The sequence below is a fragment of the Orbicella franksi genome, chromosome 5 (genome assembly GCF_964199315.1).
Source record: "Orbicella franksi chromosome 5, jaOrbFran1.1, whole genome shotgun sequence".
NCBI lineage: Eukaryota > Metazoa > Cnidaria > Anthozoa > Scleractinia > Merulinidae > Orbicella > Orbicella franksi.
In genome coordinates, this window is record NC_138149.1 from 23,699,735 (window position 1) to 23,843,913 (window position 144,179).

A 144,179-nucleotide genomic window follows, 5' to 3' on the forward strand; every position below is an offset into this window, starting at 1 on the left:
AGAAGTAGGTTTTGACGTAAGTTATTTACTTGAACGTTTTAAATCCTGAATTTCTGTTTATGCCACGTGCTAAGAAAAAAAAAAAATGAGGAAACCAGTCTTTTTATTTCTTTTAAGTTCAGATTAAGTTATTTGGCCAATGAGTGAAAATCGGCCCGTTTTGTTGCAATTTGAAAATAAAACGTTACTGTCTGGAAACTCAATATGGCGGCCTTTTGAAGTGAAATAATTCTTTCATGTTTTCGTAGCTAAACCGAAAGAGGTCACAAACATCTAACGCCAAACCCCTAGCCTGAAACTGCCGTTTACGGTTTGCCGTCAACGAGAAAATGCTGGTGCTAAATGTCTCTATTGTTTCCAACAAACCGCAGAAAGCTATCTGATATCACTTAGGTAAAAACAAGAAAAACATAATGGTACACTTTTAATTTTAGTAGTTTTAAATGCACCCCTTAAGAAATTTCGGTAAATTCGATAACTGCTCTGACGTTTAAGAACGTGTCCTTGTAAGAAACAACCACTCAAATTTTTGTGGAAAAACGATTGCCTTCATTTTTCTGCACAAGTCAAGCAACATATTCAATGAACGAAAATGGCCTTTGTTTTTGCAGAAACGCTTTCTTTATTTTTTGAGGTTATTTTTGTAGACACCTCGAAAACCACAGAAAAACGGAAATTGAAACTTCAAATGTTGGTGGTAACGTTATGCTTGCTTAAAATTCGCACATTTAATGAAACAACCTAATTCTTTCAGAGTTACTGCATAATTCTTACTCTTTAAACTCAGTTAGAAACTGTTTGCTTGTTTTAAACACAAGCAAAGTTATAATCTTTTTTCCTTATCCTGTAAAAAAACGTCTTTGCTGATATATCCTCCATACAAACAGATTTTTTTTTTCAAAATTGGGACCTCTACATGAATGATGACTATTATCAGCGTACTAGGCCTAAGCTACAAATATCTGTATTAAGAGTTGTGGCCACTCACAATTTTGAAGCGCAAAAAAAAAATTCGAGAAAAAGTAGCTGAAAATTCAACATTTTGCGTAAAAAAGGAAGAATCTCGTCGTTTAACTGAAATGCGGTTTTAATTTTCTCAGCGATTTTTTTTTTAATTTAACTGATTAGATTCATTGAGTTTTAACATGTGGATATCTCCTCCACTCTTATAATACATCTGGTTCTCCAAGTGACCATGTTTAGTTTGACGAAGGAAAAGAGAAAAAAAGGAAAACCACATCTGAGAAAGTATCGGAAGTATTTACACACTTTGAAAGCGAGAGATCTAACAGATAAGGAGATTGCATGCTGTATTGTAATGTTCGGCTGCACAGAAAAGATGATGATGATGTTAAAATCGCAAAATCGTACCTAAATTTACATGGAACTGCTCCATAACCGCACGATTGCAATCAAATTTAATTGACTTTTAAAATAGTCTTTCGTGATTAACTTTTCCTAACGCGAGTACTAAATTGAAGAATCCCTGCGACTTACAGACTCTGACTCAGGGGCCATAGTTTGAAGAAACCGGGAGGCTGGATTAATATTAGCTGATTATTGCCTGGAGTCTTTTTAGCAACAGCTGAAAGACTGCGCAAATAGCAATGCGTGTTGCCTGCACGGAAAAGATGATGATCACATGGATGAGCTGGCTCCAAGAGCCCTTTGATTTTGTAATTTAAACTTAGCTTTTTTTATATTTTCATTACGACGCCGAAAGGTCTGGCAATTTAAGTCTTCTTTATATAGTCCGATCGGTTAGGTCGAAAATCGTGACAAATCGCGTAAAAGCACCAAATTAGGCACAGATGTTCTTTTTGACATAAAAAACGAATTCAGAACGGGTGCCACGTGATTTGGCTTTCCGGGGGGGGGGGGGGGCATAAGTCCCATAGAGATTACGTAATACTCAAACGCTTGCATGAAAGCGAGGCTGTAGCATTTAATGTGTTTATTACGTACCAGTTTTGACGAATGCCGTAGTAAAATGACTAAACTACATTACTCAGACTCAGTTTTGTGTGTGTCCAAAAAAAGTCATTTGCCTTGATCACGTGACATTTCCATAATGCTTTGAGCACGCTTACATCAATGAGTTTTTTTGTTGAGTTTTACACATTTAATTTTTAAGAGCCACTGCCCACAAATATGGACCAAACAACGGCACAAGTCGAAAAATCGATTTTGCTCATTTTTTGCCCAAAGATTGGCCCTAGCTAGAGAACAAACGGACCATAGTTAGTTTCTGCTAATGCAGCTTTTTTTGGAAGAAATTTGCGAAAAACGATTTCGCCCCGATTGAGCTCAAAATCTACTTCCAGTTATGCTGAATTTTCTGGAAATTTGATTGCCTCGCACGTCGCACAGCAGCTACTTGAGAATCTTTCAATGGTTTTTAGATTCAGCTCAGGTCTTCATGGTATGACTGAGTGAAAAATAAAATAAATCGAGGTTTCGTTTGAGCCCGAAACGAGATCGAATAGAAACGCAAAATATTGCAATGTGTTGCAAACGACTTATAGCACGAAAATATCACCATATTTTTCTATGGGCTATAACTTTAAATGCCATTAAAACACTTTCTACGGGCTAACTTTACACCCACCTGTTTGAAAATCAAAAAACATCTCTGGGCAAATGGTTTTAAGTCGCCCGCCTTGGCCTGTGTTTTTCATAAATTTTCTCCTGAACCGCCGTGGGAATGTAAACAATTGCGTGACGCGTACGGTCACCCTGAATATATAATTCGTTTCCAACAAACTGAAGATGGCTATCTTAGAACATTTGGGTGAAAAAAGAAAAACATAATGGACCACTTTTAACTTTAATAATTTGGAAGGCATTGTTTTAGAAATTTCGTTAATTAAAAACGCTAATTAAAAGCAATTCACTTGGAGTTCGGGTGTTACCGCTCTGTCGTTTTAAGCTGTCGTTCTTTCTTTGATCATTTTAATTACAAGAACGAGTTCTAGAAAGAAAATCGTTCTAAGTTCATTTGTTAAGCGTGATAAAAAGTTGATATTGTTCGTTTGTAGTCTTACGTGATCTGAAGGAACGCTACAGTGATTAAATTTGTATTTGTTGATTTCGACGGATCGATTTCCGGTTAAGATGATTTCCGCAGAACATTCGAGCAATAATAGCAAAAATTAAGTTACCAAAAAACCGCGTAGCATGGTTATATTTTGAACACAGTAAAGAAGAACTTATCGAGACTAAAGCTCTCAAGCTGACCCCGCGAGAGAAAATTGAACTTCAATGGCTCGATAGAAAACCAAGTTTGATCGAATGTCAGATAACGATCTGCACGTGAAGTTGAACTAGCGATGAAAAGATTATAGCCTCCGGTAACAGTATTTTTAATTAATTAATTAAGTATTAACTTATACCGTACAAAGAATTTTCCAGGAAATGCATTTGAACACTTGTAACAAATATTTCTTGAGACAATAAAGCTTTGACCAGCGACCCTGTAAGACAGCGCGCACGTGGCCAAGTGTTTTTAAACTTTTTCTGTATTTGTTTACATTGTATTCAGAGCTCGAGAAGTCCGAACTAGTTTAGACAAGAAACTCAATGCTGAAGAGTTCTACTTCTGTCTCATGGAGAAACTATTTCTTCATGAGAAATCGTGTATACGCATTTCTTTGTATTGACGTAATGAATTGAATAAAGAAATCACACTCGTGTATCCATATTTTTAGGTCTGATTAAGGAGTTCGAACGCTACCACCTTGGTTTTCTGTGAAGAACGAAATCTGGGAATAAGAGACAGTCACGTGATTAAACTGACTGCGAACGACTGGAAGGAATAGATTACTCTTCTTAGTTGCTAGCCTTCACTCATTGCATTCACTTTCATTTTAATTTTCTTTCTTTTCATTCTTTTTTTTTTTTTGTTACGTTTTTTATTTGTTTTTATTTTCCGAGCTGATACCAGTTTATTTTTTGTTTGATTTAATGTTTGAAAATTTAATTTTACATATTTTCCGCAAAATTATTATAATTATTCGACGTTCCGGAATGTTCCATGTTCCTGGTTTTATCGACGCCCGCTATTTTGGCTAATCGCTTAATCAAATTATATATATTTGATTGAAATTCGCTCTTCCGTGAGCGACTTCCGCGAACAAAACAAGATGGACGTTTGCCGTTCATAGATCGACCACTGTAATGTTTATTTGTCTACCAGTGTTATGATCTGCAAATTTCAGACAGGTAGCGAATAGCGTTAATACTGTCACTTAATTTATCAAACAACCAAAGTAGAAGAGATGGATTTTTTTCCCACTATGACTGAAACGCAAACGCAATTTTTTCCTCGGCTAATTCAATTCCAAAAATTCTGGGTTTCTAGCTGAGTTTGAGAATGGCCGTTTTCACACTAGAGACGGATAACCCGTCCATTACGGATTATTCGTCTAAGTGTGAAAACGGAACGGTGCTCATTTTAGACGAATAATCCGTCTATTTTTATCCGTCCGATTATCCGTCCATTTAGACGGATAATCCGTCTAGACGGATTATCCATCTCTAGTGTGAAAACGGCCAATATTGTGTAAGAACAAATTTTGTACACAGCTAGAAGAGTTGAGATGCCGTCACGCAATTAGTAGTTTATAGAATTTATGGTATTTCCACTTGACTTTATTTGTCATGATTCAATAGGCATAAACTATAGAGGATTGGTTAAGTGTATCTCTAAAACTGTCACTGTATTGTAACTTATCAGTGAAATTAATAACTGAGCCATCTTGTGGAAATAAACAAGCGAGTTAAAAATTATTCACCTGAATCATTTCCTGGAGCACTGTAGTCACCTTCTTTATTAGGGATGTCGTGGGTGTTGCAATGCAAACGAAAAATATACATATATTTATACTAACTTAAACAAAAAAAAACCTTTTCCATTATTTTATCCAGACATTGTTTCAAAAATTGCTTTCATCGGATTGTTGGAGACGAGTATTTACTCGGGAGTGACTATCCGCGTCACGCAATTGTTTACATTCTAACGGCGGATTTTGGGCAAAATCTATGAGAAACACAGGCCAAGGCGGGCGACTTAAAACCATTTGCCCAGAGATATTTTTTGATATCCTAATAGCTGGGTGTATGTTTAACCCGTAGAAAGTGTTTTTATTGTATTTAAAGTTATAGCTCATAGAAAAATATGGCGATGTTTTAATGCAATAATTCGGTTGCAACACATTGTAAAATTTTGCGTGTCTGTTTGATCTCGTTTCGGGCTCAAAACTAGCTTCGATTTATTTTATTTTTCGCTCAGTCATACCACGAAGACCTGAACTAAATATAAAATCCATTGAAAGATTCTCAAGTAGCTGTTCTGCGAAGCACGAAGAAATCAAATATTCGGAAAATTCAGCAAAACCGAAAGTAGATTTTGAGCCCAATCGGGGCGAAATGGTTTTTGGCATATTTATACCAAAGAAAGCTGTATTAGCAGAAACTAACTATGGTCCGTTTCTTTTCTTACTAGGACCTATCTATGGGCAAAATACAAGCGAAATCAATTTTTCGACTTGTGCCATTGATAGGCGATTTAGGTCGATTTTTATAGGCATTCACTCTTAACATCTTCCGCTAGATATTTGTATTTGTATTCGTTATTTGTTGCTCCATTTCTAAGTATTTCTGTTCTGGCAGCCTCCAGAGCAACTACAGAGCTCAGTGCATGGTAGGTTAGCCTTGACACATTTGCAATGACCACTTTTCGACCTTTCTTGCATCCACACTTCAGCATTTCACTACACGCTTTAGAGACTTCTGGAGGTACAGTCCAGCGGGGTCTCAATCTATCGTTCTCCATTTTCCATCCAAAATCAGACGGGGATGGGTTGCTCATCAAGGGACGTCCAGATGCGTGCTTGGTAAAGAGCTCCGTTAGAATGATTCAACAGGGCATCCTAACAACGGGAATTGTATATAAATGGACTTAACATAAGTATACCTTTAAACAAACACCCACCGCTTATTTCCATGTGCTATATAAATTAAGCTCTCTAATAGCCCAATTAGAATAATTAGAGGCTCAAGTCCAGCACAGCTTTATGGTAGGCTTTGGTTAGCTAAAAGAAACTGATAAGTGGATTCAATACCAGAAAAGGTTGGGTTACTTGAAATGTTTCTCGTCTTTTCGCTAAACTGGTTAATTCTTTTCGCGTTGTCCTAACAGATGTTAACCTATCATATACAAATTTAGCAAAAACAAAAACCAACTAAAATTTGTGTATGATAGGTTCCTACCTCTGTTGGGGGACTGTTTTCTAGCGCCCGATTTTTTTTTCTGAAGAGTTCTCGTCGAGCAGTGTTCACATCAGTAGCAAGGTTGGTCCTGTCATAAAGGATCACCACAAAACGCTGCAGGACATCAAACACAGGAGTGTTGATCTCAAGTGGAAGAAAGAGGCTATCATTCACGAAAAGGAAAGCCTCTGTGGCTTCAGGGTACGCTTTCTAGGCCTACCACGCAGATTTCTTTCCTTCTCCAGGAATGCTGACGTAATGTCACAACCAGTAAGCGCGTGCAAAAATGGAAGCGCACGGCATTTCTGCTCGCCCAAATACTCACAAATGGTGTTAACGGAAAGCGGCTGGAAATTCTTTCCCATCCCAAAAGCGACCCAAAAGCTCAACCCAGGCCAAGTTGAAGACAACGTGTGGAACTGCGAAATTAGAATAACAATAACATCTGTGTCAACTGTGCGAACTAAGATACTTCTTTTCCACCCCCCCCCCCCCCTCCCTTATCCAAAGCATCTTTAAGGTGTACGGGAACCCGCATGTCTGCTTCTTCATGGTTGCAGCTACACATTTGGTTCCTAGGGCAACTTGAGATGACGTTTTCACCTAAAATTAAAGATCATACAGTCAGTATTACCGTTCTTCAAGACTTGATGGACATAAAAGGTTTGAACGGTGTCTATATAAAAGACCTACTCAAAAATTGGTAAGCATCTTACCCGAAGTTATGTAGACAACTTTGTCGGCTGGAAAGGAAGCTGTTTAAATTTGCTTGGTTAACAAGTCGAACAGTTCCTTCTTGTTATAGGAATCTTGGAGAAACGCCTGCCAGTTCTGAGGTAACTTGACCTGCGCAGCCACCTTTGGTCTCACGCCTTTCCCTCTCTTCTCACGGGGAGCCTCTTTCACACTCTCCACTCGGTATTCATCCCAAACAATGTGGATTCGTTTGGTACTCTTCAAGTGGTTTTCCAGGAAAGGTAAGAACTTTGAATCTGCATATTCAGAAAACGTTGCGACGGATGAAACTGGAAGCGCATGCGCAATAGCTGCTCCATCAAAAACTTTGACGTCGTAAGATGCTGGTGGTGGAGGTGGTGGTTTTTCTTTCTTGACGCATGATCTCAAATCAGACTTTTTCCCAAATCGGAGATTGCCAAACTCTGACAAAGAAGGTGGATACGGCTGATTTTCATGCTTGAAGAACTCTTCAAGATCTCCGTCGCGGTGTTGGCTGGCAATACATAAACGACTGAAGAGGTAACGGTCACTTGTTACCGCTGTCAACTTTAAGGACGCTTTGGAGATTTGCTTCGGCTGCTGGCGCTTGAAAAATGGCAAGGTATTCTTTGAAATCGTATCGTGAATCGACGCAGTCCTTTCATCAATGACGTCTTTTACGAATTTCTTGTACTGGCGTAATCTAATTTCCTGGACTTTATGCACAGTATCCACGACAGAAGCATCTGCGCAATTGTGCGTGTCAAGGCCAAGTAATTCAGGGCAGTCATACTTAAAAGGGTTTCCCATTTCTGAAATTGTACTTACAAGATTCTTGACAAGACTTTGAAAGGTTTTCTGTGTAGAAAGTCCTTGTCCGTGGTGTTTGTTCTTTTCATCAACATTTGTTTCACCTTTTAACTGACTTTCGAACTCTTGCAACACTCGAGCGGTTTCTGGTCCGGCCACCATCCATCTCCTAAATGATATTTTGCTATTCCATAACTTTTCGTTTAAATCAAATCATAAATCTACTTAAGGTGATTCCTCACATTTGCATTGCGCATCCTTACTGGGCATAATCTATGGCGTCACAAACGCGCGCTCGTGCACGCGCACATTGAAAACATGGCGGATTTGCCTTGATATTGAGTTCTGTCAGTATAAAAATGGCTATAGCTCACTAACGAGCACGGGCACCCCAATTTTTTTTCCAGTCGTTTTAATCAACTAATCATGAGCTTTGCGTGAGAACAGACTGATCTGATTTCTATTGCTGAAAATTGAAGAAATAAGGAAAATAGCAGCTGCACTGTAGTCTTTTCTATTTGCAGTTTGATAGCCGTAGCGAGCAATTTGGTTCCAATATTTTAACAAGGATTCAGCTGTCTGTCAAAATCAAACTTAAAAAGTTTATTTGAGTCCGACACAAGTATTGACTGTAGTTTGAGGCGTGTTTTCATGAGTCTGGGCTCTCAAAGATTTTACAATAACTTGGAATGCGTTCTTGTAATAAGCATTGAATAATGCTAAAATGGAACATTTTCAATGCCTCACTGCTCCTTAACGAGCGTGGGCATCTCCCCCCCCCCCCCTTTTATTTTATAATTAAAGTTCTCATATGATAAATATTCAGTAGACAAAGTTTGGACAAAAATCTGTCGACAGTTTTATTTCGGGGGAATTACCTTAAAAAATTTCCTTCTTGAACCATTTTTTATAACACCTAGTGATTTCTCACAGTTTTTCATTTATCCCAAGTTATAACGCTTATTCAGAGTAACGTTTATTGAACACCGGCTCACATATACGGATAAAAATAAAAATTGTCGAACTCTACAAATTGACCTTGTTTCACATCATAGCGAAATGAATTTTACCTCATTGAAGGATGAAGTATACAATATGAGGTGATACTTACAGTTTACATATAGTGAAATTCTGCGTAAAACAAGGAGAAACTTCACTCTCAACCACTCCGCTGTCAACCCGGTCACCGGGAGGTAAAGCGGATGTTGTATGGAAACACCGCTGGCTTTTTATTATCATTTATTGTTTAAAGAAGAGCCGTACATATTTTTCATTAAGCTACAAATAATTTAAATAAAAGGAATTTAGTGAATGTCTTCTCGCTAAAACATTAATGTCACCAATGAGGTGAAATTCATATCGGATTAAGCTTTATAATGACTACGCATATATGTCGTCTTTTTTTGCCTCTTTTACTACAAAAAGGCATCAAATTTTTACATTTGAGCACAGCTTTATTGAATTTTCACTTTTTGTCTTTATTTTACCTATACCAACACTTCAACCACACTGTAGTCAACAAAATGAATTCTTTCATAGCTAATAACGGCACGTGGCTTTTGACACACCACAACTGAGACTCATTCACTAAACAATCCCCTCCCCACCTCCCCTGGGTTATTTTTTTTTTGTGGCACCCCTTCTAAAATGATTAGTTATACCCTGAACTACATTTGTGCCAAATTTGATGCTTTTACGCGTCTTGTCACGATTTTCGTAATTTTCCGACCTAACAGACCGGACTAATAAGCAAATCGTCATGACGCCCTCATGTAACTAGGGAACCCTCATACATCATCTTTGCATGCAGCGTCGCATCTATATTATCTAAGAATTCACCAGCTAGATTTTCTGAGAACTGACGTGATGCTTCTGCCTTGCCGAACTGAATTGCAATAAGTTTGATTGTAGTACGGTAGAACACGACACCAATTCAAAAGTTGTGCCTAAGTCGTATTAAATTCATGATTTGCGAATCCTCGTGGCAATTGGCCTCGTAACTCCCCGCAAGAATATTAATTATATATAAATATATTTTATGAGCTTTGGTATGGCGCTGCAGAAGCACGGCGTTTAAATCGTCACCGACGGTGCTAGAGTCATGTACCACCTTAGAGCTTTTGGAACTTAATTGCTTTGCCTTTAACGTACTTTTTTCAACTTTAATTCCTTAATTTAATTCGGCAGGGCAGAATCACGAAGTCTGAACTTGGTTTTATTATTAGAGACTAAAGCCGCTATGTAATGACCTTGTACAGTGTAAGATCGTAAGTCCGTGAGATTCGGCTAGTTTCGTAGATTATCGTCCAATGTAGGTAGTTTTCTCCAAAATTACGGCAATTTTAGTAGTTTTCTTGAGATTCTGGTCTTGGCAGGGAGGTTGAAAGACTCCTGATTATTTTCTCTCCATTCTTTTCAGACTTCGGTCTTGTGAGTGCTGCTCATTATAATACATGTATCACACGGCACGCAACTGGCTTATCACTGTGTGATGTTTGCAGGCTGCAGACCTAGAGTTTCCTTGCTATTTGTTCTAATCTCGTTTCCTAGCGGCTATTTCCGCTATGATTTACCTTTTATTCTTTAACAAAGCAAGCAAGCAAGCAAGCAATCATCAATCAATCAATCAGTCAATCAATCAATCAATACTTTATTTATACACGTTGCGCCTAAGAGATTAGTAAGATCGATCAAAATTCGAACGTGTTTCCATTAGCTTTCCTCGAACATGTCTTGTAGCATGTACATTACTGAGAATTCTGCAGTATATCTGAGAAACTTAACCTGGACTTTGTGGTTCTGCTCACATCCACCTGCTTCAGTTAATGTAGATCTGCCCTTTGAAACACAAGAGCAGATAGACTTCTTCTCAGTTGGCCTTCTGTGAAGGAAAAAACAGCTAAAACCGCACCTAAAAGTTAACTTAATGACTCTGGACGCATGTACGCCTTTAGGTCCCTACCCTTTTCATGGGTCCAATTTTCTCTTGGTCAAACTTAGTCGGGAGTCCCGTGGTACACCATTTTCTAATATGGAACTTGTTGTTACATCAGCTGAATGAAATGATGTGATTAGGAATGACTGAAAATGTTTTTTTGTTTTGTTTTGCTTTGTTTTTCCTTTTTTTTACAGCTGAGCTCCTCGAGACACGAAACGAACAATTTTCGCAATACCACCTCCTCGAAATAAAGGACGACGTAGGAAACTGCTGGGAAGATCTTGGACAAATGCTTAGAATTAACCAAGCAAAACTTAACAACATGAGAAGTGAAATCAAAACCAACAGAGACAGGGCTAATCAGCTCTTACTAGAATGGATGGAGGAGAATGGGACAGGCGCTACGGTGGGAAGTCTTGCCTGCACCCTTATACAAATTAAACGTATGAAGACTGCAAATAAACTGCTTGGTACGTAAACGGTTTATTTCGAGCAAAATGAGAGAGGTGATTTCTCTGTGTAGTCCGTAGTTTTGTCACTGCTTGACCTGTTAATGTACTAGTCAAGTGATAGTCAAATGTGGCTCATAAGTAAATTACACGGGGAATACATTAACCTTGGAACGATCACTCGCAAATGACACGGATAGAAGGTAAAACGAAAAAAAACAAACAAACAAACAAACAAAAAAAACAACTGAAATGCGTATTAAGTATTGGCGGACCGTGGGTCCACTTACTTCTCACGCCAAATGCTAAGGTCTGCTTGATTGATCGCGCCATTGAAATTAGCGGTATTTTGGGGGAGCAAAAGGAAGGCAGCAATATTATTTTTAGATGACTCACTAATTTAGGGACGGACCATTAGAAAAATGGGGGGAGGGGTTGGGACTTTTTTAGCTTGCAGGAATTTTTTTTTCACGTCCACTGCCTCTGCAGGATATTTTTCGGGGGCACGCCCCCTGCAAGATTTTTTTAGGGAGGAGGGGGGGGGCGGGGTAGGGGGGCGGTAGTATTTCACTGGCGCGATCTTAATCTTTTTTTATTTTATTTTTTTGTAAAGATGAAATGTTTTAATACATTAACTGTGATTCACTAATTGTGATTCACACTACTTACAACACTGGTATGTCTACTTACACAATTTATGACAGTAATACAATCACAAGTAATACAAGTCTCTTACTTTACTAACAAAACTTGTTATACAATTCAATTACTTGAGCACTTCTTACACTATCACAGTACGATGCAATTACAGATGCTACTTACAATACTACAATTTGCATAACTTAGCTCACAAAACAATACGATTACTTATTTAACTTTCCATTCTAACACTTACACTACTTACAATATAATACGATTACTGATGCTACTTGGATTCATATTACAAAAATGAGCAACGAAATACAGGATACATTCATATTAAAATAAAAATCAATAAAATAAGTTGGGCATAAGTAATAGTACTGGAGTGAGTATTTCAAAGAAGTCTGCCTTGTTGAAATTTTTTTCCGTTTCACATTTAATCTTAAGTTTCGATTGCAGTCCTTGAATTTTAGGAGTGTTTCGCTTCTTCTGCAGTCCCACAATTTTTTTTTTTCAATTATTGTGAAAAAGTTTAATAAATTTGTTAAAGGACATTGTTTTGATACAACTCCAAATATAACGTTTTATACAGAAAGATGGATTGGCTGATTCGATAGATGGTACCAATACGATTCGAAATCAGTCCAGAACTTTTTGGAGTGGGGACATTCATAGAAAATGTGATGTACATTCTCAAGTTTACCATTACTAAAAGTACACGCATCATTAATTCTAAATCCAATTTTGGATAATTTGCTCTTAGTATAAAGAATAGAATTAATTACTTTGTATTGGAAGGCTTTCACATATGACTCAAGTGCAACCAAAGGCGGTAACGAGAAGACTTCTCTAAATTGTTGGGTTGTGAAATTAAACTCACTCTTCAATTTGTGGATAAAATTAGGAGGTTGAGCTTTTTTTGAACCAGCAACGAATAATAATCTTTTGATTTTTTGTCTTTAATATCGACGATTTTCTTTCCAATTATAAGTGATGGAGATATGGTTGATGTATCTAGGCTGCTTGCTTTTAAATGCGTAGGCATAGAATGAAGGAGACCCGCCCGTTGAAGAAAATTGCTTTTGTCAATTTTGATCGAAAATAGCTGTAGGAGTCTATTGTATTGAAGCTAAATAGAAGATCATGTATGTAAATGATTCACGACTTAAAGTAGTTTTTATGTTACACCGACTTATTGCCGTCTATTCGAATCTCTTTATCATTCCAAACAAGATGTTTCCAATCACTTTCTTAACCGAAAGTTTCGCGGAACTCCAACCACTATGACAAAAGTTCGTGGTAAAATCGAGAAGATATCGTGTAATTAGAAACTTCATAATCATAATTTAGAAAGAACAGGCCTCCTACGGGCTTTGAATGGCAGCGAGGCTGCAGGTGACCTTGTTTTGATACAGACCTCACTGCTTTTGTTGTGTAAATCAAGTTTTTCTTATGCTAAGTAGTTTGCATTTAAATGAGAAAAGCAGTGATGTCTGTATCAAAGCAAGGTCACCTCCAGCCTCGCTTACATTAATAGGCCAGGTAACTAAGCACACAACTGTAAAATGGCCTATTATGTACACTTTTTCAATCGGCAAATTCGCTACCCGGTAGAACACCAAAACACCTCAAATTTTAGCATTTCGAAAGAAGAAATGTCAGTGTAAAACCTGGTATAAAAATCATTTTCGGGCTTTCCATCAGCTCTGAGTACTGACGATCTCAAAATCACGATAATCACGACACCAACCTGCCAGAAACGAAAACAATCAGCAAGTGCTTGTGACCAGATTATCAAAGCAACGTAAAAAATGTCTTCTTGCATTTGATTTCCTCGGTGTTTGGACTTGAACTATGGCAGAGTCATGTTTAGCTCACTTTCTGTAAGATATTACATTCAAATGTTAGTTCTGGTGTATTCAGAATCCTACATGACAACCATTACGACGCGTGGAGTTCGGCAAAGTACATCATCTTCTTATCGACATTCAATCAATGATTCCGAGATAATCCACCATATTCCTATATACAGCAGTCCATAAAAGTAAGGAAGCCTTCCAGCGTCAGTCCCTTGCCTGCAAAGCGAATGTTCTGCTCTCCTTGCTCATGCTGCATGCTGAAATGTAAATATGGCGTCCGATGTCGACTCAATTTGTCTGTCTCGCAATGGTCACTTGATAGGATTTTGAATTTGTCACGCGTTGCCAAAAACAGAATCGAAAGATTTAATTAGACGTTCAAAGCAAACAATTTTAAGCTATAATTTTTAGCTTAAAGCTATGGGAACATACTTCTGCGACCCTTCACGCGGAAAGCGATCAGGAAAATTTTAAAAGAATCCAAACGTGATCCCTAAAATATCGCAGCGCCAGAAATCGCACGAAAACTGGACAGATTGTCGTCTAACGAAAAGATATTGTACAGTTTAATCATAGGCGATGCAAATAAACGATTCTTTTTTTGGACTAGCGCCTATACAGCCGCAGTAGGGTTTAATTTTATCCTGTTTGCAACACCATGTGCACGGAAATTTCCCATTCAATGATTTTAACAAGGGAAACAATCACAAGTTTTTCAATGCACACTTTTTGCCACAAATTGTTTCATTACATTTCGAGTAATTAATTTTACGTTATTTTGTGGTCTTATGTTTCAGCGCCGGAGTTCTGTAAAAAAACCTTTCATTCAATGATTTCAAACAGAAAAAAAAGACTGATGTGATATAATCTATATGCGACGACTACTCACCATGCACACATTTCTTTCAGTACATAACCTCAATTACGTGCTTTGTGCCACGCGCCACCCGAGAAGTGATAAATCTGATAAAATTGTCACGTATTGAGTGCAAAAAGAACCAAAAAAATATTTCCCTTTTTACGTTGTTTCATTTAGCGGTGCCCCCCCCCCCCCTCCCCCTCCGTTATATGGGGTTAAAAAAAGAAGAAACCACAGAGGAAGAGAGGCCGGCAGAGCAAGCGGAACAACACCCACCTATCCCCTTTTCTTAGCTCAAGTTCTGGATCCGCCGCTGTCATTGTTAAAAAAATATCCACAAGACGGAAACATTTCATGGCGTGAATTTAGTCTTCAGCTTTTGGAGAATATATTTTTTCTCTGTAACGAAATGAATCCCTCTGGCATGGTTTGTTTTCTTATGGTACTTATGTAGCGCATAACGTTTTGCAGCATTTTTCAGGATGTCTCCTTTGATGGATCAAGATTAGTTTTTAGTTGTGAAGTAAAATTAAATTTGACTACGAACTTAATGGCGCATCAGGCTGGAACATGTCCCGGTTTCTGTAGCATGAAGCGAATGGGGGTATTTCTACTCCCCTCTGGATGGGTTGCCAGTCCATTGCAGAATTACCCCCAGCATTACGTTTGCCGCTACCCATTTAAACACCTGGGTGGAGAGAGGCACTATGAAATCAAAGTGTCATATCCAAGAATACAACAGAATGTCCCTGTCAGGGCTCAAACCGGGACCGCTCGATCCAGTATGTGGCCACCCGCCTCCCATCAACACTACAATGATTGTATCAAACAAATGCCCAAACATTGGTGAGCAATTGGTACTTAATTTTCATGACGCAAATAATTACTATTGCAAAAGAATAAACTATTTGAAACACCCTTAATTTTAGATTTGTGGGTTTGCGAACTCAAGAACAACTACCTTAACGTTTTTATAATCGATTTCTAATCAGCATGTCAAGTTTTAAGTTTTTGGTAAGTGTAAATAAAATGATGGAAGCAGATTCAGGTCCACCTCAATTTTTTGGAGAATTTAAGGGTTGGTCCGCTCTGTTAATCTCTATCCATTCTGGCAGTGAGATCAGTTCCATCATGAAACTTTTTAATTTTTTTTTTTTCTCAAGTATTGGTCAAACGGGGTCGTTAGTACACGTAAGGAATTGCATTCACTTTGGTCGAGATCAATATTTACAGGCAAGTCAGCGGAAGTTTTTCTCCCTTTGCCCGCCCATCGGCAGCAAACACAAATTGATCGCACGCAGGAGCCCATCACCTGTCGCGCGTCATTCGTTACAGGACTGCAGCTAACTTGGTTGTAAACGTGAAGTCCGTTTACCCTTTCAACGCATGTCTGTATGCAAGTTCAACTTTCCATTACTTCGGACAACTTTCGTCCAAAATTTCCGAGGCGTTGCGCTTCTGTAGCTCGATACTATTTTCTGACAGTAGTAAACATATAGGGAATTTCATTGATAGTTAGAAATATTGTGATTATATAACAAAATAGGTACAAATCATGACAGTATACGATACATCATTCGGCATTGATCTCTCACTTGAAATAGCTAGATACAAGACGTCGCACAACTCCAAAACCCCCTCCCGAGGGGGAAAAAATCGATACCCAAATTTTCAGATCTATAAAATTAGGAAACGGCTCTAAATATGACCGCCGCAAACCAGAAAAAGGCCTCATCTGCGTAAACATTTGAGAAGGGCAACAAATTTGCCAATGTTTATGCGGAAATAGTCGGTGCGTTGTAAACAAAATATTCAATGTCAAGCCAGAGTGTAAAACACACCCTGTTTAAGACCAAAGTGGTCAAAATCTATGCCTTTTTGAGACATGAAGAGCTCAAAAACCATACCCTTCGGGGCCGCACATATTTCTGATAGCCTATATAGGGGAGTAATCTCCATCCCTCCCCATCCCTTCCGAGCCCAAAACACATAAAAACACAGTTTCTCTGCCAGGGAGATTTCCGTGCGATAATTTACGGATCAAGTTTGGATCCTTTAAGCTTTAAAATAAAACTTGTTTGCTTTGAACTTCTTATTAAATCTTTCTACTCATTATTCTTTTGTCCATTTTTTAACAACGCTTGACAAAATCCTATCAAGTGACCATTGCGTGACAGACAATTTAAGTCGACATCAGACGCCATATTTACATTTCAGCATGCAGCATGAGCAAGGAGAGAAGAATATTCGCTTTAGCAAACAAGGGACTGACGTTGGAGGGCTTCCCTACTTTTATGGATTTCTGTTTAAGAACAAGGGATAGGAATGTGGTGGATTATCTCGGAGTCATTGATTGAATGTCAATCAGAAGATGATCCGAACTCCACGCGTCGCAATGGTTATCCTGTAGGATTCTGAAGACACGTACCAGCACTTAACAATTGAATGTAATATCTTACAGAAAGTGAGTTAAACATGACTCTGCCATAATTCAAGTCCAAACACCGAGGAAATCAAATGCAAGAAACATTTTCGCGTTGCTTTTGATAATCTGGTTACAAGCACTTGCTGATTGTTTTCGTTTCTGGCAAGTTGGTGTTGTGATTATCGTGATTTTGAGATCGTCAGTACTCAGAGCTGATGGAAAGCCGGAAAATAATTTTTATATCAGGTTTTACACTGACATTTCTTCTTTCGAACTGTCAGAATTTGAGGTGTTTTGGTGTTTTACCGGGTAGCGAATTTGCCGATTGGAAAAGTGTGCATAATTAAGAATTTTGAGGAATCGAATTTTAGTGGTTTTAAGCGGCTCGTCGTGACCTTGAAAATTGACTCACAGAAGTATAATTGGCCTCGAAAGACTTGTAAGCCACTCAAAAATACATTTCCAGGCTCAAATTGGAGTGTTATTGTGATGCGGATTGAACAGAGCGAAGTTTATAATAAGAGATGAGTCACTAAACTTTGCGTGTTTTTGACCAGACTTGGGACCGTAACGAATTTGTGATTTTTTTGGCGGGTTTAAAAAACGTTTCAAGAAAAAAAATCCCACCACGTTTCCATGCTTACTATAGGCTATCTCTGAGAGTTTCATCAAGCGCCAAGACTGGCGCTAAGTTAGTGGACATTCCCTGTTAATACCAAAATGTTCTTCTTTAAATTCTTGTAATGATCCGATCCACATACCCTCGGTTTTTGAGCAACTGATCAATTAAGACCGGGAATATTTCGAAACAGGTCTAGTAGCTCAAATAATACTTTGGCTGAGTTGATATCTGCTAATATCGCCGTGGTGTGGTCAGCATACTGTAAAAGTTTCTTTTCTTGATCTTTTCCGATATAAATTATTTTAATGCCTGAATTCTGTCTAATGCATGGTGATAGCCAGTGTTTTTACAGCTATTACGAACAGATAGGGACACAGCGGGTCTCCCTGCCGAACTCCCTGTTCCAGTGCAAAGAGATTTGAAGTCATGCCGTTGCTCAAGATACAGCTTTGTATATTTTTATAGAATCCTTTAAGCCAGTGAAGGAAATACGGACCAAAATTGAATGCTTCAGGGCATTTAAAAAGAAATTTCCACTTTTGGAAATCAACGAGTAACATCAAACTGGGAATGTTTTCTGTCACAGTAAGTCGATAACATCGTAAATAGATCGTCCTGTTTTGCCTACAAAACGATCTCTTACATATCCTGTCTGATTAGGATAAATAGTATCAGGCAAGACATTTTTTACGTCGATGCAGTTGCTTTGGTCATTATTTTTGTATTTACATTAACGAGGGAGATAGGACGCCAATTTTCTAAAAGTAAACGATCTTTCCCTTTCTTTCCAGTTAGTGTGATGATTGCTTGTTTTTGAGAACTAGACATCTCACCTTTTTCGAAACATTCATTATTGCAGTTCATAAAGCTTTCGCTAAGTACTGAAAAAATGTCTTATAGAATTCAGTAGGAATGCCGTCATTACCAGAGGGTTTTACTATTGTCAAGGTCATCAAGGAGGCGAAGACATTTTTCTGCTGAAATTCTGCCTTCACAAAAGTTTTTCTGGTCTTCAGAGAGTGTGGGTATATTTTAATCGTTTGGGAAAGAAAAAATTTTCAGTGCAACATCTGGATCAATAGTATTGCTTTTGTACAGGTTTTTGTAGAACCGTTCTTGCTTCTTTGATATACAAAATGGATCCGTTTTAATTAATCCACTGAAATGAAGTTTTCGTATATGTTTCTTTATATGATTTCTTTTCTCGAGGTTTTAAAATATTTTGTTCTCTTTTCCCCATGCTCATGCCAACGAACACGTACACGTATAATTATTCTTTTAGTTTTTTCTTCATAAAAGGTTTCTAACTTTTCCTGAGCCGCATTAAAGCGAATTGCGTTGGAGTCACTGGGTGTAGTTTCGTATTCTTGGTTTGCCTTTCTAAGCTCATCTAGGAGATTTGATTCTGTTGCATTTCTTTCCTTGGCTTTTTTCTTTGCTTAGTTAATAGCGTGCGCCCTTATCTTATATTTGATCCAATCCAAAACGTTAAGACTATCCGAAAGTACTTTGCGTCCCTCTGTCGTCCACACCGTGAGCATCTCAGTGACATTATTTACATATTCTTTATCCTTCAACATGGAACAGCTCATTTTCCAATACCCGGGACCTTTATGCTCATTTGCTAGCTTTCCAATCTCTATCGAAATTGCATCATGGTCTGTTCTAATGGCTGGAATTATGTCATTTGATTTCACTAACTCATTCAAATTATTAGAAATCAACCAATAATCAAGACGACAAAAGATTCTTGGAGATTTTTGACACCAGTTAAAACTCCTTGTGTCTGGGTTTTTGATTCTCGAAATATCGACCAGACCGAGTTAATTTTGTGAACAATCAATGCAGTCAGTAACTGATATTCTTTGAGTAAGTATACCTCCTTTTTTATCAATCTCTAGATTAATGGGTGATTGAAATCGCCTCCTATACTGACGTTATCTTCCGAATCTAAGTTTTCTCTTTGTAGCGTTGTAAGTAAATTATTGAAAAACGATATGAGATCTTTGTCCTTGTTTGGTGCATACCCGTTTATTAAAACATATGTTTTGTCTTTGATATCAGCTTTAAAAACAATGAAGCGTCCCAAAGGGTCCAGGATCTTTCGATGGATGACTCCTCCACGTGCGCTGGAGCTGCCATGATATGCTATAATCTCTGCACCTCATTCATTCAATACGCAAAATGTTTATGTCATTGATTTATTTAAACAATTCAACTTTTCTCTGTCTCAAAATGATTGTTGACACAGTTTGATTCCAGGAATTAAACATCAAAACATCATCAGTTTAAACAAACACATAAGCTTAAGTTTAACCTTGTTTTCCAACGCTAATGTTCCAGTCCGTTTCAGGGCACAGTAGCGAGAAAAGTAGAGCTCACTACAGCTCACGACCAACTGTATCCCAGCTGAAAGGTGTCTCCGACACTAATTTATTGTCATGCTTTTTGGTATATCTGAAAACTAGTTTAGTTTTCTTCCATAAAAAGACCATTTGCCATTTGCTTCTCGCTCTAATTTCATTTTCAAAGTCAGTTAAAGTTTCTTTTATATTTTGGCTGAAGATGTACTACTTTGCAAAGCAATTAAGAGTTTTTTGATTTATGATTTTTTTCCTTTGTATGCTTTTTTTCATTTTTCTTTTTACTCTTGGAGCAGTGAACTGGAGGTTTACATTTGGTTGATTCCAGATGGTGTTGCTGTTCATATTTCTGGAATCAGGGAGGATAGTTTTGAACGATAGAATTAAATTTGAACTTTGTTAGTAGGGATATTTTCCATCATAATGTGTGCCATGTCAAATGAGAAATCAAGAGCCCATGCAGTTCCCCAAGCAAGGCTGTCACAAGGGACAACCTCAGCCTGGAAATTGTCAGAAGGCAAGCATTTAAATCTTGCCTTGACAAATCAATGGCTTCGGCTGGATTTCAACTTCTTAACCTTTAACACATTAGAATCCAGAGCACAGGCAAATGTGCATTTTCATAACATGCCCACCCTGAATAATGAAAAAAAAAAAAAAAAACGCTGTATAGTTTCCGCTTCTTTGTGTCTACTAAACAGTCTTCCAAGCACATTCAGCAGTATTTTCTCGTTAAAGATTCTAGATGAACAGATGTTTTTGAATGAAACAATAATGTATCAGCTTCTCTATAGGCTCAGATGTTCATGGAGGTTAACATTGACAACAAAGCAGCATGGCAAGAAATGACTAGTTGTAGTTTTTCGTTACTGCCAATAGCTGTTGATCATTAACACTGTCAAATACAAACGAAATTGGATTTGAAGTCAACACATGTATCTTAATAGCACAACATAACCCTACATTTATAAGTCATAAAATTATACTGTCTGTAAATGTGTCACCTTACCTGTGTAAGCAAAATGGGGTCAAAAATAAACAAACTGTATATTAAATCATAGATTAACGATATATATTTAGAATGGCTACCTCTAAAACGGAAAATGAGAATCGGAGAACAGGAAACGGGGAATCTTTAAAAAGGGGAATCTCTAAAAGAGGGAATCTCTAAAAGAGGGAATCTCTAAAAGAGGGTATCTCTGAAAGAGGGAATCTCTAAAAGGGGGAATCTCTAAAACGGGGAATCTCTAAAAGGGGGAATCTCTAAACAGGGGAATCTCTAAAACGGGGAATATCAGGTATACCAAGGTATACCACGAGAAAGCGTTGCATAACTATTTTACACCATGCCATGGAGAATACAGTGGCCAACACAGTCACATAGCACAGCGCATGATAGGAACGTTGGATGTAATACCGTCGAATATACATGGCATGGTATAAAAACTCTGCTCAAAATAAAACATGAAAAATTCGCCATACTGGTTTTATTTATCTCCAGTAAAATAAGATATAATTTCACCTTTGTCAGTTCTTGTTGCTTTCTTTTCTTAGGCTTACGCCAATCTACGCAGCCAAGTGAACGAAAAGGTGAACAGTCTAAGCAGCCGAGTAAACGAGAAGGTGAACAGTCTAAGCAACCGAGTGAGCGAGAAGGTGAACACTCTAAGCAGCCGAGTGAAGGGGAAGGAGAGCAGTCTAAGCAGCCGAGTGAAGGGGAAGGAGAGCAGTCTAAGCAGCCGAGTGAAGGGGAAGGAGAGCAGTCTAAGCAGCCGAGTAAACGAGCTGGAGAACAGTCTAAGCAGCCGAGTGAACCGGAAATACTACACGCTATTTTTGCTTTGCAAGCAGAAGTCCAAGAATTGAGAAACGTTGTCACTGAATTAGCGAGAAAACCAACGGAGCATGAAGGTGAGCAGGCGAATCAACCGACTAGACGGGAAGGTGAACAGTCTAAGCAACCGAGTGAGCACAAAACAGCGGATGACATGTTTAGCTTGCGTGCGGAGATCAAGGAATTGAGAAAAATCGCCATTGAACGTAAGAGACAAGAGACGGAGAATCAAACGTTGAAAGAGATGCTAGAAGATGTCAAGCAAATGAATATACAGATCCAGCACTTAATACATAAAAAAAATCTGGAACGCAAGTAAAAAATTGTAGCTATATAAGTTACATTATTAGTCCAATGTACATTTGCTTTTAAAAGTGTTCTGACTTTTGTAAAGTTTAAACCGTAAATGTTTACGAAAAGTTAACTCAATCAGTCGGATGGTTGAATGAATTTAAAATGAACCTTTGTTTAAGAAAACTATTTTTTAGTTTAAACTTGGTACTACGCACTGTCAGGAATGAAAATTTCAATAAGAAATAGCATACATTTTCCGCTTTTATCGAGTCATCGAAACCCCAGTAAAAGTCTGTGAGATGGAAAAATTCTGTGAGAACACAAACCTCTAGGTTAGTGTTTACGCAGCTTTTTTGAGTTCTCCCAAAGTCTCTCGCTAGTCCATCGCAGGTTTACTCCCAGCATTAAATTCGCCAGTGCTGATTTATACACATGAGTGGAGAATGTTCCCTTCGCAATGTGAGAGTAAAATGTCTTGGCCAAGAACACAGTGCGATGCCCTCGGCCAGGGCTTAAACCCGGGGCCCAGCCCATAGGCCTCCTCGCCCCCACATAGGTTTATTGAGATACTGAGAAAATGTTTTCTATTTCTTTTGCAAGATATTGCGTGATCAAGGGAGGAAATTTACTCGTCTATTTCGATTTTCAAAATGTAAATTGTTTATGTTCTCACCCTAATTACGTCAACGCCTCGGGCTTGTTCTGCGAGCTACATGTATTATATTATATCGAATTGATACGCAGCGTGTTCTATTGGAATCTGCATTTGAGTTCCTTCCGCTCTGTCTCTTTTTGGCCCAAAGCTGATCACGTGGTACGCTTTCGGGTACTATCAGGCGATAGAGCTCAACGTGCTCCTATTTATACCTAACCGTACCTTTGATACGCTTAGTACCATATCAGGCATGTTTGGTCGAGCCATGGTTCACAATTTGGCGAGAAGTAGTCGAGCCAAATACCCAGGATGTATGAGCCTTGGAACGTCGTTCTTGGGCTAATATTTGTTCTTTAGCGCGTAAAATTTCCAAGGGCAGCTATAAATCAGGCCATAGCTATAGGCGCTAGACCGAAAACTCTATATATTGTATGTATGGTATCCTATGGGCATACTATTAGACCACAAAGCCCGTTCAGTGAAGTAGCACGAATACAATATTTTAGATAACAATAAAATAGTTCACCCTCCCATTTGAATTTCTGTAAGAAGATAGCACGAAGAAATAGTTTTTAAGCTTAAATTTGCGTCAAATTACAGTGTGGTAAATTTTAATAGCCTTTTTGCCTCATGTTTGTCCCTTTTAATTCGACACAGACTCAACTGCAATATTTGGTTCAGAAAGATTACAAACAAAGTAGCTGTGACTGCACAAGGCGATGCCGAGTGGATCAACAGACTACTTAATTAACAATGTTATGACAGACGCATGAAACCTGACGTAAAACTTAGTTACATAGACTAATGGAAGAAAGCCAAAAAAATTAAGGTTACCCTTCACAAGGAAAAGAAACAAAATTAAAAGTTAAATAAATAAATAAATAAATAATTTCGTATATTTAAAAATAAGTAGTATAGGGGGAGTCAAACAAATACCGTTTCGCAGAGGGAGCTTTATTTCACCTTATCGCAGCCCCTACCGTCAAGTCCGGCCCTCACATGCTCGGGCCGGTTGAACTTGGGGGCTGCGAAACGGTGAAATTCAGCTCCCTCTTTGAAACAGTATTTGTTTGACTCCCCCTATACTACTTACAACAAAGGAGTGACACCAATTGGAAACAAGCGAGCCCGCTGTTATACCGCCCGAGCCGCGATGACTCGAGCGCCAAACAAGTGCGGGTGGCTGATGCGGGGCCGGAAAGAAAGCTGCGGAAAGCGTTGTTACGGGGCGTATTGCGGGCAGCACAACTACCAGCTGAAAAAAAGGAATGAAAATGCCAGAGCCTTGCAGAGTTTGCGGAGTCGGTCTTCTGTGTGACTACCGTCTCTGCAAGCCCTGCGGCGGTAACGCGCTAAAACAACGTCTTATCCGCAAGCATGAAAAAAGCAAAAAAAATTTTCGAACTTGTTTTACTCGAGCGGAAAGAAAGAAACACATCATTTAGAGAAATGTATCTTAGGTAATAACGTAAGGCACTATGGCTTACAACAATCAAGAAAGACTGGAAGAAGAACTCGCAAAAATAGATCCAGCGACATTGCAGTATTTGGATCAACTTCTTGCAGAAAACGCGCCAGCGGTAAGAAAGGTTGTCCAGAACGTGCTGGAAGAACCAATTTCTCAGGAAACGCAGGCGTGTCTGCAAAAGCCACTACTTCCGAAGCCTTACCAGCCAAGAGCCCCTCCACGCCAAAGAAAGTCAAGAAAAACACAGGAGCTTCTGAGGGAGTACGACCCCTTCCCTGCGCGGAAAACCAGAATAGTGACAGATTACCAGAAGGAGATTCTGGATCTGTTCGACGATGCAGAGAGCGAAGGGGAAGAGAGTACAGGCCGGCGTTACATTCGATGGCGCTTCATCAGAGGTCTGGGGAGAAACCTAACACGAGACTTTATGGTGAAGATACGCGAAAGAGTAAGCACGTCGTTCTATCTGTGGCACGTTTTCGCGTACCAGTTGCGCAACATTGAGGATGGAACGATAATTGTTTTCTACTCGAATCCCAAGGGCTCACAGTGGTTTAACAAACTGGAAGATGCGGAAAAATGGCTCAGCCGCCAGGAAGAACTGCGTCTTGACCTTGAAAGAGTTGAAAGGCCCAACACAAAGTGGGTGTTTGAAAACTTTTTCAACGTTGACCTGAAGGTTGTGCTTGACAGGCAGCCTTTGGTGGGAACAGGGCCTTTGCCTGACTGGCTATGCAACTTTGCCCATAGCCGGTCGATGGTATCTTTGGACGTGTATAACGACAACCTGTGCCTATGGCGGTGCCTCGCTGTGCACCGAGGGGCGCGTACAGATCGTCGCACAAAAGTAGCCCAAAGACTGGCCCAGAGTTTCTACAAGCTCGAGGCTATTCCACCAAACTTCAGAAAAACGTCTCTAGATGAGTTAGACAAGGTGGAAGCCCATCTGAACGAGGGCTCACCCGTCTCATCTTGGCTCGGAATACGTGTCTACGAGTCTGAGCGGTTGGTAGGAGGTGAAGTGGTATGGCATCTCAAAATAAACCCTAGCCCCAAAATCAAAAACATTTTGACGATAGGTGTCTACGAAGGCCACGTTTTCTTGATAAAAGACATCACAAAGCTGGCGAAAACCTATGCATACATCCATTGCGGCCAGAGATTCACAAAAACCTGCAATCTGCAACGCCACCATCAAACCTGCAGCGCAGGAAAAACGGTAATCGTTTGCCCAGAGACAAAAGTGGAAGCGCCACTGACGGCCTTCGAGAAAGTGATGTACCCCCCTAAGGGCTCAGCATCCGTTCAAGCGGTGTTGTGGCTGGAGCGAGAAGCGAAGCGCCGGGAAATCCACATCCACCACGCAATGTGCGGGCACGGGGGTGAGAGATGGCTAAAGCGGGGAAATGGAAAAATGAAGGCCTCTCCTGTTGACGGATACAACCAGGAAACGAAGACAGTGTTCCAATACCACGGCTGCCCCTTCCACGGATGCCCAAAATATTACCCGCGCTATCGAGAACAAATGATTCTGAATGGCGGTAAAACACCCGAACAATTGTACCAAGCCACCATGAACCGTACCGCATTTCTGCGGAAGAAGGGCTATGAAGTAATCGAAGCCTGGGCTTGCGAAGTTGGGATTCTGAACGGGGAACTCCCGAAGAAGGAAACGAAAACGTACCCGCACGCGATAATTTATGATTTCGAGTCGTATAGAGACAAAAATTACCGAAAAGAGCCGACAGGAGCGTTGACGATCGAAAACCCACATCTGTGAAAGAGACTCCGCGGAGTTGGTCCGAAAGTTCATGAAAGAGCTGGAGAGACGCGGGAAAAACATCCAGGACCAGGTGCGCGCGGAGTTCGTTCCAGAAGACGTGCACCTGCTACCAAAAGAGTAGTGGGGAAAAATTCGCGAATGGTGCGACCAGGTACCAATGTTGGGGTTCAACTCAGGCACCTATGACCTCAATCTGATCAAAAACAACTTTACCAGCGTTCTTGCCGAGGAAGAAAAGAAGATCAGGGTCGCGAAAAAGGGGAACAAAGTCATGTTCTTGCTCACCAGGGTGGCCCGTTTCCTCGACATCATCAACTATCTCGGTCCGGGGACGAGCTATGACAAATAGGTGAAAGCTTACGGATGCAAGACAGTCAAAACGTGGTTCCCCTACGAATGGTTCGACACCTACGCAAAGCTGGATTACCCCGGGCTCCCAGAATACGAGGCCTGGTATTCGAAGTTGAAGGGCGGCTACGTTCTCACGCGGGAAGAGTGGGAGGGGTGCCAGCGGCTGTTCAAAGAAAAGGGCATGCGCACCTTCAAAGACCGGCTGTGTTACTACAACAATCTTGATGTGGAGCCCGGCCTCGAGACGCTCGAAAAGATGAGAAACTTTTACACCGAAAAGGGAATCGACATTCTGAAAGAAGCGGTGGGCATGCCAGGAATCAGTTTTCACTATTTGCTCCGAGGGGCAATCGAGCGCGGCGCTGACCTTTACAGCCCAAGCAAAGAAGCTTATGAAATGCTCAAAGCGGCGGTTGTTGGCGGACCGAGCCTGGTTTTCACAAGACGGCACGAGGCCGGTGTGGCACGGATAAGGTCGCATCAGTTCGAAGAACCGCGTCTTTGCAAAAAGATTCTCGGTTTCGACGCCAGCACTCTCTATCTCTCGACCATGTTCAGAGAAATGCCTTGCGGGAAGGAGAAGGTCGTGCACTACGACGATGACCGCAGAGCGGAAGCGGCCGAAGTTGTGATTCGCCGGTTGAAAGCCGGGGAGTGGTTCGGCTTCGCCGAAGTTCGCATAGAGATCCCAGAGCGTTTGCGGCCAATGTTCGAGGAGATGTGCCCTTTCTTTTACAACAAAAGGATTCCTGCCGAAGCTGTGCCGAAACATATGGAAGACTACTTGGCAAGAACAGGCAGACAGCGTGGAGACGGGAGAAAGCTTGTGGGGGCGCTGTCCGGAGAACGGCTGCTGGTGTACGCCCCTCTGCTGTTGTGGTACGTGAACTACGGGGCGGTTGTCACGAAAGTTTCCAGAACAATCGACTACGAGCCGGGCAAGATCTTTACCTGGTTCGTGGAGCAGGTGACGGAGGTGCGCCGGACAGGAGACGCGGAACGCAGCAAAGCGCTGCTCGCCGATGTGTTCAAACTGCTGGGAACAGCGCGTACGGGAAGCTGATTGAAGCGCTGGAGCGGCAAACGAGCGTGATATACACGAACGACGAGAAGGTTGTCGACAGAGCGCTGCGGAGGGCGTATTTCGAAGACCTCGACGAGATCGGGGAGGCCTACGAGCTGCAAAGCCGCAAGCCTACGAGCTGCAAAGCCGCAAGCTCCGGATCACAATCAGACGGCCGTTCCAGATTGGAATCGCTGTTTATCAGCTGGCGAAGCTGCGGATGCTGGAATTCTACTACGACTTTCTCGACAACTACGTCGACAGAAGAGACTTCGAGCTCATCCAGATGGACACGGACAGCAACTACATGGCAATCTCGGGGGAGCGGCTCGAAGACATTGTCCGGCCAGAGTTGAAAGCCGAATTCGAGGCGGAAAAAAATCAGTGCCTGCCTTGGGACAAGTGGAGCGGCCGGACCCCAGGCCTCTTCAAACTTGAGTTCGAGGGCAGCCGGATGATCGCGCTCTGCTCGAAGTGCTATTTCGCCGACGAAGGAGAGGGGGGCGAAAAAAAGAAGTTCAGCACGAAGGGGATGTCGAAGAAGCAGAACGAGATCACGTGGCAGCGTTTTAAGGAAGCGTTGGAAGGCAGTAAGGATATGGCGACCAACAGAGGTTTCAGGATGCGGGACGGGCAGATGGTCACTTACGAGCAGCAGAAGCTGGGGCTTAGCGCTTATTACGACAAGCGGTGGGTGCTGCCCGACGGGATTCACACCGAACCGATCGAGTTTCACATTTAGTTCACGTCAGCCGGAGGAAGAGTAGTGTTTGGAGGAACAACAAGCAGCTCTTCACGCACGAAGCCGCGCTTTGGCCCGTCGCGCAGATAGTAGAGAACGGGTTGATCCGGTTTGATGAAAGACCTTTCAATGTTGTAAACTTTCAAAGACCAGATTGGGTCTGTGGCTCTTTTCACGCCCCCTTCAAGCTCGCCAGGCTGGTAGAGATAACGAACTTGGACAAGAGAGGGGAGTATTTTTTTCGTTTTTCCCAACAGGCCTCGAGTAAGGTGTCGACGGCCTTGCATAAACAGATTTTTCTTTGATGGCAACGGCGGGTTTCTTGCCGATAAGGCTTGTGACCTCGTTGTTCAAAGTCGAAACAACTTCTGGAAGTCTTTTCACCCAGGCGGTGGACCGCTGGCCCTCAGGGAGTCGCATTTCCACGGCGTACTGGTGTCCGAACAAGCGCTCAGCCAGAGTGCGGTTGAAACGTTCAACAATGGCCTGGTCGCGGTGAATGTCAACACACCCGCGCCGGATGAAGGTTTTGTGGTTGTCCATCTCTTTTGTGACAGCGCCCATGAATTCGCGCCCAGGATCAACCTGCAGCATTTCAGGCCATTTGAGAGGCGAGCGCTTGTAAATCTTTTGAAAAGCCTGGGCGACCTCATCAGAATTTTTCGAAGTCAGGGGTTCGGCCTCTTTGTAGCGGCTGGCCACGTCGACAACATTCAGCGCGTATTTGAAAACTTTGCGGCCGCGGGGTAGTTTGTCGTGCGGCAGAAAAAAGGTCCGCCTGATGGACCTTGTTGGGTGTGGGAACGTCGAATTTCGGTCGAGGAATTCGCTTCGGCGCGGGGAGGAATATCTGCCAGAGTGCTTGCCTGATCAGCCAATTTTTTTGCGGTTTCTTCAGGTACCTTGGCGGCCTCGGCTAATTTTTTTTATCGCGGCGATTCCTTTCCAATAAATCTTTGCGAGTTTGGCGTCCATATAAGTAAGGCGTAAAAACGTTTAAAGGAAAAGGAAAGCTGCGTAGCCCAGAGCGAGCGCCCCGGCGCCCACGAACACGAGTTCACCCTTTTTCTGCTGCTCGCTTGGCTGATAGAAATCTGAGAACTTGAGCTCCTTGGGGGGTACCATCTGTTCGTCAGGATGCGCCTGGTTGTAGAGTTTGAAGGCGTAGTCCGTGTTGGTGAAGTTCTGCTTGGCCTGCTCCTTTTCTTGGGCGTTAGTCGCGATCCAGTCGAGAAGTTGTGTTCGGTCTCGCGTGTATTTGGCGTAAGCCGCTTGATAATCTTCGAAAGCTTTGTCGTGACGCTTTTTTTCTTCAAGTGCAGCTTTGTCGCCCCCGCCAAGCGCCCTCGCCAGATAATTGCCTCCGATAAAAGCCGTGGCGTTCAACACAGCCCCGCCAATCATAATCGCGATGCTCGCCATGGTTATATATTATCGGAAGCTTTTTTCAAATCATAACTCTAAGTTATTCCTGTTTTCCTTGTATAGTACCAAGTTGTTCGCAATCCAGTCGAGAAGGCCTTCGGGTTCGATCTTGTATTTTTCTTTGGCGTTTTGATACGCCTCGGCGGCTCGCACTTGACAATCTTTCAAAAACTCCGCATCTTCTTTTTTATTCACGTTTGCCTCGATCCAGGCGTGGTTGAGAAGTGAATGCTCGAGAAGCTCAAGGAACTCCTTGAGTGCTTCATCGTAGCTCTTTTCATTTTCTCTCGCGGATCTCGAAACAGCCTCGTGAACGTCGACGCTTGCAATACTCGCCATGGCGCAATATAATAGACTTTTTCCTTTCTTCAAAACGAATTTCAAACGCTGGTGGGAAGGATTTTCTGGTCCTCGAGGTACTTTTTGAGCGCAATGCTGCACGCCATGACGGCGGTGAACTTCACGTAATTCATCGGGCTGCTTTTGGGATCAGAGGTGAAATCTTCTTTCACAACCTTTTTTGCGGCCCAGCCGATGCCCGCGGCTAATCCCGTGAGAGTTGCGGCCTCAATGACGGTCTTGACAAGCTTGTTGTCGGACATGATGCGTTTGATATAAGTTAAGAACAAAAGTTCAAAACAAAATTAATCTGTCTTCTCTTCTTCTTCTATCCTTTTCTTATCTCCAAGTCTTTTAATCTCTTCTTCTATCCTTGTCTTCTCTTCTTCTTCTCTTCTTCTTCTTCTTTCTTCTATTTCTTTTTTCCATCTTGTTTCCCTTTCTTCGGCCGTTTCACACCACATTATGTTGATAAGATGGGAGACTCTTTCACAAACCTTTTTGTTGAAGTCGTACCACAAAATCCCTATACCAAAAATTGCGGCTGAAGACAAGAGACTATTTGCAATGTGAAGTTTCGGCATCGTGATATACTTCTCACACAAAAGTTCAAATCATTTTTTAAAATCCTTTTCGCTGTGTCGCGCGAGCGGGTTCTGGCTCAACACGCGCGGGCTCAGGCGTGGGCACTGGCGTTTTTATTTTGTCAAATGCGGCATTAGCCATACCCTTGAGCTCTTCACGTTTGTAATAAATCCCGAGCAGTGAAACGCCTATGCCGCCAATAGCAATCCATTCGTTGGTGTTGAGGCCGCCGCTCTTTGGGCTTTCGCTCTTTGGGCTTTCACCTTCTGTAGTCGGGGCTGGCTCAGGGGCCGCTATGGCGGCTTTCGCTTTATTTTCCGCGTGATAAGCCTTGGCTGCTTTCTTCTGTTCTTCCCGGGCGAGCCGCGTTCTTTCGGCAACCATTTTTCCAGCAGCCACACGCTTTGGATTTTTTTACGCGCTGCGTGGTTGCAGTCGGAGTTGTCGCTTACTGTGTGATATCGGCGGCAGGTGCTGCCTGGGTCTCGACCTGAGGCGCCGTGACGGCAGGTGGACTTTGTCCAGGTGCGCTCTCGGATTGTTCGGTTGACATTCTGAAGCGAACCCTCAGCAGTTGTTAATGAATGGTGACCGGTTATTCTGCAGCTGCTGAGCCGGGTACTTCGTCAACGCCCTCAAGCGGATAGCCCTGTTCATTACGAGAAGGGTGGCTCTGCTCCGGCAACTGTTGACTGAAATCAACATGTGTAATGGTGATCAGCGTCGCGTTGGCCGCAGCAAGAAACCGGTCGCACTTCAAAGCAAGGTTGCCGGCCAGATTGGAGAGCTCTTTGTTCAAGATGTAGTCGTTTCTGAGTTCTTTTTGGTAAGCGTCGATGTCTTTGATTTTGACGGTCATTCCGACCACTTTGGTTGCAAGAAAAATGAAGCTGTCGATCAGGCTTTCCGTTGTCTTTGAGCCCACGTACGTCTCGTAGCGTTTGGTGAATTTGTCGACCTCTTTGCCGCTCAGGGCGCTTCACCTGCTCGTGGGTCAACTGCACTCCGATGGCCTCTTTGGCTTTGCCTGTGGACACCAGCACGGCCAGCTGCTCGCGAAGATCGCCGCAACGTTCTCCCGGAAGGAAGCTGTTATGCCGGTCAACTTCTGGGTCAGCACCCAAACGCTGATGCCCATATGTCGAGCAGAAAAGGCGAGATTCACCAGCTCGCCTGTGCGCCCTTTCACGTCCTTGGAGGCTGCGCAGTCGTCGAGGATTATGAGCGTGTTGGTGCCCTCGGAAAGCCATCTCAGCACGCTCCGCGCCTCGTCTGCCAGAGTCTTGCTGCGGATCATTTTGTACTCGAGCTGGATGTTTTTCAGCTTGTATTTCAGCTGGGTTGTGTCGGGGCCTTTGACCACGTGTATAGCTTCGGCAAGTTTTAGGTCGAACGTGAGGTCGTTGTAAAGGGCCTAAGGGTAGAAAACGCCGTGGTCGGTTAAGATCTGATGGTCCAGCCTAATCCGGTACTTTTTTCCGTAAACCTCGTTCAGCTTGTTTTCAGCGTCGACGCCCGAGGTTTTCTTGTCTCCCGTGTCTGAGCGGATCTTGCATAGATCCTCGCTCTGAATCCCTTCGAGAATCCTGATGTCTCGCTCTTCCTGCGAAAGAAAAAGGTCTTCGAAAGTTTTGTAGATGCCGTACCCAACCGTGTCTTGCAGGGTTGTTCCCGCAAACTTCACGACCAGCCTGTCAACGAGCGCCCGCGTGACCTTTTGGACAAGGAAGTTGTTGGCGTGCCCTCCAGAAAGGTCGATGTCAAAGACAAGCGCTAGCGAGTCCGGCACCAGAACCTCGTTCTCGTTCAGCTTGGGCACGTAAACGTACAGCGTATTGTCGCGGTTGGCCTCCGAGGGGTTAAAGGTGATCCGCTTGACCGCGCGCTCGGCCTTCATGGCGTGTACTGTCTTTTCGCTGTACGTTGGGCGAAGGTTCTCTGGAACAACTGACATTGTATAAATATCCCGGCGATTATTTCTAATTTGAAAAATAATAGGCTTGCAATATATCGCTATGTCGAAAGGCGGCGAATTTGGTTACGAAGACACGGGCCTTGACAACCGGATTGACCACGACGATGATGGTGATGAAGAACTAGAGGTTGACACAACCCATCCTTTTCAGCTAGGCGCGGCGTCCACTCCCTAGCAGCCTGGCGACCCCTACCACGGGGGCGAACAAACGGAAATGCGTACTACGGTTCATGAGCAGTCCGGCCTTCCTGACACTTCTTACCAGGAAGAAACCCCTTTGCTTGGAAGAACACGTTCAATCAGTGATCTTCAAAAAGAAAGTTATTTGCGGCAAAAACTCAAAAAAGCTGTAGATACGATAAAAGACAAATTCCCGAATACAAACTTTGAAAAAATCCCAATAAGAAGAGGCACTGGAAAAAATGAGGGAAAAATTGTTGCTATAGGGGGGGGGGGGGGTCAGAAAACCGATTGAGTACAAGATTCTAAAAGATGATGGGTCAGGCTTCATGAAAAGTTTTTTAGAAAACTTCAGCGATCAACTTGGACCGAGCCGTAAAGAAATTATAGATGAAGACAGAGATACAATCAGAGAACAGCGCCAAAGACTGATAGAAGCTGAAAAGCAACTACAACAGGCGGAAACACTCTCTTCGCAAAGAGAAGAAGAAAAAAAAGAAGCAGAAGCTCTGAGACGAAAAATCGAGCAAACCGACGCTCAGATTGAGGCCATTCAGGATGAACAAGGTTCGAATATTGAAAGTGAAGCAGAGCTGCGTAGGCTGAAACAACTGAAAAGGAACTATCAAACCGATCTTGAAAACAAGAAAAAAGCTTTGGACTCGCTTACAAAACAAGCAAAAAACAGAGAAAAAGAACAAGCCAAGGTTGACAGACTCAGGGCCAGCCTCGCAGCAAAAGAAAGTGAAACAAACGCCATGGAAGAAAGGCTCAACCAAACAAAACCGTTGGACGACCTGAAAGAGGAGGAAAGCGAGCTGCAACGCCAAAACGAGGAAGACCAGGCGATCATCCAAGATGAGAATGCCTCACCCTCTGAAAAAGAAGCCGCAGAAGGCAGAGTTGCAGAAAGAAACGAGGAGATCGCGCGTTTGCAAACTCAGATTGCAGAAAGGGAAAGGGGGCGGCCTCTTCTGGAAAGGGTCAAAGAGATCTTCAAAAAACATGTCGTGACATTGACCGTTATTCTTCTCGCCGCCGGGACCACAATCGGAGCCGTCATCGGGGCCCTCACCAGAGGTTTGAAAGCCACCGGCAAAGCTTTGGGAAATGGCCTCAAAGATATTGCCGCGAAACTTGGTTCTCTGCTGGCCAGGCTGATTGGCTCGATTGTGAGCTTCCTTTTCAAAGCCGCCGGCCAAGTCGTCGGGTTTCTGGCCGAGCACACCTGGCTGCTCATTCTTGCCGCGGTTGCCTTTTTGTTCGAACAATATTTTAAGAAGCAGCGTTAACTTACCTCCAAGCCATGAACAGCAACGCCGATAATCCAACTACACCGACAATGACAGCCATTTTGTTAATTTCGTGTTGCGGTGTTTTATCTGGAGCCGTGGGCTCTATTTTTTGCGCCGTCGGCTGTGCTTGTTCAGTTTCGGTCGAAGCTGGTTTCCTTGATTTGGCTGTTGCGGCTTTGTGTATCGCGTTGGACGGGTGGCTGTTGGGAGGGTTAATTTTTGATGGGCCGCCTGCCATGAGTTTGAGGGCAGATTTTTTTGTCTCCGGGTTTACCTCGTTGTTCACTCCCAGTTTCATCCCCGAGACCGCCTGTTTCAGCTTGTTGTTGTAGCCGACCGTGCTTGCGGTGTTTATTATCATTTGTGCGGGCATGAGCCAAGCCATGGGGGCTACAGCGAGATTGAGCCTGACCTTCGCTTGATCCACCGCGAGCTGGTACCTTTGCACGCTCTTGGCCAAGTCGGGCTGTCTGATCGCGTCTTCTACCAGCACCAGGAACTCGCTCTGGGCTTCTCTTGCTCGGCCACCAGAACCGAGAATGCTGCTGTGGACGTTGACTTGTGCGCCCAGAACGCAGTAAACGAAAGCCTCGATTGACTGGTTGATTCGTGCCAAGCCCGCCTGCGTCAAACCTGATGCTGTGTTTGGCGCGAACCAGTCCGATTGCGTATCAGAAGCGGCCCCCGGCTCGATGTAATAAATCAAGTCTCCTTGAATAGCTTTGCCACCTTCATCGCTGAATTTGTTCCATCCCGGATATATAGTCGGTTTTCGACGCGCCGGCGCCGGACACGTAAACATAAACGCTTCCCAGACCGTGGTTTTCCCCGTGCGTGTAGCGGAAATCGCTCGAGGGGTCTATACCGAACTCGTTGCATAGCCTTTTGTACGAAGCAACGTCATAATGATTATTGTATTGATTGAAAGGCGGGTCTCCAGGCAAAGCGCTCATGCTCTGAATACCTCCTAGCTGGAACAAAATGCGCCTGACCGTGAAATACACGTGGAAGACATAAAAAGCTCTTATCTGCGGTGGGAGATTCATTCCGCTGTCAAAGATTTCGCGAGAAACTCCACACCCCTGTGTCGCGCAGAAAACCGCGAAGTTGAGCTGTTGCGGCCAATATTTCATGTCGGGCCCTCCTAACCAGTGTTTTGATTCGGCTGCAGAAGTGTGCCTGAGTTTTGTTTTTTGAAATATTTCTCGGAATTTTGTCGTGAAATATTGGTCAGGCGTGACGTAGATTTGGATTGCGTCGTTGAATATTTTTTTCAAGCTTGGCGCTTTTCCGTCGAAAGGTACCGCAGGGATGGGCAAAGAAACTTTTGAATCGAGCGGCGCCATTTGATAAGGAAAACCTCCGCTGTCTCCCAAACCGAGCGCTTCTTTCATTTCGGCGCTCCAATATTTTCTGTCTGAGCCGAAGACGCTTTGAAAGGAGTCTTCGCTCTCTTTGAAAAACACCTCCGCGGTCACGTTATTTTTCTCGTCGATCATTGCTTGTGAAATGAACCTGCTTTTGTCCGCTTTTGGAAAGCGTTTTAAAAAGTTTGTCCTCGCCTTTTTCTTCGCAGCATCTTCTTTTCTCAAAAACTTGGGATCACCAAACCCGGGGTCTTGACCGATATCGTCCCACACATTCGGCATTGTATTTGAACACAATTTTATTTGTTGAATATAAAATGGTTGTTCTCACTATTGTCACGCAACAGAACGGAGGGACAATATCTTTTGAAAAACCGATACCGAAAGTGCATTTCATAAAACTCATATCTTGCAGTTTGTACAACAGCTGGGACACTTTGAAAAAAGAAGGTTCGGCCTCCTTGGGAGATAAAAACAAAGATAAAGCTTTGACAGTTAGTAAATTACCCCCAGGGCATTATAATTTAAAAAGAATATCAAAACAAATAGACGGTCTGTTCGACAAATATCTGTATAGACGTTGGAAACAGAAATAAACCAACCTCTTGGCCAGCTTGTAATCAAAAATTTTGGGGGAAAACCGATTGAACTTGATCGCGATTTAGCCGGTTTGCTTGGTATCGGGCGAAAGTTGGATCTTACAACATTCGTAAAACGGCTTACATATCCAACGACATATTTTATTCATTGTAATTTGATCGACACAGAACGGAATCTGTTCAATGGCAAAAGGTCAGATGTATTAGCCCTGTTTGATGTGAAAGGGGAGCCTTATGAAAAAGTAAGCTACCAGGCTTCTCCACAACAGGTTTTGCGAGACTGCTCTACAGACGAGTTTATAAATAGCATCACCATTAGCGTGAAAGATGAAAATGGCGAACTCTTCGATTTCAAGGGCTTCCCTCTTCTTTTTGAATTAGAGTTAACTTAAATCTCTATATATACGCAATGTCTTCGGTAAATCTGTTGCCACCAAGCGCGCCGCCTGCCGAGAATGAAAGAAGACTCTATCCAAGCCTTCCCGAAACGACAAATGCCGAGAATTTCCGGCTAACCGAGATAAGTAGAATTGAAAAAGAAATATCTGCTGAGGTCGAGCATTACAGGCTTGTGTTGAAAAAATATAAAAAAGCCCGGAAAGCGCTTCACTATTCCGTGGTTGGCCTTGGCGCTGTCACGGCAGCTCTGTCTTCTGGGGCTTTTGCAACATCACTCACTGGTGTTGGAATTATTGTCGGCGCGCCTGTTGCCGGGATAGCGGCTTTATCTGGCGCAGTTTCCACTGGCTTGTCCGTTGTCAACAAGAAGCTTGAACGCGAAGTTAATAAGCACTCGAGAATCCATTCTCTGGTTATCGGGAAACATGACTTGATTAACCTCGCCGTCTCACAGGCTCTTAATGATAATCGGGTTTCTGACACGGAGTTTCAACTGATCACACGTGAAATGCAGAAATATCGCCAGCTTAAAGAGACTTTAGGCTCGAACTTTGCGCGAATACAAACAAATCCAATCCAGCCAGATATTGAAAAAATAAGAAACCAGGTTCGGGAAGAATATAGAAAACAACTTGCGGATTAAACCGCAGATTTGAACTAAATTTTGAGTGAAAAAACACGAAACTATCTCTTAGTCTTATTAAAAACAGATGATTGTGTTACACCGCGTTACCTTTACGCGTGACGTTGCGTGACAGGTCACACAAAAGGGCAAAACCCTGTCGGGGGTGCTCGTTGGCTATTCTTTTGCCTAGCCCAGGCTGGAAGTTTCCCGCCGCTGACAAGGCGGCTGTCGCCCGTTTTACCTCTGGACGAGGTTTGAGGTCCCTAGGGACCTCTGAGCACCCCCAGTCTCCACTGGGCCGGGGCGGGTTCACACGGGGTTGTCACCGTGGACGGTCTCACCCTATACCCCGACAAGCGCCTGTACGTGCCGTATGAGGAATCAGAGGTGGCCACCCTCACGTCCAAAAGCACCATCATTTGCTCGCTGATAAATAGTATATTTACTCAAGCTATATACATTGATCCAGTCGCCTCTCCTATCACTTGTGGTGTTGCTTCTCTGTCCTTTCCCTAAATTCGCAGGTTTTCACAAATACGCATGCGCTTTTGGGTGGCGAGATGATGTCATGCTTGAGCTATATTTAGAGATTGTATGAATAAATTATATCCCAACAGCACTTCTGAAGGCCAAAATGATTGTGCTGTTCCACAGCTATTTGCTTTATTTTCACGGAACGTTCTACGCCCGTTTGGCAGAAAGAGGTCAGACAGATAACATATCAAGTCGTTGAAGCCATGCGAGAAGCAGAGGAAACCGATTGAGACCCTTGTTCAAGGAATATCACATGTTACGAGCGATCGAACACTGCGATCAAATCTTGCTATTTTCTCGTTTCTTCCTGCTCGCTTCACTTCGGCAGCTTCTGTGGTGAAAAAAATAACTTACAGCGCGTTGACTGGGCGTATTTTTTTTGTAAATTCTCTTCTGGTTCGTTGTTTTCGGCCAAAACAACAAAAAAAATCTTGAGTTGTCCTCCATGTTTTTCAGTACAGCTCGTCCAAGGGGCCTGGGGAATATTTGGTTCCAGTCTTCTGAGGAAAACGTCACGCAACTCACAGATTTCAAAACAAAACTTTTGCTTCGAACGAAAGTTAGTCGCCGCCTTTTCGCTAACGCTCCCGGCCAAAAAGGAACCACTCGTTCCAATCATAACCATCCCAGGAGCATACTTTTAAAAAATTCTTGTACTCAGGGGTGGCTTCTATGAAAGATATTAACTCGATCGGAGGGTTTAGAGTTGCTTTATGAAGAGTTCCACTTTCGTAACAGGGGAAACAACATCCCTCGAAACGGCAGTTCGCATATTCAAAGCAAATTACCATCGGTACAATCTGCTGCCTGTATTGGCAGAAAGGCAGTTTTGAAATATGCCCGTGAACCTTATCCCAACCCAGTTTTGAAATATGCTCGTGTACCTTATCCCAACCCATTTCCTTTTTTACCTTAATTTTTATCGCGATGTACTCCTTGAAGATCATCTCACGAAACTCTGGAGGGAGATTTTGGATGGCCTCGGAAAGTCCGCAGCTTTCTTTCCGGCCCCGCATCAGGCACCCGCACTAGTTTGGCGCTCGAGTCATCGCGGCTCGGGCGGTATAACAGCGGGCTCGCTTGTTTCCAATTGGTGTCACTCCTTTGTTGTAAGTAGTATAGGGGGAGTCAAACAAATACTGTTTCAAAGAGGGAGCTGAATTTCACCGTTTCGCAGCCCCCAAGTTCAACCGGCCCGAGCATGTGAGGGCCGGACTTGACGGTGGGGGCTGCGATAAGGTGAAATAAAGCTCCCTCTGCGAAACGGTATTTGTTTGACTCCCCCTATACTACTAAATACTACCGCTAGGTGAAAGCGCAAGTAAATCTGGATTTCTTGTAACCAAAACGATCTTGTCAAACTTCGTAAGAAGTTATAGAGTGGGGCTTCTATGCTAGGACGTATTGACACTCTGAGTAGTATCAACTAGTGTGATCAATTTCGGCTTCAGAACGCCTTGGGCCATACGGAATTGTGGATCGCGGTTTCGTCAGCCATTTAAGAGTCGCCCTCTGAAAAATTTCAACCATGGCCATTTGGACCACAAAAAATCAAATTCCTCAAAGTTTCTCAGATGAATGGTCTAGATAAGTGATTCACAAAAATGTAACTTTCAGTTCAATTTGATTCGTATTTTAGCGCTGGGGCCACCATCTTGGTTTTGCCCCTCTGAGAAGGCTTTCAGCGGCCATTTTAGGGCACATTTTTAACAATTTGCCATACAAAGAAAACGATATAAATCCGGGTAAAAACCCTGTATTCGAGACAAGCAAATGTTTCTTGTTACATTGACAGGCTGTTTTGGCAATTTGATCGTCGCCTGATTTTTTTTACAGAATTTTAACTTTCTTCCCTTTCGGACTACTCATGAAGCGCCATAAAAAAGGCGAAGTTTAAAGGAAAATATCGCCAAAAGTACATCACTTGAGATCCCAAAACTACCCTCCACTTAAAGAGCAATGTCTCACCTGTAAGAACATGCAATAAAATTTTGGGGCAGTTAAAGCTGTAAAATGTTAGAAGAAGAAGTTTAAGCTGTGCTTTTGTCAACAAAGACCGCCGTCCTAATTAGCATAATAACGTGAAAATAACGTTGCACAGAGAAAATAATGATATATTCCACTTACCTCGCGACATGTCGACAACTGGATGTTCCACGATGCCTCATGTTATATACCCAGTATGTTTCAGCTACATTTTCGGTGATTAGTGTACGAAATCACTCTCAGACATCGCCACGGTTAAGCAGATTTCAACTCTCCGAAGCCCGCTTCATAACATCTCTCAATATTATTTATCTTTCCTCTTATAAGCCGCCGTTTACAAGAGGTTTAACAATTCGCTGAGATTCTAACTGACCCAGAAGTCTGGTAGCAGCCTTTACAATCCTCCTCTTAATCGAGGATTCCCATCAAGAACTCGTCTAAGCTCAGTTCTGTTTTGATCTGTTGTGCACCCGCCATTATTCCACAGATTGCGTTACACTTGACAAATGCACATTCCAACGGGTAAGGGTAGGGTGGGTAGGAAGTGAAAATGCAACCGACGTTAAAGCCATTTTACGCATTTCTGTGGCTAAACTAGTAACTGGCTTTCCCAGACTGATTTGAACATGAGCTTGTGCTTGCAGGCATTTTCTAGGTTATTTTTGCAGAGTAGGTGGGGGCGGGGGGGGGGGGGTGGGTGGCGGTGTCGTGTATTAAAAATAATAATAATAATAATAATAATAAAAAGATAAAGAAAACGATAGACAGTATCAGGTCTAGGGATTATGATCTGTGTATCTTGATCAGTTTTATCAGTTCATCAGTGACGCCCTATTAGGGGTTTTCAGGATACTGGATATTTGGGTAAAAGATTAATAGGATGCAAGAAATTAAGGGAAATATTAATGGGCAGAAAATGTTTAGATCAGATAAAACAGGATATTAATTGAGCAGGAAATCGTTGAGCTGGATTTAACAGGATACAAGATATTTAGGACAAAAATTAATAGGATAAGGGATACACCGACCCCCCCCCCCCCCTCCTCCGTTCCTCCCACTATGGGGCCTCAACGATGGTCTGCTATTTAGGATAAAATAAAAGTAAGTCAACTGCTATAAGCATTTATTCTGGGATCTTAGTACTTATATCACGGTGAAATATGAAAGTTTTGTATCAGATTTTAGGGGTTTTGAGGTTAGGTAACGCAGCTCCTTGTTAGTGATTTCGAAGCCCACACTTGTTACACTGAATAGATAGATAAAGACTGGGCTGGAGAAATAAAAAAGAATCAAATGTGTCCCGAATTCTGTACCGTTTAACACGAATTTCTTACATGACAACCTTTGTGTCTGCAAAGAGATCGAGGCACAACATATCACACTATATTTGTAGACAACTATCCTAATCTCATTGACAGCCGTTAGTTTTTGATGAGAATTTGTATTTGTTACAAATAGAATACGGATAGAACTCCAATAAAAAGCCTCTTACTTGTTTTTTTTTGTTTGTTTGTTTGTTCAGCATTATACTTGTGTCTTTCGCTGCCGGAAATGCCATCAAATGCTGCGTAAGGCAACAGACTGGCAAGTAGTGCGCAAGAAGTAGTGATAGGCGGCGTTTTATTGAAACTCCTTTTTCTAAGCGGTTCCACTTTTGTCTCAGATAAGGAAATGCTTAGAAAAGTACTGAAGAACAATTTACAGTACGGTTCATATTGACTTGTTCCTGAAAGGGAAACCCTACTTGACAAGGCCAAAATATGATATAGCGACAATCGTGCATGGTGTTTACCCTGTCATAGCAAATTCTACTCTTCCAGTCCCTGCTGAAGAAATTAAACCTAAAGGCTGGGCCCTGAAAGTGACCAAAAAGGCCACTCGTTTCATTGAAAAACAAAAAAAAATTACCTTGAAGAAAGGTTTTTCTCGGGTCAGGAGACGGCCATAAAATTCGAAGCGATTACTGTAGCACAAAAGATGAGGCGACTTGTGTGCCTTAAACGCATCTATAATGTCTTTAAAAAGCTAAGCGTGAACATTAGTGCTTTGCTTGATAGATGCGGGTATTTTAAAGCGCCCTGCATAGGGTTGAAAACTAGTCTTGTGCAGACATGAAGCTGTGCTCCATCACAGAACTGAACGACATTAGCGGCTGTGGGGTGCCTTAGGCTAATAATGAATGGTGCCTACAAAATACAAACGTGTTCCCGCCAGATTAAGAAAACGTGGAAAAAGTAGATCTTAGCCAGGGTTATTACAATCCACATAGAAAACTTGGTGTAGTCATTAATTTTTCCGAGATAATTAGTTACTGCTGACGGTAGCATTTTTCTGAGAGAAAGGTAAAGATATTTCTTCACAGATTCTCCTAAGGTTCGCCTCTAAATGCAGAAAACTAAACATATTAAAAAACATCTTTAAACTAGCTACGTGGTTAGTGGTAATATAAAACCACTTTTGATATGTATTTAATAACAGAATCGTCGCCACAGAGCTTTGAGCCTCCCTGGACAGAACTCCTCTGGCTTAGCCAAAATACAGTCTACATAACTTTTCCTCACAGCCAAAAACTAATGCATTGTTCAATAGGCTTGCCACTTCCGATTCATACCATAAAATGTAGCTGTAATCACCCCTCTTTCAAAAGTTAAATGAGTTTTTTCATCCTTTCGAAAACTGTCGGTGTCCGTTACATTTTTTCCTGTTACTTCCCAAGTAAGTTAAACATTGACGTCTCTCGCAGTTGTGTTGCGCGCGCATTATGCCATCTACAGTTGAATTTCAGTATGATTTTTTCTACGGATACGATAAAAGCCTGGTCATTCTCGTCCCCAGAGCCCACGATCTTTCTGGCCCGCGGCAGGAATCGAGAGGTCTGGCCAGACCCGATTTTCTGAGCATACGTAGAGTATTCGTTTCGTATTCTCAGCCAATCAGATTTGTCAGATTAGACGGGAAGTCCGTGAATCGCTGACTTCCGGTGTTGCACCAGGCCAGAGCTCTCGATCCCTCCAGCAGGCCAGAAGGATCGTGGGCTCTGGGGACGATAATGCACACTTGGTAGGGTAGTTATTTACGTCACTAGTTCCAACCCAAGCGCGCGCCCGGCATTTAAACCATTCCTTACGTAATGCACAGACCGTGTGCCCACAAAAAAGAAGGCACCGTCCTTAACTGCCCTTCAGTAATTTTCTGAGCATTTTCTTTTCTGATGAAAAAGTGAAACGGCTAAGAAAATGTAAGGAGTTTCAATAAAACGTCGCTTACCATTACTTCCTGCGCACTATTCGTCAGTCTGTTGTCTTTTGCAAAATTTGATGGCACTTTCGGCAGCGAAAGACACAACTGTCCCGCTTTATCTGATCTAAACATGCTCTACCCCATTAATTTTCCCCTAAATTTCTTGCATCCTATTAATTTTGCCCAAATATCCAGTATCCTGAAAACCCCTAATAGGGCCTCACTGATGAACTGATAAAACCGATCAAGATACACAGATCATAATCTTTTGACCTGATACTGAATTAATACACGTCCCCCCCCCCCCCCGCCCCCACCTACCCTGCAAAAATAACCTAGAAAATGCCTGCAAGCACAAGCTCATGTTCAAATCATTCTGGGAAAGCCAGTTACTAGTTTAGTCACAGAAATGCGTAAAATGGCTTTAATGTAGATTACATTTTCACTTCCTACCCACCCTACCCCTACCCGTTGGAATGCGCATTTGTCAAATGTAACGCAATCTGTAGAATAATGGCGGGTGCACAACAGATCAAAACAGAACTGAGCTTAGACGAGTTCTTGATGAAAATCCTCGATTAAGAGGAGGATTGTAAAGGCTGCTACCAGACTCCTGGGTCAGTTAGGATCTCAGCAAATTGTTAAACTTTTTGTAAACGGCGGCTTATGAGACGAAAGACAAATAATATTGATAGATGTTATGAAGCGGGCTTCGGAGAGTTGAAATCTGCTTAACCGTGGCGATGTCTGAGAGTGATTTCGTACACTAATCACCGAAAATGTGGCTGATAAATACTGGAAATATAACATGAGGCATCGTGGAACATCCAGTTGTCGACATGTCGCGAGTTAAGTGGAATATATCATTATTGTCTCTGTGCATCGTTATTTTCTCGTTATTATGCTAATTAGGACGGCGGTCTTTGTTGACAAAAGCACAGCTTAAACTTCTTCTTCTAACATTTTACAGTTTTAACTTCCCCAAAATTTTATTGCATGGTTTTACAGGTGAGACATTGCTCTTTAAGTGGAGGGTAGTTTTGGGATCTCAAGTGATGTACTTTTGGCGATATTTTCCTTTAAACTTCGCCTTTTTTATGGCGCTTCATGAGTAGTCCGAAAGGGAAGAAATTTAAAATTCTGTAAAAAAATCAGGTGATGATGAAATTGCCAAAACAGCCTCTCAATGTGACAAGAAACATTTGCTTATCTCGAATAAAGGGTTTTTACCCGGATTTATATCGTTTTCTTTGTATGGCAAATTGTTAAAAATGTGCCCTAAAATGGCCGCAGAAAGCCCTCTCAGCGGGGCAAAACCAAGATGGTGGCCCCACGCGAAAATACGAATCGAATTGAACTGAAAGTTATATTTTTGTGAATTAATTATCTAGACCATTCATCTGAGGAAGTTTGAGGAATTTGATTTTTTCTGGTCCAGAGGGCGCCTCTTAATAGTTGTAAATACACTTTTGTAGAATGGCAAAATCTATGAGTCATTCTCATTTTATGCACTGCAGGACACCTAGGGCTATTCAGAACAGCCCTTTATCCATCAGGGTTTCTCGCAGACACTGTTGTTGCCCCCCATGACTGCCGTCCCATCTCCTTCCACTCTCTCTCAATACTCCTCCTCCAGGTCATTTGTGGCCTTCCCGGTCTTCTTTCGCCTTCTGGTGTGCAGGTCAGTTCAGTATTGGCAATGTTATTGCTGTCTCTCCACAGGACGTCTCCATCTCCATATCCTTATCTTCATAGACAGTGGCAGCATAGTGGTCTGCCTGTACAGTTTCTCATTTGAGATTTGGTTTGGCTAGAAAATTCTCTGTATCTTTCTCATGTATTTCCTGTGAAAAGGATCCAGTTTGTGCATGTCTGCAGCTGTGATTCTCCACATCTCTGCACCATACAGTAAGATGGCCACTACACTGGTGTTGAAAATGCACAGCTTATTGTTAGAGCTGTACTTTGATGATTTCCATAGGGGCTGTAGCGGGGCAAAAGCACTCCTTGCAAGGGCCAGTCTTTGTTTGATGTCTGCTTCTGTGCTGCCTTGCTTATCTAATGCTGCACTGAGGTGGGTGAATGCTTCAATGTCTTCTAGCTCATTGCCGCCAACAGTGATCAGGTCGTTCTTTCTGCAGTTCAGGCACACGGTCTTGGTTTTGCTGGGAATTGATGTTAAGACCCACTGCTTTACCTACGTCGTGAAGGTAGGATATCCTTTGTTGGATATCACTGTGTCTGCTTGCTAAGTGTGTGATATCATCTGCATAGTCCAGGTCTTCTAGGACAGTGGTGAGTTTTAATGCAGTCCTCTTCTTTTGTCAAGCGTTTTTCTCATGACTCAATCAATCACGATGATGAAGTTAAAACCAGACATAACACAACCCTGCGTAACACCGCTTCTTACCTCGAACCAGTTTGATGTTCTTCTGCCCTTGAGGATGCAGCTTAAGTTCTAATCGTACATGTTTCTGATTATGTTGATGTACATACTAGGGATGCTGTACTCTTGCACGATGACCCATAACTTCTCTCTGATGACACTATCAAATGCTTTCCTGAAGTCAACGAAGTTCACGCAGATGGGGGCCTGCCAATTCATACAATGCTCAAGGATGTTTCTGAGTGTGAATATCTGTTCCATATTTCCCCTTCCTTGTCTGAAGCCAGCCTGCTGCTGGCGCAGCCTCTGATCTACACCTTTCTTGATTCTGTCAATCAGAATTCTACATAGGATCTTCGATGGCACTGATAAGAGGGATATACCATGGTAGTTGTCACACATGGTCAGATTTTCCTTCTGAAGAATTTTCACAATGAGCAATCTTCTCCAGTCTGATGGAACTTTGTGCTCAGCCATAATCGTATTAAAAAGCACATGAAGCTTCTTGATTGCGGCATCTTGCGTACATTTGAGCATTTCTGCCCTGATGGAATCCATTCCTGGGCTTTTTCCATTCTTTAGTCTCAGTCACATCGGGCAGTTTTTTATCCAGTAATAGCAATTTCGTCATCACAAATATCCTCTCTTAGATAGGTTTTAGTTATGGCTAAAATGTCGAACTTTATTGAGAGTAGTAGTGCAATGGCACCTCTTATCTTGGTCTCTGAGATTTCTGATGTTGTTATCTCTGTTGGTAATTCATTCCCTGCAGAATCTACATTAAGCACTTCTTCAAAGTGCTCCTTCTATCTTTGGAGGATTTCCTCTTCATTCATTAGCAGCTTTCCACACTTGTCTCTGACAGCTGTCACTGTGTTTGTCTTTGCCTGAACTATCTGCTTCATCAATCGGGAGAGGTCACGGAAGTTATTGTTCCTTGCTGCGCTTTGTGCTTCTTCAATTCTGTCTATCATTCTTCACTTGTCAGTTCGTGCACTTGCTTTCACCCACTTGTCTTTTCTTTTGTACTTCTCTCTCCTCAGCTCTTTCAGTCGCTCAGATCTGACTCGTCCAAGCTGCTCTTTGATCTGCCTTCTCTCACCCATTCTGCTGTATGTTTGGACACTAATCCAGTTTGACTTGATCCTTCTCCTTTCTCCGAGAACAGCATCTGTACTCTCACAGTATGTATTCTTCAATCGTAGCCAATCTGTTTTGGATCTCAATATGGAACTATTCCTTAACTGTCTGATCTCTGAGCTTTGCTGTGTTGTACAGTTTCCTTCCTCCCCTTTTCTCCTTCTTAGCTCTTCACAATTTCAGCTTCACCCTTGCCAATAGAAGGTGATGGTCACTGTTGGCATATGCACCTCTCATCACTCTGATGTCGAGAGGAAACTTCTTGTATTTTCCACTGATTATGCTGTGGTCAATCTGGTTATAGTCGGGGCCATTAGGTGAGGTACATGTGAGCATGTGAATATCTCTATGAATATCAATGTTCCGCCAATAATAAGGTCATTCAGTGCTAAAAATTCGGCAAACCTCTCTACATTCTCATTCACCCTTCCTAGTCCTCGCCATCCCATCACCCTCTCCCAACCTAGGTTGTCTTGGCCAACGTTGGCATCCGCGTCCCCCATAATAATCATGCCTTGGTGATCTTTCCACTTCCTCTTTGCAGCTGTTCGTAAAATTCATCTTTGCCTCTCTTCTTCTTCATTGGTTGGTGCATGTTATCGCTGTTTCGCCATGGTATTAATCGAGTGAAAACCAAATTGGGTGTGAATTTCAAACATCTGATTAGTCTGGTTTCTACCCTCTGACCTGCCCGGCATGATTGAATTTGCCAAGGAGATTGAACTCCCCGCCGGTATAGCTCTTGGGATCGAGGGAACACACAAGCTCCCCTACCACTGCAAGGCGACAGTCCACGAGGGGCGAAAACAGCTCATAAATCATACCAATTGGCACAGCACATACACGTATGTATGTAGCTTGAGATGTAGGAGAGTCCCTACCCCCAGGGACGTTATCAATAAGCCTTACAGAAATTAAGTGTATGAATAACAGATCCTGATATAACGCTGTAGATTGATACTGCTTAGGCCTCCCACGCTGTCTGTATAGTTAAGTTCTAGGTTTTCATAGAATTGTAAACTTAAAGTAACTAGACGCTTTAGTGCGTGTATCCAGGCGGTCGTTATACTGAGAAGTACTAGCTATATTGCAGTTGAACTAAACGTTCTGCATTTGAAGTCGTACGAAACTCAATCGAATCGATGTGCTCAAGCTATTCTGCCTTTTATTGCATTTCTTGGAATCGATTGATAGCTTATTACTCGTCTGCAGGCCTTTAGGGCATGAATTGAGTCAAGGTCTATATCAGCCTATAAACGTTTCAATCTATTTTCCTTAGCCTTTGTCGTTGTTGTTGTTGTTGTTGTTATTTTTTGCGTTTCTCAAGCAAGCGAGACATTTTGAATTTCAGAGTTATGGCGGTGCGTGACATAGAGCTACGAACGCGTTTGTCGAAAAACATATACTTATTTCGTAATATTTAGCCCATTCAGAAGTTAAAGTATTAGGAAAAGTGCTAATGTGAATGCTTGTTTGTTCAGTACAGATAATCAACCGCCTAGATAGCCAAAGTAGTTCCAGATGTTTACACTATTTTCCGGCCGCAATGTTGGTGGCGGAGGTACACCAACATGGCGGCTCCATACTGGGCTCTGTAAATTTGTGCAAAATACTTCGACGAATATCTGGGTTTGGGAAAACACACAGACTTAAAAATTAGAGAAGTGTCATTTATTAATCTCCTATAACATTACAATTTCTTGACTTTATCCAGTAAATGGTTTTGGAGTGTTTCTATAACTCGATAGAAACACGGAGAACATGTTTACTATTTCTTTAGAAAACACTGCGACGAAAAAAAGGAAAACAACTTGTTAACTTTGATTATCAAAATGTAAATTCTCTTTGTACGCGCCATCATTATGTCAACAGCTCGTGCTAGTTCTGTGTTTCCATCGAGTTATAGAAATACGATTTTTAACCAATCAGCGCGCGTATTTTCTTAGGGCTGTTTTCTAAATTTATGTTACTGTTACTGTGAGTCGTAGCACCACGTTGTACTCAGTTTTGTTGGAATGTAGAAATGTAGCATTATATTAAGTTAGAAATTTGTTACATTTCACTCCAGAATGTGATAGACAATAATTTTATATTTAACCAATAGATCACAAGTTTTTATGGTTAATAGGCTGATAAACTACGCGGGATGTTGGAAGAACACGAGAAGAATTCGTAAATCACGAGCCACAGGCGAGTGATTTACGAATTCTTCGAGTGTTCTTCCAACATCCCAAGTGGTTTATCATGCCACTAAACCATAGAAACTTGTGGTCTATTGCTATTGCGAAATTTCCATGAGTTTACTGGCACAATAAATCATAGCTGATTGACCAATCAGGGCGCGCACTTTCATTTGATTATTATATAAAATTATATAGTGACTGGTCTTTTTCGTCTGGTTGTAGTCCCTGAAGAGATAATCCTTCGAGTTCGTTCAGCCCGTCAAGTGTATAATAAAGCGCTCCTAGAGGGGTCAAAGAAGCTAAAGAGGGTACCCATAATGATTGTTGGACGGGGCTGCTCAGGAAAGACTAGTCTTAAGAAATCTTTGAAGGGTGAGCCCTTTGACCCAGAGGAAAACAGTACTGTATTGATGGAGGTCGATCCTTCACATTGCAAAGTGACGACTGAAGTTTGGAAGGTAGTACGGCGAAATCAAGCTGCAGATTCCGGCAACAACTCTCTAACTGTACAAGATGTGTCAGATAAAGGACAATTGATTGAGATGTTACAACAAGTACTTGGCAAGGATGACGACCACCAGGAAACCTATGCAACCTTGTGGGATTTTGGCGGACAGTCAGTGTACTATGCCACCAACTCACTTTTTCTGACCAGGAATGCAATCTATTTTCTGGTCTATAATCTAAGCCGTAACCCAGATGACAAAGCTATCCCTTCTGTAAGACAAGGGCTGTTCAAGGTTGTCCAGGACACATTCAGTAACACAACCAATAAGCAATATCTTGACTTTTGGATGTCATCAATATCGTGTTTTGCTTCTCAAGATGAAGGTCCCCGAATGAGTGCAGCATCTCAGAAACTGCCACAGAAGTTGCCACCAGTCTTCTTTGTTTGTACTCATGCTGACAAGCCCTACAAGAGAGGCAGTCCTAGGGACCTAGCCCGTGAAATATATGGTAGTTTACGGGAGAAAACGTCTGGTTTGCATTTGCTTGAAGACTTCTTTGTGGTAGACAACACAAAGGCAGGAACTGCAGATGAGTGCCAAGAAGACATAAATCATTTGAAAACGGAATTACTTGCAGTGGTTAAAGAACTTCCACATCTGAATCAAAGTTGTCCAAAAAATGGTTCAAGTTCGAGGAGGCACTTGAGGTCATGCGTGAACGTGGCTGGAAGTGGATTCCCATTGGTGAAGCCAGGGAAGTTGCCCTCAAAGTATGCAACATTGTGAATGATGAAGAATTTGTTATACTAATGGCCATGTTGCATGACCAGAGAATTATACTTCACTTTATTGATACTCCTGAATTGCACGAGATGGTCATCATAAACTTGCAGTGGTTGATTGATGTTTTTAGGAAGGTGATAACCATTGTGCCCTATGAAAGCAGAGAGGGAAAATTTGAAGAACTGTGGCGTAAACTTGAAACAACAGGAATTCTCGAGGAAGACCTTTTAGAACATATGTGGAACCCCACGGAAAGGAAGGTCTCTGAAGGTCTTCTTGCACTTATGGAGAGGTTTAGTTTGTTGTGCCCTTGGCCTTCATCCGATGCTAGCAGATCATGTGAATACCTTGTGCCATCCATGCTGATGTCACCTCCACCAGATGATGTCATGCAGCTGATTGCATCTGTGAAAATTCCTTCACTTTTCCTTAAGTTTGAGTCTGGCCAAGTGCCCCCAAGCCTGTTCCCCCGGCTAGTGGTACAGTTCTTTCAGTGGCTCACTGAAAAATGGCCTGGCCAACAACAGCCTCAGTTGTTCCTCAACTTTGCCAAGTTTTACACCCATCCAGCAGATGAATATTCTGTCATCCTTCTCTGTCATACATCTTCTATTGAGGTTGCTGTTCACAGGGCTCAACTTTCTTCAGATTCCCACAATGAAGGGTTTGATGTGAAGATTACCCGTGATGTGTGTAAACGTCTTAGGTTAATGCTTCAGTTCATGGGTCAGGAGTTAATCTGGATGAAGAACATGCAATTTGAAATGAGTGTCCTCTGCCCAGTGTGTTGTCCAACAGCTGGTACTACTGAAGCTTGCAAATCTCACCAGACAAAAGGGTGTAGGGAAGAGAAGTGTTTGCACTTCTTGTCAGAGTCAGAGCTACACTCTCCAAAACCCGTCATCTGCACCCCAGCCTTCGGTCTCCCTACCAGGGTCCAAGTTTCGTTGTTTAATCATTGGTTCCAACTTCTGGATGAAGAGGTATGTGGATTTTCATTGCATTTTTTAGATGCAATCTTCTCAGTTCTCGTACTTGTAATTTTCTCCATATACACCCCATTACATACATAATTATAACAACTGTGATATATGCTGCTATTTTACATTTTATATGGATTTGATATCTTTTAAGTTTTTATATCATGCTGAGTTCACGTTTCATTTATTTATTTATTTATGTTTGTTTGTTTGTTTATATATATATATATATATATATATATATATATATATATATATTAACTAGAGGTTTTTTCGAATTATATTCTAAATAATATTAACTTTGTGTAGCAAGGTATATTTTAATGTGTAAATAGTGTCCCCAATTAGTTTTTTTCAAACTAAATACCATTGAATCTTAAATAAGGTCTTTCATTCTTTCATTCATTCATATATCGTAGCATCAGTGCCCACCCTACTGTGTGTTTGATGGGTTTACATTTTAACATGCTTCTTGAATTTAAGTGCAAGTAATACATTAACCGGTACGCATTTTGATTCCATTTTATGCTTAAAAACAGTAAGTTTACCTTGTTCAATAACATACATTAAGGGGTACCAAACTGGTAATAACTTTATTGATATTTTTTCAGGCATTATTTTTGCAACTACATGGCTTCCAGTGTTGCTTTCGTAACTGCGATGATCTTTCATGTTGCATATCATTCTCCCACAGTTCATATTTATGATATTAATTGTCATTTATTATATGGCTTTGGCTTGTGGTCGATATAACGCCCGCTCTGACTGGCTAAGAGTGAGATTCGAGCAGTCATTATGTTGCCGTAATGCCCATGGGCCGATTACGGATTATCAAATTAGAAAGAGCGGCTCTGAAAATTCACGCGCATTGAAACGATGAAAGCCGATTAAAACAGTAAGAGAAAGTAAATTTAATTCCGAGTAAGTAAAAGTTGATTTTTCCTTAATAAAGTTTATATAGAATTCGTTTTTGACTTACCAGACTTAAGTGTGAAAAACAATCAAAGTTTGCCGCGTCTTAAGTAAAGCTAAAATCGCCTAGTGAAAAAGAACATCGTCAGATCTGTCATGCATCCTGAGCAGAACACCACGAAGAAACTTATAAGTTATCATCTTAGTCACAACAATTTACCGAAATATTGAACTCCGTCAGAGTTCTCATCAAATAGATTCCCTCGCTTGAACACACGCAAGTGTAAATCAGCTTCCAGGATCATCAGTAAACAATCGGGTGGTTTCTGTCGGTAGCAGTGTTTCTGATAACTGCAGGAAGTTTTAGACGTTCACGAGGCTTGAAAAGTTCATCCATAAATCCCAGAATGAAGAAGGCGAAGATATGTTGTCGAAAGCGAATGCGAAGATCGAGTTATTCTGAGAAGTGCGTTCTGAAGCATTAGTATTTTCTTTCCCCGAAAGATCGCCACAAAAGTCAGCAAACTCCCCCATCAAGTTGTTGCACCACGATACTAAACTACCTTTTTGAGGCTGTGACAATCATTTTTGCCGTAAAGAAATGTGCGTTTTTAACGGAATACGTACTTATACAGTGGTGAAGTTCACTGACTGTGTAGTTTTGCCTTGGGTTTGAGACGATGAATGAATCGGTAAACGCGCGCATCGCCGGATGTAAATTGATGACTTCCGCTCGAGTAATTCTTTTTCTTTTCTTTAATTCATGAGCCATATAATAAAAAACTTAATAACCTCGACCGTTCGGTCGTTACGGGAAAATCTCAAACCTCGGCCTACCGTATTGACCTCGTTATCGCTCGGTCAATACGGCAAGGCCTCAGTTTGAGATTTTCCCGTAACGACCTCACTGTCGGTTATTAAGTAGTTAATATTCACTTGGTTGTCTTTACCATCGATTCACTGGTATATTACGAACTCAGCACAAATTGACCAGCTCCCAGTTGGCTTGGTAGCTCAGTTGGTTGAGTGCTGAGCCATCATCAAAGAGGATCGAATCCCGTCCAAACCTATTTTTTCTGGCTTCATTTTGGCAACTGCCTTAGTTTATTTGCTTCAGTAAGTAACTATGATAGAAACCATGAAGCTCTTTCTAAAAGGAGAACAGAAAATATTTGCATATTTTTACGATGTTTGTCTGTCAATATTAGAATGCCTCTGCAAATCTGGTTGGAAGACCTAGGACACCCGTGGAAGGTATGCCATTATTATTACAGTTGAGTACTATCTGTTCATTAAATGAGTGTTTACATGAACAAGCACTAGGATACTACTTGTAATATCAGAAGCTTATGATAATATATCAAGCACAAACACGTTACCTAAATGAGTTGCAATGTTTCATTTTTTCCGTTTCAAAACTAAATACATATATACATACACGCATGCATACATACATACACATCCGTTATTTAAACACGACAAGATTTAAAGCTCAAAGCTTGTGGGGTCGTGTAAAATTAATTACAAATGAATTAATTACAAGGATAACATTACTTACAAAATACACTCGCTAATGAATGAAAGCTAAATTAATGAAGCATTTTGACTTTCTATGTCTGTGGTTCAGTCATCTGTTAATGCATACCATAGAATGTTGGTCAATGTTCAGTTGAAACCATATTCGAAGTTAAGTAACTGTGTACTGTGACATCTAAGATAGCTTATGCAAGCTATCGTCTTGAAAACTAATCTAATTTGTCAACTTGCTAGTAAGAATAGCTCCGTATCCCTTTGACATAATCCGATTGATCAGGACCATCGCCGTCCTGGCTACCCGAAGGTTCTATTTTTGTGTTCGAACAAAAGATGCAGCAGAAGTGATGACAAACATTGGTAACGTTTGCTACAACTCCACTTCAAAATTATTATTTCAAAAAGACGATGAGAATTATTAATCAATCTAATCATTTCTTCCAGTCTCGTGGAACGTATATCTCTTCATTAACTGCTTTGCCAAACAAAATTTTTGTTCCAGAAGTTGAAGAGAGCGCCGTTGCCCTCCCAGGTGAGCTGCTAAGAAGTCTTCTATCAAGAAACATTGAGGCAAAGGATGTTATAGCTCAACTACTAGACATTCTTCACTTAGAACAGGAATCACTGCAAATTCCGCAGCCTGGAACTAAGCGTCTTCTACGCAACCTGGCTAGAGTTGCTAAAGAAATGAACCGACTTGATGGGTTGGAATTTTTGAGGGAAATAACACCTGCTGGTACTACAGGTAATTCTTTTTCCATGCAAAGGTATTTAATCAACCCTTTATTTTGTTAATTTTGGGGGATAATCTCTGTGTTTAGTATGTACCACACAAGTGAATAGTGCTTTACACACGTTCTGATTGATTAACTCGGAGGTAGTTAGCAAAGCACTGTTCACCTCTGAGCGTCGCGGCTCATTAAATATCCACCACTATTCACCTCAACCTCGGTAAATAATCATTAATTATTCCTTGGAATTCGGTGATTAACTGCTTTTCTGTAAGCCTCGAGAGAGCCCAGTTAGCTACAATCATGGATAAAAGTGTTGACACATTTGAGGAAAACAAACGCTTTCTATCGGCGTCCTTCCGTAATAACAAAAAAACATATTTTTTGTCGATAGCCAAATCCCCCCCCCTCGCCCTTTTCAATGTTGAAATACGCTCCGTGGACACTGTCACGTGTTTAAAACATTGAAAAGGGGAGAGGGGGTCGAAATGTGAAAATCGGAGATTGAAAAACTCACGCGTTAAGCGAAACAGGTCTTTTTCGGGGAGTGTCTCAACTGCTTTTGTCCATGATTGTAGCTTTAAAATGTACTTGACCAGCCTGCAAGCAGGCTGTCGTAAGCTGCGGCACGAGCAAATAGGAGGGCTAATTTAAAAATGGTCCAACAATTGACGTTGTCTTTCCCAGCTTGTGTTGCAAAGAGGTGTGGAAAAGGTCAAGTGAAGACGTTTGAATAAATATCAAAAGAGAGTTTTACCTCGCATACCCTCAGGGGGTTCTCTAGCTTGTAATTTTGGGTAGGGGTGTGCCTTCTAGTGCTTGAAATTCACACCATATTTCATACCCAAATTAATAAAGTTTCGAACCCTAACAGAGCGGACCCCAGAACTTTTTGGCTTCCAAGCCAAAACATGAAAACAGTAGTTGTATACCCTAAGAGCTATTTTGCACCAGTTGACAGAACATTCTGCTATTTCAGACCAAAGTGGTAAAGTGGTCAAAATTCTTAAGTAAAAAACCATACTCTTTGCGCGACACATACCTATACACCCTGAAGGTAACCCGAGGCATTGTCTTTAGCAACTCTTTTGTGTTTCTCGGTCCTAGAACTTAACAGTTGAATTCTTGCACAATCGGTGTATTCCGTCATTTCGCAATAACAGACAGACTGGTACAAAATGACTTGCGAGGCGTCCATGTGTGCGTGATTTACGGCGCCATTTAACAAATTTATTTTCTTTAGGTCCTGTGTTACCCGAACACCTTGCCGTGCAAGAATTACCTTCTTCCATTAGGTGGGGTATTACAGTTAATTTGAGTGGTGAGTGCTGCTTTTTTGTATGTGTAGAATAGTTGTCTTATGGTGGCATATCCTAAGGTGGTATAGGGAAATCGTTTGGGTGAGAGTAGTTCTGAAAAGAGCTGCTGTCACAGAGTCGTTATAGTGCGACTTTGCTCACTGCTCAAATCTACAGGTCTTATCTCTTTTGAACTCGCTCTCATTTATTCATTCCTTGATAATGGCGTCATGAGGTCGCCGAAACGTCGGGACATTATATCCTTAGTTTTTACTTGTTTATGGACTTATGGACTTAGTAAGAGGTATTTGTGTCTTTCTGTGTCACAGGCGGAGATGAATGGATGCGGGTTGCTGAGGCATTGGGCTTGAAGCCGGAAGAGATTCGTTTTCTTGACACACGTTTTAGGAACCCAATGGACGGGGCTCTGACTTATGCTACTCAACAGTGCCCTATAACTGTGGGTGATCTGTACGACGTGCTAACCAGATGTGAAATGCCTGTGATAGCTGACCTTCTGTAAAAAGGTGACTACAGACGTATTTCCGCTCGAAACCAGGAAAAGGTTTTTTTTTTTTTAACCAAAGTAGAGTATGAAGTCACAGTTTTGAGTGAATCTCGATTCTTCGATGCGCCCATTTTATGATGTTTTTGTTACGCTATGTTGCGATGCCATGTAATGTTTTAAGTGTCTAATTGTTCAAAACACGAGGCCGTAGGGCCTTTGTTTGGTCCTGATGTAAACACGCTACCACGTGTTTTCTCAGGTAATTCAGAGAAGAAACTCCAGCTGATGCAGTAAGGGAAATTTACACTGTATCTATAGAAGAAACCAAATGCAATTCTTTGCAGGTAGTTACGTGCCTGGTGTTCAAGTACACAGGCAAATTGGACACAATAGTACATTCATTTATTCAAAAAGTAATCTGTTCCACCACATTTGGTCGGACAAAGCCGCAAGTGAATATAAAAAACGTGCGAAGTGCTTTTATGACAAAATCGGATTACAAAGTCGTGGTAGGCCAACAAAAAGTAGAATTTTGTTTCAAAACGATAGAATTACAAGTAGGTGTAACGCCACCAGGGTTAGTCGAGACTGTTGATAACATATATCTAAATATAATAGATGACATTTATTAAATTCAGGCACTATTAAAAGATTAGTGGAGGTATTAGAACTTAGTTGTTTCCGATAGCCTCATACTGATAAGATATAAAAGACCAAAAATGACCCAAAAAGGGAAGTCATTAAAGTGATCCGTTTTTAGTAAGTTAACAAGGAGGTGATAATGTACAAGAATAAGCGTCCCTTCTTATTCTATAACAGAGAGTAGGTGTTCCCTGAAACTGTTGACTGTCCAAAGAATTCGTAGCTTTACTGGAAAAAGACTTCAATTAAAATATTGGTCAATCATTGCAGACTTGCCACAAGTCGACCTCATGAGTTTTACACACACTTTTTACACACTTTACTTCAGTTACATTTAGAAATGAATAAAAGTGTAAGACTGGCCCGCTAGTAGCATTAGGCTAATCTAGGCGGATCAGTTGTTATCAGATTACTCATGTTATATTAGTTAAATAATGCATAAAAAACAACGAGAGTGACGAAATAGAAAATATTAACGTTCTACGCTAGATAAGTTAAAGAATATAGGGTAAAATAGAAAAGCGAGCTGCGAGGTTTTAGGCCGCGATGCGGGTCGAGGGAGCGACAAGAGGAAGGACTTTTCTGAAAGTCTAAAAATATTGCAACTGTCTGGGATAGGATAGGCATATTAAAACTGATTGATCTGCTGTTTTACTCTTTCGTTCGTTCGTTCGATCGTTCGATAGATTTATTAGCTTATAGTTAGAAATTGTCTCAAAATAAATTTGTTTTCAATTTCTATAATTTTTCGGGTAGCGTGTGAGGGAATGCATGTTAAAGTAGCATAGAACCCGTTTTTGAATGATCAGAATCTTCATTAATTTAAGTGAGTATTCGAGGGCTAATGTCACATGAAATTGCATCACGAATAAGTACACATGATGGGCGCCAACCGCGGGAAAGCGCATGTGCCCAAGTTGTTTTTAGCGTTGGGTATCAGATCTATCGGTTAAATGGGCGAGTAAACCAAAACCAAGGCAATTTCGGATTACGATCAACACAGGCCATATCCGTATTCTCGGTATTGGACTGGAACTAGCTTGCAATGGAGGCTAATGCGGGGGAATAGCATAAAAAAGAGATTTAAAATGTCATTTGCATCTGAACTTGACTGACGTAAGCGAATGAAAAAAATTGTGTTTACAGACCTAAGTAAACCGCCATTCACGGAATAAACGTTTACTCGTGAAAATACATGTTTCAATATCAAACCGGGTGCATTTTGTATGATTAATAGTGTAGAGTTATCTTAAAAACCTATGGAATATATTTGCTCGTACGCGATTGGTCTAAACTCGTCACGTGACTGAATATGCCCAGCTAGAACTGGGGAACATCCTAGTGGTATTCCCCAAGTCTCAAACGAACCCGCGTGTTGCGAAAAATATTTGAAGGATAATGAACACAATAGCCTCCATGTGGTGAGAAAATATGCCCGGGTTTTTTTTCGCGGACATTTTCTGTTCTACAAAGCTCACAGTTTCCTCTTCGCTCTGGGAAAACTATGTTTCTCGGGACAATAATGTCCGCGGACAAATATCCCAGCATATGTTCTCGCCAAGTGGAGGCGTTTGTTTATACTCTCTAGTCTTCGATCGTTTTTGATAGTTTTATATAACAATATTTATATAAAGAATGTTTGTTATATAAAAAATATTTGTTTATATTGTATTTTATTCCTTTTTTCCGTGCATTTGTGTTGCTAGTGTATTTTTGTCGCTCAAAGGAGTTCATTAAGGATCCACTTGAATAGAGCGTTTTCACACACGTGTCCAGCAGCCATGCAAATTTATTGGAACAAAAGTAAAAGTTTACATAAGTAAAAAGTTCCAGTTCCCACAGGACTGGTTTGGTACACCAATATGGCCGCCGTTTCATTGTTTTGGAACACCAATATGGCTGGCATAACGTCATGTGAAAACGCTCTATCTAATTGATAGTTGATGGAATTTCCTCGTTTCAAATTTCGTACTCTTACTAAGAGAAATTTGACAGGTTTTACGAGTCTTGCAAATCCAACGAACATCGGCGCTCTTTTCTTATTCTCGGCCCTCTTAATCACGGGCCTTTTATTCCATAATTAGCAATAGACCATTTTACAGTTGTCTGCTCGGTGACCGGGCCTTTGAATGGCAGCGAGACTGGAGGTGACCTTGCTTTGATAGAGACCCCTGCTTTTGTCATGTAAATGCACCTAGTTAGCATTAGAACAACTTGATTTACACAACAAAAGCAGTGAGGTCTGTTAGGGCTTGCCACAAGTTGGTCGAGATTTCCCAAAAAGTTGCCCGGCATTTCTCAAATATTTGCTCAAAAGTTGCTCAAAAGTTACTCCAAAAAAAGTAGAAGTTACTTTTTGTAACGAAAGTCGCTCAAAAGTTGCTAAAAAAAAGCAAAAACTTTTTTTTTTGTTTCTCTCTTCTTTTATTTGGTCTGAAGCAAAAATATGTTATCTGTACAACAAAAGTAACATTTTTAAGCACTTTTGTGCAATTTTGCGTTGTAACCAGCGTCACTAAATAAATTTTTTCACAATACGTATGAGTAAATACTGCGCATCAATATCAATTTAACAATATTAATCTAGTAAAAATTCTATTATGAACGAATAAAATTGTCGGAGGATCTGAATGACCTACGTGACCTGAAACACTCGAATCAGTGGAGTGTGAATCTTCGTCCGCCATTTTGTATTTTCTTTAAAAAACCGCTGACCTAGCAGCCCGGCTGCATGCATCTTTCGCCCATGATCTGCCCCAGGGGGCAGGAACTGTTCCTTTTTCACAGGAAATTCACAAATTGTCTACTGAAACATTGTAGAATATGGAAGCATGGTCAATTAAAGCACTAAAAGTTTCTCCGATATCTAGAAAACTAGAAATTGCTCAGAATGGAAAAACTTGCTCGAAACAAAAAAAGTGGCTCGAAATACGAAAAGTTTCCAAAAAGTTGCCAAAAAGTTGCTGAGCAACAAGGTCACCTCCAGCCTCGCTGCCATTCAATGGCCAGATCACTGAGCATACAACTGTAAAAGGGTCTATTACAAGGAAAGCCGTAAAACCGTCACATACCTGGCTCGTGACGTCGTACTTTAATCGATGTTTGCAGCGAGGAATGAAATCAAGTTCATTATTTTTAGGAGACCCATTTATGAACGCATGACTACCTGTAAAGAATATAATCATTAAAAAAGTTAAACTGTAATCTAGCTGTATTTTTTGTAAACGCCTATCAATATATAGAGGATATTACACGGTGGCGAGAAGATATGAATTTTATGTTCGAGTGGCAAGAACAATATCTCACTCGTTCGCTTCGCTCACTCGTGAGATATTGTTCTTGCCACGAGAAACCAATTCAACACAAGCAAAAGGCGGGAAGCGTGACTTCATTGAACGATACGACACTCACAAAGGTGACATACGGAAAATACGCCACTCGGGTCCCGGATGAAGTGGCGTATGGAATCTACGAGTGGTTTAGTTCCCAGTAAAACACTCTTCTCCATATAATAAATATAGTTTTTCTCACCATGTTTCATTGGTATACATATTATTCGTGCTTTTTGTCGGTTGGCTGTCTCTTTTTACCCTGCTAATGAGCTAATGACGCTTATCAGCAATGGATATTTTCAAATAGTTTGACTTTCTGTCTCATTTTGCCACACTCGCTTGGTCGATTGAGAGTTCCCCGCACTGTGGGAATGAATTAGGATTATGGGAATAAGCCAATCAATCAGTCACAATTTCCGGTCAAATTCGTCTTCAATCCGAATCCGCAAATCTTTTCTTTCCAAAAAAAAAAAAAAATTAGCAAATTGACGTCAGTTTTTTATGCGTCTGCCCTCTTATTGATGATAAATTGCGTCATAACATTGTCAAAGTGGCTGTGGAACCAATAGCCGCAGGCGAGTGGTTCTGCAGTAAACGTTGACAATGTTATGACGAAATTTATCTTGTTTCATTATTTGGTTTCATTGGCCCTTAAAAGCCCCATTAGGGGAGTGGTCAATAGGCCTCAGTACGAGGCTCTGGGGAATAACTACAGAGTTTGTGGGCTTTATTCCCCAGAGCCTCGTACTGAGGTCTATTGTTTATGGCTGAATTTAAATATATCGAAATAGGTCTATTAAGATGTTTATTTTATTTTTTGTGTTTGTTACAGGATAATTATTGTCCCCAGAGCTCGTGCTCCTTTTGGTCAGCACCAAGAATCGCAACCTCTTGACAGGTCGTCCTCGATTCACGGACATGCAGTCAAATCGGACAAATCTGATTAGCAAAGAATACGAAACAAATACTCTGGGCAAGAAAATCGGGTCGGGCCACAATCTCGTTCCCATAGTCTTCGTTCCCCTTGACCAGCGGTTGGAAAACGAGAACTCTGGGAGCATCCATTTCAGGCGTGCGCGGCGTGCGCCATAGATGCAGACTGTGCAGTGAAACGGATGGGCAAAATTCGGTTATTTCAAAATGGTTGCTCCTAGAGCTCTCGTTTTCCGACCGCTGGTCAGGGGAACGAAGACTCTGGGAACGGGATTGGTCGGGCCAGAGATCGCAATTTTTGTTGCTGACCACTGCCAAAGCGGAAGGAGAATACAACATTATTGGTAGAGGTTGACAAAATGTATTATCAACCCAGGGGCCGTAACGGGGAAGATTGTAAGTGGTCAAGGGGCCTTAATCGGAGAGGCGTTAGTTGTGCCGGCGTTAAACTCCAGTTGCAATTCCACGGATGGAAAGCTTGCTGCCGGCGTCATTTCGTTAAATTTTCACCCAGGGCCCGAGAATGTGGTATAGTCCTTAGGCCCAGATCCTCGAAATGGGACATTTCATACCACTCAGAGGGACAAATGTTATCATCAATCTTCAATCGCAAATCCTTTGTTTTGCTAGACTAGTTAATGTTGGTATGTGATCGTAGTGGTATTTAACTGACAACTGAAATTAGCACCACCCCCATTCCTGGTCAAAATTTTAAAGGAAGAAAAAATACCATTTTTTTAATGCCAAATGGTAATACAGTGAAACCTCTATTAACCGGACGAGGACACTAAAATATATTGTATTTGGCAAATTTACGTCCATGAAATAATCGATTAAATAGTCGATTAAATGTACCCGTATTGTCCTTGCTATATTGAAAGGGCATTATTAGAAACAAATTAAAGTTGGTAATGAAAGCTGATTAACTTGAACTCTGGATAGCTTCGTTAACAACCTACAACTTTATTACAGTACAGAGGAACCGTTGAATGTTAATTGTCAACAAACATTGCGTAATTCTTATAAACTTTCATTAAGCGGCACCCTAGATTAAGCGGACACTTGGGAAAGTCCCGAAGGTGTCCGCTTAATAGAGGTTTCACTGTAACTAATTTAGTTCTTACTTCGTGGGATCCAGTGAGAAGATTAAAGACGGAATTTTTCATTCCGCCCTTTTCTCGTTAATTGCTTTGCCTACGTCTGTTTGCGTTGCCCCAATAGAAGCGATCACTGAAAACCCGGGTGAGAGACGATCTTTCGTTTCTTTTTTTCTCGTCAGTTACGTACGTGCTCATGTCATGACAACAAGATCGTTTACCCAAACAACAGGCCAAAGGCTTCAGGCAAAATAGCACTTCACTGACACTTCAGACGACGCTTCCGTAGATATCTTATTTCGTCAGTGTTTAGTTCTACTTCCTTTTCGCAGCATGTTGAAACTGTTTTCCCACCTAAACTGAACTTGCAAATAACAGGTCTGCCATCTTTCCCTTCATTTCTTACTCCTAAGTACATCTTCTTGGAGCGATCTCGGCCCTTGTAACTGTGATTTTCAGTTGGCTGACAGGGTGAATCTGTGCTCTAATTCCTTTGGGACAGCTACGGTTGCTGCAGTGAAATATTTTCAAAGGTTAGTGCTTTTTTTCTTCACAATTAATGCTTGTTCTACTGATTTAGTTCAATAACTCAGCCTCAGCTCACGGTCTTTGTTTCAGCTGTGAAAAGTGTCTGTCTATTTACTCCCTCGTCTAGCGAACAAATGCGCACTCACAGTGTGAGGCAGCCATCTTGATAGTTTACTCATTTGTGTTACATGCGGTTAAAAAATGCATGTTAATTTATCTGTTGAAAACGACAGAGCACCACATGTTAAACCTTCCAATCAAGAAGGGCTGTGACGTTCACATTCTTATTTCTATGTTGTGGTTAAAACACAAATGAAAACTGACTAAAATCTTTGCCGCGCTTTAAAAAAACAACAGACAGTGAATAATTCCGAAGTGAATCACATTTTACGCCATCAACGTTTGACACCTTCAAATTAATATTGCGTCCAACGGCTATGCCCTCGAACAAGAAATACTGCGGAGAAACATGTGAGATCGAAGAACGTTAACACTGATTTGTTGATGCCTATATATGAAGTTATAGAAAGGCCTGTTTAACTGTTTGACTGGAGTCCATTAATCTGACCTTTCAATGGTTGTTGTATTAAATCATTGGTGGTCACGACAAAACGGACATTTGATGTTCTGACCTCAGGACGATTCGACGAAATGTAAAACCAAGACATGCAATTCTTTGTCTTTACCAGAAGCTGGAATATCGTCTCGGAATATGAGCGGAATATCGTATCAAGTTGATTCGAGCAATGTTTATAAATCCGAGTAATGTTCATAAATCTGAAAATCTGTATCTTAAACAATCATGGACGAAATAGTAATAGGAACAGAAACAACAGACACATTTTGGGCCTCCACCGGAAGTAGCAATGTGAAACCTTCCAGTCTTATTATTCCGCGAAAATGAATATCAATATCGCAGGCATTCATTGTTGAACGTAGATTAAAAATCTTTTCTCACGAAAAAAGAGAGCACAAAATAAGATATGAGCAAGATCAGATGCAAGACAAAGCTGACCGCGTTCATATCTAGCCAGCACTGAGCCTGCTTGTGGTTTGAGTGATAGAACTGGGCCGTTCGTGTAATAGAAAGTCAACATTTGTTTATTTCCTGCGCCGGCCTAAGACTTTTGAAAATCAATAAGATCAGGACATAAGTACAATTACGAGGACTTGTTTAGTTCCTTTACGACTTTCACAAGGCTATTACGGTCGATTCATTGCGGTGACGTAGCCGAGACGGACGGCCAGTTTTTCGCTCGGACCACGTCACGTAAACCGAAACCGATTGACCTCGGGGAATTGTCGAGGGCTAGGAACTAGACAATATGGGCTGTCCACAGTCTGCGCGGTAACTCTTTAGCAACTTTCTTATAATTCGAACAATTTTTTCCTCTCTTGGGTTTTAGATTCAGGCTATCCAGGAGGCAGGAAATTGTTAAGAGAAACTGCTTATACTGTCGTGACACTGCCAAGCCATGGTATGTAGCGGCCTTTTAGTGAACTTTCTTAGCTTTCTTCCCCTAAGAAGATCTACTCGCAAGCTACATTGCACGTATAATGTTGGCGAGGCATAAGTAGTGCAGATCGCAAAGAGACTTATTGAGCGCGTAACTAAAAAGAATTTGAGTGTCACGTTCAACAAGCAATATTATATTTTTCAGCCAGCGTCTTATCAGCGTGCTCAGTCTCACACTAGTGGTACAAAAATAATGCCACCTCAGAAACCATTTTTAACTTTAACTCTGACTTACACTCTGTAAACAGGTTCCCCCCCAAACAACTTCTGAGATGGAAGACAAGCATCGGAAAATACTCACAGGGTGCCATGTGGTGCTTGTAAGAGATCTTGAGCCAAAGAACCTGTTTGCGCATTTAATACAGGAGGGAGTTATGACTCCAGATGACCAAGAAGAAATTAACAAAATACCCACACGGAGAAGCCAGAGTGAAGATTTCCTAAGAAAACTACCAACAAAGGGACCGCGTGCATATCAAGAGTTCGTTAAAGCCTTGGAAGAAAAACAATCATTTTTGGCCTGCATTCTTTTAATAGAAGGTAGGTATAATTTATCCCATCACTTGAGATGTCTGACATATGCTAATTTTAAATAAGTTCGAACGTACACAGATACGGAATTCTTTGCTCCAAGACCACACGATTTAGTCATTTTTCACTGCACGGCTTAAATTAACAAAACTGAAACTACCAATTTTAAGCTATAACGTCTAAAAAAAGCACTTTTAACAGGTTTTTCTGTTGAGCGTGGAGCGAAAGAAAGTTTGACAATAAATTTGCCGCGCAAGAGTCTCGGCCTCGCGCAGGAATCGTTCTCTTCCCTTTTTTATACGTTACAATCGCGGGACTAAGAAAAAAGAGGAGCTGCTGGTAGTACGAAGTTAATAAATTAATCGCAACCGAAGCCGGATTTCAAGTGCGAAATCATGCCTGACTTCATAACAAATGAAAGAATATTGAAGTTCCTAAATGGAGAATGGGGTAAGCGGCCATACATATGCTGTGTCCTGAGGACAAAGATCATATAGCTATCTATTAAATGCCTGCTTTTTCGCTCACTTCACTTAATTACAGTCGTGCTCCCTTCACTTCACACTCTAAACTTTATTATCTCCCTGATTCGCGGCAATTCACTGGTTGGACAAGGCAAGAACTAGTGCTGTGACAGCATGTCTTCTATTAACTTGCGGTTTTGGATTTTTCTCTAGAGCTTAAAATTGTTGAGGCTAAGTGCAAGGACTTAGAAAATCGTTTCGCGGAAAAACAGGAAGGTGAGGCTAGTAGGATTATCTACATTAAGTCGTTTTTGTTTTGAGAGGTTCGAGAAAAGGGAATCGCTCTGTAGTAATATTTAAACCACGGGTCTGGCGACAGTGTTTCATAGCATTTCCATATACCGAGAAGGGTGTGGCATATTTTAGTCGCAATTCTAGATGTTTGAATACGAGATGTAGCATCGTCTTGAGTGTTTGATAAGTCTCCTTAATCGAAGTTAAAACTAGTTTAATGAACTCTCTGAGCCAACTTCTAAATACAGCAGCTGAATGAAACCATGGTTAATGTTCCAATCTGCACATAACTGTGCCTTTGAAAAGAGAGGATGAAAAGTAATAGAGTTTATCCCCCATACAGGCGTTATTCCCGAGTTAATCCCGACCAAGTTATTTTTAGATCACTGCTGATTTCGGATATCCCAGGGGGTCTAGAAATAGCCAATCATGTGAAGCAGATTTTGCTCACGTGAACAGCCCAGGCTCATCCTCCTCGACATCCACGCAGCTCTCTTAGCCGTAATCCTCTCTTGAGTTTGAGAATGAGAAATTCTCGGACCGGGAAAATTCAATTAAGCGTGCCTGAAATCGGGCAAAATTGTTTAATTTAATTGATAACCTTCCGAATAATCAAACGGCAAGACAAGACAGAATTACTAAAATGAAACAAAGATAGTCGGATTTAAAGCAACTAAAAAAAAAAACCCCTAGAGCAACACTGTCTTTTCGTAATTTTACGAATTGGATGCCTGGAGTGAGGTAATTTCTCCCTCGTTATAATTTTTCTCCGTTAGTTGCATATTTATTTCGTCAAAAATACTCCGCTGCGCGTCTTATTTCAACCAAATTTGGTAAAACATATTCTCTCGTTCATTTTGTGAATATATTACACAGCATGTGGTTTGGATTTATCACTAGAATTCGTGGCTGCTGAGACTGGAAGCAGGGAACAAGAAAGTCAATTCCAGGAAAATCGGGAAGGTAAGGCTAGAATTATTTTTTTTGTTTAAAATCGTTCCTGTCCCAGACTTGTGACGAACATGCCTCGTGCCACTGTGTTCAATTTGTAGACGTTTGTAACATGAGTGAGGAAAGAAATAACGCTTTTGGTCTATTTTGATTGAGCCCAATGAAAAAGATATTCATTAGATTTATAAAGGATACTACATGGCTCGCTCCTCGTGTTGAAAAATATTTCACAAGTGAAATATTTTTCAACACGAAAGGAGAAATTTCGTGTCTCCGCTCGGCCATATAATATATATCCACTCGTTTTTAAAACTTGGCAAGAGTCAACTCTTGTACATGCTTATCAAAATTAAATAACAAAAAATTGGGGGATCCGAATCGTTTTTGAGTTACGGATATATTTATACCGAGTATGAGAAGTTCTTTTCTGTTATAAAAAAGTTGGAACGTAAATTAAGGAACTCATTATTTGAGACCGGAAATAAGTTGAGCTCTCTTAATTCGACGTCAGCACCAAATTCAGAAAAATGCCAGAGAGCTGGGCTGCATCGAGAACAAGAATCGATCACTCACTTTTCCCTATGCTTTATAAATGCAACACAGGGTGAGATCAAGAGCAGTTTCCTTAATTTACGTTACAGAAGATCAGTTCGTATCTTCCACAAAAAATGTAGACTTAAAACGGCTGAAAAAGTTCGTAAGTTTTGCGCTTTGTAAGTTTTGTGCGAGTTCTTTGGTAGATAAATTTACGAATAAAATGTGCCATTCCTTCACAACGATGGTCTGAAAGAGTTCATTCAATCTAGATGACTCATGAAGACATGTAGAGGCGCAGTGGTTAGTGCGCTCGACACCGGATCGAGCCGTACGGGTTCGAGCCCTGGTCGGGGAAATTGTTTTGTGTTCTTGGGCAAGACACTTAACTCTCACAGCGCCTCTCTCCACCCAAGTATATAAATGGGTACCAGGGGCACTGGCGAATTTATTGTTGGGGTAACCCTGCAATGGACTAGCATCCCATCCAGGGAAGTAGAAATACTCCTAGTCGCTTCATGTGACAGAAACAGGGTTAAGCTCCGGCCTCGTATGCCTCGTATGCAGACGTTACTTTTACCTACCTACCTACCATGAAGACATGCATGTGTGTCGGCTTATCTTTGTTCCTTTTTTTATAGCTTTGAACAAATCCAGCATCAAACAGCCCCGCTGGAGGAAGACAAAGTGCACCAAGAAGACAAAGAATAAATCACGGGGAAACTTAGGTAACTCACTTTACACTTTTAACACACAATTAATGTGTGTGAGACAATCACAAATCAACGCAAGATAGTTAAAAAATACCAACTGGCTGGAGGCTTAGCAGCAACATCGAACCATGAATATGCCAAAAAAAATCAGTTGAATCAGTTGAATCATTGCCGCAGGTAATGTAGCTGGAATGCTGGATTCATGCACTGTGGGTATCATCGTTTGGAACTTTGATGCAGGCAGTACCAGGAAACTGAAATCATTGGCAAACACTGATTGATGAGGTTGCAGCAGATAATCAGCCTAATATAAAGGATGACCAGCTGATAATTTTTTCAGGGTTGTAACAGCTGCGCAAGACCAGAAAGCAAAGTGTGAAGAATGCCTAGACTATTATGATCAGCTACATAAGTTGTTTCCCAGGAGATGATTACCATATACAATTACGCGACAACCCTGTTCTTGTTCCCACCTCCCCCTGCTCCAAGCACCGTCCCAATTCATATACTACTGTACTTTGCGAGAGCTAGGGCCCAATGTGACTCAAAAACCTTGTTCTTCTCCATTGTCAGCGAGAATATATGGGACCAGGTGGTTATACTGAACAAAGTGCTCAAAACCTCAGAACGTACCTTTAAAGCTTTCGTGGCACGAATATTTGATAATGTTAACTTCGGGTCGTACGCTGAGAAAGTATCTTAAACTTCTTATAAGAGCCCGCAGATACAAAAGGCAGTAACTCAACACAACTGATCTTATGCCTACCATACGTCCCCTCTGAGTACTATGCTAGTAACGAACGGTCTCTAACGCAAGAAATTACTCCGCCTTAATTTCGATAGCCCAGTCCGTAGTTGCTGCTTACCAGGTTGATGAATTTATATCATTATGTTCTCCTTCTTTCTCTCACTTTCATCTTTAGGTACTATACCCATCAAAGTTGCTACTACTGGTGTTACTACCAAAAAACCTTCACAGAAACAAAATAGACAGCAAGATCGCTTGAGACGCTATGGAACAATAGAAGGGGAGAAATTTTCCTGTCACAACACAAAAACAACTACAAAACTTTTGTTCTCATTTAAGTTTAAAATTCAATGTAGAGTTAAGAGATAAAAGACAAGGCAGTTTAATAATGACAGTTCATTGTCGTACTCTGGAGATTCTTGAGCGGCTGTGGGAAGATTATTGCTCGGGTAACTTAGACACGTTAGCCGAGGAGTGCTTTCTTACAGACGAGACAACAAAGACCAAAGAGGAAATGGGAGAAAAGAGTGAAGATGATGTGGATACCGTCGGTTTGGAAACAACTATCTTGAAAGAGGACTACTTGAGGTGCAAAAAGTTTTTAACAGAAATTTCTGGTAAGCTGAGTTCCCAGGGTGCAATTGAACGAGAGCGTGGCCTATCAAGATTAAAATAAACAACTTGAAAAATAAGTCGAATTGTGAGTGCATTTTCAAAAGGATGGCTTGTATAAACCATCCACAACAAATAAATTTGTAATCCTGGATCTCCAAGACGATAGCATTTCTGACTTTGATAAAGTGACGTATTATCTTTGAAGTTTGCTGAAGTCATAATTAAGACGTGACTTATCTTCACAGGAACATAAACGAGAGCATTCTTATCGAGATTCAAACAAGCAACTTCAAAATTATGTCAAATTAATCAGTTAATGTTACAAGTAATTCTCGCCTTATTTTGGGGAAGAAATGTACATTTTTTGCATCATATTCATTAGTAGTCGGCGTATAGTGCCGTGAAAAAGACTTCAAAATACAAGTTTGACGCCTTCTAGAGCTTGTACACAATTTTGGATTTTGCATATTGATTTGATATGGTCCAAATCCTTCCTCACATAATTCGAGCTTCAAAAGAAGGTAACCGGCCAACTATCTCCATGTAATCCGTTCTGTTCTTCCATGGTTTTTTGCGTATGAAATGGCCAACTACAGTCGTTACCTCTCCGTTCATAATGCCGAAATGACCAGACTTTCAATTGATCATCTAGATGTACATCTTCAGTTGATAAGTCAAATGATTCTTGCCTTTTGATTGGTTCTTACTCACTATCAACTGGAGGACAGACGCATAGATGACGTCATTACCCTTTTTTTTGTTTCTTTATTATATAAAATAGATAGATCCCATATTGTGGTACGTCTTATCAGTAAGTGATCACAGACGACGTCAAAATTTGGTCTAGGTCAGTTCATATAGCGAAGAAACAGTGCCCCTGATCTCGAGTTCGGATCTTACCCAGTAAATAACATGTCTGTACTTTGATCTACACAGGTCTCACGAAAAGTTTAACAGACGAAGAAAATGTTGCTATGCAAAACATCAAATACAAGAACATCCTCTTGAAGTTCTATGTGCTGCTCCTGGAAAAGCTTGATCCAAACAAGGTTTCACTTCAATTGCTGACGACTGGTGTATTGACCTCTGACGATAAAGAGAAAATAGAGGAAAAACCCTCACAAAGAGAAAAGAATGAAGAGCTGTTGATGATGTTAGCTACGAAAGGACCGAGAGCATATGAGGAATTCGTGAAAGCCTTGGAAAAGGATCACTCTTTTTTGGCTTGCCAGCTCTTAAGAGGGTACGTATAGCGCAGACCAATTTAAAATGTGGCAAGTTAGTGCAGATAACCGATTACAAGTCGGTAAAATTATAGGTTTTTTTAAATTTCTTCTCAAAAGTGCAACATTTTGATTTGAAAACATAGAAGCCTGTAAATTTCGTGGGCCTATTTCTGTTTGAAAGGCTTTTGTGATAAGCACTTATCAATCTTTCTCGCGGAACTAATATTTTCAGGTGACTTATAAGCCCAACTAATTCTGTATTTGCCCTTTAAACATGGCTAAACCTTTGAGGTGAAAAAAAAATTCCCCATGAGAACTCAAGACATGAAAACTTTGATACTTCTATTTAAAACTCATACATTCTTGTTAGAATTCCAAATTATTAAGCATCACCTCGATAACTGCTTCATAATGTATTTATGCTTTTATTTCGTTCGTGAGCCTGAAAGAACAGGGTGAAGAGAGGCGGGGGGTGAAAGGTGAGTGGAGTGGGGGTGGGGGAATCTCCAGACTTTGACCCATTATTAGTCAGCTTTCACAGTTGGCACACAAAAATATTTCCTGCTGAATTTTAGAAAAATGTCACAAAGTTTGACTGCCATAGCTTGGGCGACAAAAGTTTGAATCAGCACGGGCACTGTGCCCCCCCCCCCCGGCCCCCGGGCTAAATATGGTCAACCCAAGTTCTATGGTCGTGAAGTGGGCATTTATGGTGTCTGAGAATAACGTAGCGGCAAAGCTCTACAATAGCGATCAATGAGGTAAAGAACCAAATCTATAGGTCTGTTGGCTTGCATTCGCGGAGGTGGGTTTAAGTGGTCGTTTAAGGGTCGATCAGGATTTCCGTATGTTAGTTTCTGAGGGATTATTGTAGTAGGGAAATCAGTTTCTTCTTTTGTTAGCGTTTAAGTGCCTATGAAATAAAAAATAATTGCTGCTAAATTGAAAGGCGTTTCAAAGTTAAGAAGAATGGCGTTTTCCTTTTTGGAATATTTTTTTTATTTTAGAGATATTTACGCTTTTGTATTATGCAAATGTGGAAAATGATGACGTCATAAGTGATTCCACTAAAACAGGACAACACTCAATCAAGAATAACTCTAGAAATATTGAAGCAGTGTTCTTTAAACTTGGCACCAGAACTGTACATCACAAAAGAAACAAAATGACACCCGTCGTGCCGTTGCCATGACAACAGTTATGCCGCTGGTCCTGTTTTAATTAAGACTAAATTCCCAGATTTTATCTTAAACAAGGATCATCCACTCCCACCAATTTAATGGGGAGAGTTCAGACAGTATGGGAACCATGTGTGTTCCGAGCAAGACCCTCTGTCCCACTTTAAAAGGTTGCAAATGGGGATATTTCGTTTTTCACAGAAAGAAACTGGAGCCAAGGTGTCATTCTGTTTCTTTTGAGTTGTACATTTCTGGTGCCAAGTTTGAAGAACAGTGCCCCAAGATTTCTGGACATATTTTTGATTCAGTATTTTACTGTTTAAGTACGTGGAACTATTTATGAGGTCATCACTTTCCTCATTTGCATAATACAAAAACGTGAATATCTCTAAAACGAAAAAAGATATTCCAAAAAGGAAAATGCCATTCTTCTATACTTTGAAAAGCCTTTAAAATAAGCAGCAGTTGTTTTTTTTACTTCATAGGCACTTCAAATATTGACTAGAGTGTAATCAATCGCATTTCTAGTGTACAAATTGTTAAATTATTTAGTCGATAAGGGATGAGAGAAGCATTGTTAATACGCGTTTGTTTATTTGGCAGAAAAAGAAAATTTACTGTATGAAGTAAGGGAGGGAGAATGGCTACTGAATGAAACGAGGAATGAGCTGTGGCTTGAGAAAGAAAAAGCAACAACTGTTGCTAGCGAGAACGAAAAATTGAAGGCCCAGCTAGAGGAAGGTAAGACTTACAAAATATATAAAACTACTATTTAAACAATAGACCGCACTTTCTAATGGTTTAGCGGTGCAATAAAACCACGAGGGATGCGTGTTAATTAAGCTCCTGGACGCCATCTTGCATTTCTTTAACAGACTAGTGTCCCTCGTGGTCGATTGAGAAGTTTCAAGATCTTCTTCCTTCCAACGTGTTAAGTTTTTAGGTTTGATACTGATAAACCGATTTTCTCAAGCTTTTCATCCACAGTTTCTAGCTTTGAAAGGATGATTTCAGCTGTCGCCTCTGAAAATAAGTCGGCATTTCGAAGACTTTGGAGTTCCTCGACATCTGCCGAACGTTTGAGTGAGGAGTTTGAGCTTGAAAGTAACCAACTTGCTCCTTTCTCCACTGGCGAATTGCAGCAGGCACTCGAGTCACTGCCTTTCTAACCTCTCTTTTATTTTCAACCCAAAAATTAGCCAAAGAAATAAACGACGTTTCGACATCGTCGGACGTCATTTTCAAGTAAATGTGTAGGTTAGGGTTAGGGTTATAAGACAGCTGTAGAAGACACTGTAAAGAGACAACTACGAGATTTGAGCAATTAAATTGGAAAAACACTACAGCCAGTATTTACGAGTAGAAAAATTGAGGACGAGGAAAAGCCAAGCAAAGCGTTTCTATTTATTCAAATGTGGCCTGTACGATGCAAGCTATGTCGGCTACACTCGTCGGCACCTATTTCAAAGTGTTGCCGAACATCAGAGCTCAGCCAGAATCGGAAACCACATCAAGGAGGAACATAAAATGGAGCCAAGGAACCTCAAAGACCCTTTTACCATCTTAAAGAAATGCATGAGTAAACTTGACTGCCTGCTATATGAAATGTTATATATCAGAGATCTCAAGCCAGTACTTAAAACTCATTCACACTCAATCAGAACAAAATTGTTTCTTTAATTAACATAGTTTCCTAATAGTCATTTGTTCTTGTTTTCTCGTCACTTAAGGTATTTTGCCACCTTATGCGTATAATTGTAGATCTATTTATAATGCAAAAACTAACCTGCATATTTACTTGACAATGACATTAGACGATGTCGAAACGTCATTTATTTCTTTCGCTAATTTTTGCGTTGAAAATCTTCCCTCAAGCCTTGCTTATTCGATCTCTTTTAATTATAGAAAAAATGGTTAAAAAAACACAACAAACTATGGGAGCGGTGAAGGAGTCCGATTTCAGTTTTCTAACTCGTGAAATCTCCAGGAAGCTGACAACTCAGTGATCTGCCTTAGAAGAGGAAGAGATGACAGATGATATCTGTTGCTGTTATTTCTGTTATTCCTTCTAGAGCGGTTTCCAATTGAGTGTCGTTAAACCAAAACCAAAGTAATCACTCTAGCCAATCACAAAGGACACAGACAATCCAGTGAACCAATCAAAACTCGAAGAAATTACATGTACCTGATGCAAAGCGAGGGAAAACGTGACGGAGTCAACACTGATTTTGGTTTTACTTCTGACTGGATGAAAAAGTGGCGCGAGTCCTTTAAGCCAAACGTGTAGTGAATCGAAGTAAGGCAAAACCAATAACCTTTCGACACTCGAATGAAAACCTCTCAATGCATGACTGTAACACAGTATTTACATATGTTTTACGTATATAGCTAAAAACGCAGAGCCGCGAAAGAAGGCTATCTCTGTGGTGGAAATTGCTGGAATTATGAAAGACCTGGAAAGCGGTTGGGAGGAACTTGCAACAGCACTTGAGCTTGGAGAACCAAACGTTCGCAAGATAAGGAAAGAGAACAAAACAAACCGAGAAAAGGCCTATTCTGTCCTCACGAGGTGGACGGACAAGGAAGGAGAAGAAGCAACATTGGAACGTCTGGTAGATACCCTTGAGAAAATAGCAGAAAGTATCCCTGTGGAAAAGATGCTTGGTATGTAAATGTGAAAGGTTTAGGTAGCAATTTTAAGTCACCCACAAAGTTCCCTACAAGTTACATGAAATATCAAATGATTACATATAAGTTAGGAGCCGAGAAGAAACCGGGAAGAGTAAATAAGTAACTCCAAGAGAAAGCAAAGGCAATTGGAAAGATTGAGGCAATTAAGATTTTTTAATGAATTTGAAAAATTGAGGCCTAGTCCCTAGGATACTGTATATCTTTCACCTTTGTTAGAGAAAGCTCTACCTATCTTTCCTAACGGAAGGATATTCACATGTTACAATTACAGGAGTGCTTCGATGAATTTAACTTATTAATTTTTGAAACAAGAATTTCCTGTATTGATATTATGCCTGACGATCTTGTGAAAGATCCATGTAGTTCAGACATGCTTCATTTCGCAGAGTCAGAAAAAAGAGTCGATGACCAAGGGGAAGTGAACAGGCTTTTGAACAAAGCTAAGGATGAAATTTCAATCGAGAATCGTGAAAAAGAAGCCAGTGGGGAGAGCAGTGAGGAAGCTGTGCTAAAGGAACTAGGCATTCAGTTGCCAGAAGGTAAAATTGCAGAGAAAGATGAAGATGAGCAAAAGGAAGTAGCCAAGCTAGTGAAGGAAGTTTATGATGGAATTTCGATTGAAAATCGCAGAAAAGAAGGCAGTAAGGAGACCAGTTTGGAAGCTGCCTCCAAGGAAGGTAAAATTGATTAAAAATGTCTGATAAAAGCTAGCCTAAAGCCAGGTTTAAGCCAGGTACTGATCAAGACAATTAAATATTTCGAAATATATATTATAATAACCGGCATAGTTAATAAAGGGGAATGGTTATGAAGTCTGAGAAAAACCAAAGGGGCAATCAAAAAGGCCAAGATTTATTTTGGAAGGTCCACGACCGTGCACAATCGTTTGTTTTGCGTTCAAACACTGTGCATAAATTACGAGACCAAAACGTTTATTTTGGTCAGCTGCTTGGTCAGAGGTAACAACTATTGTGTTTTGGTTGAAAGAAAAAAAGAAAAAGAAAAAAAAAAACATTTACAAATTAAAGAACTTTTCCAGCCCGACGGGAGTGGGGAGGGGGGGGGGGGGTTGGGGTTGGGGGTGGGGAAGAGAACTCCCATATGAAAAGGTCGGGGATGCTCGTTAGAAAATTATAATTAAACCACCAAAGGATATCAATCTGGGCTTGGCTCGAGCTTTATTTTTATCTATTAACTATGTACCCGGGAACGACTTACTTCGTTGGTTGGTGACTTTCCTTACAACTGTCGACCCCTAATTTTCTTGTGGGGAAACACTCCTTTATCCTGCGAATCTTGTCGTCGGCATTTCGTTTTATCGATTTATTTCGGGCGCATCTCAACTCAAAAGACTGATTCGTAACAAAGAAATTCGACTTGTCACGAGACCCCGCCCACAGAGCCGGCTCACAACAAGAATTTCCCTCACCAGAATCAAATCAGGCTATGAGTAATCTTCGAGCAAACGTCTCAAGGATAAGCGGCAGATGCTTTGAGAATTCGGAACAAAAAAAGCATTGGAAATGTCAAGAATTGTAACAAAGGATCTAACATTTCAAATCAATCTTAGGTGAACAACCATCTAATTGACTTTTCAATTTGACAATGCAAGTATCATCGATAAAGTCGATACTTTGGTTCGAAGGTTATCGATATCAGCAATTCTTATCTGGTTTTCTTATTACAAATATTAATTTTTTCAATTTGTTTTGCAGCTGCAAACTTTTATAATATATTTAATTGCACAAACCAATATATAGGCTTTGTTATTGCATCAAAAAATCTTCAGTCTACTTATTTATGCTTTTTTTATTGCAAAGGACGGCGACTACATGAATTCTTGCCTTTTTATTTTAGCTTCAAGCCGTGAAGAAAAGAACCTGAAGAAGAGAGGAAGCAAGAAAAAAGCTAAGCCTATGGCTAGCTAGAGTTCAGAGATTAGTTCAAAGCACTTAAAGGGTTAGAGTTAGGGTTAGTGAACCAAAAATTAGACATTTTTTCATTTGAGTTCAATGTGTCCATTAAGCATAAAATAAACATATTCTGAAGTTTCAAACGAATTGGACGAAGCATTGCGGAGATATCGGAATATTAAAATCACTGCTTTTTATCCCTCATAATCGTAGAGCGGTCGGGAAATTGTCGGATAATTGTCGGAAAAAAACTTGTGACGTCACTGTTGGTAAGCTCAAGAAATGCGGGAAATTTGAAATTGTTTTGGTTTCAAGTTCACGGTGAACTTCAGAGGAAAACCACTCTAAAACAAAAGTTAGCACTTTCAAGTTCTCCCAGGACCCAAAAATTAAAAGAGAATGGTTTATAAAAATGAAAAGAGAATACCTTATGCCCTCGAAGCATTCGTGCGTTTGTGTAAAACACTTCACCGAAGACAGCTTCGAACAAAATCTTGCAGTAAGGAGTTTGTTGCGACCCTCTTTCAAGCTTCGTTAACTTGTAGTCAAGAAAGACGCGGTACCGACGATTTTCAACTTCACTATGGAACGTTGCAAGCCGGCAATTGGACAAAAAACAGCGAAAAACAAGCGAATAATGCCCGCCAAACAGCGGGCGAACTCCTCGGACATTTCCCCAGTAAAGTAAGTTTGTATTTAGATCCAAAACCTACCCCACGAAAGATTCACTGACGCAGAAACGCAACGATGGTCAAGACAACAAAGACGTCACAAAGCAAACTCTCAGTTCCATTCCTCCATTAAAGTGTGCGGTCATTTTGGAAGCGTTTTCGTGGCTCAGAAAGAAAAATTTCCGCATAAGTTTCCTTTTACGTGTGTTTTTTTAACATTTCGTCGCTATAAAATGGCTGAAGAAAAGATGTCTAAATTTTGATTCATTTGACCTTAAGGGACAATGTAAAGGGACGAAATGTAAAAGGTAACAGAACATAAAGTATTTGCAGGTCCATTTTCGACACTGACCCCAATAACTTCTCCTGATTGCATACACTCCTGGAAGAAATTCTCTGTATTTAGCGCTTAGACCCTACCCACCATTCCGGTATATCCCTCTAACAACACAGAAATCCAATATCAAGTATTCACGGACAAACGTTGTTCAAAGATTCGAATATTGGAAGATTTCCACGCAGTCGACTGGAATCCGGAGAGGCTGGACATAAGACAGGTGCATAGCAAACCGACCAAGAAGATAAACATCAGAAACAACGATAGCATTATTACTTTAGTCCTTGCTATGGCATAAAGTGAGTGAATGAATGCTATAAAACTGCTGAGAAATTCCAAGCGAACAAAATAGAAAATTTCTCGATAGCGTACAGTTATCGCATCTAATCTCAGTGGAACTGAATTAGACAATACTTGGCGACATCCCTCCTAACATTATACGTGAAAACCGATTGTGTGTTAGATTTTCTCCTCGATGGAAAACCCCTGCAAGCGTTTTGTTGAAAGTCGCCCCCCTTTCTAGCGTTCGAAACCCAAAATGGTCAAATAACCATAAACCGAAGCACATATCAAAAGAATTTCTTTTGTGTTAAGACATTTTGTTATCCCACACATCTCGACCACATACAACATCACTTTAGCCGGTGCGGATTTTTTTCTGCAGGCAGCACTCCGGGGGTCCCTGGGACAGCCCACCCTTAACCTACAGTACAAACTATTTTTAACGACTGACTCTGGAAAGCTGGTACGCTAACCTAGAACAAACGCCTCTTAACAGATGTCAACAACTACCGGCGCCTTACAAACGACTTATCCATGACGGAAACAAAACCAACAAACGGACTTCTAACAGACCGACTTAATTTGACTAACAATAGACGGACCAAAAACCGACCAATTTGGCTAACAATATACGGATCTCGTATATGTGGGTGAGGGTAGTTCTGAAAAGAAATGTTGGTGACTGGCTTATCCATGACGGAAACGAAACCGGTAAACGGACTTCCAACAGACCGACTTAATTTGACTAACAATAGACGGACCAAAAACCAACCAATTTGACAAACAATAGGCGGATCGAAGCCCACCAATGACTGATGACAAACTTTACACGAGTCTTTCAGCCAATACCATCATGGCTAAGCTGACCAATCATGTTCAACGGACCAGACTTATAACATCATCGACTGACAAAAACTATTCACTTGACTCTGAAGATGACTTCCGCTCAGGTTGTCGAAACGTCAGTCACCAACAACAGTTCTTTTCAGAACTATCCTCACCCGGACGATCACACTATACTATCACACTATACGGCATATGCTTTATTTCAAAATACAAACATTATTTACAACACGGTGTGTCTGTCAAGAACACATACAAACTACTTACAAGACCAAAAAACATTCCAATTCAGTTCTATTTAAATGTTCCAATATCATCATGTATACCACCTACGCAAGGGAAAAGAGATATCTACCCTTAAAACACTAAATAAATAAAACTAACTGATTAGACTAGAGCGGTGCCCTTGAAGGAGCATCTTCTTTATGATATTTAACTATTAGATGAATTTTAATCTATGTTTTCAAAGTTATATTTTGTGTTTCATTTATTGACAAAATCAGAGAGAGTAATTGATCTATTGTGGAATTTGCTGGTGTATATGTAATAGCGCATATACAACATGGTATAATTGAGTTTTTTTAACAGAGTTTTGTTTGCAATTGAAGAGTTGGGAAAAAGGCCAAATAAAGTTTCTTTAACAGAGAAGTGTTGATTAGTATAATTAACTTTATTGAACCATTGAATAACTCTTCGCTGGAAAGCTTTTGAAACTTGGCAGTTAATAAAGGTATGTTCCATGGTATGTTCTTGGTGACTATAATTCTATGTAAGAATTTGTAATGGAATTCTTTTAATTTATTTTCTCTGCAAATCTGTTTTGACAAATTGAAGATATGTTGCCATTCGCTGGAATTTAAATTCATAGTATTACTCCGTTTTTTCGGGCCAATAGGAAATGAATAATTTACCTTTTTATTTAGTAGCCAGTAGAAATCCTTTGCCTTTGTTTTCTGTAAATCGATGGCAATATTTTCAGCTAATTGAATCTTAGTATTACGAATTCCTAAATAATTTTCTTTAAGAGGTTTGTCTTGGTTACATGCCTTAGTTACTAATGCTTTCGGAATAGCATTAATTACTTGATAAAAATTTAGGAAATTAGTTCTTAAGTCATATTTGCTTTGAAACTCTTGAAAGGAAAGAAGTTGTCCATTTTCATTAAGTAAGTCCTTAATACAAATAATTCCTTTGGAAAACCATTCCCGAAGAAAGAAGGGTTTCCCTCCTATTAAAATAGCTTTATTGTTAAAAAGGATTGTTTCCTGCCCCTGTTCATACTTGTACTGAGATTTGATTTCAGAAAAAAAGGATAGAATGTCCTTGTAGAAAGCTGGCAATTTAGGATCCAAATATTTTGTGTCATAGTTACATCTGAACAGAAAATTTAATCCTCCAAGTTTTTTTTTTTTTTTAAATAGTCTGGTATTGATTTCGAATTATGGCTGTCGGGATTCAAAAGTCTTGGGATCCAGGCAAGTCTTAATGCCTTTATCATTATATCGACATCAGTCATACGAATTCCGCATTTATCATAGTCTTGATAAATACTTTCTCTCTTAATTTTGTTTTGTTTGTTGTTCCAAAGGAAACCGAATAACTTATTTTTGATGGCACATCTGATTTCATTTGGGACACTGACATTAGACGCTGTATAGACTATTTGTGATAGCCCGAGCGATTTAATGATCAAAACTTTTCCAAACAGGGTCAAATTTCTTGCTTTCCATAAATCCAGTTTTGTCTGCAATTTCTGAATGTTTAAATCGAAATTAAAGTGCTTGTTCTTGTTTTCATCATAGGAGAAGTATACCCCTAAGATTTTAACAGGTTGGTTTACCCATTCTAATTGTAATGGCTTGGTTTTGTTCGTTGACCACTTTCCTAACCATATCGCCTTAGTCTTTTTTACGTTTAATTTTAAACCAGAGATGGCACCAAATCTACTGACTGTGTTAAGAGTGTGTTCTACAGAAGTAACATCTGCGAAGAATAAGTGAGTGTCATCTGCAAATTGACTCATTTTAACCTCGTTTCCAAATAAATTAATCCCTTTGATTTCGACTGTCTGACGAAGTCGGTTCGATAATATTTCGGCCCCAAGTATGAAGAGATACGGGGAGAGCGGACAGCCTTGTCTGACCCCCCTTGTTGGTTTAAACCAGTTGGTGGCGAAACCATTATTCATTACAGCGCTTTCAATATTAGCATAAAAGATTCTAACCCACTTCTTGACATTCTCACCAAAATTGAAAAGCTCTAATATCTTCTTTACGAACTGCCATTCTTAAGTGTCAAAAGCTTTTTTAAAACCCAGTGACACCAAAATTCCTCCTTAACTTTTTTCTCCGCCATGGTGTACTCCATTACATCGTTTGTCAATCGCATATTCTCTCCAATATAACGACCTTTCATAAATCCAGTTTGATCCAGTTTGGAAGTACAGTCTCTATTCTTTTAGCCAAAGTTTTAGATGCGATCTTATAATCTATGTTGAGTAAAGTTATAGGTCTCCAATTCTGTAGGTCTAATAAATTGGAATCCTCCTTGGGTATCACGTAATAACGCCTCTTCGCTGTGAAATGGAGAGTTCTCCAACTTCAAAGGCTTGGTTTAGACTGTTTATGAGATCAGTTCCTACTAGATCGAAGAAGTGTTTATAGAACTCAGCGGTAAATCCATCTTCGCCTGGAGATTTATTGTCTTCGAATGTTTCTAATACCTTCTTACATTCTTCCAAAGTGAAAAGCCCTTCCAGTTCGCTCTTTTCTTCGTTATGAAGCTTCGGAATTTCGATATCCCCAATAAATTCATCAAAATCCACTTGGGACACCGTTGTTTTGGAGCTGTATAAATCTTCGTAAAATTTCCCTATTGTTTCTAAAATTTTGTCTTTGTCCTTTATTATTTCGCTATCGTCCGTTTTGAGTTCGGTAATTGTTTTCCTGTTGTAGTTTCGTTTTTCTAAATTGAAAAAGTATTTGGTCGGTCGCTCTCCTTTCTCTACCCATCGGCATTTAGCCGCGCGTCCTTTTTCTTCATATACTGTTTGCATTTCTATTTTAAGGCTCTCGTATTCATTTAAAATATCATCTATGTTCGATAAATTATCACTGTTACATATTTTATAATCAAGCTCTTCCAATTGTTTAGAAATTTCAGATTCCCGCTGAAAAGCATCTCTAGCTTTTCTTTTCGCGAAAGACACGGTGTGGTCACGAATTTCCATTTTAATTAATTCCCATGCTAATCTTTTGTCCTTCAAAGACTCGTATTTCTCACGTATTCGAGGAATTAATTCCTAGACTTCACCTGTGTAATATTCGTCCTTCAATAGGGTGTTATTGAACTTCCAAAATCCTGGTACCCTCGGCGAGTTGTTTGGCCATGATAAACAAAGATGAACTATTTTGTGACCCGGAGCTATTGAGGCCTTAATTCCGGTGCTTTTGACGTGTTTTGAAAGATTCTTTGCGATTAAAATAAAATCCAATCTAGACTTAACATTTAAGGCTTTAGACACGTAGGAATAAGTGTTCAAATTTGGGTAGCGAGCTCTTGTATATCTATTAAATCAAAAATCTCCATTGTCATCAAAAGTAAGTGCCTGAATTGTGTTGTTTTATCTTTTTTTGTTAATGTGCAGTTCCAATCACCTCCAACAATGAGGTTGGTCAATTCAGATTTATGAATGATGCAATTATTCAGTTCTTGGATAAATTCTAATTGCTCCGATGGATTATTCGGTGCATAGATATTGCAGGATGAAACTTTCTGCCCACTTATATTGACTGTAATGAGAACAATTCTTCCTGAATTGTTACTAAAAGAGTATTGTACATTATAGCTTATTGAGGGGTCTATTAATATGCAATTGCCTTTGCTGTGTCGAGACCCATGGGAGAAATACATTTTGCTTCCCCATTCGTTTTGCCAAATTGTTTCGTCTTTTAGTTCAGAGTAAGTTTCCTGAAGAAAGTAAATGCTTGCCTTTTGATCTTTTAAATATGAAAAGATGCTCCTTCTCTTCGCTTGATCGCGTATTCCCCTTACGTTGAGTGAGATGACTTTGCACAGTAAGTTATTTTGCATTGGAATGTAATTGTGTAGTTTGGAAAAACAGACACACACACAAAAAATAAAAATAACAACAAACGCTAGTTCCACTAAATAAACTAAAGAAAAATTAAAGAGATTAAGCTTCTCGCTACGCTTTCTTAGACCACCTTAGCTTGAGACTTCCCTCATTTATTACATAGTTCCAGTACTGGTGGCAACTTACCAGCAATCTATATTAACCTAAAGATTATTTAAATCATCCTCTGTATTAATTCGGATCGGCCTACCCTCGAGTGAAGTCTTGACAAAGATTTTTCCGTCCACAGTCCACACTCCTTTAAGTAATCCGTCTTCCTTCCTTCCGTTGGCAATCGGCGCCAGGTTTCGCCGGTATGTTGTCAAATTCTCGTATTCTTATTTTCTTATTCTTATCTTCCATTATATTATTGTTATTCTGTGTGATTATGGCGTTCTATTCTGAATACATTGGCAATGAAAATAATTCACAATATTTTAGTTTACCTTTCTTTGAGGATAATAGCTTGACTGAGCAATGCCCAATAACTGACTAGCTATATACATTAATAAGTAAGAGGGCTACATGCTGTCTAATTTTGGAAATAATTGGATGAAAAAAATTCCTCTGACAGCCAAATTGGACTCGGCCTACGGCCTCGTCCAATTTTGGCTGTCCTCAGAATTTTTTTCATCCAATTATTTCCAAATTGGATAGCATGTAGTCTTATAACATATACTAGTACAAGTTATTAACGCTAATGACAATTTAATTATTAACATTACGAACCGCTTCGACGAGTGCAATATCAGCTTTTGGAAAACTCACAACTGCAAATTAATTCGAAATTGAACGAGAAAAACCGTATGATTGCTTATTAATAATATAAACATAAAAAAATTCGCATGAAGGTAATGCCGAAAGATCTTTCTTGAAGCCATTTTTTCTCATTCGAGAAAACTTTTTCAAAGTTTCTGCACAAAATTTTCGTCATCATTCTACGTGATATCATTGGCTTAGAAAATTTCCTATTGTCATTCAGCCAATTACAATCCAGAATTGCGATGTGTAATTTGCACTGGTGTTACACTTGAACTGCACTGTTCTCAGCCAATCAGAATCGAGAAATTTTTTCATGTACATTATTAACAATAAAACAGGGAGGTTTAACTTCTGTGAATAGTTGCATAAAGACAACTTAAGAATTTCCAACTTTTTTAGGCGAAATTTTGAGCTTCCCTTTCCTCTTAGCAATAAAATGTTCTATACGTTCAACGCAGGACAATGTACATAGTGTTATCTGCATTTATCGTCCCCCAATTGTATTCTGGATTTAGAATTTCACCCGTACACCAACAAAAATAGCCATGAATAGATGACATGGCCAGTAAAACAAGTAATTTGGTGAGCATATTGAGTGATTTCTAACGGAAAACAACAACCATTTGAATTCGTAGTCACTCGCTGTTGCTCGCTGTACAAATCTTTTAACCTTCTTTTGAGCCCGCGTTAATCATCAATCGATCAGCAGTTTCGACCTAACAGGGATGCAACTAAGAGTTGGTTTGCATTCATAGAGGAAAATAAAAATCTTCAAACAATAAAAGCAAAGTAATTACATATCGGAAAAAATGAGACGATTTGGAAATTCGAAATAATTCGCGGACACAGACGTTGTACATTAAACGAGTCCTGTCGAGGAAAAAGGTGACACCCCGTGCATCAGCCGTGCATAAACAGAGGGTTTAAACCCATCTGATAACACGTCGTATCCAAAACACGGTACATGAACACGGCAGGGCTAAAACGCCTAAAAATTTCGAGGACCCTGACAATGCAAGACGCATTGGAAGACTGACTCTTCAGATGGTACCATCACTTCTACAAGAGAGACTTACAAGCAGACGGGATTAATCGAAGGTTCGTGTTAACTCAGACAATAAATATTTTAGAACTAAAGGACTAAAAATCACCGCTTCAAGTAATAATGAGAAAATGAAAGGCAGAGAAAAGCACTAAAAGGAAGTTTTGAAAGTGCAGAAGAAAAAAAGACTGACATTACTGTGAATTTTTATATCGTCTACTTTGGTCTCTGGCTAACAAAAAACGAGATTAACATTGATATTCTATAATCAAACTGATAAAGACATATATCTTAGATGTTAAGAAAGCCAAAACTAATCCTAAAACACATTATACTAATTATTCACGCTTATGGATTCTTACTTTCGTTTTTCTTAAGATTCTGGACTTGGATGTTCATCTGCTTACACTGCTTTGTCATTTTTTTCAAGTCTTCATTATACTTTTGTTGCAAACTTCTCTCTTTTTCAGTGGCAACTGCTCTCAATTCTCTGACTTCCGCTAGCAGGCTAAATATGTCATCCGCTTTTTTTTTGCGTTCAGTGGGTTGCTTCGACTGTACATCCTGGCATAAGGCTGAAGAGAGAAGAAAACAAGTCATATATGACACTGTTTCCATACGGTATCAGAGGCAATTTAAATAAAATTATCTTATGATTGTCTTTGCATTTGACCTGACGATCAAATACAAACATGTTCAAAGGAAGCCAACTCCATACTACTGATTTCAAAACTGAAGTTGATCGATGAAATACAGGAAGCTGCTCTTATCTTTTTATCAAGCAATCAACTAGTGGTCAAAGAAGCTACAGATTTACATCAGCAAATTGAACTCTGTGCTTTCACCATGCGTCATGCAATCTCATCGTTCGTGTACTTCAAAATATGAAGCGAGAAGGGAGCTTGCCTAGACTTGCTTGACTTAACATGTATGGAATGGTTGCATCTTTGTTTGGGAAAACTAACAATTGTGTATGTAAAAAGTTTTAAAAAGAGCTTAAAGCTCTTATTGTATAATTCAGCTGATAAAGTAATCTTATTCGAAACATTGATCTTAAATATTATGTAAGTAAAAACGCATTGCACCTCGGTAAACGAATTGAAAAAAAGAAAAGAAGAAAAAAAAAAGATTACCCTCCCCCCGCCAAAAAAAATAAATAAATAAGAAAACAACAAGAAAAACAGTAATTTAAATGGCATCCATTGACGCTGCCAATCTAATTAGAACTAATTCTTAAATTCTTTGACGCAAGCATATCGAATTGTTATTAGGAAGCACTTCTTAATTTTTGTTTGTTAACCATTTTTAGTCATTTTTCAGCTTTTAAGAATATATAAAAATTGTTTTTCTGAGTCAACGTTCATATTCCATGGTGAAGCTGATAAAATATTCTTGCTCAAAACATTGATCTTACATAATTTGAAAGTACAGCACTTTTTCAAACACCAGTTAACAATTATATAAGCTACACGATACTTGCTTTCATTTGTGTCTAGTACTTGCTGTAATTGTAGTTTTATCTGTTTCCATTCTTCTGTCATCTGTTTTTGCAGCTCCTCACTCTCCTTCTGTTGTCTTTCTTGTTCACTGACGATTCCTCTCAATTTTTTTAGCTCTGCTCTCAAGCTTAACTTGTCCTCCGGTGTCTCCCGTTCGCTCGGTTGCTCAGCCTGTCCTTCTTCCCGTTCACACTGTTGCTTAGACTTCTCGCCTTGGTTGAAGGCTAAGAAAAGGAAAGCACAAGGGTTTGAAATGACACCGGCCAACGATGGCAATCTAATTAGAACTCTTAAACTCTTTGACGCAAGAACCCTGCATTGTTATTGAGTCTTACTGTCAAAAATCTCATAGACCAATTTACAGTTGTTTGTTCAGTGACCTGGCCTTTGAATGGCAGCGAGGCTGCAGGTGACCTTGTTTTGATAAAGAACTCACTGCTTTTGTTGTGTAAACCAAATTGTTCTTATTCTTAAATAGTCTTAACTAATTGTCATTTAAATGAGAAAAGCAGAGAGGTCTGTATCAAAGCAAGGTCAACGCCAGCCTCGCTTGCAATCACAGGCCAGGTTACTAAGCTCACAGCTGTAGAGCGGGCTATTCTTCAACACAACTATATACAAAACGTTGATCAAGGAAGACTGCAAGGGGCTTTTTGAACTTAATCTTTCGCGAGTTTTAAGGATAGCATATGTGAAAAGTATTTTTAAAAGAGCCTTAAGTTTACATTCTATAATCGAATCGAAAAAGTTATCTTACTCGAAACGTCGATCTAAAATACTTTGAATTCAAACTAAAAGCACTTTTGAAAACACGGAATGCGTATACCAATTATTTTAGCTAGTTGATACTTGCTTGCGTTTGTGTTAAGTATATCCTGGAATTGTCGTTTCATCTCTTCCCATTCTTCTATCATCTTTTTTTGTAACTCTTTACTCTCCGTCTCTTTTCTTTCTCGTTTATTAACGATTTTTCCCAATTTTTTAACTTCTGCTTGTAAGCTTAAAATGTCGTCTGTAAGTTTCCGTTCAATCAGTCGCTCAGACTCTTCTCCTTCCCTTCCACTCAGCTGCTCAGACTCTTCTCCTTCCCATTGAGTCGGTCGCTTAGACTTGTCACCTTTGCAAAATAGTTTGAAAAGAAAGAAGAAGAAGAAGAAGAAAAAAAGCAAAGGTAGCTAAAATGATACACATTGGTGCCGCCAATCTTATTAGAACTATTGAGGCAAGAAAGGCGCATTGGTATTGGACAACAATATTGAAAATCAAATTTACCAGTGGAGTTCTACACAAAACGTTGATCTAAGGCCGATTTACACGGTACGACTTTGTCCCATGCGACAAGCTTACGACAGGCCTACGACCCAGTCAACCTCGTTCCCAGCGTCTCTCATCTTACCGTCCCCTGGAGCGAGCGAAGAGCGACCCTGGTTGGGTCTGGTCACGTGTCTCCCAGAGTCTGGGAGATGACAATTAAATTATTGAAGGGATGGGCGGCCTAGTAGGAATTTTGTCTATACTTAGCCTACGGGAGTTCGGGAAGTGTTGTCACCAAAGTAAACCAAGAACGATATGATGTTCTGCGAAATGTCCGGCGGTAATATTCTGCAAACGCCAAGGAAAACTTATCCATCATCTGATAGCGGAAATCCAAGTCGCTGATGGTTGTTACATATTGTAAAAATCTCCTCACGAAGGCGAATGGAGAATTACACACCGCAGCCGAGGCTGTGTATGGAAGATGTTTGACTCATCTTTACCTCAGAATGAAGTGTAGGTCTTGTTACGGGCGATCAAATAATTTTAGAGAATTCAGGGCCTTTTAGATGATCACTGAAAGCCAAAGTCACTTTCACCGCGTCGTTGGCGCCCCGAACTTTGCAGAGCGCGAAGGTTATAAATACAACGAACTCGTCGCGGTATGCATTTCGCCGTCGTTGCTGATAAGATGGATTTATCTTCGAACGAAAGGAGGCCAGAAAAGAAAAAGATAATTTTTATTGTGTCGTTAATAAATTAGTGTACGTGACGCCAACGGTTCGAGAGAATTGTGCACATTTTCATTTAATTTTCGATCTCTCGACCTTTCTTTGCTTCAAGCGTGTTTCTGAGGGGCATATTTTGTGCCGTGTTATCAGAAGAAATGGAAATTATAAGTAGAGCGGAGTCGTTTGATTATGTTACAACCTATTTTTAGAGGTCGTAGGTTTGCATGGTTTCCGCTGTTAACTGCACGTCGCTTCTCAGAGTTTGACACCTCTGTAATTTGCCATGCTGTGCTTATACTTTGTTTAGGTTCGTTTCTATTGCAAGATATGTTTTAAGGCTCTAAGTATTGGCTCTCCAGGGACAAAGATTAAAATATTCCGTGAACATATTGCTTACTTGCATTCTATATTGTGACGCCGCAGGTGACGCCGGGCCCGGCTGTTTGATTAGAACTGTTTGCAAGCACAGTGCGTTGTACGAATATCATATTTATCTTCGTCCAGCTTTTCTTCAGAGACTGCCGTAGATTTACTTTGAGAAAGCTATACGTTTTCCTAGCGACGTTCTTATGTTTTTTGCATCAATTTGATCGAGTGCATTCAAAGGAGAAACAACAATCACTACGGGATGAAATTGCGCTGTTCGACGTCCACAGTTGAAATATGACTGACTTTCCATAAATCTAGTGGGTAAGACGGCAACACTGAAAATCACGACCACTAAATTGCCTCGAGACAGATTTGCTTAACCATTAGGTAAACGTTGGAACAGATATTATTCGAAATTTCAGCCTGAAAGCTAAGTACTGATAAACGCCGCGGGTAATGTGGCGGTCGCAGTGCGCGACAAAGCTCAACGCGACAAACTGCTGATTACAGAGGACCCCTCCCTGATGTTCTCAATTGTCAAAGTGGCACGTGACCAGACCCAACTAGGGTCTCTCTTCGCTCGCTCTAGGGGGCGGTAAGATGAGAGACCCTGGGAACGAGGTTGCGACCCAGTGACTTAGGACCATTTACACGCGTACGACATTTTCACTTACAAAATTAAATATGCAAAAGTTTGCACCGGGATTTACGTAGCGAAAGTTCTAATTAACGGCAAAAAATATATTTAAGCTGTCCTGCGCTTTGAAAAAACTTTCTAACGAGATGTTTTTCGCTTTAATCCGTTTAGCACTTGTCGAGAAACGACTTCATATGAATCAGTCCGCCCTTTTGACGCAAGAAAACTTCACCTCCGCCCCTACTCAGTAGAAATTTGTCACAAAATGCATCATTTTCTATCGATTTCGACTACGCTTGTCGCAGCGTTTTAAAACATGTTTTAAAATCCTACGACATTTTTTTTGACGTACACAACAGTTATAAACGAGTTGCTGGTTTGATTTACACGAAACAATTCATGTCGTAGACCTGTCGTAAACTTGTCGCATGCGACAAAGTCGTACCGTGTAAATCGGCCCTAAGAAGACGGTAAGGGGCTCAATAATTATCTCATCAAACCTCTATGCTGTACACCTTCCCGGCCAAGCCAATCAAGATAGAGATCAATACTCTAATACCACGTGTGTTCTCCTACTCCAGGCGGAAGCAAAAAAGAGCTTCAATATTCTCTAGCAAGAGAATGTCAATCTAACTTATCTTAATCTCCTCGTGATTTAAGTACATGTGCTGTTCCTTATTTTTAATTAATCCTGATCTATTCAAATGATGCATAATAACTCTCCTTCAAAATAGGATGAAACCTTAAAGTGGTACTATGACGAAAATCGCATCTTTCCTATCTAAACCATTTTAGAACATAAACAAGCAGTCTGCATTAGAAGAAAAATGATGTTTACTATTTTCAAATATCTCTTTTCGTTCCAGAGATATTCAAGTTTAAAATATGCAAATTGGCCAAGTGATGACGTCATACACTCAACCAAATATTGATCAAATATTATGAAGGAAGATATCTCGGCCAATTTGCATCAGAAGTGTTTGATTCTTTGCAGTAAGATTCTACTAAATGTGCTACACAATATGAGCTGAACAGTTTTGTTACCATGGCAACATACTGAGTTCCAGACCTCCCCAATATTAAAGGCTTTTCTGGCCACCTTTGGTGTTCCGTTTTGATATTTGCTAATGGTACCTCATATGCATGATTCAGCAAGCATATAAATATGTTAGCTCAAGTTCGTGGCCTTATTTAACGTTTTTCGAGCTGAAAATTACTTACATATTGATATCAAGTGGATGGGGACTGGAAAAGAGTCAGTTGCCATGGGAACAGAATTTTTCATAGTTGTAGGTGTGTTTCCTGTAGAACTATTAGCCTACCAAGTTTCAATGGTCTGTGCTGCAAATTGACTGAGCTAACTCTATTCATAGACTTGATATAATATTGGGTTGAGTGTATGACGTCATCAGTCGTCTCATTTGCATATTTCACACATTTTTCAAACTTAAATATCTCCAGAACTAATGCAGATATTGCAAACGGTAAACGGCGTTTTAATTCTTTCACAGAATTCTACGTGATACACCTAAAAAAACCAAGGGGTAAAAATTTGATTATAGTACCACTTTAAGACAAAACGAAGTTTGTAATTTTTTGGTATTTTTTGTTCAAATACTAAGTCATATTGTTTGCTAAAAAGTCATTTCAACAACTTAAAGAAAAGCTGATATATCGAGACCTAAACCGTAGTTCTATCAACCAGGTAATTAGCAATTTTACGATAGCAAAAGACTTCACAGAGAAATCACTTCTGTGATTTTAACGGAAGTAAAACGCTGGTTTACATACCGAGGAGCCTCTTTGCTATCTCCTCTTTTCCAGTGTCAAGAAGGGCACATGCAAGGCGTCCTACCGTAGCATTGTTTCCATTATCATCTATCCACATTTTTAAGACTTGATAAGCCCTTTCGCTGTCGAGTTCATAATTTTGTGTTAGACTGTCAAGTCTTCTTCGGTCAATTCCAAGTGTTGTTTCAAGCTCTCGCCAGCAGACGCCTACGACGTTACGGTGCTGTATTAACAGAATTTGCTCTGTTGTAAACGGCACATTTCGCGTCTTAACGAGTACAGCTGAAGGAAAAAAATCCAAGAACAGTCTAATCTCCAACCAGCTGAAAGAACTATCAATCGCATATTGTTGAGAAAACGGTGTACTAACGGGACTAATTTAACCCCGTGAAAACAAAAACGGACCAATTCTTAGACAATACAGATGCACATTGCATCCATATGAGGGCATCGAGACGATTTACTATGTAAAGAGAAGTGTTTGATAATGAAGATGCAGGAAGACTGACATGGCCAATATTTAGCTGGGGCTTACCTGTCTTACACCGCCTATGCAGACGTGAATGAAAGGCAATTTCAGTGGCAGGTACCTTCTCCGAACTGAAAGTTACCTTTTTTTGCTATTTGCAATTAAGATTTATTGCACACGTGGACACTGGGTTCTAGTATTGCAGGGACTAAAACCCCGTCTATTGATGTTCCATGTGCTTGTTTTTGAGATACAGGTGGCCTGTCGAGGAAATGCTATGTTTCGTCGTGTTTACGGAATAAATCGCTGGAAACCACCTACTAAACGCTGTTGTTAAGATCTAACCGAAAACAGGCTAACCTGAGCGTTATTCAGGCTAACACGAGCAATATTCAAGCTCTAAAGGTCCGTAGCAATTAACTTTCCCAAGAAGAGAGTACAGTACTAGTAGTCTCGTTGAGGGAAATGAACAGACCGCCTTTGTGCAGTTTGTAGCATTGCTTGAAGAATTAGGATGGGGATGGCCTTCTTTTGGTGGGTTGGTCGGAGGTTTAAGGCATGATATTTCATATATTCACTTGTGATCATGATTAGACTATTAAAAAGAAAAAGGGTGTAGCTCTTCACAGAACAGTAACAGTAGAACGGTAGAACAGTAGCTACTTGGTCGAGGCATGCGGGGCAAGTAGACGTCTCCTTCTCCGCCCCTTATAGTTTCCGTTTTTAAACAATGTTTCGGGTGACTCAAACTGATCCGAGTGACTTTTGCAGTTCGCCAGCGGACACCAGATCAAGGTGGCTTCTTTCAAGCTCTAACCCCCCACCCGAACGTTCAGCAGATGTGAACTCGGCCGTTTCGAAAATGGCGACTAATTTAGAGTTTAATCTATAAGTTGACGTTATGCCCTCAGGGCTAGAAGATATTGGTGAAAAGCTTCAGAACATAATTTAGCAGTGCCGAATCTAGAAGGAAAATAATAACCATTAGGAAGGAAGAAGAAAAGCCTGAAAATGCTTAATCAACTAAAAGGGAAACTGTTAAAGAAATGCAAGGTTGTCTTCATGAGCTTAACTCTCAAGTTGATAAAGTTAGAGCTGCGGAGAGAAAGTAAGAGAACATGAAAACAAATGAAAAAGACCGGAAAACAAATATTATTATTGAACACCGAAGTCTGACTGACTCAAGCAATCTGCCATTCTTTACAATTGACGGGGTAGGAGAAAATGAGAATTGGCTGAGTGTGTTTAAATCCTTCGTGGCTGAGAAGCGATGTGGAGTATTTGTCACGCAAAATCAGTAAAAAAGACATGCCGAAAACTGAAAAAATCCCGAAAATATCGTGTTTGCAGTCAAATTCATGTAACTATTCGAATTCTTAAGCAATCTTTTCTCTTTTCAATAAATTCTTGTCAGGATTGAGGATTACCGATTTTTTTTTTCCATCCCTCCTGGCGATACAGATTTCGCCAAGCCTAAGAGCGGAGCTCCTGGGCCGGGTTGTTGAAAGCCTGATTATGCTAACCCAGGATAAGCGAGAATTTTGAATTGAGTTTTGTAACTTTGCGGTGAGGTTTTCTTTTTATATTGTTTGGCCTACATGACTTAAAAGGAGTAAAAAACACTTGTATACAAGAAGAATTCATACGTCGGTTAGCTTTTGATCCTGCGTTAGCGGCTTCCGAACAACCAAATTAACCTGACATGAGCCCGCGATCCAATCGAAAACCATTACTTGGTCACATGACCTAAATGAGCACTGAACCTGAGCCCGCGATATGGGCACGTGATACTGGACTGCAGATACCTTGTTTTGACAGGTGTCAATTGACGATAACATGTTGCGCGACGCCGTCGTTGTCGTTGGGCGCACGCGCCCGCGAACAATGTCGCTAACCATGTTGACCATGAAAAAATAGTTGCATGGGTTTCTATTTCTATGCATGTAAGTGATCCTGTTCCTATAGTTATGGTGCTCCGCTTGGCGGCCCCTCGCGGCGCCGGAGGTCCGCTTTAAAAGCACGAAGGAATCAGTCATCACCGGCAGAACTGTGCTCGCACATCGAACTCGATGTTGTGAATCACGTGGGTAAAATTCAGTCGAAAAAGAATGGAAAAATGACGCCGACTTTACATTATAAATCTTACCTTTTTTCAGCTTGAGGTTGGTTATTTCTCTCTCTTCCTCAAGCTCGGCATTCAGTAGCCATTCTCTCTCCCTCACTTCAAAGAGTAAATTTTCTTTTTCTGTCAAATAAACGAATATGTATGTCAATGACTCTTCTCTCTTCCCCTACCGACTGAATAATTTAACAACTTGAACACTGGCAATATGATGAAACTGTAGTCTTGACGGGAACAAGTTTTATAACGGGAAGAATGAAGGATGGCTACAAGAACGAAATTGTACTTATGTGTTTACAAACTACCTCCGCCGAGCATAATCCTCAAAATCAGGAGCCATAATCGGGGACGGAGACATCCCCGATTATGGCTCGTGCTCAAAATCTAAGACGGAAATCCTGACCCTGCATGTGATAACAAACGCTACTGCAACCGAATGTAAGTAGGCCAACAAAGCTATAGATTTGGTTCTTTATGTTATTAATTGCTATTAAATCCCATTGTCGTAGAGCTTGCCTTGCATGAGTTTTATTGCCGCTACATTATGCTCTAGCACTATTAATGTCCATGTCACGACCACAGAATTTGTCTTAACCTTATTTAGCCTGGGGTGACACAATGCCGAGCTGATTTCAAACTTTTGTAACAACTTTCAAGCTATTGCGGTCAAACTTTGTCATTTCTTCTAAAATTTGTCGGCAAATATTTTTGATGTGTCAGCTGTTCTGTCAACCAACTTTACGTTTCTATGGTAAGCATATTCTCGAAGGTTGTTTAACCGAAATTTAGCGTGTTTTAAAGCTGAAACATCTCTTTTAGTTTTGGAGCTGTTGTCACGTTATTTTGTGAACGTTTTTCTAAATCAAAAAGATGGTCATTTTGAAATGCGACGTCATGATTGGCACATGGTTAGCCCTAAAGTTTATAAGTTTGTAACCTTATAAACTTATAAACTTTTGATTACCATGAATCAAAAGTTTTGGAAATTCTTGGGAAGAGCACAAAGACGCCCAATTCATCACCATGAGGCCTGACTCTCCTCTGGGAGAATGGGGCCAGACCCCCAATTGATACATGCATAACCCACAAAATATTTACTAACTAGCACAGAAACAATTTCATGTTGGCCCGCGCTATATATACCTTCCTTCAAGAGCTGGCAAGCCAAAAAACAGTGATCCTTTTCCAAGGCTTTCACGAATTCCTCATATGCTCTCGGTCCTTTCGTGGCTAACGTCATCAACAGCTCTTCACTTTTTTCTCTTTGTGAGGGTTTTTCTGCTATTTTCTCTTTATCATCAGAGGTCAATACACCAGCCGACAGCAATTGACGCGAAACCTCGTTTGCATCAAGTTTCTCTAGGAGCAGTCCACAGAACTTCAAGAGAATGTTCTTGCATTTGATGTTCTCCACAGCAGCATTTTCTTCGTCTTTTAAGTTTTTGAAATCTGCTTGAATCAAAGTGCATACAGGTTATTTGCTGGGCACGAACCGTTTTGCAGACCAAGGGCAATTTTTTTTTTTTGCTATATGCACAGACCAAGACCGAAAAATATTTTTTTTCCTGCTTCTATTTGTTTAGTCAAAAAAACATACAATAAGAATTGTTTCGATAAATACTTGGTGTGTACAAGGGTATTCAAAGTAGAGTTACGGCAAGAAAGAAGCGTAGGCTATTTGCTATACATGAGAACATGAAACAGCTTCACGTACATAAGATGCTGTAGTAAATCCATTTTTTATTCAAAGAGCCAGAACTCAAAATGTTGGATTTTGATATCACTCATATTTGTAAGGACACATTTCTACAGATTCTAAAGCCCCGTCCACACGTATCCGGATATTTTTGAATCCGCAACTTTTTCTTTCCCGATTCAAAAATTTCCCCGTCCACACGTAGCGTATTCAAATCGAATTCGCCTGTCCACACGCATCCGATGGTATCCGAATTCACTCTAGAGAAACTAGAGAAAGTGTGCCGCCATATTGGTTTATTGTTCAGCAAGAGACTGGACACGATTTTGCTACGGCATCGGATTCGAAAATATACAGATTTACCGTCTACACGTTATCGGATTCGTTGCGGATTAAATTTTTTTCCACTCTGGAGTGCGAATTAAAAGATATTCGGATTCGCTGCCGAATTCGCCGGATGCGTGTGGACGGAAGCCGTATCCGGAAAGAAAAAGTTGCGGATTAAAAAATATCCGGATACGTGTGGACGGGGCCTAAATAGGACTGGTGGACTTGTGCGAGATGTAACTAATTATAAGCGTCCAATCAAATTGCAGCTCAACTTTCATAATACTATAGCCTCAATACTGACGAACAAGCATGCTTTGGGAAAAGCACCGGAAAGCAATCGCGCTTTTTATGAATTCATGACATACAGAAATGTACAATAGCATGGTGATTCGAGACAGAAGAATAATATAATGAAGACAACAAACAACAAGGGTGAAAATCAGCGCAACATTTTCCTGAGTTGACGCTGAAAATAAGCAGCCTTAAAATGTTTCAATTAATCTAGAACTCTGGGATTACGTTGAATATGATGCATTAATCTCATCGAGGGCCAAATCTAAAAAAAAAATTCATCGTGCTTTTTAATTCCCCGGCAATTTAAAAATTGTGGGGGCAATTGTTGATAAAAGCAAAATAACACCCCGCACCAATTGGTATTCAAACCCATGCTTCTGAGAGTTAAACCGAGCGATTTTTCTCAGATTTTCAGTAGAGGTAATTAGGTGTCATAAGATTCATTTAAGACCACAATACCATTTAGTTAAGTTTGCAATAACATTTTAAAACAGCGTTTTTTTGTATTTTGACATCTTGAAACTTCACTCGCAATTTTCTCGAACACACTCTTATAGATTTTTGCAAAATTTTGCCATTGTTGAGACAACTGTGTCAAGTCCGAAATCCTGACGTCGTATTTCGAAAATTATCCTTGATGGCAAGTTATTCGGTCATATGTAAAATGAGGTATGGCGTCATCTCGTCGCTATGACAACTCAGATCCTGGTGAAATGTACCCCATTTGAAGCTTTCATCTTTCTCTAGTACACCAGTAACGTTTGATTTTCTGTTGAATTGGTTATGGTGGTGCTCTAGTGGCTCAAAGTTGAATGGTATCGTTACTCAAAAATTCGATCGAGCCACCTTACGCTGCAGTTTTAAAGTGTATGTCAATAATCTGGGATATGATAGATGATTGATATATAAACACCCTCACCGAGATTAGGTCCATATGCACAGTCCTAGACCAAAAAAGATGGTGTTTTCGTGTTTGTGTTTCGTATTTCAGATAGAGTCAATCGGTAAACTACAGCTTACCGTACCGTGGACTATACTGCCCGCTAAATTGACCAATCACATCGCGCGTAGTAACTGAGAAAACTTTGCATGCGAGGAGCTTATCCGGTTTCTGTAGTATGAAGCGACTAGGAGTATTTCTACTCCCCCCTGGATGGGATGCTAGTCCATCGCAGGGTTACCCCCAGCATTAAGTTCGCCGGTACCCATTTATACACCTGGGTGGAGAGAGGCACTGTGAGAGTAAAGTGTCTTGTCTAAGAACACAACACAATGTCCCCGGCCAGGGCTCGAACCCGGACCGCTCGATCCGGAGACGAGCGCACTAACCATGAGACGACCGCGCCTCAGTAACTGAGAGCCCGAATTCAAATTATTACATGTTATAAGTGGATATCAGCGTGTAAAGCCGTGACCAAAAATGATACCCGTGAAGTGATATGGTATCATTTCAACGTTTTGAACTGTCCAATCAAATATCTCTTTATGAATGGCTTAAACCAATCAGATTGAACGTTATATTTTAGCTGAAGCCAACTTTGACAAGTACTTACAGTGCCCGGTTTTTCAAAGTGTGGCAGAAAAATTTGTAAAAAATAAATTTTCCAGTTTTCTTAATGAAATACCGGCTTTGGCGGGATTTATATTTTTAGTTTCGCAAGATGACATTGCCTGTTTTATTGACAACACCAGAACCAAAAATAACGCGCGGAAAACACATCAAGACTTTGGGCCGTTCAAGGCTTTTTTGAGGTAATCATAACGTCATAGACGTTTGAAGCATTTGGTAAGAAAAACGTGACTTTTCTGCTCCTTAATTAATCTTGCTGACATTTTTGATCCCTCAGTAATCAGGTTTTTTCTTTAAGTAAACTGCGGACTTATTTCAGGACCTGAGTAAGCAATTACACCCTGGGAACTCAGCTTACCTGAAATTTCTGTTAAAAACTTCTTGCATCTCAAGTAGTCCTCTTTCGAGATAGTTGTTTTCACTGAGATGGTATCCACATCAGCTTTACTGTTTTCTCCCATTTCCTCTTTTGTCTTTGTTGTCTCGTCTGTAAGAAAGCACTCCTCGGCAACTTCGTCTAAGTGACCGGAGCGATGATCTTCCGACAGCCGTTCAAGAATCTCCAGAGTACGGCAATGAACTGTCAGTATTAAACTGCCTGTTTTTTTCTGTGACAACTCCAGATCAAGATTTTCTCTTAAATAATAACAAAACTGTTGTAGTTCTTGTTGTGTGGTGAGAGGAAAGCATTCCATTTCCTGTGTTGCAAAGCTTGTCAAGCGCTCTCGCAATGCGTTATATTCCGGTGAATTCTTTTTGGAAGTAACACCTGTACTAGCAACTTTGATGGTCAAGGTGCCTAAAAATAAAAGAAAGAGAAAGAAGGAGAAAGCTGTGATATGTTTATCAACCTACGCCCTAAGCTGTCGAGATAAGGCTGAGTAATTCCTTGCGTTGAGGACCCTTCAGTACTAGCATAGGAGGCAAAGTGGGGGGAATGGAAGTACGGTTAGCAATGGAGAAATGCATCTTTTCAAAACCAGTTGTGTTGAGTAATTTGTGTCTTTTGTATTTGAAGGTTCCAATAAGAAGTTGAAGATACTTTGTCATCGCACGACCTACACTTAATCAGTGTTTACCGCAGTAATTTCAATTTACTGCCTGCATCTAAATTCCAAACGATGGTAACCATACTGCATGACTCTGGTTACTTTACCCGCAGCTTAACATTGTGTAGTGATAAAATTTGTGGATATTCATGGTTGAAAATTGCTGCGTTAGGCCCCACCCAGCTGGTATTTTAAACTATTTGGTGTCGATTTGTGTTTGTTTCATATGCATTGGCCCAATATCTGCTACTTCATCACAAAAGCCATGACGGTGTAAAGCGAGTTACCTGAAGTTCCCCCCTTGTCATTCTTTGTCTTCTTGCTCGAATTCCTCCTCCTCCCGTGGTGGTGTTTGTTCCTGGATTTGTTCAAAGCTATAAAAAAGAAAGAAACATAAATCGACTCCACGCATCATCACTATTTAACCACTCGAAGAAAATGACTATCTTCGTTTCTAGATGATATTTCTAGTCTTACCTCCCTGATTTTCCTGGAACTGATTTATCGGATCCCTGCGGCCAGCCTCGGCAGCGACGACTTCTAGTGACAAATCCAATACCACATGTTATGCAATATATCCAGAGAACAAACGAGAGAAGGTGTTTTACCACATTTCCAAACACCGAGATGAGAGTTGAAATATGATGCGCAGCGAAGTATTTTCCAGGAACGTCGAGGTGTTAGGAAATGCGATGAAACACTTTCTCGAGTGCTTATCTTCTTAATTAAAACTAAAACTAAGAAGAAAGCGGATAAATAAAAATTGAAAATCTACGCTCATTAATATCAGATATACATTCACCGTCACGGTTACCATTTCCTTTTCAGGATTCGAGATATCGGCAATAAAAATACACTGAAGAACTCCAGAGGAAATGAATTTTGGTTCAAGTTATTGCGAGGTTTGAGAAAGTGGGAATGCACTAGACCTCACGTCATCCAATAAAACAGTGACTGACTTAATAAAACCGTTCACCGTTCACTTACTATCAACCGTAAGAACATCCTGGGGCTCCCTGCCTTTACTTCCGCACATTACTGGAACGAATAGTGTTACGGAGCAATTACTCGAACCGGGCCGCTTAGAAGAAAGCTAGCCCGCAATTACTTCACTCTCCATTTAGGAATTAAGCTTCAGTGTTCTTTCATTTGGTATGATATGGCAATTGAACACCGGCTTCTGTTATTCCCGTTGTGATGAATCAATTTTTTTTTCCTGGACTACGAGCAGCATCTCTTTTTCTTATTCGATCTGTGGAGTGTGACGTAAAACAAAAAGAAACAGAGAAAATTGCCATGCGAGGGCCAGACCCTAGCGTGACAGCCTTTCCCGCCATGCTTGACAGAGAAACCCTTTTAAATGGTTGTTTATGGAGTTATGGTGCAAAATTGGAAGTCGAGGTTTTGCCGATTAAATTCGTTTTTAAAAGCCATCAAGTATGGTCCGTTCGGTAAAAAATGACTAAATCGTGCTGTCATGGAGCGCGGCATTTCATATGTGAGTACAATTTTGAACTTTAACGGTGATTAAAATTAGCATATGCCATATAGACATCTTTGGCGATGGTGTAATATACCTACCCTCTCTTAGAAGAATGCAGGCCAAAGATGGTTGTTTTTCTTCCAAGGCTTTCACGAACTCCTGATATGCACGCGGTCCCCTTGCTGGTAGTATGCTCAGGAACTCCTGACTCTGACGTTTCCGTTTGTCAATTTTGTTTATTCTTTTTGTGTCATCTGAAGTCATAATTCCTTCCTGTATTAAATGAGGAAAGAGTTTCTTTGGTTCAAGATCTTTTACGAGCGACGCGTGGCACCTTCTGAGTATATTCCTGTGCTTCTCACAAGTTTTTTTTGCGTTGTCTTGAGGACCTGTTAAATTATAGATAGACGGAAGTAGCATTATCTTAGTAACACCAGTGTGAGATTGAAAACCTGGAGGGAGGATCTTGGGCCTGCTGACGAAAAGCTGATTGAAAAATATACAGGGCGTTAAACATGACACTAATATTGCTCTTAGTTACGTGCATAAAAAGTCTCCTTCCAAGATAGACTTAGTCCCGCAATGCCACTTTTGGAAATGCCCTAAACAATAGCGTGAAATAACAACATAGCAGTTCTCAACTTTTCGCGAATGGGCCCTATTTGAGTTTTAGAATTGCCTTTTTCGCTTTTCTGGGTGTTAGTAAAACAACAACAGAGAAGGCCTCGAAGAAGCTTTATGCATGATATTGTTGAAAATGGCGTCCAAATTTGTGCGTACTGGGGTTTTGGTTTCGATATCTATGTCACGTTCTGTTGCCTTCTTGATGCCTTGATCAGCTTCAATGAGCTATATCTCTGGTGAAAGCTTTTTTTTGGGCCCCGAAAAAATTCAGGGACGTTATACAGTCATTGTCTGAAGAGTATTTTTTAAAGTGTCAGATCTTGCAAAAGTGTGTGTGTTTTTTTTTAATTGTTCCAACACAGGTAACCCGAGCTCGCAAAACGAGCGTCCGTATATTGAGATTATTCAACAGTCGAAATATAAGGATTTGTATGAAATTAAACCTCTGCTGCTCGTGTATGAGTAGGCAAAACAACTTTCCTTTCGCGGCATTGCTATGATATTTACACCATATAACAAAAGTGACGAGGACACGACTGACGTTTCAGACTATAGAGGTTTAAGAATCACTTTATACCTCGACAACATTGCGTGCAATGGGAAGGAGCTAAGGGAGCTTACTTACGGGCTACATGCAACGGCGTAGCACAACTTTCAACGATTTCCCGCCGGGGGGGATAACCTGAATCTTTCTACTGAAAGCAAGAGTTACTCTTTTTTCTGCCTTTTCAAAATGCAAATAGTTGCACCTAGTTCCCGGGCCTCGATATTTCCCCGCGGTCAATCGTTTTCGGATTCACGTGGTCTGAGCGAACAATTGACCGTTCGTCTCGGTTACGTCACTGAAATGAATTGAGCAAGATGGCCTAGCAGGAAGTCGTAAAGTAAGTAGGCAAGCAGCCACAGTTGTACCTCATATCCCGATCTAACTGATTTTCAAAGATCTTAGACTAGGGAAATGAAAAGCATTTTGACTTTCTACAGAATGAAGCCCTACTCTGTCACTAACCACAGCCAATGAAACGAAATCAAGCTTCCAACGCATTTTCTCTCGGCCCTTTGCATGATCGTGCTCGTATCTTGTCTCGCACTCTTTTATCATGTACACTGTTATCGCTAGAAAAAGGTTTTTAATCTTGTTTTTACAATTAATTCCTGTAGTATTGATATTTATTTTCGTAATAGAGAAGTGAGACATATTTGCGGTTTACGCAACAGTAACATGCAAATTTGTTTTACTAAAGCATTGTCTTCAAATGACAGATTGGACAGTTCCAGTGACTGATTAGCCGGTCGATTGAATTGTTGCTAATATTATGATCTTCTTCTAGGGTACGGTTTTTCTACTGGTTTTCCTTCTTCCAATTCGAACTTCGAGGGAGAACCCGCATGAAAAACCGGATACAACAGGGATGATGCACGACTTCCTCTCTAACTATTGATTTTCAGATTTATTGAAATGAAATAAATCTACGGACCGATCAAAGCGATATTGCTAGACGATATTTCCATCTCCTGTCAAAGCAACAGAATTGTCATGGATATGTTTCTCATCGAAAGGTCACGTCAAACATTGATTTATCATAGTCTTATGACTCGATGGTCCACTAAATTGTATTGTAAACGACGAGAAAAATAGACACACTGTCAAAGACGAGCTAAGGGCCGAGTACTGCATGGCCAAAATAATGGACTCCACACATTTAAGAGGAAACTAAGAAGCTAGCCCTTCCATAACTTGGCCTATTTATACACTAACAGATTATATGTTTCGACATATGTTCCTCTTCATCGTCACTTCTCTTCAAGCACAGCCTTCAGTGCCCGTCTTTTAGCAGAGGGTTGATACTCAATGGAGCAATCTTTGCTGACGTCGTTGTTTACATTCTTGTTCATTAACATACGACTGGCATTATACCAGGACACGAATTGACTCCAAGCATTACAAGAGCTTGTGAAACTTAGTAACTGGTGAAATTTGCTGCTCCTTGGGTGTGATATTGGAGTAGAAATTAGTTTTCAAAAATGAAAAATTTTTGGGTGACAAAAGCGCTTCTTATGACAGCTAATCTTGAAATGGCATTTCAATATTCAGAACTGTAAGTTTTTTTTCGCTTGATCAGAAACTGAATCGCTTATAATCGCTTGTAGCCGAAAGTTCACCTATACTTGAAGGCGTCAAATCTAACAGTGATTACCGTAAAATCTGATCCCCTTCCGAAACATTCATTCCCCTTCTGTTAAACCTCGGGAAAAATTGCACCAATCAATTGTGTAAACACAACTAAGATTGTGAACTTAACAGCCTTTTTCGATTGGAAAGTTCAACACAAGTGGCGTTCTGCCGATCACGGTAACTGATTAAACACGATTTGAGTAGATTTCTGACTGTCACTAGGGTGACTGAGTGACTGTATTCTAAAAGACGAGAAAAATAGACAGACACTGTTCGCAACCGAAACAAAGACGAGCCGAGGCTGAGTTATTGAAACAAATTAGCAAAGCAAGCATTAGTTGTGAAAAACAATGGCACTAACCTTTAAGAGATATTTCACTGCAGCAATTTTTTCCCAAAGGAAGAGCACTGATTCACCCTGTCAGCCAAGTTATCTAAAATAAGTTCAAATAATTTCCAAATTATCTCAAATAACCACGTCAGTTATCTCCCTGAAAATCACAGTTACAAGGGCACGAGTTCGCGCCAAGATGTCATGTACGTCCTAGTCTTAAGGAATGAAGGAAGCGCAGTGTTAACCTGGTTTGATTTGGCAGTTCAGTTTAGCCGGAAAAGCATTTGTTCATCCGCCTTCATGCGACAAGGAAGTATAACTGTGTACCGGACGAACTAAGGAAACCACCCAGGCGTCATCCGAAGTTTCAGTGATACTATTTTGCCTGAAACCTTTGGACTGCATTTTTTTGTAACATTACGTTGTTGTCATGGCATGAGCACGTATCTGACCCAAGTTAACGACCACCCTTTTGCTTCCTGGTTTTTACTGATCGTTCAGTTCCGCTAACGTTTAGGCTTGTAACAAAAAGGCAAGTAACAAGAAAACAACGGAATGAAGAATCTTGCCTGCAATTTGCTCACTGAATCCCTTGGAGTGAACTGAGATTAAAACAGCTCCATTTTGTTTGCTCACAGAATTGTATATTTTCCTTAAAAAGTCATCCAAGATTTGGGATGGGGGACCGCAAATGTCAGTTTCGGTCACTTTTTTCCCAGTTGTCAGTTGCAAGTTAAATAGCACCTACGATCGCGTAACGCGATAAACTAGAAGAACAGATATTATTTTTGGGAATTAATGGTAAGCATTTGCCCTCCAAGTTGTCAGAAATGTCCCATTTCAGGGGTCTCGATTTTAGGGCTATACCGCATTTTCGTTTTCAGAGTCCAACAAGGAAATTTCACAAAATGATGCCGGAATCAAGCTTCCCATTCACTAGATAGAAACTGGAGTTTAAATCTGGCCTGGGATATGAAGTTACCTGAGTACTTCAATCCGGTTCGAATGTAACAATTGAATTATTTCCCAAATTAAACCAGGAACAGCTTAATACTTTTAATATTAGTAAGGCTTTGATTGCGCTGCCTTTGTTCTTTTAGCATCGAACTATTTCGCACGACAATCACGTTTTCTCATTTTGGAATAATGTTGGGCCATTCCTGCCGGATGAACCAAAGTCATAAACAACTCTCTCTTGAAAGCTGGAGTCGACATGGAACGACTTATATAAATAGATTCAAAATGATTGTTTCAACTGTAATGTCGATCGTTTTACTTCCGGGTTTTGACTGGTCGCTTCACTTCCGCTAGCGCTAACAGCCTTATAACAAAAAGTAATTAACTAGAAAATGGTGGAATGAAGAACTTCATCTGTAATTGTCTTACGTAATCCCTTGGAGTGAGTATAAATACGGTTGCAGTGGAACCCCGTTAATAGGGAGTTTTAGTAATGACGAAGGCGACGTCGAGGACGACGCCTTGTAGAAAGTGGATTTATATCTCATCCTCGAGTGTCGCAGCTGTGTAGATCTGTTCAGTACGCCTATCGGTCTAAAAGCCTACTCAGGCTAAATATGTAATGACAGCGTTCAGTTCCAAAGGAAGACACGAAAAGTTAGCCATCGCGGTAAACGTTCTCCAAAATACCTACGACTTTGTCATTTCACGTTGTTGTTTTGCAGAGGACGGCAAAGAAATGCACAAAGATTCAGTTCAAAACGCACGTGCAGAACCATTTCCCTACACATTAAACCTTTTGTTTGGCGACGTTCTCGTTGCCGTCGTCGTCGTGGTTTGTTAAAACTCTCTAATCTGGCCAACAACGGGTCACAAAAATCTGGCCGTATTAACGGGGTGGCCGTGTTAAAGGGATTCTTTAAGACTAGGTTTACGTACACTAGAGGAGATTCTTCCGGATTCTTGAGGAATCCGGAAAGTTTTAGTATCCGATTGATTTTGCCGTTCACACACAATTGGACGAATCCGTGATAACATCTACCCGGTTTGGTCATGTTTCCGGAGATTTAGAATCCTGAATTTAAAGTGGGAGCTTTAAATCGTAAAACTTTTGAATCCGGAGGGTTTTGTCTTGTAAACGATTTTCTCTCGAAGCCGGATAATTTTCCGCCTGCTATATTTTGAGTTTGCGCTAGAACCAAAATGGCGGATCTAGTAATGTTCACATTGATGACTATTGATGGTGGTCGCTGGCTGCCTCATTCTGTTACAGATGCATGCAGTCAATTTTACAATAGGTAATGCCGTATTCCTTAGAAACCTAAATTATCGACGCAAACAATATCGACTTTCTCCACACTTTATCGGAGACGACGACAATGGCACGATCGAAGACACGGACGATTCTGGATAAGACCAGAATAAATGCCTAGTGGGGAGAACGTGATGGGCAACAATAGTATGGTCAGCGAGTGGAAAGAAAACTTCAGACTGTCTCAACCCTCAGCTACCCCTAGCCGTCTTTTTTTAGCGGTATTAGGGACTCTCCGTTTTGCTGGTTTTAGGTCCTCTACTATATGGAAAGGATCTACAGAGGATATGTAGAGGACAAAGCAGTAAACTGAAAACCAGCTAAATGCCGATAGCAAATGGGTGCTACTGAACTTGCTTGGAGTGTCTGTCGTGTTTTGTGAAACGTGCAATGGCTAAGTCTCGTGGTCACGTTGCCCGACAAGTTGCTCTACATTCCTGGAGAGCTTGCTCGAAAGTCGTCAAAAAGGTGCTCAAGAGATCGATGAGGCTGCTTCTTTTTAAGGAGTTTCTTTTTTTTTTGGTATCTGCTGTTTAGTTAGAACATGAATGTGAGCTTTATAAGCATTTTGTGCTTATAGGCATTCATTGCATAAACCTGAGACGGTAATACAGTCTTTACCCTGTCGATTAGTAGTATTGTAATGTTTCTTGCTAAATAAAGCACAAGTCGATATTAAGTCGAACATTTCTCAATCGAATGTCTGTGTCAAGCTTTGAAAATCCCCCTTCGTTCGGAAAATGTTCATTGGCCTGCAGGAGGATATCTCAAATTGCAAGAAGTTGCTCGTGGAGAGGAAAATTGCTCGAAATATGAGAAGTTGCCACTGAAACTTGCCTAGCAGCCTGGGGACAACCTTAACTGAAACTGCTGCGCGGATATTGCCTAGTTCTTAAGTCTCGATATTTCTCCGTTGTCAAACGGTTTTAGATTCACGTGGTCTGAACGAATAATTGACCGTTCGTCACGGTTACGTCACTGATATGAATTGACCGTGATGGCCTGGCAGGAAGCCGTAAAGTTTGTAGTCAAGAGTACCCTTAGTTGTACTTCATGTCCTGATCTGACTGATTTTCAAATATCTTAGGCCAGGGAAATGAAACTGTTTTTGACTTTCTACAGAATGAACCCCAGCTCTGTCGCTAACCACAGCCAATCAAACGGAATCAAGCTTCCAGCTCATTTTCTTCCGACCTTTTATCCCACTAAGGCTCAGAAGCTGACTGGATGTTAAAGAGGTTAGCTTCTTCCTGCATGATCGTGCTCGTATCTTGTCTCGTACTCTTTCGCCATGTATACTGTTATCGTGAGAAAAGGTTTTTAATCTTAGTCTCACAATTAGTTCCTGTAGTATTGATATTTATTTTCGTGGAAGAGAAGTAAGACATATTTGCGGTTTACGCAACAGTAACATGCAAATTTGTTTTACTAAAGCATTGTCTTCAAATGAAAGGTTGGGCAGTTCCAGTGACTGATTAGCCGGTCGATTGAATTGTTGCTAATATTATAATATTCTCCCAGGTGTTTACTAGCGGTTCTCCTTCTTCCAGTTCGAACTCGCGAGAGAACCCGCACAAAAAACCGGATACAACAGGGATGATCCCCGACTTCCTCCTTAACTATTGATTTTCAGATTTATTAAATGAAATATATCTACGGATCGATCAAAACGATATTGCTAGACGATATTTCCATCTCCTGTCAAAGCAACAGAATTTTCATGGCTATATTTCTCGTCGAAAGGTCACGTCAAACATTGATTAATTATAGTCTTATGGCTCGATGGTCCACTAATCGTATTGTAAACGATGAGAAAAACAGACAAACACTGTGAAAGACGAGCCAAGGGCTAAGTTATTACAACATCCAAGTACTGCATGGGCAAAAATAATGGGCTCCATGCATTTAAGAGGAAACTAAGAAGCTGGCCTTTCCATATTTTGGCAACATTTATACAACAACAGATTATATGTTTTCACATATGTTCCTCTTCATCGGCACTTCTCTTCAAGCACAGCCTTCAGTGCCCGTCTTCTAGCAGAGGTTGGATACTCAATAGAGCAATCTTTGCTGACGTCGTTGTTTACATTCTTGCTCATTAACATACGACTGGCATCATACTTGGACACGAATTGACTCCAAGCATTACAAGAGCTTGTGAAACTTAGTAACTGGTTATATTTGTTGCTCCTTGGGTGTGATATTGGAGAAGAAATTGGCTTTCAAAAGTGAAATATTTCTGGGTGGCAAATTAAACGCGCTTGCGGACTCATACATTCATAGTATAATTTTGAGTTTTTAAACCCTTGTCGCACGAAAAGTATTGAATGCATCGTGTTTAAATTCCTTGGGACAGTTAATCTTGATATGCAATTTCAATATTCAGAACTGTAAGTTTTTTTTCGCTTGATCAGTAACTGAATCGCTTATGATGGCTAGTAATAAAAAATTCCCCTATTTTTGAGGGCGTCAAATCTAACGCTGATTACCGTAAAGATTCAATCCCCTTCCGAAAGATTCCGCTTCTGTTAAACCTCGGGAAAAATTGTGCCAATCAACTGTGTAAAGATTACTAAGATTGTAAACTTAACAGCCCTTTTCGAATGGAATGTTCAACACACGTGGTGTTTTGTCGATTACGGCAACTGATTAAACTCGAATTGAGTAGTTTTCTGACTGTCACTAGAGTGACTGATTGACTGTATTCTAAAAGATGAGAAAAATAGACAGACATTGTTCGCAACCGAAACAAAGACGAGCCGAGGCTGAGTTATTGAAGGAAATTAGTAAATCAAGCATTAGTTGTGAAAAACAATGTCACTAACCTTTAAGAAATATTTCACTACAGCAATCTTTCACAAAGGAAGAGCACTGATTCACCCTATCAGCCAAGTTATCTTAGTTCAAATAATTTCCAAATTATCTCAGATAATCAGGTCAGTTATCTCCCTGAAAATCACAGTTAAGGGGCCACGAGTTCGCGCCAAGATGTCAGGCACATCCTAGTCCTAATGAAGGAAACGCAGTAAACCTAGTTTGATTTGGCAGTTCAGTTTAGCCGGAAAAGCATTTGTTCATCCGGCTTCATGCGACAAGGAAGTATAACTGTGCACCGGACGAACTAAGGAAACCATTCAGGCGTCATCCGAAGTTTCAGTGATATTATTTTGCCAGAAACATTTGGACTGCTTTTTTTTTTTGTAACATTACGTTGTTGTCATGGCATGAGCACGTATCTGACCCAAGTTAACGACCATCATTTTGCTTCCTGGTTTTCACTGATCGTTCAGTTCCGCTAACGCTTAGGCGTGTAGCAAAAGGGAAGTAACAAGAAAACAGCGGAATGAAGAATCTTGCCTGCAATTTGCTCACTGAATCCCTTGGAGTGAACTGAGATTAAAACAGCTTCATTTTCTTTGTTCACAGAATTGTATATTTTCCTTAAAAACTCGTCCAAGATTTGGTGGGGGGTGGGTGCAAATGTCAGTTTTCAGTCATTTTTTTCCAGCTGTCAGTTGCCAGTTAAATAGCACCTACCATCGCGTAACACGATAAACTAGAAGAACAGAATTTTTTTTTTTGGGAATTAATGGTAAGCATTTGCCCTCCAAGTTGTGAGAAATGTACTTTTTCAGAAGTACCGGTTTTAGCGCTATACCGCATTTCCGTCCCCAGAGCCCACAAGGAAAATTTCACAAAATGATGCCGGAATCAAGCTTCCCATTCACTGGATAGAAATTGGAGTTTAATTCTGGCCTGGGATATGAAGTTACCTGAGTACTTCAATCCGGTTCGAATGTGACAATTGAATTATTTCCCAAATTAAACCAGGAATAGCTTCACACTGGTTATATTATTAAGGCTTTGATTGCGCTGCCTTTGTTCTTTTAGCATCGAACTATTTCGCACGACAATCACGTTTTCTCATTTTGGGATAATGTTGGGCCATTCCTGCTGGATAAACCAGTGTCATATAAAACTTTCTCTTGAAAGCTTGAGTTGACATGGAACGACTTATATAAATGGTTCAAAATGATTGTTTCAACTGTAGTGTCGATCGTTTTACTTCCGGGTTTTGACTGGTCGCTTCACTTCCGCTAGCGCTAACAGCCTTATACAAGAGGCACGTAACAAGAAAAAGGTGGAATGAAGAATTTCATTGGAGTGATTATAAATACAGTTGCAGTGGAACCCCGTTAATAGGGAGTTTTAGTAGTGACGAAGGCGACGTCGAGGACGACGCCTTGTAGAAAGTGGATTTATATTTCTTCTTCGAGTGTCGCAACTGTGTAGATTTATTCAGTACGCCTATCGGTCTAAAAACCTACTCAGGCTAAATATGTAATGACAGCGTTCAGTTCCAAAGGAAGACACGAAAAATTAGCCATCGCGGTAAACGTTTTTCAAAATACCTACGACTTTGTCATTTCACGTTGTTGTTTTGCAGAGGACGGCAAAGAAATGCACAAAGATTCAAAACGCACGTGCAGAACCATTTTCCTGCACATTAAACGTTTTGTTTGGCGACGTTCTCGTTGCTGTCGCCGTCGTGGTTTGTTAAAACTCTCTAATCTGGCCAACAACGGGTCACAAAAATCTGGCCGTATTAACGGGTGGCCGTGTTAAAGGGGTTCGTTAAGACTATAATCATGGACAAATTGTTTTGGAAAATGCCAAAATAATGAAATCATAATCGTAATACCTACAGAACGAGTTCCAAAAACTCCATTCCCCCATTCAATGTTGGAAAATGGTAAAATGCAAACTTGTGTTAGATGAAAGTGTTTTGTCAACATTGCTCAGGGGTGGGGAGGGGAAAAATGTGTGTAGAATGATTTTTTTCCAACCCTTGTGACCAAGGTTGTAGGTTTACTCTACAGGAGATTCTTCCGGATTCTTGAGGAATCTGGAAAGTTTTAGTATCTGATTGATTTTGCCGTTCACACACAATTGGACGAATCCGTGATAACATTTACCCGGTTTGGTCATGTTTCCGGAGATTTAGAATCCTGAATTTAAAGTGGGAGCTTTAAATCGTAAACCTTTTGAATCCGGAGGGTTTTGTCTTGTAAACGATTTTCTCTCGAAGTCGGATAGTTTTCCGCCTGCTATATTTTGAGTTTGCGCTAGAACCAAAATGGCGGATCTAGTAATGTTCACATTGATGACTATTGATGGTGGTCGCTGGTTGCCTCATTCTGTTACAGGTCCATGCAGTCAATTTTACAATAGGTAATGCCATATTCCTTAGAAACCTAAATTATCGACGCAAACAATATCGACTTTCTCCACACTTTATCGGGGACGACGACAATGGCACGATCGAAGACCCGGAGGATTCTGAACAAGACCAGAATAAATGCCTGGTGGGAAAACGTGATGGGCAACAGTAGTATGGTCAGCGAGTGGAAAGAAAACTTCAGACTGTCTCAATCCTCAACTACCCGTAGTCCTCTTTTTTTTAGCCGTATTACGAACTCGCCGTTTAGGTGGTTTTAGGTCCTCTTTCGACCTCTACTATATGGAAAGGATCTACAGAGGATATGTAGAGGAGAAAGCAGTGAACTAAAAACCAATTAAATGGCGATAAAAAATGTGTTCTACATCGCCAGAAATTCGAGACATTTGAGCCCGCGGATTTAACAGCGGCAATTTGTTAAAAAATAAACAAAATGGCCGTCGCGAAAAGAAAGCATTCGGCGGTCGAAAGTAAATTTGATACAGTCACTTGCAAGAGCTCCAGGTAAGAAATGTTCACTATTACTTGCTTTAGCTTTCTCCATCTCAACAATGCCTTGTGCGGTATTTTTGAACCTAGGTACGTTCCGGCTCTCTGTTTAGAAATATAGTGCATGGACGACGTATTTTCCAAAATGTTTAGTTGAAAATTCGCTTTCAACTCTTCTCGCCACGTATAATTTTCAGACATGGCAATACACAAAGAGAAGGAACAATTTCCCTCGAAAAAAATCAAAATTCCCGCAGAACAAAAGGGTAAAAACCGTTGGGAAAAAACAATGACTACGGGCTCATATACGTCCGATGAGAAGGAAAAGTGAAGCATACACAAAGTAAATTTGTATTTAGTGGTTAAACCACTGATCTCAAATATCGTATTGACGTAAAAGTAGAGAAAAATATTTTTCAAGTGATGTCTTTTGGAGCAAAATTAGCGGCGTCGACAAAATCTGGATCGGACCGGACCGGATCACGGATCGGATCACGGATCGGATCAAGGAAAAAAATTCAATATTTTGTTGAGCAAATTGCACTAGAGTGACTACTGTGAGCAGAACATTTTATTTAATTCAGGTGTGATATTCCTTTATTCTTTTATAACATCAAGCCAACTGGGTGCTGGTCACAGATGAATTTTTTTCAGGCTGTTGGGTTTTGATTGCGATGATCATTCATGTCTTCATATCTTTCTCCGCAGTTCAGATAAATGATATTTCGTGTATTCACTTGCATCAAAGGTAAACTGTCATAAAACGAGTCAGTATGGTAATAATAGGACGAACGTATGAATAGAAACACAAAAACTAAGAACACTAAAAAATTAAACACCTGATGATTTCAAACAATTTCCGTTTTTGAGACAAGTCTATACTTTTACAAGATGTGAGTTTGGAATACGATATTTCGCACTGAAATAAAACGAAACAACCCATTTGTATTTCAAGGAAATATAGCTGTTTTAAAAAAAAATATGGGAATAACATCGATAGTGTGAACGATAACGCAACCCGAGAATAAACAACATTTTAGGAGTTACGTCACGATTTTTAGAGTTATTTTTAGGGTCATAAAGAGTTGCCTTTAAATAGAATAAAACCTTAAAATGATCGTGTTCTAGGATAGAAAACACTTAGGAGGCAAGAACAAATCAAAACGGAACGAGGATCGTTAAGGATGGTAAAGATTAACGGGGATTGCAAATGACGAACTTGAAAAACTAGGCTAGTTTTTTCAAGATGTGCAAATCGTGACGTAGCTCCTTCAAAGCAAGTCATGTCCTTAAGCTTTCGTACGTAAGTTTTCTCATTAACTGTAACGCCAGCTGTAACGCTCACATCTGACACGAAAATGTAGCCGAGAATTAGCCACTGATAACAATTTCAAAAACGAGAATGGGAGGTTCACGCAAGCTTCGAGCCAACTAACTTTCAAATATACCTACATCTGCCTGTTCATTACAATTTAAATTCGTCGTAAATTAGGCGCTTATGTGGCTTTTTAAATGACCTCTAGTCATTCTCTGTAATTAACATGTCATTGCGTCAAATTCGGAATTCTTATTTTCATTTAACATATTTTAGTTTTCCACTTTTATTTTTTATTTATTATTATCTTATAAACGGTTTGATTTTTGTTTTTGAGTTTTTTTTTCTTTAAAACTTTGTTGTTTTTTTTCTGTGATCCGATCCGTGATCCGATCCGTGATCCGATCCGTGATCCGATCCGTGATCCGATCCGGTCCGATCCAGGTTTTGTCGACGCCGCAAAATTAGAGCATAGACGGCCGAAATATCGTAGTTCAAAGATAGCGAATTTTGGGATTTTACCGTGGATTGCCATGCGATGTTCACCGAAGGCATTTTCTTCGTGGTTTTCAAAAGTAAAAAGGAAACATCGAAATTAGTCGTATGGAGCTGTGAGACCCAAGTTGAGTTATTTTAACATACATATTTTTCATTCCTGTATACACATTTTTACGATCGCATTCGGTTTGACGATTATCGTTGGTTATAAACTACGAGTTTTGATTCTGTCGATAATTCTCCCTCTACGCCTTGTAATTTTTCGAGTGAAAACATCTCGCAGAAAACCTTCGAAAGGAAACATAAAATTGTAAGTCTCCTCTTTCATTTGTGCACGATGTGTTTTGTGATAGACCAGTCTATCGTGTCTGGCATGTACATTTTTACATTTGCTAATTCTTCAAGAAATATTCCATTAAATATCTCATTCTTCATAAATTTTCTTTGTACATTTGGCGTTCGATTTCTTCGCTGCAAGGTTACAGATACCGCTGGATTTTACATTCGCGGGTTCAAATGTCACCGATTTCTGGTTATGACTGAACTTGCTTGGAGTGTCTGCCGTGTTTTGTGAGACGTACAATGGCTAAGTCTCGTGGTCACGTTGCCCGGCAACTTGCTCGACCCTCCTGGAGAGTTTGCTCGAAAGTCGTCAAAAAGTTGCTCAAGAAATTGACGAGGCTGCTTCTTTTTAGCTTCCTTTTGGTATCTGCTGTTTAGCTAGAACATGAATGTGAGCTTTATAAGCATTTTGTGTTTATAAGCATTTATTGCATAAACTTGAAAGAGCAATGCAATCTTTACCCTGTCGATTAGTAATATTGTAATGTTTCTTGCTAAATAAGCCAAAAGTCAATATTAAGGTGGCTGAACACAGTTTTTGATACCTGTGTTTCATTTACCTTTTTCTCTAAAACCCTTGATCTCTCGGTCACCAAAAATGGTAGCAAGCAAGTTAACAACACAAACTTTGGTTTTTTGATGGTTAAGCTGACGTATGTGCCGTTGCCATGGCAACACGAATAAAAATAAACAGGCCTTTAAAATCTCTTTTGTTTATTTGTAGAAAATCTAGTCATTAGATCTTCTATATAATTTGCATGCAACAAGCTTGTAACGATTCTCACAAGTTAACACCATTTTGCTAATAATTTAACAGAGAGGTCTTTCATTATCCCTTGTTGAAGTTTACTGGAATATCTAGAGTTTCCTTTGTTAAAGTTCAACTATTTTCAATACTCCAGTTACTTATTTCCTAAAGTATTTTGGTGCCAAATTTCGTGAAATTCTAATGAGTGGTTCTCGAGAAATAGGCGTATTTCCAAGAGTGCAAATTTTAATCCAATTGCTGGTTTTCAGTGTCACCCAATTCAAAATAGATCAAAATAAAAATCAAAACCGGTCAATAGATAAAGTCCAGAATCTCGCCAAAATTCTGGTCGCAGCAATTTTTCTTAAGCGAGATATGCGGAGAAATTTTTTACCCAAATTTATAGAGATTTGTATGGAGACGCCATGCTGGTGTCCATCCGTATGGGTACCAACATGGCGGCCGGAAACTAACAGAAACATCTGTCACAGAGTTTTGCTACAAAAGCGTAAATTTATCCCTCGAGGAGCTCTAAAACATTAAAATAGGCCGTCATGTAAATACCGCGTCACGCAAAAGCTTAGAAATTCAAGCGTAGTTTATCACAAAACCAAGAACCCATTCGGAGCGAAAATTTGTATGAATATTAGTTTTCAGCTGCTCTTATACATCATTTAAGGAAAATCTCAGGAAGATCAATAGCTTTGTAGTTCGAATTTTAGTGACGTCATGTGAAAACCAGCTATCGCAGTTTTTTGACTTACTACGCATGCGCTGCATTTAACTGGGTTCTTTCGGTAACAAAGAAAAAGCTGAGAATTGCTGAGTTCATTGCATCTTTACCTTTTCTAACATATATTCGTCATAAAAGACTAAAGCCATCAATACACAGCATTCAATTATAGAGAAAAATAGCACAGATAGCGCGGGGTTGAGTAAAAAAAATGATCGCTCTATTGACGGCATGTTTGTTTTTTGCAATCCTTGTGCGCGCGCTGAATTGCATCAGCAAAAGCGCGCGCGAAAACTGTGTTCGGCCACCTTAAGTCGAACATTTCTCAATCGAATGTCTGTCTCAAGCTTTGAAAATCTTTCTTCGTTCGGAACATGTTCATTGACCTTCAGGAGAAAATCTCAAATGGCAAGAAGTTGCTCGTGGAGAGAAAAATTGCTCGAAATATGGGAAATTGCCAAAACTTGCCTAGCAGCTTGTGGACAGCCTTAAATTGATGCGCGGATATTGCCTAGTTCTTAGGCCTCGATATTTCCCCGCGGTCAAACGGTTTCGGATTCACGTGGTCTGAGCAAATAATTGACCGTTCGTGTCGGTTACGTCACTGAAATGAATTGACCGTGATGGTCTGGCAGGAAGCCGTAAAGTTTCTAGTCAAGAGTACCCTTAGTTGTACCGCATGTGCTGATCTGACTGATTTTCAAATATCTTAGACTAGGGAAATGAGAAGAATTTTGACTTTCGAAAGAATGAACCCCAGCTCTGTCGCTAACCACAGCCAATCAAACGGAATCAAGCTTCCGGCAAATTTTCTTTCGACCTTTTATCCCACTAAGGCTCAGTGCTGACTGGATGTTAAAGAGGTTAGCTTCTTCCTGTCATGATCGTGCTCGCATCTTATTTCGCGCTCTTTTATCATGTATATTGTTATCGCGAGAAAAGGTTTTTAATCTTAGTCTCACAATTAGTTCCTGTAGTATTGATATTTATTTTCGTGGAAGAGAAGTAAGACATATTTGCGGTTTACGCAACAGTAACATGCAAATTTGTTTTACTAAAGCATTGTCTTCAAATGAAAGGTTGGGCAGTTCCAGTGACTGATTAGCCGGTCGATTGAATTGTTGCTAATATTATAATATTCTCCCAGGTGTTTACTAGCGGTTCTCCTTCTTCCAGTTCGAACTCGCGAGAGAACCCGCACAAAAAACCGGATACAACAGGGATGATCCCCGACTTCCTCCTTAACTATTGATTTTCAGATTTATTAAATGAAATATATCTACGGATCGATCAAAACGATATTGCTAGACGATATTTCCATCTCCTGTCAAAGCAACAGAATTTTCATGGCTATATTTCTCGTCGAAAGGTCACGTCAAACATTGATTAATTATAGTCTTATGGCTCGATGGTCCACTAATCGTATTGTAAACGATGAGAAAAATAGACAAACACTGTGAAAGACGAGCCAAGGGCTAAGTTATTACAACATCCAAGTACTGCATGGGCAAAAATAATGGGCTCCATACATTTACGAGGAAACTAAGAAGCTGGCCTTTCCATATTTTGGCACAGTTATAGAACAACAGATTATATGTTTTCACAAATGTTTCTCTTCATCGGCACTTCTCTTCAAGCACAGCCTTCAGTGCCCGTCTTCTAGCAGAGGTTGGATACTCAATAGAGCAATCTTTGCTGACGTCGTTGTTTACATTCTTGTTCATTAAGATACGACTGGCATCATACTTGGACATGAATTGACTCCAAGCATTACAAGAGCTTGTGAAACTTAGTAACTGGTTATATTTGTTGCTCCTTGGGTGTGATATTGGAAAAAAAATTAGTTTTCAAAATTGAAAAATTTCTGGGTGGCAAGCGCGCTCATGATTCATACATTCATTGTATAATTTTGAGTTTTTAAACCCGCTTCGCACGAAAAGTGTTTAAAAATGCATCGTGTTTAAATTCCTTATGACAGCTAATCTTGATATGCAATTCCGAACTAATATTCAGAACTGTAAGTTTTTTTGCTTGATCAGAAACTGAAACACTTATAATCGCTTGTAATAAATTAAAAATTTACCTATATTTAAAGGCGTCAAATATGATCTAATGGTGATTACCGTAAAATTTAATCCCTTCCGAAAAATTCCCCTTCTGTTAAACCTCGGGGAAAATTGTACCAATCGACCGTGTAAACACAGCTAAGATTGTGAACTTAACAGCCCTTTTCAATTGGAAAGTTCAACACACATGGCGTTCTGTCGATCAAGTTAACTGATTAAGCACGAATTGAGTAGATTTCTGACTGTCACTAGGGTGACTGAGTGACTGTATTCTAAAAGATGAGAAAAATAGACAGACACTGTTCGCAACCGAAACAAAGACGAGCCGAGGCTGAGTTATTGAAACAAATTAGTAAATCAAGCATTAGTTGTGAAAAACAATGGCACTAACCTTTAAGAGATATTTCACTGCAGCAATTTTTTCCCAAAGGAAGAGCACTGATTCACCCTGTCAGCCAAGTTATCTAAAATAAATTCAAATAATTTCGAAATTATCTCAGATAATCAGGTCAGTCATCTCCCTGAAAATCACAGTTACAAGGGCACGAGTTCGAACCAACCTAGTCCTAAGGAATGAAGGAAGCGCAGTATTAACCTGGTTTGATTTGGCAGTTCAGTTTAGCCGGAAAAGCATTTTTGAGCTATTTTTTGTAAAAAAAATACCTCTTAGTCGGCGCGTCGGGTATGTTATGGACTGGTCAATGGATGAGTGAGTGAGAGATGTATGTATGTCACACCAATCAGATTGGATCTACTATAAACAGCCAATCAAATTTCTTTTTGTAAAGGTAAATGGTATGTGAGAAGATTTGATCCCGACACAGTTTAGAACGGCCATATTTATTCTTCTATAAAAGAGGAGGAAGTATTCATATGTTGGGCTTACTTCGACATTTTCTGTGGGTTAGGCTGAGGATTTAAGTTACGAACAAGATGAGCCTTGAGGTTTGAAACAGTTCGTGCGTTAGTAGTATGCAAATGCAATGAGATATTTTTAGTTTTAGTTACAAAGGTAACTTGATACTTTTGTTTTTCACAAGGAGTAAATTCTATTAGAGGTCACGAATCGTCGCTTCTAGTTCTTAGGACATGTTTTAGAGGAGACGAGACTATTTAGATTTGAAACAGTTCTAACGTTTACATTAGTAAGTGCAGGTAACGATTGTTTTGTTCTTGTTGCATGCAAATATAACGAGATATTTTTATTTTTTAGTTTTAGTTGTTTTCACAAGGGAGTAAATTCAATTAGAGCTGACGAATCGTCACCACTCTTTTCCACGAGATGTTTGCTATCTTTAGTTACAAATGGTAACTGAACACTTTTGTATTTTTTATCTGGGAGTAAATTCAATTATAGCTGACAAGTTATCGGCTATTGTTTACAGGATATTTAACAGAAAAAAGCTTTCATTTTCTGACAGTTTGTAGGTCTCTGCAGTAGCAGTTTATTTTTATTTAATGGGTATTTTATGACATTCTTTTCAGTCCGATATTTTTAAAGGTAAAAATTATCAAAACTGCTCAAATGTTCTTTGAAGACCGCGTGGCACCAAGTTAAAGTGCAATTTAATTAAATCAGACTTTCAATGTGTCAGAGAGGTTTTTTTTTTCTCTTTCTTTCTATTTTTGGTAAGGTAGTGTTGTTGTGTTGTGTTGTGCAAAAAGGGTAAACTTAGGACTCGTACAAAATGCGAAAAGGTCTCTTAACTTGAGTATTTTTGAGCAAAAATTCCTCTTGGGGGTTGGAGGGGTTATGTGATCGGTGAGTGAGGGAGTTATGCATGTGCGCGTGTCACACCAATCACAGTGCGGGTTGTATCAAAGAACGAATCAAATTGCCTGTTAGAAAATAAGATGGTATCTACATCAATCTGGAGACGTGTCAGATTACTTAAGTTTGTTCAGTCAAACATTTTATGGCTTACTATTCAGCTATCTTACCATGACCGATGTAACATCGCATGTACATCATAAATTCCCAGTCTGTTTCTTGCTGTACATTACAACCAAATAAACTTGTCAAATTAACCAAATCGTTATTGTAAACAGCTCCATGAATGCTCCTATCTCCGACACTTCGCACAAAAAAAATAACTCTTGCACGCCTTGCGTGCCTATGTTTTCATCCGGCATCATGCGATCGACAAGGAAGTAAAACTGCACAGGACGAACTAAGATATCCACACAGCCGTCATCTAAAGTTTCAGTGATACTAATTTGCCAGAAACATTTGGACTCCTTTTTTTTTTCTAAGTTTACGTTGTTGTCATGGCATCGGCACATATCTGACCCAAGCTAACGACCATCATATTGCTTCCTGGTTTTCACTGATCGTTCAGTTCCGCTAACGCTTAGGCTTGTAACAAAAGGCAAGTAACAAGAAAACAGCGGAATGAAGAATCTTGCCTGCAATTTGCTCACTGAAACCCTTGGACAGAAAATTAAAACAGTTTCATTTCGCTTGTTCACGGAATTGTACATTTTCCTTAAAAACTCGTCCAAGATTTTGGGGGTGGGCTGCAAATGTCAGTTTTCAGTCATTTTTTTCCAGTTTTAAGTTGCCAGTCAAATAGCACCTACGATCACGTACCAAGATAAACTAGGAGAACAGAGATTTTCTTGAGGATTAATGGGAAACATTTGCCCTTCACGTGATGAGAAATGTCCCATTTCAAGGGTCTCGGCTTTAGAGCTATACGGCATTTCCGTCCCAAGAGCCCACCAGGGAAATTTCACAAATTGCTGCCGGAATCAAGCTTCCCATTAACGAGATAGAAATTGGAGTTTGATTCTGACCTGGAGTATGAAGTTAAATGGGTACATAAATCTGGTCCGAACGTAACAATTGAATTATTTCCCAAATTGAACCACGAATAGCTTCATACTCCTCATATTAGTAAGGCTGTGATTGCTCTGCACTTGTTATTCGGGCTTCCGTAGGAAAGCCCGAGTCTTAAAATGCAATCGTTTTGGTGGCAAAAGGGGGGTCATGGTCCCAGGCGTTCCATGCGTAGACCGTGCAAACTGTGGACGAGAAACTCGACATTGCTCGCTCTTTGTGACAGAATGCGGCGTTTTGCGAGGAAAGTTTTGGCAAGAATCGCGCCTTATACGTTCATCTCACATACAAAGATGTCGATCGTTTTCAGAAAGGGTGGGTCCAAAAATTATATTGGTTGAAAGCCAGCTAGGTAAGCAAAATTCAAGCTGGAAACGTTCTCGTGAGATAACAACTGAGCCGATTGCGGTATGAGTTCAATCTAAGAAAACACTGGCAAAAAATAGGTTGTCAATGACGGTATGTGGCTACTGCTGTTACTATTTAGAACATTGCAGTAAAACAAATCATATTGCAATAAAACGAGCTCAATACGAAAACGTTTTTGGACTCGTAGCTCATTAGAAACATGCGACTTGTTTCTTGTACCGCGCAAAATATGTCGATCTCCAAAGTTGTAAAGATAAGACTTTCGGTAACTTGAATTAAATATCTTACCTCCAAGTTAGTTGGGTACAAGTTAGTCAAGTAGGGTACAGGAGAAAAAAATAACGTGTGAATTTGGAGGTACATTGTACGGGAGAATTAAACCTTCGATTGTGCCGAGAATTGTGCGGGATTATTGAGGGACAACAATGTTCTTGCCAAGTCCTAAGGAAAATCTGCATTGACGGTAGTTTAGCCAGTTATTTCACTAGTAGTTCAAATATATTTAGCAGTCGTAGCAATCGCCAATTCTTTTAGAAAACTATGTCTGACTGCAAAAGAAAATCATGTTGCGTGACATGAACTAGACGAGCATGAAACCAAAATGAATAGCAAAACAGAATGCCGCATCTTCCCTCATAAATGAGAGTCCTTTTTAAAGATACCCCTGCCTTGATTCAATAAAGATATGTAGCTTGAATATTTCTTTATAAACTGCGTCGCAAATTCTTGGAAGTTATCCGCAAAATACACAACTTGAAAGTTTATGCAAATTATGTGCAATGCAATTTGAGCCTAGTTACAGGACTGTTGTTTTCGCGACGGAGTTTATCATGATTCGTTTTGGCTCTCTCGAAAGGGATTATTCGCTCTCCAAAGGAGATATGACTCTTGAAAAGGGTTTAAGGTCGCAACACGGCGAAGATGTTTAGCTACACAATTTACTCGGATCGCCACGACCAGTAAACAAACCGCGTACAATTTCTGCTAGCATGTACAAAGTAATCGCCTTAAGTTGTAAAAAGACCTCGAAAATTCTTTGCAAACAACTTCTCCATCAATGCGTAGACAGCTGTGCTTCATTCTTGAACCAAAATGGTTTAAACTCACAACTTGCGATAGGATGAGGAGGATACTCAACGAAGCAACTTGAATAGTAAACATCTAAGCGGAACACTTGTGCTAAAATATCCTGATTCTTTAATTTGGTTTTATTGTGTCCAATACGCGTTTTCGTAAAGTACGATTTGATACTGTGGTACGAAGCCCGATTAAACGCTCTTAGAGCGTCTAGTTCTTTCTAGCATCGAGTTATTTCGCAGTTGGACAATCGCGTTTTCTCATTTTTTTGGAATAATGTTGGGTCATTCCTGCTGGATGAACCAGTGTCATATACAACGTTCTCTTGGAGTCGACATGGAACGACTAGTATAAATGGATTCAAAATGATTGTTTTAACTGCATTTTCTGAAATTACGAACTCTCACTTAGCTTTTGCAGTCGAATTCCACTGTACACTGACGAAATAGGATATTTACACAAGCGTCATGTGAAGTGTCAGTCACTAGGGACTTTAAGCAGCGGGGACGCGGACGGCGACGGGAACGCCGAAACCCGTGAGAGGGCTGGGGAGACAACGCCGTTGTGTCGAGAATTCACAAACATTAAGCAGCACCGTCGGAAACCGCAGTTTCCGCACTGTCAAGCTTATTGACATCATCGATATTCGTCCTCTGTTTATCAGGATGAATTAGGATCACTTCATTGAAAGAAGTTCGCAATCAACTCTTGATAATCCACGATGAAGGTGTGTTAAACGACCACGAACTTCTACGCTTGTACGATTTAAACCGGTCGAATGATCTCGACCAACCTTATGATTCCTTTCCTGATTTTAACTTCGATGGTTTGAAGACGACGAGTGCCGGTCCGAATTTCGCTTCCACAAACGCAACTTGCCCCTTCTCGCTGAGTTGTACAATGAAGTAAACGAACTTATTATCAGCAGATGTTTAATCAGACTGGCGCAACAAATCAGTGTGCCGACTGATAAAGATCTAAGTAAACCACTGATCTTACGACTGAAAATCGAAACAGCTACGTAAGTTTTAATGGTGTCTACCCTTTTAAATGTGTTAGAATTTCACCATGATGAACCATTTGACATTTGAGTACTTCTCGAAAGGAAAAATTTCGATTGAAATTCGTGTAAATTGTCTTTATTTATATTAGCGTTCAAAAAGATATTTCACGGTACTCACATGTTCGCCGACTGGCTTGAGTTCGCTTCAGATTTCTCGACGTTTCTTTAAAATGAAATATCTCACATAACAAGAGAAAACAAGCATTAAAGTTCCTCGAAATTAGTAACACGGGTTATTTAGCGTTGACACAGCAGAGGAGACGAAAGCAAAACTCACGTTTTCAGACAACGCGAAATGAGCTTCACTCACGTCGGGCCCGAACGCAGAACGTCAACTTGTTTCCCGCCAGTCATGCGCAGTGGACCTTTTGGCTTTTCCCTGATCTTGTGGCGTTCCCGTCGCCGTCCGCGTTGTCTTTGCTTAAAGTCCCTACTATTTTGCCCGAAGCCTTGGGCCTGTGGGTTTTGTAATACGATCTTGTTGTCATGGCATTATCACGTAACTGACCGAAATTAATGTGGATCGTTTTACTTCCGGGTTTTGACTGATCGCTTCACTTCCGTTAGGGTAAACAGCCTTATAACAAGAGGCAAGTAACAGGAAAAAGGTAGAATGAAGAATTTCGCCTGTAATTATCTTACGTAATCCCTGGAGTGAGAAACACAGTTACGGTGGAACCCTGTTAATCCGGCTACCAACGGGCCCCAAAAATCTGGCCGTATTAATGGGGTGGCCATATTAAAGAGGTTCTTTAAGACAAGGTTTACACTAGAGGAAATCGTTTTAGTATCTGATTTGTTTTGCCGTTTACACACAACTGGACCAATCCAAGATAAAAACTATCCGGTTTGGTCAGCCTCCTGAAATTTTGAAGCCGGAACTTTGAATCCGAAACATTTGCATGAATCCGGAGAGTTTTGTCGTGTAAACACTTTTCTCTCGAATCGAGATGTTTTTTCCGCGTGCGATATTTTGAGTTTGCGGTAGAACCAAAATGGCCGATCTAGTAATGTAGTCACAGTCGTAATCACATTGGTTCCTAGTGACGGCAGTCGCTGGCTGCCTCATTCTGTTATAGGTCCAGGCAATCACTTTTATAGAAACCAAAAAACCAAACTTAGAAACCAAAATTATCGACGGAAACAATGTTGACGCTCTCCACACTTGACGATGACCATGACGATGGCACGATCGAAGACCTCAACGGTTTTGGATACGACCAAAATAAATGTCTGGTGGGACAACACGATGGAGAACGATAGGACACTTACCGAGTGGAAAGCAAACCTCAGACTGTCGCAATCCTCAGCCTAACCCTAGCCGTCTTTTTTGGTGGTATTTTGTTTAACGTTGTTGGGGCAACAAACAGCCTGTTAACCATTCCATCATGAATGCTCCCGAAATTATCGTCTTGTGTAAACGCCTTCGAATCCGAATACTCTAAAGGTGCGTTCCTTTGGGGTGATCTAAATCAGGATCAGTGATCCAAGATCACTTGGATCATGGTACATCAAAGGAACCGATGAATCCACTCTGGTCACGGATTCATCGGTTCTTTTGATAAACTACGATTCGAGTGATCTTGGATCACTGATCCTGAGCCAGATCACCCCAAAGGAACGCACCCTAAAATTGATTAATCCGGAAATATTTATATATTGTAAACTTAGTCTTAAAGGACTATTCGGTAACAAGGAAATTTGACTCGCCACCAAACCCTGCCCATAGAGCCTTACAAGAACAATTTTCTTAACCAGAATTTAATCAGTGCGGCCGGGCCATTTTCGAACTATAATGTTGTTTACAAGACTGCCCACTACGCCGTACCAACAGGAAATGTCATATAGGATAAACCGGCAGATGCCTTAAGAATTCGGAAAAAAAGACCCATTGAAAGTGTCAAGAATTACAGCAAGGGATCTTATATTTCAAAACAATGTTGGATGAAAAACCATCTAATTGACTTTCAATTTGACAATGGAAGTATTGTTGATTAAGTCGATTATTCCTTGCAAAAGTTTTTGCGAATCTTCATTAGCAGTTTTTTTCATTTATTTATCACGAACGAAACTGAAGAGGAGAGGAAGCGAGAGATAAACTATGACTAGCTAGATTTCAGGGATTAGTTCCAAAATATACGCCAAAGGGACGATTAAGGAAATCTAAAAGATAGTAATATAAATCTACTAGCGTTTTATCACGAATGCCTTCTCTTATTGGCTATGCTATTCACTATGTAAGTATTCTGATTGTGAATAGCGCAGCAAGGAGCGTTTTTTAACAAACTGGCGCCGCTTCTTTGCGTTTTTGAAATGCCTGTGAAAAGGATTTAGATAAAGTTTGAACGACTAGTACATTTATACTAAAACAGTTCACTCCCGATTTAGCTCGATTTTTATGCGTGATAGCTGACACGGGCTGCTAAGGTATTTGCAGGTCGTCTTAGACACTGACCCCGTGAGCGCCCTTTATACGAGAAAAGAAGAAGAAGAAAAAAAAACAGCCGCGGTTTACACAAGCCGCGCCTTACATAAGGCATCATTCTTGTCCCCAGAGGCCGCGCTTCTTTTGGTCAGCACTAAGAATCGCGATATCTGGTCCAACACCGGAAGGCCGCGATTCACGGACTTTCCGTCAAATCTGACAAATATGATTTTTTGAGAATACGAAAGGAAAACTCTGCACATGCTTAAAAAATCGGGTCCGGCCAGAGGTCGCGATCCTTAACTGACAAAAAGGAGCGCTGTCTCTGGGGACGAGAATGATAATATGTGAACTGGACCATTTATACAAGCGCGGCTTATGTAAGACTTGTAGTGCTCGTATATATGATTCACGGTTTCTTCGTGACTGATGCCTCGCTTTTTGAGCTGGTTGTCATAGCAACCGTGGAATTGCGCGGGCTGTCGCGCGAGCGCTGGAAAAACTCGCGCTTGCGCAGTGTGAGTTCGCGTCTTATGTAAGCCACAAACAGGCCGCCATACCATTTATACGTGTGTAAGTATTCTGATTGTGAATAGCGTAGCAGTGGGCGTTTTTTTTAACAAACTGCGGCGCTTCTTTGCGTTTTCGAAATGTCTGTGAAAAGGATTTAGATAAAGGCTTATTTAAGCCGAGCTCAAAACCGCTGTCTTACACAAGCCGCGGCTTGTGTAAGACGTGAACTGGTTAAAATGCACCGTTCAAGGTAAATTCGCGTCTTATCTAAGCCGCGGCTTACTTAATCTGTGGCTTATTTTCCTCGTATGAATGGCCCCAATATCTTCTCTCGATTGCATACACTCCCGGAATAGATTCTTTGTATTTATCGCTTAGACCCGACCCACCATTCCAGTATATCCCTCTAACGAGCACAGAAATCCAGTATCAAGTATTCAGGGGCAAAAATTGTTTAAATATCACGATAGCGACTGGCAAACCAAACAAGAAGATAAACATCAGAAAAAACGATTGCATTGTTACGTTAGTCCTGATGCTATAGTATAAAGCAAATAAAAGAATGGAATGAACGATATAAAGTTGCTGCGAAATTCCGAACGAACAGAAAAGAAAATTCCTCGATAGCTAGAGTACAGTTATCGCATCTAATCTCAGTAAAATGAATTATTTAGTAAACCAGAATAAGACAATACTTGGTGACATCCCCCTAATATTATAAGTGGAGACTTTGTGCGTTAGATTATTCTCTCCAGGATGGAAACCCCGTCCTACCGTTTTGTTGAATGTTACCCTCGCCTAACATCCGAAACCCAGAATGGTCAAACTGAGCATAAACCGAAGCGCATGCATACATAAAGCGTTTTTTCTGTGTTAAGAAATTTTGTTATTCCTCACATCCAGAGCACGTATTTGGAACATCTACAACGTCATGTTAGCGGGTGTAGATTTTTTTCTGCGGAAAGCATCCGGGGACCCCCGGGGCAGCACACCTTAACCAGAAAGACAACCCTTCACACCAGGGAGGAAAAAGAATTGACCAGGGATTAATTTAAGACTCGACCAGGACCAGGGGGGACAATATTTTTCCATTACCCTTACTAAGGTACCAGTTCGAAGAGAAGTACCTCTCTTTTTCACCATTTTTTGCTACAGTATAAGTTATTGAGACGCGGTACGCAATATATTCTTTGTTAAAAGTAGTTTCAAAATAAACGCTACTAACTCTAGAAACACCACATTTTATTCCTACATCCCTCGAGACCGGTTCCAGGCGAGCTCACAATTCTAGTTATAACGTCATACATGTACTTCCAACGCGTTCTAAGTTTCAGCGACATTTCAGCCCTTTTTTCCTGGTCAATGATAGAGTACTTTATATAGGGAAATAATTAACAATCAAATGGAGATGAATAGTGGCAGAATATTCAGCACCACTCAACAAGATTGAAAAGACTAGAAACGTGCCTTAAAAATGCTTTTTTGCTAGTTCCGTCGTGACCCTGGTCGTCCCTGACGAATTCTGAGGAATTGCTGCGTTGTGCCCCCCAGACGGGATATCACTGCTGCCCCGTATCAAATTAACTTGCCAACAGGTTTAACCAAAACAGCCTTTCCTTTATACCTTTTAAATTCTACAACGATAAGGGACCGGTCAAAAAATATTGGGGTGTGGGGGGGGGGGGGGAGTGGGGTTGGCTGGAGCAGAGAGTGGGTGGGTAATCAGTTTTTGAGCCCTTGATAAGAGGTGGGTCATTAAATTTTCAGCTATCATCATGGGGGGTGGGTATCCTATTTTATTACAGAAATTGGCACGCATTTAGTTGGCTGGTGTCCAACAAAAACGGTAATTTCATGTGTTGTAAAATCTTTGCAACAGCTAAGAAGTCTAACGAAATGAGAAAATGAGCTAGAGGTTCACTATAAATAGGTTAATTATTTAATACGTATTGTCTGTAAGGCTTATTAGCCAAGGGAAGAAAGCAACTCCTTCTACGTGTACATGAAGGAGTCGTTGCAGGATTAAGTTTGACTCAAGAAAATAACTTGTAGCTTCTGAACTTATTAGTTTGCAAAGAAAGTCATGTCAGATAGCCCAAGGCCTACAAGTTTCTTGGGAAACTTTTTGAGGAAATTCAAATTACAGAAGTATTAGGTGACAGGTGAAAGTTTGGGGGGCTACTAAGGATGACTTTTAGGCTACTACATTACAGTTACTTCTTGCCCAGAGGGTAGGCCAAAAAAATGGTTTTATTTCTTTGCACCCTGTTTATACTTACTTTGGGAGATGATGCAAACCATTCCAGCAGGAGTGAGAGCACTGACTGTATCTTTAAGCTAGATACATTTTAACTCTTCAACTTTACTCAAGGGTATACTAACTTTTGATAGTTTTTGGAGAGATACGGTAGAGATTTAGGAGCTGAGTAGATGTTAACTGATGTGTTTCATTCATACTCACAAAAACTGTACAGAATTCTTTCTTGAGGGAGTCCCCATGTTCACTAATAAAAGATATAATGAATAATTAAATTGTAGTCTTTCTGCTTAATGAGGTTGCAGAGAATAGGAATGTCACCAAGCAGAGAAGACAGTTTTGTTACATGAATTATATGATCAAAATTTCTATTACATTGAAAATGCATGCTCCTTTGTCAACGATCAAATCTAGCTAGTTGGATCCAGAAAATTCAGAGAAAGAGAGCCAATTTTATTTTAGCAAGAACACAACCTCTCCCACTTACTATGAATATCCTAAATATAATGGGTGATGCTTTAGAATGTCTGAAATATTGACTACCCTGAAAATTGTAAAACAAACAGATTTAAATGGAAAGAATTAAATGTTTGAAGTACAAACAACTCTATGCATTTTATGCTTGCTTGGCAAGAGGAGAGGAGTGGGAGGGGGGCGGAGGACTCCCATAAAGAAAGGAAGAGGGTGCTTGTCGTTCCTTTTAGGGGTTAAAAAAACGGTTTTGGTACTTCTTAGGGTGTTTAGCTTGAAAAGGCCCACAGCGGAGCTTTTACGGTATTGAGCCAAAAAAAAGAAATACGACTGGAGACGACGTTTCGTTTTAGAATTGGTACGTCTTAGGGATGAAAAAATTTCAAGCCACGCTCACAAGGCAGAATCTTGGTACCTCTTAGGAGTTCTTTTCAAAATTTCCGACGAGTACCCCAGTCCTTGTTATATGGGAGTCTCAGGCGCTGATCTTAAACATGATTATTCAGGCTAATTGTAGTGAAAGCTAGCTAGGCTGCACTCCGGTCAGCTTGAATTGCTCTCTGGTTAGACTGAATTTCACCAGTTAGCCTAGATATCACTCAGGTTAGCCTAAATAATGCTCCAGTTAGCCTGCTTACAGTTAGGTCTCAATGGTGGAAATGGTAACATCATTCGGTTAAAAAGTCTATGCTCTGCAGTCTGCATTTTACCCTCAGTCTTCATTTTCCTTCTCGTTCCGCGGTCTGCGTTTTACACTCATCGCAACAAAAATCTAGTGTAAAATGAGCTTACTTACACTGAAAAACTGTAATCAACGCTAAAGCCTACCGCTATCAGCAATGAAAAATGAGAAAAAAGATACCAGACGGCTCACCTCTTAATCTTTTCAAGAAAGTACCTATTCTTTTGTCAACATTTCATGGCGTTCATCTTCGAATTTTTCAGCTGCGGATATTTTTAGACCTTTCGTGTACACGTTGTGAATTTTTCTCGAGTGGGGAGAATCCGCTGAGTGCAGGCGCAGAGTTACGTAAGGGGCGTGGGACAGTAGGGAGTTTTAGCAAACCACGATGGCGACGGCGACGAGAGTGTCACCAAACAGAACAATGGTTGTGCACATGCGTTTTGAATCTTGGTACATTTCTTTGCCGTCCTCTGCAAAACAACAACGTGAAATGACTAAATTCTACGTATTTTTGAGAACGCGAACCGCAATGGCTAATTTTTTGTATCTTCTTTTGGAATTGAACGCTGTCGGTGCATGTTTAGCCTGAACAAGTTTTTAGACCAATAGTTTTTAGACCAATAATTCATTTTTTACAAGGCGTTGTCCCCGCCGTCGCCCCCGTCATTTCTAAAACTCCCTATTGTTCCCGCGCAGCGGATTTGTATGACGACCGTTCGAAGGGACCTAGAGAGATAGAGAGCCTGCCAGCTAAAAGCCAATGACTTATCGCTTGAAAAAGTAGTGGTGGTTGGGGAGGGGGGGGAAGAGAGAGAGAGCGAGGCAGGGGTGGCCTTTTTATGGGGTGGGCCATAAAGTAGATAATTCTTAATTTGCGTTTTCATTTTCACATCATCTAGATTGCGAGCAGTCTCTCTATTCCTCGAAAATCCGTGAGGAAGAACGCAAAACAAGTAAGCGCGCGAGCGTCACTCGTGACTGTAAGCGTGACGTGCGAGTAAGGATGCCGCGAGCCGCTAGTAGCGCAAGCGTCGAAAGACGGCTGCTAGCGGCTCGCAGCATCGCCGCTCGTCGCTCGTACGTCACGCTCACAGTCACGAGTGACGCTCGCACGCTTACTTCTTTTGCGTTCTTCCCCACGGTTTTCGAAGAAAAGAGATACTGCCCGCAGTCTAAACACCATTATAAAGCTCTGCTGATCACAATCCTATAGAAAATGTTAGTTGATATGTTAGTTTCCTTCCTTGTGCAATTCTTTGAAAAAGAAATCTGTAAGGGTATTTTGGGCAAGATTCAAATCCTTTCAAAGTCATGCGAACAAGCACACTAGTTTGGAAGACCCACCGTTCAACAAATGCGGCCGTGGAGACATTCAAGCAAGGAATTGCTTAGAATTAGTTTACATGTTCAGAACCCTTTTTACGTGTGGGTATTATCAATATACAGAGAACATACTTTGGCCAGGACCAGAACAATTTCAAGCTGTCTATGTACGTGTCTGTTTCTGCATGAGGCTTGTGGAATTGTATTTATAGGAAGTTTTAATTACTGATACCATGGTAACACATGCAAATGAGATTGCATCTCTACTGACCAAATACTCTTGCAAATGAGGACGCGTTGTTCCAGAAACATTGCTGAAGACACAAATATTTCCCTGTTTGCCCAGCATGGAAAACATTGCTGCAACACAAAAAATGTTTCTGATAAATATTTTTTACAGGGACATGTTTGTGTCCGTAAAAATGCATCTGCAACTTGCTGCACTGTAGAAAAGCCATCCTCAAACTGATGTTGTTGTTATTATTATTATTCTTTTTATTATTACTATTACTATTATTACTATCATCATCATCATCATCATCATCATCATCATTATTTAGCTCATATTAGCCAAGCAGGAGGTCTGTATGGGAGAATATTGACTGAGGACCGAAAGCAGTGAGGTCTGTAAACATGACCGAGGTTAAGATTCTCCCATACAGACCGACTAAGCTCAGTTAATAAGATGTTTACTATAATTGGCAAACGAGAACAATTTAATTCTCTTAATGTAACTGGTTTGTACTTACTGACATTTTGCTTGCGAATGGCAACGAGCTGAATTTAATTCTGCCAAAGTTTGCTAATCCTCTTTACTTTTTTTTTCTCATCAGGCTTTTAGCACTTCCATAAATAAGTATTGTTAGAAGAAAACAGACAATGATTTTGCATTTTAGTTTACAACTTTTTCACTGCAAAGCATCACCGGTCTAGATGCTGGTCTAGATGGGAAGATATAGACTGCTTTCAATATAAATTTCAGCCAATCAGATTTGTGAATTTGGTAGTTTTCAGTCCATGTGAGACAGAGCCATATTATTATTAGCTTGTCATTGTTTGCCAGGAAAGATTAAAGAATACAGAATCAAAAATAAATAAATAAATAAATAAATGTACTAAACAACATAATTTTGTTGTCCAGGTTGACTGCTATATGTAAATGGTCAGTGAAGGGACACAAACATTAAATTTTCCACTTGACAATAAAAGAAAGAAAGGCAGCTGCTTCCAGTTTGTAAAACAGGATTTTATTACATAGAAACACTTAAAATACTTTAATTCACATTTCTAAGCACAAGCGAAGAAAAAGGCGTCCTTTTTATGTTTCACGGGCCTTTTTTTATTAGTGTGTTGTCCGAGTAAAACAAACTGTCTATGTGTATGAATCAATAGTTCAGTAAGCTGTTGGTCTCCAGGTGAATAAGACTGATATGTTTTCGAACAAATGCCATATTTTTGCAGTATTGTACAGTTGTAGAACAGTTTGTGTTGCAGTTTGTCAAAATAAGTACAGTAAATATCCAGCACACTCTAGTTTTGTTCGAATTCCTCATTAAGGTCAAATCATTCAGAGCTCTCATCCTTTTCAACTGAAAATTCAAAACATAAAGGAATCCTCTTGTTCCCCAACATCCCATACACTAGCCTTCAGAACTCTTAGTATGAAACATTTCGTAACTAAGAGAGATTAATGGAAAAAAGGTTTCTAGCAGTGGGCATCTTATGGTGAGGGAGGGGGGGCAGAGGATAGGGCAGGATACTTAAGAACAAACCTCAATGAAGAAATCACAAAAAGTAACAGTATTGTTCGAGGATCACTAAAGCATGTTTGTAACAGTGATACAGGACTATATATAAATGGGTGTACACTAATCGTAATTCACACTTGACTAATCAAAGATTGCAATAACATAACCAACCCCCTAGCTAACTCCCTCTTACTCAGGAACTTTACAATGACTTGTTTATACATGTAACTGATCGTTTCACAACTATACTTGTAAATTGGAAGAATCACTGTTAAGTAAAATGTTGCCGGTGTGCGTGCATGTAAAGAGGGATTGGGAAACATTTTTCATCTTATACAGCCATGTGCATGCCTGAATTACCTTCCTTTGCTGCCAGTTTGATGATAGGTTTGCTTCCCTTTAGTTTTGTATTTGCCCGCTGCTAATCTTAAACTCCATTTCTGAAGGCATACAGGTTTAATTCCTGGATATTCAGTAACACACTTTAAGATAACATCAGCGCCAATATCTTCAAGAACAAGATCACTCTTCTTTGAGTCTTGACAACCTTCTAACTCACTTAACAGCAATAACATTCGTTGATGTTTTGAAGGGAAGCGACGCTACAATTTCTACACTTACACGTAAAGAACACAAACACTGTTATGGGATAATCATTTTGATCTACATTGAACGTATGAAGTTAAAATAATTTGAGAAAGTTAACGGACTTGACTGCTATTACGAAAGTATATTAGTGCGGGATCGAAGAAGGCGCGAAGATAGTAAAGACGCGCCACGCGCTACAGTCTTACTAGTATCACTCTTCGACTTCTACATATCATTGCCTTCGAGTCTGTCCATAAGAGCTCGTTCGAGTTCTTTGTCAGCATCCACCTCCTGGTATTTGGCTCTCCATTCTCCATTGGCCAGAGAGTAGTCAGCATACAACTCAGCTCGGTCGTCATTGTTTGACTATTCAGTTTGCGATGTTGATAAGCGTGAGCCGTCATTCTCTTCAGCGATATAATAAATTTCAGAGTCTTCTGAGTCAAAGCTCATTTCAGAATCAGACGAACTAGAAGACATTGTTAGTAAAAACAGAAATCGGTTGACTGCGGAGTCCCATCGAAAGAACTTGTGCTCCAAAAAGGCTTCTACACTCGGACAAAGTAAAAGACCTGACTAGGACAGCCGAAGCATTCGTTCTGGATTTGACGTCACAGCTTTAACTCTCCCCAGATTCCCCATGCGCGGTCGCGAACCATTCGAAACTCGGTTTCCAAGGGGCACAGAAAAATCGAAAAATTTTTGCGGCAAATTACTCCACAAAATAAGCTTTATTATTTTAGCGAAAAAAAATTTTTGGGGTTAGGTGCACTTTAAGCTTACGTAAGTGTTTCATAAAAGGCTTCGGCTAGACGGTCAAACAACTTCAACCTTACATGAGCTGCGTGAGTTATACAACTAAACAAAGTAGAGCGAAAATCAGTTCAATGTTATTAGTTCGTTGGTGGCAAGACCTCCTGTTGGCGAGGTGACCGGTAACCTTTTTGTAATTTGTCGCCTAACTCGTTGTTGAGACCATTCCACACCAGACAGCAATAATCGAAATATAGTTCGATAATAGCTCAATAGCTATATAGCAATATAGCTGTATCTTCGCATATGAACGGCCTCAACCACACCAGAAGAGAGACCGTTGGCAGTCTCATTAAGAACTTCAAGATACGGTCACTACGGACTACGAACTACTTCTGGACGTGAGAGTACAAGCGCCGCGTGGAGTGGACTGGGGCAACTATGCTAAAAGAGCACGAAAGTTTGACGTTAAGATTGTGACTAAGAAGACCTAAGACTACGGCTTCACTTGTAAAAGCAAATGTCTTTCGTAGATGTTAGAAACGCGCTGGTAATCGCTTATGCCGATGATGAACAGGTTTTGATTCTTACGATTATTACCAGCTCGTCAATCCATCTTTTCCATACTGGAATTTTGATCCATTCTGTTTAGATGTGTTCGACTCTTGCGAGTGTAAAGTTCACTTCAGGGTGGCCAAAGATGATCTTCCGATTTTAATGAACGCAATGCAGATTCCGGCAAGTTTCAAGTGCTCACAGGGAACAGTTTTCACCTCCTGTCGACATCCTAAGATCTGTAAGATCATCTGTGATCTGTATGTAAAAAACTACAGAATTGAAAGGACGTGAGTAATCAGCCCAGCTCAGAGCCAGCAACACACCAAATTTGAAAATCAAATAGGTCAAAATTCAGTAAAAAGTAAAAAAATTACCTACGCAGTCCTCAGTACGCGAATCAGCTTCACTACTCCCCGTGGTAAGTGACGCGACAACGGACTACGAAAACCAAGTGCTAACGAGCATGGGCAGTAAACCTCGAACCGGGCCTCCGCCGTGTATTACCGTCGTCCGTAGTCCGTAGTGACGTTATCTTAAAGTCCTTATTAACATGTTTGGACCACGAACGTATGAAGAAAAGCCGATCAAATTCAAAGACAATGCTTTTTGTTTAGTGTCACAAATATGGCCATAGAAGGAGAGAGAGAGAAAAAAATTATTTAAAGGAGATCTTGAAACAATAACTTTAGCGCCAAACAAAAGCTTATTAATTCACGAGGGAAATTCAAACTCGTTGTTATCACAATAGCGACATTCACGAGAGGAATTCAAAGATTGTCGATCACTGCACGAGCGGGAAATTTGAATATTTGTCGAAAGCGCGCTCGCGTCAAATCTTACCTGGGGGAGGGAGTGAGAGTAACTTTTTGTTTGAGGTCACTTGTTACTCAGGGAGGGTCGGTTAAGAAATGGAATGTCGCAACTGAGAGACTGGCAAAGAGTGATGAACTCAATGAAAATTTCTCATTCCGTAAAATTGACAGGCAGCTCGGTTTCAGATCTTACAATGCTAGAATAGGATCTTAGTTTGTGTTCGTAGCGCTCTGAAACAATATTGACGGGCTTTTACAACCTTTGGAAAAAAAAGGACAAAACTAAAACAAAAGCAGAAACCGAGATAAATTTGAGTTTTTTGCGAGATGAATAACTACACGTCACTTTATTCCAGCGAAGATCTTTATTACGTTATGGCTCACACTCGAATGCATGTCGGAACATGGACGCACGCTACTCGCATTTATTCCCATCGCTGTTAAAATAAGCCGACACATTGATTTTAACAATAATGAATTACGAAAGGAAACACCAAAAGTAACCACCACCCAATGACAACGCAAATGTTAACAAAGTATTTAAACCGGGTTTAAACCACGGCCGAATTAGTAGGCTCCATTACCAGCCGCTGTTCGGGAAAGGAGCTCGCGCTCCTTCCCCGAAGCCTCGGGGAGGAACGTAGACCAGACATGAGAGAGCGGCGGAAATCGAGCCTACCGAATTAGGTATTTAATGGTACAAGCACTTCGCGCAAACAAGGCAGCCATATTTTTAGATATTGATCAATTCGCAATATTTGAAATTGATAAATGCGGTCGCTTAAACAGGAACGAATAATACAATAGATGGTTATTTTCTCACCTCCCTGATAAAAATGATCCATTGTCAAGTTTCAAGCGAACTGAGTTCGCGCGCGCGCCTCTTTATTTGCTTTGATACGTTCTCAAGATTACGAAGGCCAATAGCTGTTAAAATACTACCCTTAGTTATAAAAATAAATCCGCCTTTCAAGTATTTTTCACAGACTTAAGGCCGATCTTATTTGTGGGTGGGTTTTTTCTTTCTTCGTTGTTTTCTGTTTCATTTGATGCAATCGGCATGCTATTAAAAGCAATCGCTTTGTTGAAGTTATCCGTGAATGAACACAAGACACAAATGATGAAAACTAGAGAAACGTCCGGGTGTAATGAGGACTGATACTTGCTGAGTAATGTTGTCGAAATTTAAGGTAAAGTCCGTCGGCGGTGGGAATTTTGTAACTCATTTTCTCATAAGACTCAATGAGAACGATCACATTGATCCTTTTTCAATCCAACGGCTTAGTCGAGCGATTTTTCCAGTCCAAAGCGCGAGTTTTCATACACAAAGCCTTTTCTATTCTTTCTTTTCTTACGAGTAAGGCAAGTTAGTTTTAAAATTCACAACTCTTGACCAAGTCAAACCATCGATACTGAGCTTCTTTGTTTCGTCGCGTTGTGCTGCGCGCTATTATCAACTGATCAAAAATCGTATAAAAGGACTCAGCATTTCCAGGTTTCTTGCTTGGTGTTAATAACAATAATAATAAACCTTATTACATACTTCCAAAGGGCTATTCGGCATGTACTTAGAAAAAAAAACGCTTAAGACATGTTACATTACGGAATATTTACGCTTATGTCACCATTGAAAACCCTTAAAAAGATTAAAAAGATTCTCAAAAAAAAAAAAAAAAAAAAAGATTTTGATCGATGTCGAATCCTAGAGATTTGTTGTGGAGCACTCTATTAATTTCGTGACCTTCAATTTGTATAGATCTTTGTGAGTATGAGAGTCTGAAAGGTAGACTGGGTACTAGTATTTCACGTGATTGTTTTCGGGTAAAGACGGCGATTGCTACATTTGCAGTGCGTAGTCTTTGCTGGCTTTAGTCATATTGCATTGTTAGATAACTTCTCTTTGCCCCGAGTTTTGTCTGAATTTGATTGCAGTTTTCAAAGTAAGGGTAGTTTCCATTTTTCAGTTGTGTCGTCCTGCTTTGTACTTATTGGAAATTAATTGCACTGTCCTCGAGAAAAGCTTACGAGTGCCTCGTGTATAGTCTTCGTTATTTCATTCGTTGCTGAGCAAGTTTCTTGGATGATTCAGTGGCTGTTTTGCTCACGCAAGCCAACATATCAGGGCTCGGCTTGTGCAGTTTGTACCTAAGCTAATACGTTTTCGTAAGCCCACATTTATGGGCTTCAGTTAAATTCGTTACGGGTTTCACCAGGTATTTCACAAGTGTCTCACAAGCTAGCATTTTTCGGCTTGAACTATCACAACGTGAAAAGACAAATTTAAGTTGGCGTAATGTTAGCGTAAAGCTACTATAAAGTTCTGCTTTACACAGCTTTACGTCACATTTACATTATGTAAAAGAAAAACTTTACGCTGCCTTTACGCTTTAGCGTAAAGCTAGAGTAATGAGACTTCTTTATTAGCCTTAAAGCGCAGCTTAAAGGTGGTGTAAAGTAGAGGCTTACGCCAGCTTTACCTTTGTGTGCAGATATAGAGTATGTGTATTTTTAAGCCAAATTTACTCGTAGCGTAAAGTTAACTTTTTAACTTTATTCAGCTTGACGTATACGTGTAAATGTGGAGTACAAGCCTCTTTAAACCGAGTTTTTACCTGGTTTAAAGTCAACTTTATCCCTATATGTAAAGCATAACTACTCACATATTGGGTAATCCATTATGTGGGAATTCAATTCCCACCAGTACAAAAAATAAACAACTAGCCTTATTGTATATAATTTAAAAGCATAGCTTATAAACCCGTTGCTCACTTTTAAAACAAAGGTTCATACATAGATTTGAGAAATGGGGTCAGTCAGTCAATCACTAACTGCTGCGTTCACCTTGTTCTACTCTCACTGCATAATTTATTAGCTCATTACAAAAGATGCTCTTATTTCTTTACATTCCCCCGTTTTCGTCCATGCTTGTAGCTTCGGTAATGCTTTGCACAATTTGGAGTCTAAATTTGATCGTTCCGCTTGAAGCACAAGCGGACAGTCAAAGTCGATTTTTTTCACGACTTGTTTAACCGCCCCAGCTCGCTAGCGCTATGGCTAATCAACCTGATGTTCTTCCTGATCCGCCGACTCCTGTCCCAGTGCAACAAGATGCTGAGCCATTACAAATTTCACCTGAAGAGTTGGCACCGATAGCAGAACCTGTACCGGTTGCGGCGTGTTACAGCGGACGAGGTAATTTCTTGTGTTTTTACTTGTTCGCTCTGAGTGAAGGTTTAATCATGCTACGTGTTCAATGAGGTTTTTTTCTGCTTTGCTTGGTTAGAGTTTTTCCTTCGGTCATGTAGTTTTGTGCAGATTTCAGTTTTATTTTGGAGCGCGATAACAAATATTCTGTCGTTGTCTTTTCCGTTTGTTCTGCACGCTTTCCTGGCGTTTCGCACGCTAACACCTAAAATATTAAGATGGTCAAAGTACGCGCATAAGTCTTAAAGTTTTAGAAGTTCATTCGAACAAGCAGCGATTGATTGTAACGGTTTCTCAAGATGTTTTGTAAGTGTCTGTTACAACGGTTTATTGCGTCTTGCGCGATCGAGCATATTGTTGATGTGTATTTTAGTAAGCCTCAGTGCATATGGAAACTAACTGATGAGTGGGCTAACTTTATGTTAGCCTACGAAACAGAGCTGTATTAAGGCGGGGGTCTACGTGAAGGCCGTATTTTGACTGGGTATTATGGTTTTAACGCAAATATCTCGTTCACGTTTCAAGCAGTCACGAATCTCTCTGCTCATCCCACATATCTATGTTTTGGGCTGCTTTGTAAATTTTTTGGTATTTTTAGGGATATTTGGAGATAAATAGTTTTTCTCAAAGGTTTAGTAAAATTTATGGACATATGAAAATTTTAAGATTTGGTGTTGCTTTAAAATAAGAATTTGAAGTTAAAAATTGGTAGACGTACACCGACCTCGTTAAGAAACTTGTATTATTCACTGCTCAGATGATGAAAGTTTGCTAATTAGCCCTTAAGATCTCGATTCTTAGAAATCTTTATTGAAGGCGGCAACAATTAGAAATCATAGGCCATTGTTTGATTTGGCAGAGAATGCCAAGGAAGGAGAAATTCCCGAAGTCAGCTTTCATAGGAAATGCCGTAGTCTTTTTACAATGAAGAGAGACTTGGAGAGCATTTCTCAAACAACGGCGGCTGCTTCACAAATTCCTGAATCTAATTAATATGGAAAGCGAAGAGCAAAGACCCCGTCGGGAAGAACCAAGCACGAGCAGAGCTTATCCGAAAAATATGCATTTTTGGCGATAAGACGACGGCATATGAAAAAAGTGCAAGAACCCGCGATCCTTTGACTCAGTGTGTTGACTTACGTGCAGATGCCTCGATTAGAAAAGATGCTATTGCTGCAGGTGATAGCAGAATTATTGGCCTTGTATCTCGTGATTTGATTGCAGCTGAAGCATGGTATCATGGTCAGTGCTATCAAGATTATACCCGACCTGATAAAGCATGCAAGTACTCAGACTTGGATGATGAGCCTGACTCGGATGAAACCAATCACCGTAATATAGAGTCTCAAGCTTATGACAAACTGTTTGAGTTTATTCGATTAGATTTATTAATAAATCCCAGGCTTGTTACGATGGTTGATCTGAGAGAGAAGCTAATGATCTACATGCGATCAATAGGCGCTACTGAAATATCCGAATCAACGAAAAAACATTTCCGAAGAAAGTTAGAAAAAGAATTCGGCGACTTTTTGCAATTTGAAGATCTCCTAAACAATAATAAGCTTTTTGTTCTTCCCAAAAATCTTTCTGAAAACAGAAATAACAACGGAATATCCTCATCGTGTCCGGCGCCTTGTCAACTCTTTTGGGCAGGACATCATATACGGGGTCACTTTCATACGGGGTAACTGGAGGAAGACAGAAACCCCCAAAGCAAATACTGTTACCGTACGCAGAAAAAAAACTTTGACAGACAATGCTGAACTTATTCAGATGTTAAACCGATGTGGGCATGGGATCGCGTATTCTCAAATTGGAGAAATAAACACAGCACTTTGCTTATAAAAAATTACCTTGACGCCTGATAATGAGGTTCCTTTGCCCGAAAATATTCAGGCATATGTCAGCACAACGCTTGCGTGGGATAACATTGATAGATTAGTAGAGACCCTTTCTGGCGCAGGAACATCTCATCGAGTAAATAGCATTGCTGTCCATGCCAGACATTTTGATCCGAACCTCCCTCCGGCCCCTGGAATTGAGCAAGCTAGGACAAGGAAAAGAAGCATTGATCCTTCAGTAATTTTGGTTGTCCCTCCGTACAACACTGGTGATCGCTGTGGTCCACGCGCTAGAACATTCGTAGAGGTAGCAGCCGAAGAGATCTTGGCGGAAGCAAGAAAGAAGAATTTTCGTTGGATCCTAGGGCGACTTCATGCAAAAAAGAAGCAGAAAGCCAGTGGCTGGACAGGATTCAATAGTTCCGTTCGTAGCAAGGTTCAAATTTCGCAGGATGTCATCGGATATCTGCCGACTATTGATGCATCTGCTACTGACATGGCTACCTTTCACGAGGTTCAAGAATACGCGCAAGTTCAAGAGCATCTTTTGCGTCTTTGACCAAGATATCGTGCTGAGGATGGGAGTATTCCACACAGCCTGCACCCTGCTGTCAATTATTGGCAAGCGCTTCCAGGACGCCGGCTTGAGGGACTTGTGCGTCGAACCTGGTGTGATATCAGAAGGTTCTGTTGCAGGAGTTCTACAATCGCCGACAAAAGTCTTGGCACGCTTGCTCATTTTTGCAGTATCTGTAAGGGAAATTTATCAATTCGGCCCCCTCCCCCCAATTCAATGTTGTTTATCGTGATGAATTCGTCATTGCTCGTTTCCAACATTGTCGGGAGGGGGGGGGGGGAGGGGTTCTCTATTCTAGTGATGTCATTACTTATTGTTTCCAAAATAGCTTGTCAACACATTTTCATGCTATCTGATCCAGCCGTGCCAAGGACTTTTGTCGTGGATTGTAGATGGGCACAGGTATAATCGTGGTTTTAGACTCCATAAAATCATGTATGAAGCCCCCATGAGACTGGCGTGGCAAGGATTCGGGACCTGGATAGAGGAGAACCACAAGGAATCCAAGACTACTGTTGAAAGCTTCTTCAGTGAGATTGCGTTGTATCTGCGAAACACAGTTGAAGAAGCACATGACCAGTACTTTTAGTGTCGATTTCGTCAACCTGTTTGACAAGTACATGGAGTTCCTCCGGCATGAGAATGGCAAGCTATCCAAGTTTTGGCTATCTTACCTAGATATGGTAGAGATTCTCCTAAAACTTCTGAGAACATCGAGGGAAGGTAACTGGGAAATACATGTTTCAGCGATAAGGAGCATCATTCTATGGTGCTTTGCATACGACAACGTGAACAATGCGTCACCCCGCCCAAGTGATCAACTTACTGTGAAACTTACTGTGAATCGCTGATTAACTTGGGCGGACTGACGCAATCCTAACTGCAGAAAATGTGTGATTCTCGTCAGAGCTTGCCACTTAAAGGGTCCTTTCAATTCAGCTGACTGGCGGGGTTGGTTCAGTGGCCTAGTGGTAAGGCATCTGACCGGTAACCAGGAGACCCGGGTTCGATATCCCGGATGAACACATTTTGACTCATTTCTTTGTTGTTTCGATTTCTGTTCCCATCATACACTACTATTTATATTTATATTTATATATTTGCGTATTATGGCTTTCCACTGGTGAATTCAGTTTTGCGGTTATTTTATTTGGTATTCCGCCAGTGATTAAGAAATAGTAAGCGTGCAGCGTTCAACTATCGAGTTATGGATGCACGCGGGAGGTTTCTAAGCATGAAAGAAGCCTAAGAACCGCACGAGACGTTAGCCGAGTGCGACTTTAGCTTCTTGAGTGCTTAGCAAGCCTCCCAAGTGCATCCATAACTCGAAAGTTGCACGCTGCACGTTTACCATTTCTTTTATGACATTGAGACTTTTGAGATAGTATATACTGATTGAATCTCTTCCGGCTTATGTGAAGTCAAAAGCGACATAAACGGCGCGAAAATGTTCATTCAAAAATCTGACAAAGCAACACATCAAAAATTTTCGTAGATCGCTGTGAGTTTATAGTTTGCATTTTTTCGATCTCAGGCAGACAAACAACTTCAAAGTGCTCGGTTAATCTAAATTTTAAAATATCAAGCTGACAACAAACGAAAATTGCATTCGGTAAAAGCGTTTCTCAAAAGTTGTTTAAGCTTAAAGTTGGATCAGTTTCCCGAAAAATTGAAAACCAACGTAATGCACATGGTTGAAGCTTTTGGTTGCTGAATTTTCTGTCCTTCCCGGCCTCTTCGGCGAAAGAAGAGAGCAATATGAAACCAGACATTTCTTTAAAGCGAAAGTGCGGAAGAAAGCGAACAAACATCCCTGGCTTTGAGCTGTTTGAGATGCTTTTATTCAATAGCAGGTTTGTGGGTTTCTTTTTCCTTTCCACTTCGTTTTAAATTGATGAGTTGCGCATCTAAGGCTGAACATGAAAACATGAAAGGCTTTTAAAAATGATCTCTGTCACATTCGTTATTTGGTAAAATACGCTTAAATGAACAGAAGACTGAGGCTTAAAAAAATGTCAGAAATGTGAGCTTATATTTGTGCACAATAAAGTCGTTCTTCGAGCGGCTGTTCCCTCAATTTCATGAGTTCAATTCACGATCGAGCGAGTCGAGCGATCAACCAAAACTGAAAACCGGGAACTTAAGGAAAATAATTCATCAGAGGTTACCAATATTTGATAAAGCTGCCTTTATTAAAGCTCAGATAAACTATTATTTTTAAAGTTTTTGGGACAAAAGGATTTTGGATATGGTCTAAAAGTGCTCTCGAGTGACCACGAGTGATCACGAGTAAGGTTACATCAATAAATGTCAGTGATGTTGTTAAAAGGTAAATTTTAAAGTCATTGTAAGGTCGTTTCATCAAATAATGATATATCCACACCACTGGTGTAGTAATCAGCGATTACAGCAGTGGCTGTGCGTTCACAATTCGATTGTTCAGTTCCTTTACAAATATTGGCAGTTGAAATTATGTTCTTTGATACTTATTACGTGACCTTTTTCATTTGTGAAAGTGAAGAAAAATCCGAGAGATTTTATGAAACGAAGTGAGGCTCAAAACTTTTGCATGCTTTGTTTGATTGAATAACAGATAACGATCTGCACGTAAAGTTGAACTAGCAATGAATTGCTCAAATATACGTCTTGTTTTCAAAAATGAAAAAATTTAAATTAGTAATGAATAAACCATTCTGACCACAAATCACGGCCTCTGGGCAAGCTACACAACTCGGAGGAAAGTTTGAATCCTGACAACTTATTATAGTCATTTGCCGAGCTACAACTCGCAAAATTTGTTTTTCAATTTATTTTCATATTTTGGGTTTCCCTTTCATTCCATGATATACAATCTGCAATCTATAGTCCACATACCACGATTGTGAGCACCTCCAAAGGAGTAGGGGGAAGACATAGAGGAGATGCACCTCTTCTAAACTGAGTGCTAAAAATTATCGGACGTGTTCTAGTTAAACTAGTTGCGTTCACGTGGTGTGACGCAATCCTAGTCAAGTGCGTTGAAAATTTTTTGGGACGACCGTGTTCACCGATCTGTCCTCTTTGCAGGGGCAAATAACAACATGAGTGCGTGCACGTAGTCACGAGTTAGATCCGATGGCAGTGCGTATAAATAACGCAAAGCGCTAGCTACAGTTTGGTGCTGTGATTTTCGACAACATGTAACTGAGCATGAATGTTTGTAGCTTGGCGTTCAGAAAATATATACATAGTCCGCACCTCAATTCGTTTGATAAAACTGCTCGGATTTTTCTTCGCTTTCACAAATGAAAAAGGTAATATGATGAGCCTGAAAGAAGATAAGCTCAACAGCTAATATTTGTAAAGGAACTGAACAATGGAATCATGAACGTACAGCCGCTGCTGTACTCTTTGATTACTACACAACTACACCAGTAAATAGCTCCAGTTTGATGCATATGTCATAATCGTGATGAAATGATGTTACAAAGACGTCATAATGACGTAATAATAACATTACTGACATTTTTTGAAGTAATCTCACTCATGGTCACCCGTGGTGACTCGTGGTGACTCGTGGTCACCCGTGGTGACTCGTGGTCACTCGTGGTCATCCGTGGTCACTCGTGGTCACTCGTGGTCACTCGTGGTCACTCGTGGTCATTCGTGGTCATTCGTGGTCACTCGTGGTCACTCGTAAGTACTTTTAGACCCTATCAAGGATTTTGTATGCAAAACTTAAAACACAAACTTGTTAAAACTCTCATGTGAAAGTTTTGCTCGCCGAAAGCATTTAAATGGCTTTCGACGCCAGACAATTTTTACAATGAGAGCTTGTGCTGAATTTTATTGTCATTAAATCGCTGAAAAATTCTCTCTAAAATTCCCGCTATGCATTACTAACCTCGAAAGGTTGATACAGACCAGTTTTTTTTTTTCCGTCTCCGAGTGTCAATACTTGAGGTCGAAAGTTCGTAGCTCACAGAAATAATCTTCCTCATCTACGGAAGAATTATTAATTTTTCTATATTTTAGGAGAAGAAAAATAGGAATCATGTTTTAAAAAGTGTCAACATCGATGAAAGAAAAAAAAAAGTTGCCCAGAAAAAGTACAAATAAGCAAACTGACGTGAGTGTGCAATCAACGGCAAATGGATCGAGCGTATTAGCCAATCAGAACGCGCGTTTCGCTAAGGCTATGTTATAAAGGAGTTTGGTACAATGTTTGCACTTCGGCATACCGCTAGTTTTAACTGGCGCAGGCATCTCTTGGTAGATGTTACAATTTGGGCATTATTTATGGATTTCCACTGCTGAAGTTAGTTTTGCGTTCAGTTTAAGTCGATGTGTGAAGGAGTTTAGTGCCAGAGTGTTTGTACTTTATTTGGTATACCGCTAGTTTGAAATAGCGAAGAAATCTCTTGGTAGATGTTGCGATTTCATATAACGTGGGGATTTCCACTTGTGAAGGCAGTTTTGCGGAGTATATGCATAATTTCATTTAAGCATTTTAATTTAAGTGTAACGCTTTACCACAAGTGAAGGCAAGATTGTGATGCAGGGGAATATATTACTTTCTTGCGCTGATTTTCATTGTGGATTCCACTGGTGGAGAGTGTTTAGTATACCGCCTGAGACGTTTAAGGTTATTTTATTCTTGGAGAGCTTTATATAGAGCATATCACTGGTGAAGGCAATGGCCTCAAGTTTATTCTTTTTTCATGATGGGCTGTCGATCGCCTTAGAGTATCAGAGGAAAATATCTACAGAGTTCCGAGTCAATTCTGGCTACGCTTCGTCCGGGCGTTATATAAATCGGCCAGCTGCGATGAGTTTGACAAATATGAGGCGGTTGAGCTGTTACAGTCATTGTTGCGTCTGGCGAGAAACGAGAGCCACCCAAAAGTGGATGAGTACGCTGTCGCTTTGTATGAAATTAAGACTAGGTCGGATTCTTTGGGTGATCAACAGCTTCAGCGTCTTTTCATGCGGTTGTAGTGGGATCCCGTACGAGCTAAGATGGCCAAAGACGCAAACACGATTTTCAAGGGCGTCGGAAAGATGCCAATACCTGTACTGCCTCTTCGTCATGGTTCTACAGTGCGCAGATCGGCTCCCTACCCTAACCCTACTCAGGTTAATGCTTCAGGTGCTTAAGAGCTTCTGCCTGAGAGACCGGGGCAGACTTGAAAATGAAGGTCGGCCGATTTCGCTTAAAATTGGTACACAAAGTCGTTATGTGGACTTATGTAATATGCCAAAGTTTCAGGTTCAACGAACTCCCTTTAGCCGAGTTCTGGATTTCAGCCCCTCAAGGATCCCCATAGACTGATTTTCTGTGCAATTTTGGCCACTTTTCAGTCTCCCTTTTAGCGACGTAAAATGAATTTCAGGGA

At 40.4% G+C, this 144,179-nt stretch overlaps 5 protein-coding genes and 2 pseudogenes across 7 annotated transcripts; 5 read left to right on the forward strand and 2 right to left on the reverse strand.

The window, feature by feature from the left end:
- Positions 1-27,564: 27,564 nt before the first annotated feature.
- On the forward strand, positions 27,565-28,882 carry LOC145487127 (uncharacterized). Its single transcript, XM_081465852.1, has 2 exons — positions 27,565-28,499; positions 28,533-28,882. The coding sequence occupies exon 1, from the start codon at positions 27,623-27,625 to the stop codon at positions 28,142-28,144; it is 522 nt and encodes a 173-aa protein (XP_081321978.1). The 5' UTR covers positions 27,565-27,622; the 3' UTR covers positions 28,145-28,499; positions 28,533-28,882.
- A 3,460-nt stretch (positions 28,883-32,342) lies between these two features.
- Positions 32,343-35,457, forward strand: LOC145487106 (uncharacterized). The gene has a single exon (XM_081465826.1). The coding sequence runs from the start codon at positions 32,978-32,980 to the stop codon at positions 33,938-33,940; it is 963 nt and encodes a 320-aa protein (XP_081321952.1). The 5' UTR covers positions 32,343-32,977; the 3' UTR covers positions 33,941-35,457.
- Positions 35,458-44,854: 9,397 nt separating this feature from the next.
- Positions 44,855-57,105, forward strand: LOC145487087 (uncharacterized; annotated as a pseudogene). Its single transcript, XR_014049352.1, has 6 exons — positions 44,855-44,988; positions 48,625-50,617; positions 52,735-52,780; positions 53,562-53,804; positions 55,034-55,111; positions 55,418-57,105. The product of XR_014049352.1 is annotated as an uncharacterized LOC145487087 (transcript).
- A 4,793-nt stretch (positions 57,106-61,898) lies between these two features.
- LOC145487101 (uncharacterized) lies at positions 61,899-69,747 on the forward strand (annotated as a pseudogene). Its single transcript, XR_014049355.1, has 7 exons — positions 61,899-62,133; positions 63,893-64,184; positions 64,853-64,915; positions 65,834-65,896; positions 67,060-67,146; positions 68,055-68,496; positions 69,431-69,747. The product of XR_014049355.1 is annotated as an uncharacterized LOC145487101 (transcript).
- A 1,553-nt stretch (positions 69,748-71,300) lies between these two features.
- Positions 71,301-76,163, forward strand: LOC145487120 (uncharacterized). Its single transcript, XM_081465843.1, has 4 exons — positions 71,301-71,639; positions 73,287-73,562; positions 73,976-74,266; positions 75,447-76,163. Exons 2-4 carry the CDS (start codon positions 73,343-73,345, stop codon positions 75,515-75,517), a joined length of 582 nt encoding a protein of 193 aa, XP_081321969.1. The 5' UTR covers positions 71,301-71,639; positions 73,287-73,342; the 3' UTR covers positions 75,518-76,163.
- A 7,759-nt stretch (positions 76,164-83,922) lies between these two features.
- LOC145487881 (uncharacterized) lies at positions 83,923-97,386 on the reverse strand. Its single transcript, XM_081466660.1, has 7 exons — positions 97,284-97,386; positions 96,695-97,135; positions 93,590-93,895; positions 92,066-92,569; positions 89,856-90,137; positions 85,927-86,190; positions 83,923-84,149 (listed from the first exon to the last, which is right to left on the reverse strand). Exons 1-7 carry the CDS (start codon positions 97,384-97,386, stop codon positions 83,923-83,925), a joined length of 2,127 nt encoding a protein of 708 aa, XP_081322786.1.
- Positions 97,387-97,631: 245 nt separating this feature from the next.
- LOC145487128 (caspase-2-like) lies at positions 97,632-99,762 on the reverse strand. Its single transcript, XM_081465853.1, has 3 exons — positions 98,967-99,762; positions 97,863-97,925; positions 97,632-97,759 (listed from the first exon to the last, which is right to left on the reverse strand). The coding sequence occupies exons 1-3, from the start codon at positions 99,286-99,288 to the stop codon at positions 97,632-97,634; spliced, it is 513 nt and encodes a 170-aa protein (XP_081321979.1). The 5' UTR covers positions 99,289-99,762.
- Between the last annotated feature and the right edge of the window lie 44,417 nt (positions 99,763-144,179).

Coding starts and splice junctions, on each gene's coding strand:
- LOC145487127 (XM_081465852.1), top strand. CDS start 27,623: ATGCTGGAATTCTACTACGACTTTCTCGACAACTACGTCGACAGAAGA.
- LOC145487106 (XM_081465826.1), top strand. CDS start 32,978: ATGAAAAGTTTTTTAGAAAACTTCAGCGATCAACTTGGACCGAGCCGT.
- LOC145487120 (XM_081465843.1), top strand. CDS start 73,343: ATGAAAGACCTGGAAAGCGGTTGGGAGGAACTTGCAACAGCACTTGAG. Junction 73,563..73,975: donor CCCTGTGGAAAAGATGCTTG/GTATGTAAATGT, acceptor TTCATTTCGCAG/AGTCAGAAAAAAGAGTCGAT. Junction 74,267..75,446: donor GGAAGCTGCCTCCAAGGAAG/GTAAAATTGATT, acceptor TTTTTATTTTAG/CTTCAAGCCGTGAAGAAAAG.
- LOC145487881 (XM_081466660.1), bottom strand. CDS start 97,386: ATGACAAAGTATCTTCAACTTCTTATTGGAACCTTCAAATACAAAAGA. Junction 93,896..96,694: donor GTTTTTAACAGAAATTTCAG/GTAAGCTGAGTT, acceptor TGATTCAAGCAG/ATTTCAAAAACTTAAAAGAC. Junction 86,191..89,855: donor GATAGCAAAGAGGCTCCTCG/GTATGTAAACCA, acceptor TATTTTGCAAAG/GTGACAAGTCTAAGCGACCG.
- LOC145487128 (XM_081465853.1), bottom strand. CDS start 99,288: ATGCTACTTCCGTCTATCTATAATTTAACAGGTCCTCAAGACAACGCA. Junction 97,926..98,966: donor CTGCATTCTTCTAAGAGAGG/GTAGGTATATTA, acceptor ATTTGTCACTAG/AAGTCGTCGCTGCCGAGGCT. Junction 97,760..97,862: donor GTTCCAGGAAAATCAGGGAG/GTAAGACTAGAA, acceptor TCTTTTTTATAG/CTTTGAACAAATCCAGGAAC.